Source organism: Hibiscus syriacus, unplaced genomic scaffold (genome assembly GCF_006381635.1).
Source record: "Hibiscus syriacus cultivar Baekdansim isolate YM2019G1 unplaced genomic scaffold, ASM638163v2 tig00110597_pilon, whole genome shotgun sequence".
NCBI lineage: Eukaryota > Viridiplantae > Streptophyta > Magnoliopsida > Malvales > Malvaceae > Hibiscus > Hibiscus syriacus.
Window position 1 is genome coordinate 3,966,000 of NW_024062795.1, and position 114,062 is coordinate 4,080,061.

At 34.6% G+C, this 114,062-nt stretch overlaps 11 protein-coding genes and 2 pseudogenes across 11 annotated transcripts; 11 read left to right on the top strand and 2 right to left on the bottom strand.

Annotated features, from left to right (window-relative positions):
• The window catches only part of LOC120134474, a 555-nt pseudogene extending 24 nt beyond the window's left edge, over positions 1–531 (top strand).
• A 7,769-nt stretch (positions 532–8,300) lies between these two features.
• Positions 8,301–8,959, top strand: LOC120134412 (dirigent protein 4-like). Its single transcript, XM_039150845.1, has one exon. The coding sequence runs from the start codon at positions 8,372–8,374 to the stop codon at positions 8,927–8,929; it is 558 nt and encodes a 185-aa protein (XP_039006776.1). The 5' UTR covers positions 8,301–8,371; the 3' UTR covers positions 8,930–8,959.
• A 6,809-nt stretch (positions 8,960–15,768) lies between these two features.
• On the top strand, positions 15,769–16,354 carry LOC120134158 (dirigent protein 4-like). Its single transcript, XM_039150632.1, has one exon. It carries the CDS (start codon positions 15,797–15,799, stop codon positions 16,349–16,351), a length of 555 nt encoding a protein of 184 aa, XP_039006563.1. The 5' UTR covers positions 15,769–15,796; the 3' UTR covers positions 16,352–16,354.
• Positions 16,355–17,778: 1,424 nt separating this feature from the next.
• On the top strand, positions 17,779–18,423 carry LOC120134195 (dirigent protein 15-like). Its single transcript, XM_039150675.1, has one exon. The coding sequence runs from the start codon at positions 17,820–17,822 to the stop codon at positions 18,384–18,386; it is 567 nt and encodes a 188-aa protein (XP_039006606.1). The 5' UTR covers positions 17,779–17,819; the 3' UTR covers positions 18,387–18,423.
• A 3,457-nt stretch (positions 18,424–21,880) lies between these two features.
• LOC120134444 (dirigent protein 15-like) lies at positions 21,881–22,442 on the top strand. Its single transcript, XM_039150877.1, has one exon. It carries the CDS (start codon positions 21,894–21,896, stop codon positions 22,434–22,436), a length of 543 nt encoding a protein of 180 aa, XP_039006808.1. The 5' UTR covers positions 21,881–21,893; the 3' UTR covers positions 22,437–22,442.
• A 9,746-nt stretch (positions 22,443–32,188) lies between these two features.
• LOC120134355 (dirigent protein 4-like) lies at positions 32,189–32,910 on the top strand. The gene has a single exon (XM_039150789.1). The coding sequence runs from the start codon at positions 32,244–32,246 to the stop codon at positions 32,811–32,813; it is 570 nt and encodes a 189-aa protein (XP_039006720.1). The 5' UTR covers positions 32,189–32,243; the 3' UTR covers positions 32,814–32,910.
• Positions 32,911–43,036: 10,126 nt separating this feature from the next.
• Positions 43,037–43,691, top strand: LOC120134364 (dirigent protein 15-like). The gene has a single exon (XM_039150798.1). It carries the CDS (start codon positions 43,085–43,087, stop codon positions 43,640–43,642), a length of 558 nt encoding a protein of 185 aa, XP_039006729.1. The 5' UTR covers positions 43,037–43,084; the 3' UTR covers positions 43,643–43,691.
• Positions 43,692–61,917: 18,226 nt separating this feature from the next.
• LOC120134489 (translocase of chloroplast 120, chloroplastic-like) lies at positions 61,918–67,307 on the bottom strand. Its single transcript, XM_039150920.1, has 3 exons — positions 67,177–67,307; positions 65,487–66,836; positions 61,918–64,892 (listed from the first exon to the last, which is right to left on the bottom strand). The coding sequence occupies exons 2-3, from the start codon at positions 66,810–66,812 to the stop codon at positions 62,049–62,051; spliced, it is 4,170 nt and encodes a 1,389-aa protein (XP_039006851.1). The 5' UTR covers positions 66,813–66,836; positions 67,177–67,307; the 3' UTR covers positions 61,918–62,048.
• Positions 67,308–73,003: 5,696 nt separating this feature from the next.
• Positions 73,004–73,369, top strand: LOC120134053 (chaperone protein dnaJ 11, chloroplastic-like). Its single transcript, XM_039150535.1, has one exon. The coding sequence runs from the start codon at positions 73,019–73,021 to the stop codon at positions 73,352–73,354; it is 336 nt and encodes a 111-aa protein (XP_039006466.1). The 5' UTR covers positions 73,004–73,018; the 3' UTR covers positions 73,355–73,369.
• A 117-nt stretch (positions 73,370–73,486) lies between these two features.
• On the top strand, positions 73,487–80,595 carry LOC120133947 (annotated as a pseudogene).
• A 5,005-nt stretch (positions 80,596–85,600) lies between these two features.
• LOC120133925 (glycine-rich protein 2-like) lies at positions 85,601–86,364 on the top strand. Its single transcript, XM_039150416.1, has one exon. It carries the CDS (start codon positions 85,709–85,711, stop codon positions 86,234–86,236), a length of 528 nt encoding a protein of 175 aa, XP_039006347.1. The 5' UTR covers positions 85,601–85,708; the 3' UTR covers positions 86,237–86,364.
• Positions 86,365–88,883: 2,519 nt separating this feature from the next.
• On the bottom strand, positions 88,884–92,124 carry LOC120134361 (auxin transporter-like protein 2). The gene is made up of 8 exons (XM_039150796.1): positions 91,886–92,124; positions 91,588–91,773; positions 91,384–91,496; positions 91,007–91,190; positions 90,721–90,818; positions 90,192–90,399; positions 89,836–90,093; positions 88,884–89,364 (listed from the first exon to the last, which is right to left on the bottom strand). The coding sequence occupies exons 1-8, from the start codon at positions 92,045–92,047 to the stop codon at positions 89,083–89,085; spliced, it is 1,491 nt and encodes a 496-aa protein (XP_039006727.1). The 5' UTR covers positions 92,048–92,124; the 3' UTR covers positions 88,884–89,082.
• A 19,135-nt stretch (positions 92,125–111,259) lies between these two features.
• Positions 111,260–112,875, top strand: LOC120134718 (thaumatin-like protein 1). Its single transcript, XM_039151158.1, has 4 exons — positions 111,260–111,514; positions 111,627–112,296; positions 112,386–112,728; positions 112,792–112,875. Exons 1-3 carry the CDS (start codon positions 111,445–111,447, stop codon positions 112,702–112,704), a joined length of 1,059 nt encoding a protein of 352 aa, XP_039007089.1. The 5' UTR covers positions 111,260–111,444; the 3' UTR covers positions 112,705–112,728; positions 112,792–112,875.
• Positions 112,876–114,062: the final 1,187 nt, after the last annotated feature.

Consider the following 114,062-nt stretch of genomic DNA (forward strand, 5'->3'; position numbering starts at 1 on the left):
TGGATTCTGGTCCTCTCCTCGGCCACCGCACAAACGTGTTGCCATGGCTATTACTCCGACAGCGTGCCATATGTTCCCTCTCCAAAAGAAGTGACCCGTCTCCACTTCTTTTTACACGACACACCCACCGGAGAAAACACGTCTGCTGTTTTAGTTGCCCGTCCAAACACTACGACATTCCCCGACAACGCATTTATGCCCTTACATTTGGTCCACTCACATTTGGTCCCGACATTACATCAGAGGTCATCGGAAATGCTCAAGGCCTATCGGTATTGGCTAGCCAACACGTGTTGTCTCTGGTGGTGTACTTAGATTTCGGGTTTACACGTGGCGAATTCAACGGTAGCTCGTTCAGCGAACAGCGTATTCTCAAGGAACCCTATTACGGAGACGCGTCCAGAGCTTACGGTGGTCGGAGGAAGAGGGAAGTTCAGGTTGGAGAAAGGATTTGCACAGCTTAAAACTTATAGCAGATCAGAGGGTAGTAACGCGGTTGTGCAGTATAACGTTACTCTTTTTCATCATTAGGATGCCATTTTGCCTTCTCTCTTTTCGACCTGAGCTGAAAAAAATACCAACTTTGTTAGTCTTGTTTAGCATTTATTGTGTGTTAGGTTTCTATTTTGTTGTTTATGTGATTATTCATATATATGATTGTAAGCGTTATAGTTAATGTCAATAGCAAAAGGTTTATGATGAAAAGTCATCAAGTGGATAAGCGGTGCACATGCAATTGTTCAACAATTGCTTTCGGTAGCACCAATTTTATAAAAAAGGTTGAAAATGAAATGGTAAAATCTCACAATTAATCGTTGGACTTTAAGGTATTTATAAGATTAGTTCTTAAGCTTCAACTATAAATACCCTAACTCATTTAACTTCAAAATAATCCCAAATTATTCTAGTTTTCTCCTAATACTAGAGAATTTAGAGAGTTTTCTTGAAAGTTGTTTTCTCCTTTTTTATCAAGAGAGAATTATCATTGTTTTCTCCTTGTTAAATCGAAAGCATTGTTTTGAAAATCGGACCGGTCGGTTCAACCGGTTCAACCGGGAACCGTTGCCTAGTCCGGTTTAATCTAAACCGGTTAAACCGCAACTAGTGAACCGGTCAGAACTGCTAAACCGTTTGAATCGGACCGGCTGAAAACCGGAAATTTTGTTTTTTTTTAAAAAAAAAATTAAACCAAACGTCGTTTGTTAAACGAGCCAAGTCGAACTCGAGTATTGCTGAGCTTGAAAACTTTAAAAGTAAGCTCAACTCCACTCAAACTCACAAGTTAAAAATTAACAAGTTCAACTCGAACTCAAAATATAATATTGAAACTTGAACTCAAAAAGGCTTGAACTAAAAAAAAATTAGAAGCTCAATTGAAGCCTAAAATTCGAGCTTGATTGAAGTGAAAGAATAGTTCACTCAATGCTCACCAAAAGACTCTATGATTTTGAATGCCAAATTACCTCTATTATTTATAGAAGTTAGTTGTGATGCTCTTCTATGTTTCTTAGCAATGTGGGATTGTTTTGCTCTCATATTTTTACTCTTTAGACTTTTGGGATGCTCTTCTATGTTTCTTAGCCATGTGGGATTGTTTAAAAAAAAAAATTAAACCAAACAATATCATTTTGTTATGATTTTTTTAGCCCCAAATTTATTTTTTAATTATAGTTATATAATTATATTTATTATTTAATATGTTTTACCTTAAATATTATGTTGTAGTTAATTTGAATCATTTTGTTTCACTTGATTTTATTATTTTTAATTTATATATGTTATGACTTGCTTTGAATATGACTTGTGATATAAAAAATTATTTTTTATTAAATATTTTTGGTATTTTTATTTAATTTTTTAAATAATTATGACGTCGTCCTGTTCTTCCGACCGGTCGGACCGGTTCGACCGGTTGAACCAGTGAACCAGTAGCTTGACCGGTTCGCTAACCGGTCCGGTTCTGAAAACCATGATCGAGAGAAGTTGTAATTCCTATTTTCTCATAGTGAAATTCTTCTACCAGAGCCCGTGGTTTTTACCCTATATTATTTAGGGGTTTTCCACGTAAATTTGTATCTTCTTTATCTTCATTTTTATTTTCTCAAATTATCAGTTGCGATTTTGCTCTATAGTCGTCTTCCGCAACAATTGATATCAGAACCATATTAGAGTGTGTAATAAATACTTATTGTCTTTGTGCTTGCCACCAAAAGGTGGATCTTCCAACATAAGAAAGTAAGAAAATATTACAAATTCTTTAAAGGTTCCAGAGAACTATTCACGATAGTGAAATAGTGGGAGTTATCTGTATTAGAAGCTATGACAACGAAATTTGATATTGAAAAGTTCAATAGGAGAAATTTCTCATTGTGAAAATTGAAGATGAAGGTCATCTCGAGGAAAGACGGTTGTCTAGCAGCTATCAGTGAAAGACCGGTAGATTTCACTGATGACAACAAATGGATCGAAATGGACGGGAATGCTATGGCAAACTTTTATCTAGTATTAGCAGATGAAGTATTGTCAAGCATCGAGGAGAAGAAGATAACTAAGGAGATATGAGATCATCTCACCAAACTGTACGAGGCCACATCGCTACACAATAAAATTTTCCTTAAGAGAAAATTGTACACTCACCGTATGCCAGAATCTACTTCAGTGACGGAGCACTTAAATACACTAAACACTTTATTATCTCAGCTTACATCCTTAAGCTGTAAAATAGGAGAACAAGAACGTGCTGAACTTCTACTTCAAAGTCTATCAGATTCGTATGATCAACTCATCATCAACTTGACAAACAGTAATGTCACCAGTCTAGTCTTCGATGACGTTGCAGTTGCTGTTCTATAAGAAGAAAATCGGTGCAAGAACAAGGAAGACATACACGTAAATCTGCAACAAGCAGAAGTGTTGGCAACGATGAGAGAGAGATCAACAGAACGTGGCCAAAGCAGCAGTCACAAACATGGTAGATCGAAGTCAAGGAGCAAGAAGAATGTAAAGTGTTACAACTGTAGAAAGAAGGGTCACTTGAAGAATGATTGTTGGAGTCTAAATAAAAACTCCAATCCACAAGGCAATAGCGTAAACACTTTAGATGATGGAGATGCTCTATGCTGGGAAGCGTCAACCACCGTGGAAGGCAGAAAAAGATTTGCAGATATATGGCTCATTGATTCGGGAGCAACATATCACTTGACCTCAAGAAGAGAATGGTTCCATCATTATGAACTTGTCTCAGGAGGATCTGTGTATAGTTGCAATGATCATGCCTTATAGATTGTTGGCGTGGGAACCATCAAATTAAAGATGTATGATGGAACAATCAAAGTTTTTCGAGATGTGCGGCACGTGAAAGACCTAAAGAAAAATTTATTATCCTACGGATTGTTGGATAATAATACAAGCAAGATTAAAACACGGAAAGGAATCATGAAAGTGTTCCGTGGATCGCTTGTGGTGATGAAAGGTGAAAAGATAGCAGCAAACTTGTACATGCTGAAGGGAGAGACTTTGTTAGAAGCAGAAGCCTTTGTTACCTCATGTAGTTCAGATTCTGCAATGCTATGGCATCAGAAACTTGGACACATGTCAGAACAAGGAATGAAAGTCCTTATGGAGCAAAAGCTACTTCTAGGCTTAACAAAGGTATCACTTACATTGTGTGAGCATTGCATAACAAGTAAGTAGCACCGGTTGAAATTTAACACGTCAAATTCTAGAGGCAAAAGTGTTCTAGAATTGGTTCACTCTGACGTATGGAAAGCACCAATTACATCTCTAGGTGGAGCAAAATACTTTGTCTCATTTATTGATGACTACTCTAGGAGATGTTGGGAGTACCCTATTAAAAAGAAGTCAGACGTGTTTTCCACTTTCAAAAACTTCAAAGCGCGGGTAGAACTTGATTTTGGAAATAAGATCAAGTGTTTTAGAACATATAATGGAGGAGAATACACAAGTGAAGAATTTGATGACTTTTGCAAGAAAGAATGCATCAAAAGACAGTTCACAGTGACGAACACTCCTAAAAAAATGGAATGGCAGAGCAGATGAACAGAACCTTGTTAGAAATAACAAGAGCAATGTTGAGGGATACAGGCCTAGAAAAATCATTATGGGCAGAAGCAGTCAATATCGCCTGTTATTTGGTGAATCGAGCTCCATCAACTGCAATAGAGCTAAAGACACTAATGGAGATGTGGACTGGTAAACCAACTGATTATTCAAACCTCTATGTATTTGGAAGTATTGTGTACGTGATGTACAACTCCCAAGAAATTTCAAAGTTGGATCTAAAATCCAGGAAATACAAATTCTTGGGGTATACTGATGGTGTAAAGGGGTATCGCTTGTGGGATCCCACTGCCCGCAAAGTGATCATTAGCAGGGATGTTATCTTTGTAGAAGATAAGCTACAAAGAAAATAAGGCGATGATAGCATTAAAAAGTCAGAGACTACACATATACATGTGGAAAAGGAGGTTGAACAAGGAGATTCTTCTGAAGTAAAACCAACAAATGATGAATAAGAACCAGAGAGTTCTGAAGCTCCAATAACTCGTCAATCAGATCGTGTAAGAAGACGTCCCAATTGGCACTTAGATTATGTTATATAAGGTAATTTTGCATATTGCCTTTTAACAGAGGACGGTGAGCCATCAATATACCATGAGGCAATAAACAACTCAGATGTTACACTGTCGATGATGGCGATGCAAGAAGAAATTGAAGCCCTTCATAAAAATAATACATGGGACCTTGTGTCACTACCACAAGGAAGGAAGCCAATTGGTAACAAATGGGTATTCAAAATCAAGCGAAATGATGACGATCTAGTGGAGAGGTATCGTGCAAGACTGGTGGTCAAAGGATATGCTCAAAAAGAAGGTATTGATTTCAATGAAATCTTTTCTCCTGTGGTTCGACTAACAACAGTTTGAGTAGTATTGGCAATATGTGCTACATTGAACTTACATCTAGAGCATCTAGATGTTAAAACAACTTTTCTTCATGGAAATCTTAAAGAAGAGATTTACATGCTCCAGCCTGAAGGTTTTGAAGAATGCGAAAAGAAGAACTGGGTTTACAAGTTGAACAAATCTCTGTACGGTCTAAAGCAGGCGCCAAGGTGTTGGTATAAGAGATTTGATTCCTTCATTATGTGCCTTGGATACAACAGACTTAATACAGACCCTTGTGCTTATTTCAAGAGGTCTGGTGATAACGATTTTGTTATATTGTTGTTGTATGTGGATGACATGTTGGTTGCAGGACCCAACAAAGATTATATTGAAGAATTGAAGGCACAACTGGCTAGGGAATTTGAAATGAAGGACTTGGGATCAGCAAACAAGATTCTAGGGATGCAAATTCACCGAGACACAAGTAATAGGAAGATTTGGCTTTCATAAAAGAATTACTTGAAGAAGATCTTGTCAAGATTCAACATGCAAGATTGTAAGCCAATTTCTACCCCTCTTCCTATTAACTTCAAATTATCCTCTAGTATGAGTCCTAACAGTGAAGAAGAGAGGATAGAGATGTCTCGAGTACCGTATGCATCGGCAGTGAGAAGTTTAATGTTCACTATTATATGCACAAGAACATATATTGCACAAGCAGTGGGAGTGGTTAGTCGGTACATGTCGAATCCAGGCAAAGAGCATTGGAATACAGTAAAGAGGATCCTGAGATACATCAAAGGAACCTCAAATGTTGCATTATGTTATAGAGGATCAAACTTACTAATCAATGGGTATGTAGATTCTGACTATGCAGGGGATTTAGATAAAAACAAATCTACTACAGGATAAGTGTTCAAAGTTGCTGGTAGAGCTGTAAGGTGGGTTTCAAAATTGCAGTTAGTTGTGGCTACATCCACAACAGAGGCAAAATATGTAGCAGCTACAAAAGCCAGTAAATAAGCAATTTGGTTGAAGATGTTATCGGAGGAGCTTGGGCACAATCAAGAGTATGTCTCTCTATTTTGTGACGGTCAAAGCGCCTTGCATCTAGCAAGGAATCCAGCATTTCATTCAATGACAAAGCACATACGAGTTCAGTATCATTTCATTCGTGAAAATGTGGAAGAAGGGACGGTAGATATGCAGAAGATCCATACCAAAGATAACATAGCAGATTTCATGACGAAGGCGGTTAACGCTGATAAATTTACTTGGTGGCATTCCTCTTGTGGCCTGTCAGAGTCATAAGCAACATGATGGTACAAGGTAGAAAGAATGGTATGAAGATATGATTGTTACAATCAAATCTTCAAGTGGGAGATTGTTGAAAAGTCAACGAGTGGGATAAGCCACTTTCGGTGCACATGCAATTATTCAACAATTGCTTTCGGTGGTATCACCAATTTTGTCCAAAAGGCAAGCCTCAATTGTTGAAAATGAAATGGTTAAATCTAACAATTAATCCCTGAACTTTAGGATATTTATAAGATTAGTCCTTAAGTTTCAACTATAAATACCCTAGCTCATTTAGCTTCAAAATCATCCCAAATCATTTTAGCTTTCTCCCAACACTAGAGAATTTAGAGAGTTTTCTTGAGAGTTATTTTCACTTTTTTTATCAAGAGAGAATTATCATTGTTTTCTCCTTGTTAGATCGAGAGAAGTTGTAATTCCTATTTTCTTATAGTGAAATTCTTCTACCATTGCCTGTGGTTTTTACCCTATATTATTTAGGGGTTTTCCACGTAAATTTGTGTCTTCTTTATCTTCATTTTTATTTTCTCAAATTATCAGTTGCGATTTTGCTCTATCCGATAGCCGTATTCCACAACAGTTTACGTGGTTAATTTGGTTTGTCCAAATTTAAACTTCATAGATCATGAAATAAGAGATCGACAGCAAGAAGATAATCAACTTTTTTATTACAAAAAGAAATGTCAAAGTTTGAATAGGTGTAAATATAAAGCTCTGGTGAGACCTTCAGTTTGAATAGGTGTAAATATAACGCTCTGGTGAGACTTTTAGTTTTTTCTTTTCCACTGTAATTATGGAACGATGTGTCAACATTATGAAATCTCAATTTAGTCTAAATATTACAGTATCAATCACTGTGAATCATCGCATCAATATTATAGAACATCATACTAACATCATGAATTGTCACATCAATATTGTAACGATCAATAACATAAATCGTTACTCAAAAGGTCGCATTGGATTTTCTTCTTTGAATTTGAGTACCACATTGAGTATAAAAATAGTTTCAGACAGATTCAGTCACAAAAAGAATAGAAATGTCAATCAACTCAACTCAGCTTGATGGTAGTAATGGAGATGTTTTGAGAATATAGTTTGCCACTTGAAGTAATACCAGTTGATGATTGATGCGTTCTAAATATTTGGAGGGATATATCTCGAAGGGAGAGTTTGTCTTTTTGTAAGGTTGTTTTACTTTCTATGATGTTAAGAATTTTGTAATGTGTTTTTTTAATTGTCAGGTGCTGTAAGAATGTGTCTATATAGGCGTCTTTTCTATATTTTTTTACTATTAATATGTACTCTTTTTTAAAAATAAAGAAATTTTTTAACGAGACATGATGATATTGTATGATCATTTTATTTCAATAAAAATCATATATTATTAGGGGGGGGAAACTCAAACTCAGCTTCATTACAGCACATTATACCAAGTGGTCCTGAGCACATACCTTTAATGCTGCTATCTGTAGTAGCATCCCTCAAAACATCACAACAATTTGCAGGACCAGGTTCACCACGCGCAGAACAATTTGACGGAAAAGACCAAGAAATTCCATAACTAAACTTAGAAACACGCATCACAAAGTGGTAGCCAACAGGCCTCAACAGTAACATTCGAACCTTCCAAGGAATTGATCCAAAACATACCGGGCCATTCCATTATTCTTTTTCTTTATTCTCAAAGTCAAATTCTTTCCATAAAGTGCACAAAGTTACACCACAATCATCCATATACTTTTAGTGATGCATAAAAGGGACATCATAGCATGGAACAATCAACTCCTTAGTGGAATGTGGCATCACCCATGTACACAATAGACTCAACAATTTTTCAATTTTAAATACTTTAAAAAAATAATATTTATTTTTATCATCGAGAACACTCAAAGATTCAAACTGTTTATGAGGTTGAGTGGGTTAATTTGCTTCCATATGTAATGCGGTGGCTGTACGTGCACCGCAGTATGTGCTAATATATTCCTTTGCCTTCCTTGCGGAAAGGCTAATTCATAATAGTTTATGGATTACATTATTTGACCCCGGTAGGCAATTTCATGACCTATATAAACGACACCATACGAGGGTTCTTTTAAATTAACCAAAAAAGTTCCAATTCCCTTGAGATTCTGAGCAGAAAAGCAATGGAAAGAAGATTGATTTTGATTTTGGCTCTCTGCAGAGCCATACCTTGCCAGGGTTACTACTCTCAGAGCAAGCCATATGTTCCACCGAGAGAGAAGGTCACCAAACTCCACTTCTTTTTTCATGATACAATTAGTGGTAAAAACCCTACTGCTATCTTGGTCGCTCGTCCTAACTTCGCCGCTGTCTTCAAGAACACACCAATACCTTTCGGCAGTGTTTTCGCCACCGATGATCCCATCACCCTCGGTCCTAACTTAACCTCAGGGGTCATTGGGAATGCTCAAGGCATCTGGGCTTCCACCGGCCAAGATGTGTTGACTTTAGTGGTTTACTGGGATGTAGGGTTCACTCAAGGTAAATTCAACGGTAGCTCTATCACCATGTTCTCGAGGAATCCTATAGCGCAGATGGAACGTGAAGTTGCTGTGGTAGGCGGAAGAGGAAAATTCAGGATGGCGAAAGGATTCGCACAGCTTAAAACTTACTTCGCAGATTTCACCACCGGCGATGCCATCGTGGAGTGCAATGTTACCGTCATATATCACAGAGTTTAGATTTTTGTGAGCTCTGTTTTGTATGCTTATGATACATGGAGTGCAATCTTACCTTTTATTGCTTTCCTTCTTTTTTACAATTACTGTTTCTGATAGGCTTAATACTCAAATAAGTGCTCAAATTATACTCCTTTTTCTAAATAGGTGCCTACAATATTTTTTTACTCATCCAGATGCTTAACATTGCAAATATTATCACTTTAGGTGCCTGGGGCCATCAACGACATTGATTTTCTCCATTAAGTGGCATGTATCACAATATGATAATTTTAAAAAATTTATATAAAATTAAAAAAATAAAATTATATATATTTAAAAAAACAAATAGATTTTGAAATAACCCCAAAACTTTGAAAACATTTATTTCAACCTCTAAACCCACGCCGATCGCAGCCCTTTGCCATCGACGAAGCTCCAATCGACCTCACCTCCCCCGATGACCAAAATCTCTATGAAATCATGATCGATCGACGGTGAATCGACGTTTTATACCCCGCGAACCCTATGATTAAAATCACGATCCCACACAATTCTGATGGTTAATCGACAATAACTACGTCGGCGGCGATGGTTGTGGCCGAAAAGGGTGCGACGACGGACTAGTGTTAGGATTTAGGGATTTTAGGGTTTTTTTTGTAATTTAAAAGAAATTAGGGTTTTTTTATAAATATAATAATATTTTAAAAAAATCAATTTCAAAAGTATTAGATTGTGACGCATGTCACTTAACGGAGAAAACTAACAGTTATTATGTCTCATACACCTAAAATGGTCACGCTTGTAATATTATGCACCTGAATGGATCAAAAAGTACTATAGGCACCAATTTGAATAAATAGGGTATAGTTTGGGAACTTATTTGGATATTAAGCCTTTCTAATAAAACTTTGTTATGAAAGCCACCGCTCAACAACTTGCTCAAGTCATGGCTTTGCAGACCACCGATGAAGTCAAGGAAGATGACGATCTAAGATTCCGGTTTGGTGGTCCTCTAGTAAATCCTAGCTTCTCTAATAACGGTTTAAATCACAGTACTTTGCCGACAATCTCAATACTTCTCTGTCAAAGTTTTTTTCTTCTTCTCTTCATCCTCTTTCTACTGATTTCAAATTTACAATACTAAACAGAACAACCTCAATGGGTTGCAGTCTGTCTGCAAAACTAAGCCACCTGTTAGACTAATTCTCCAATTTAAGTTTAATCTTCTCCACCAAGTTAGTGCAATCCTTCTCAGTCAACTTGTGGGAACTAACAGGTTACACTACAATCTTAAAATCAGTAGCCTTCTGAACAATAGAATCAATCCAGAAGAATGCCCGAAACAAACAATTCAAACTTAGCTGCATTAATCCTCAAATAAGAGAATTCATAAAATATTTCTAACATATACTCAACACCCAAAATAGAATTTAAGGTTCCTTTGTAAAAAAAAAATAAGTCATCTACAAAGTACAGATGAGTTAGCGTAACTTTTTTGCACTTGAGTGAAATGAAAAAACTTCTTGATAACAGCTTGATCTAACATATAAGTCAAAACATTCATAATAACAACAAAAAGGTAAAGGGAAATTAAGAGTTAAACGTGTTATTATGATAATTTTAGGATTAGGGTCATTATTGTCCCGGTAGTAAATTCAATTTATCAATTTCGTCTCTATTGTATTTTTGTATTCATTTAGCTCTTTAAATTATTTAAGGTGTTTACCTAGCCCTTAAAATCCGTTTTGACTAACAGTCTATTAGTCCACGTTTATCAACACTAGTGTCGACACTGTTTTTCGTCCGGGCAGTGAAAGAACGATACCGACTCGGGGGTTTTCTGTTTGAAAAGATTTTTCGAAATGAAGGGAGTCGCCACCAATCATTTAAGGTGCGATTGGAACACTGTAAAATCCGGATGATTTTAATAAAACGTTTTATTTTTATCAAAATATTGAGTTTTTAGGGTCTCTGAAAATCCAGAAATCGGGTTCGGGAGTCATTTTACGTGTGGGAAAGGATTAGCACCCCCACAAGCGCCCAAAAATTGATACCTAGTTGATTACCATACATTTAAAATCGGAAATTTTGAGTTTGATCTTTATTCAATTTGAAATCATTACGGATGCAAAGTTGAAAAGGGTATTCTTTTATTGATACTGATAGCACGCTCCCAAGTGTAAATGTGGGAGATCAATTATTGTGCCTAATAATCGAATATTGCCTCGTTTTTAGAAAATCATGATGCGGTCTTTGAAAATGATGTTGACCTATTTCGAAAATCACCAGTAGTCACCCCCTGAGCATACTTGCGAGAGATGTACCATTAATTCCCTAATAAGTGAACATTGCCTTGGGTTAGAAAATAGAATGCGATCAAACAAATTTTTATTTAATCCTAATTAAGCTAAGGTAAATTAAAGGTTTTTTCTAGCTTAAGGTGTCAAATTATGAAAATTAAAGGACCTAAAGGCTCAAACCTAGAAGTGTAGGTTCTAATATTAATCTTATTTGATTTTAATCAATTATCGAATCGAATAATCGAAATGGTCCCTCGAGCAGTTAGGCGAGGGCCAACTCGAATTATTCCCTAAATTAAAAGACTAGTTTGAAATCTAACTAAAAGTAATGGCTCTATTTAACCTATTTAATTATGTCAAAATTAAAACACTAATCGAAATTCGAGGACTAAAGGTCAAAGATCTAAAATATCGATTTCTAAAAGATTTAAAAGCTTAGGACTTAAATTGATAATTTATAAAGTTGAGGACTAAATAATAACCCAAAAACCTAATTATCTAAATTAACTTATTTAAAGAACTAAGCATACAGTTTTTTTAGAAAATATTAATTATTAATAAATTTTAAAAGTCGAACAATCGATTCGAGTAATCAGGCATCTTATGCGAAACCCGACTCGAATTGCTTCCTAATTAAAACTAATGTGAAATCCTAATTTCTAAGCTTGATTCGAATATTAATCTAATTTAAAAATTAAATCTAGAATTAAAACTATGAAATAATGAACTATTTAAACAATTTAATTAAAAAATAAAATATCAAAAAAAGTAAAATAAAAACAATCATAAAATAATAATAAAATAAACTTAAAATATGAAGACCTAATTGCATAAAATAAAATAATAGTGACTAAAATGCAAGTAAATAAAAGTTAGTAGTCAAATAAGAAATATATAGTGACCAAAATGTAAAAATTGAAATAATAGTAGCTAAATCAGAAATTAACATTGACTAAATTAAAATAAAACAAATCAGAATAATAAAATTACAATAAATTAGAAATGAAAGGTCTAGTGATCAAAATGCAAAAGCACGACAAAGATTGGGGCACTGAAAACGATAATAATCCAAAAAGTAATAACATATTCACAGAAAAGGCAAAATTACAAAATCAATCCACAAAATTTTTTTAAAAAATTAAAAGGTCATTATACATGACCCAAGTATAAAAACACATTAAAAGTATGGGGACTAAACTGAAATTATATCAAAAATTTCGAAGCACAAACAAAAAATAAGTAGAGGGAGAGGGGAGACCTAAAAAACAAGTAAGTTGTTGGTCGTCTGACCCTCGGCCTCCTCATCACAGATCTGGGTTTGGTTTCACGAGAATCGACCCCTAACGCCGCGAAATGAGCTGAGAGCTCCTCGACTTCCACCGCCTGGATCTCCGTCGTCCGCCGTTGGATCGGGCCCAAATTTTATAATGCTACTCCCCTGTCCCCTCCTCGAGACACTCCTCCTCACTATTCGGATATGCGAACCAACTCTCCGAATGAGGCGAGACTCCGGCCGAACGGTAACTCCTTTTCTTTTTCGTTATTTTTTTGTTTCGAAAGCTAATAAAAAATAAATTAAATTAAATACCAACAAAAAATATTTGAATTGTTTTTTTCTACTTTTTATTTTTTTTTCAAATCGAAAATTCTCTCCCTTACAATGTTTTACTTTAGGTTTTATACCCATTTTACAGAGAAAAAATTATGATTGTTTTTTTGTTTCTTGTGTCTTGTTTCTGCTGTCTTGCGTGGAGCTGGAGCGTAGATGGCGTGCTGGCAGAGAGGAATGGCCTCTGGTTGGGTGGAGTGAAGGTGCCTAAGTGCCTTTCGGTTGGGTGTTTGGGCGGTTATCGGGTTGGGTTTGTTTTGGGGCTGCCCGGGTTTAGTCTTTTTTGGGTTTGTAAAATGGTGCTCACAGCTAGTAATTTCTAAATCAACCAATATTACAAACCTTATTTGATGATGACATGACATATATTAATCTTCAATAAATAATAAAATATTTAAAATATTTACTAAATATAATGGTTAGAAAAAGTCTCTAAAACTTTGACCTAATCCCTTAATATCACTTAAATAAATAATAAATTTTGAGAATTTGTTCTAATCATTGTGTTTAATAAAATATTTTAACATAATCACTTAATCTATAGATGCATAAGTCTCATAGTTGTGGTAGTCAAAACGGTCAACGGACTTCAAGGCTAAGATAAATACATTAAACAACTTCGAGAACTAAATTGATGAAAAAATAATAGAGACAAAATTAATAAATTGGATTTCCTACAACAGTAACAGTTATCCTTAAACCATAATTTTATTAATTATCGTATAATTTATCATTCAATTTATTACTTCTGTTAATTCAAATAATTATTTCATAATTTTTCACAATAAAAAACGCAATAATAATCTGTCTTATAATCTAAGATTAAAAAAAATTGTCGTAAAATAGGCGAATTTCCCAATAAATCACCCTACCCATCTTTATTTCCCTGTCAAACACCTATTCAATTTTATTTCTCAATCTAACACCCTTTGCAGAAAGGCGCGGTTCATTTATCGCATCTTACGCTGATGTGGCGCCACGTGTAAAAATCAGGTGTTAATTTTGTTAATATTTTTAAAATAGTGCCTAATATATAATTAATTTATTTTAGGGTAATTTTTATGTTAAAACGTCAACTTTATTTATTTATTTTTGTGTTTGAAAAAAAACTTTCAACTTTAAAATCTTTAAATATCCTTTTACAAATTATTTTATAAATCGACAAATTTTAACTTTTACATGAAATTACATGATACATATAATCTAGTATAGAAAAGCTTTTAGGGTAAGTAATTTAAAATATGAATAATTTTGTAAAAGTTTTATAACTAGTATTTCTTTTACAAAAAACTTTTACAAAATGATGATGATGATAATAAGAAATATTTTATAATTTAAAAAATTATAAATTTTATATATTTTAAAAAAAATTATTGACTTTTAAAATTAATTATTTAAAAATATAAAAAATATTAAAATAATTGATTTTTTAGCTTTACATTCTTTTTGTTGAATAATCAGGTAAAGAAAACGAAAAGAACACAAGAATTTTAACGAGGTTCAGCAATGTACTTACATCCTCGGTACCATGGGCGGCGCTAGATTTTTCATTCAATTTATCATAGGTTTTGGTTACATCTCTTTTATAATAAATAAACTCTAGTACATATTTACAAAAATAACCATGTACCGTACTGCGGGGCACTCCACTTCATCCTCTATCCTCTTTACCAGTATATTTATGAGTCATACCTAACACTTTTTTATTGAATTTTATTCACTTTTAATTCTTTTTTTTATTGTATTTTTATTGATTTTTAAATATGTAAGTTATAATTCAAATTAATCATTTATTCTGCTATTATTCAAATTAATTAAGAAAAAAATATGTTAAAATGTTTCTAAAAGAAAAAGTATAAATACATACATGAAAATCTAAAAATTTTCCTTTCTTTTTTGTTACTCTCTAAACTTGTAACAAAATTCAATAAAAAATATAAAACTAAAAAATATCACCTATATATTTAAAATATTCTTTCTAATATTAATTTTTAAAAATATAAAATAAATATTAAATTCTAATTTTATTAAAAATGAATAAACATTATTAGTTGTTGTTAAAAAATAATAATTAATGAATAATAATTCATTTGATCCCTCAATTGTAATTAAAAGATTATTTTAATATTTTTTATATTTTTAAACAATTAATTTTAAAAGTTAATAAGTTTTTCAAAAATATATGAAATTTATAATTTTTTAAATTATAAATTTTTTTATCATATCATCATCATTTTGAAAAAGAAATACTAGTTATAAAACTTTTATAAAATTATTCATATTTTAAATTACTTACACTCAAAGTTTTCCTACACTATATTATAAGTATCGTGTAATTTCATGAAAATCCAAATTTGTCGAGTTATAAAATAATTTGTAAAAGAATATTTAAAGATTTTAATGGAGAAAGTGTTTTTGCACACACAAAAAATAAATAAATAAATTTAACATTTTTACATAAAAATTACCCTAACATAATATAATAATATATTTGGCACCATTTTAAAAAAAAATTACGAAACTCGCACCCAATTTTAACACGTAGTGTAAGGCGCGGTGAATGGGCCGCACCTTTCACGACGTAAGGCGCAGTGTATAGGCAGTGTCTTTCTGCAAAAAATATTAGATCGAAAAATAAAATTGAATAAGTGTCTGACAAGAAAAATAAAGATGGATAGGGTGATTTATTTGGCAATTCGCCCATAAAATATAAGAACGCAATAAAGAAGTGTTCCACACTTGAAATATACGTGTAATTTAACTTAAAAAGTCGTAAGTATTCCTATTTAAAAATCAATTTTAAAAAAAAAATCAATCAACAAACTTGACAACGTTTCTCTGACGTGATCCGGGCCAACTTTTGATTAAAATATTCACGCATCTAAAGGTTTACTTTCCCATTATAAAGTTTCTCTTACCTTAACAAAAATGAAGTAATTCTGCAAGCATTCAACTACGATTTCACCCGAGCAATTGGCGATGAAAGGAACGTCGATATGGACATGGATTCTCATCGTATGCCTCTCCAAGGTATCATCAGTGCAGAGCCAATACTACTCGGAGAGCAGACTATATGATCCCAATGCGGAGAAACTCACCAATCTTCACTTCTTCTTGCATGAATATCTCGGCGGTCAAAACGCAACAGCAGTGGTGATAGCCCAAGCTAACATCACAAGCAACAACTCAACACTGCCGTTTGCCACCTTATATGCCGTCGATGATCTCCTCCAGACAGGACCTGAGCCTAACTCGGAGGTGATTGGAAATGCTCAGGGACTTGCCGTCGTTGCCGGAATAAATTCAACGACCGCAGTGATGTACTTTGATTTCGGGTTTACTACGGGTGAGTTTAACGGCAGCTCTATAAGCATATTTTCAAGGAATCCCCTAATAATGGCGGAACGTGAGATTGCGGTGGTCGGAGGAAGAGGAAAATTTAGGATGGCAAAAGGGTTTGCATTACTTAACCCTTATGTGTTAAATGCCACCAACGTCGTTATTGAATTTAACGTCACTGTAATTCATTACTAATACTAAGATGGCATTTGAGACTCCATTCTCTTCGATATTGTGCAAAGTCTATATGTGATCACCTTTAATGGAATAAATGTATGAGTATTATTCTTAGATATAAACATAAAATTTTATTTTTAAGAAACGAGTTTATAAAATTTTATGATAAATTTATAAAATTTTATTATAAATTTATAAAATTTTAAGGAAGAAAGTATATTATTAATATAAGATATAAATAAAATATTTAAATTATATGAAAAATTAAAATTTTCATGTGGAATAACCACTTCATTAATCATTGGCTCGATCCATATCTGAATTTACTCGGGTATGATTTAAATTTTATTTATATTTTATCATCAAAATTTTAGATATGTAAAGTTGAACTTATATTTTTTGGGTACAAACAATAGAGTATTATATTGGTGTCGTGGTCATCTATCAACCTTGTCATTTCCTTATCATTAATCAATGCACAATTTGATTTGGTTGACTTTTACCTAAAATTAACAAAAACTACAACAATTAGTTTTTTATCCAAGTAATATCCTCAAAATAGTTAAATATTAAATTAATACTTTTTAATTATTTTAAGAAAAGAATTTATAAAATTTTATGATAAATTACAAAAGTTTAAGGACGAAAGTACATTATCAATATTAGATATAACTAAAATATTTAAATTATATTAGAAATTAAAATTTTTAAGTGGGACAAGCACCTCATTATTCATTGGTTCGATCCATATCTGAATTTACTCGGGTATGATTTAAATTTTATTTTTTATATTTTATCATAAAAAATTTAGATATGTGAAGTTGAGTTTATATTTTTTTGGAATTTAAATTTATTTGGGTACAAACAATAGAGTATTATATTGGTGACGTTGTCATCTATAAACCTTGTCGTTTCCTTATCATTAATCAATGCACAATTTGATTTGGTTGACTTTTACCTAAAATTAACAAAAACTACAACAATTAGGTTTTTTATCCAAGTAATGTCCTCAAAATAGTTAAATATTAAATTAATACTGTTTAATTATATATCAAAATAATATCTATTTATTTCATGTAAAATAAAAATATACTTAATCAATTGTTTCTTTTAAAAAATTAGAATACATAAATAAATATGTTTAAGAATTAGATTATCAGTTTAAATTAAAAAAATCCAATTATATGAGAGAGAAGATGAGAGTTGAAGTTTGACTGGGTTGTTTAAGAATTAGATATTTATTTATATTATTCAAGAAAATATATTATAAATTTTTAATAATTTTTATTTTATTCATTGGTAGGTGTATCAAATATAATCTCAATCAATTAAAATTTTCTAAAATTTCCAAATTACTTTTTGTCACAAATGGTAAGTTGGTAAGGGTATCCAGGAGTTTTAAATCCAGCACCAATTCTATTTATTCCACAGAGATTTCACAATCAAAAGCACAAAAACCAATTGTTATTCAACATTGTGCAGAAAAATGGAAGCAGGGATGATATTTGCATTGGCAATGTTAATTTCCATCGCCATTGCACCAGTCTATGGAAAATACTATTCCCAGACGGTGACACCAAGTTCAAAGGTGGAGAAGGTAACACGTCTCCACTTCTTCCTCCACGATATCCTCAGCGGAGAAAACCCCAGTGCGGTCATAGTTGCCCGTGCCAACCTCACCAAGAAAGGCGACTCTGTGCTCCCTTTCGGCAGCCTGGTCGCAATCGATGATCCACTCAGAGTTGGCCCCGATCCGACATCGGAGATCATTGGCAACGCTCAAGGACTCTACTTATCGGCCAGTCAAGACGCCTCCAAGTTTACCATAGTTTTATACGCCGATTTGGCTTTTACGAGTGGCAAGTTCAATGGGAGCTCCTTCAGTATATTCTCAAGGAATCCGGTGTTGGAAGCTGACCGTGAAGTGGCGGTCGTCGGAGGGAGAGGTAAGTTCAGGATGGCTAGAGGGTATGCCAAAATTAAGAGCAGCCATTTCAACGCTACTACTGGCGATGCTATTCTCGACTACAAAGTTACTTTGTATCATTATTAAAACAATAAGAAAGATGAAATTCAGGCATCCAAATCCAATTATGATATATTTTCATAATGTGAAATTACATTCTATATATGTGTTATGATGACTCCTTGAAGAATGAGGGAACAATAGTAATGAACCGATAATAAGTGTTGTGGTACATGTATGAATATGATTTTTTGGAAAATCTGTGCAAAAATGGCTAAAACAATGCCCCGAAAAGGTAATAACATTTGTGAATCGCACTTTTAAAAATTAATGAGAAACTAAACCATAGTTTAAGGATTTGTGGATCGGTACTTTTATTACTTTATTTGGCGTAAATTAATATTTAAATTTAATTTTATAATTACCAAAACAATATTATATAAAAATTAAAGTCAACTACATTGATGATCCCTTTTGTTTTCGGCATGTATTATTTTGGCCACGATTTAGAAAAAGTTATGTTTTGTCACTAATTTTGAAAAAGTTATAATTTGGTCGCTTTTAAATTTTGATCTATCTTGTTTTGGTCACTCGATCGTTAGCTTACTAACATGACACATTTTTAAATAATATTACATTTTTACTTGACTCCTAAATTTTAGATGAAATATTAGTTTGACCTTAAACATTAGACAAAATACTAATTTAACCTCTAAATTTTAGATAAAATGTCAATTTGACCCCTAAACACTATCAAAGTCTTGTTGGCCCCCACTCATCACCATTGTTGGCCATCGTCTGTTATCGTCACTGACCATCATCTATCATCGTAGCCGATGACCGTTTGACCTCAAAATTTTTAAATCACGCATTTTTTTCCCTCGTGAACGTGAATCTAGTGCCCATTTCATCAAAAAAATACCTCAAACTCCATAAATCTAGTTTATAACTCAAAGGAGGATGAAGATGCGGAGGATAGAACCCCGTGCCTCTCGCATGCAAAGCGAGCGCTCTAACATTTTAATCTAGAACCCTTCAAATTTCTTTAATTAAACTGTAATAAGAAATTTATTGTTACATTTTGATCACTAAGTCATTAACTAATGTTAGTTTGATGACGTGACACGTTAGTAAAATTGAGTTAATTTTTAATGAATTTTAAACTTTAGATAAAATACTAATTTGACCATGAACTTTAGATGAAATATCATTTTGACCCCTAAATTTTAGATAAAGTATTAATTTGACCTCTAAATCCGATCAAAGTCTCTTGTCATCGATCACCACTGACTATTGTCTCTGTTAATCACCATCAGTCACCATTGATTGTCGTCTTCGTCGACCATTGGACCCCAAAATATCTAGCTCACTCATTTTCAGCTTCCTGAATGCAAATCCAATGTCTGTTTCACCAAAAACTTCTTCAAACTAAACAAATCTAGCCTAGATCCATTCAACTTCTTTTAGAATTAAACTACAATAACAAATTTATCATTAATATTCTTTTAAAAATAAAGAAATCAAACAATTAAATCTATATTATGATCAAATCCATAAATTTTTTGTTTTTAATATTGTTATGTTATATTCTTTTATTATATTTATAATTTTGATTATAATTTTTTAAAATTTATAAATTATAATATTATTTTATAAAAATTTAAACATTAAATTAACAATATCATTCAAATTCTTTTACACGTTTAAGTTATACTGTTTGTTAGGTATGGCTTTGTTCATCGGATCTTATTAATGGCATTCTTGCTTTTGTTTTGGCTACTGTTCCTCAACTTGGGTGTTGCGGAGTGAAATTCATATTTTATATAAAGTTTAAGTGTCAAAATAAAATTTCATCTAAAATTTAGGTTTAGATTAATATTATTTAAAATTTAAGTGTCAAATTTAAAAAATACCTCCTTTTGACCAACATGTTGCATCATCAAATGGACTAGAGTTAATTGTTCAATGATTAAAATATAATAATTAAAAATGTAAGTGACTAAAATGTAACAATTAAATAATAAGTGACTAAAATGTAATAAATTAATAATATAAATGATTGAAAAATAATTTTTTTAATTCGATAATAAAAAGTTTAAAAATATAGGAAAAAATTGACAACTACAACGATATTGATTGATGTTGTTTGAAATTTAATCAAAGAATTATTCTTATATTTTAATTTTAATTTTCTTTAGATAAAATATGTATTTAATAATTAAATTGTTATTTTAATTTAGTTTTGAACTTTCAGTTATTGTTTTATTGTTAACATTATACAGTAATTTTATTTTTATCATCTACAATTAAAAATTAATGATGATACTAATTTGTTAATATAAAGTGATGTTATGTCATCATTAAAAAAATATATATCACGATAATAATTTTATTATTTTTTTAACAACGAATAATCATAAAATTAAAATACATATGGTATGATTAAAAAAGATATTCAAAAACCAAAACAGGTCCAACTTAATAGTCGACTGACTAAATACCTAATTTATTTATAAAAAGAATATGAAAATATATAATAAAACTACAATATAAGAAAAATAATTTGAATATAAAAGGCTTGATTTTAATATCTTTGACTAGGATTGACAACTGTAAACGAACATTTGGTTGATGTTGACCATCAGTTTCTTTAATGTTTATATTTGTATTTTTCTATTGTTTTCTGATAGTAAGTTGCAGTATTTTTTCAAAATTTTCTAAAAGTTAAATAAGATGTATATTTTTATCTTTTATAGATTTTCGTATGTTTTTTGTTTTCTATAATATTTCAATTTTATAGATTCTATTATTTTTTAATTTTATAGAGTTTTAATGAATTTTTATTTTGATAAATATTTGAATTTTATAGCAACTAAGCAATGTATAATGACATATAATATACAAGTTGAAAAGAAAAGAAAAAAGGTGATAAGGTGGTAGATATATGTTGAAGATTCTAATGTGCCGGCAACATTAGAAAAATCGTGAAAACATAAGGCAGCAACAAGTGTGTTGAAATGTCAAATTATATTTGTTACAGAAATTCCAGTATGTTAGTTGTAGTATTGTATGTAAGAGAAAGACTTAAGAGTAAAGTGAGAGACAAAAAAAAATTATGGTGTGCGCATTAGATGGATCCAATGAGAGTGGATGGGATAATCGTTTTCTTGAAAATTATAAATTATAGTTTACATACAAAACTCACTTCTATTTTGTAGCTATTTTTTCTCGGGTTTTTAAATACACATGCATTTTAACTTGAATAAAATTACCAGTAGGAAACAATTTATTTCACCGGAGATAAGAGCAGAAACCAATTATTTCACCAACATCGTAAAAACATTATGGTTTCTTAAATAATTAACCACCATTCTCTAACCCTACCTTTTTTTCTTCTAAAACATCCATTTGATTTGTGAAATTATAATATTGTTTTTCTAGATTTCCATAGACAAAATTAAAGGAAATGGCAACCAACAACTTCAGGCGTTCACAAGTTCTATATAAAGCCATGCAGTGTACAACAATCAACCACAACCAAATATTGTTGAGAAGGAAAAAATGGAGAAACAGAATATAATAGTTACATCGGCAATGATATATCTCCTTGCCATGGCACCAGTCTATGGCCAATACTACTCCGAAACTGTTAGGCCACGGCCTCGGGTGGAGAAGATGACCAGACTCCACTTCTATTTCCACGATATCATCAGCGGCAAAAACCCAGCCGCGGTTCCGATAGCCCGTCCTAACATCACCAACGCCGGTCTATTCCTCACCTTGATCGCAATGGATGATCCCCTCACTGTAGGGCCCGAATTAACATCGACGAATATCGGAAACACGCAAGGGATCTACGTATGGACCGCTAAAGACCCTACCATGTTTTCTGCAGTTTTCTACGCTGATTTCGCGTTTACGAGTGGCAGGTTTAATGGCAGCTCCTTCGGTTTGTTCTCGCGATATCCGATGACGGAAATCGCTCGTGCGAGTGAACAAGTTATTGAATTGGCGGTAGTGGGAGGGAGAGGTGCGTTTAGGATGGCCACAGGGTATGCTCGTACTCGGGTAACTTATGCAAACGCCGAGAACGGAGATGCTAGTCTCGAGTTCGATGTTACTTTGTACCATTACTAAACCAGATTGCAGAATATTAAAATAAACTTCAATAATCCTTGTAATTCTGTGAATTTGAATTGAGGAATAAAACCATGATCCGTTCTTCGTTATAACCATTTTTCTTGTTATGCTGAATTCTTGTGACATATAAATACATATACGAATCAATCTGAAAATTTCACAATGGAAATACTGTGTCAAATGATATAAAAAATATTCAATTACAAGTAAGAGAATAGGAGCTAACTTAAGGAATATTGTAACACCCCATCCCGTACCCGACCCGGATACTAGTCTGAGATGTCACATTGACTTTTTAAAACGATATTATTCCAAAATAACCAAATATTTGAACTCATTTTTTTAAAAAAAAATACGATGATATATTATTAAATTATGCTTCATTATAAAATTTAAGGCAAAAACGTATGTATGAACAGTAAATACGATATGAACAGTGATGAACAATAATGAACAGTGCTACAGTACTGCTACAGTGACTTTCGTAAAACGTTCATAAAACTCGTAAAAAAATTTAACCGTTTATTACTATACATTTACATTTACATAAATACGTTTAAAACATTACAAAATTTGATCAGAGCATAAATACTTAATTTACCAATTTTGTTTACATGCCAACTTATTTTCACATAATAAAACATACTATTTAATCTACTTCTGATCTGACCTTCAAATGGAGTTATGTTGTTCTACTAAGCTTAGCTTTGATCTTCCTGCTTCTCAATACCTACGTGTAAATCAATTACACGCTAAGTCATAGACTTAGTGAGACATATAAATATAATAATAATGCATTCAATATGAATATGAACATGTAATCTATCCATTCAATCATGTCATATGCAATTCAATATAAACAATAATAATATGGTAACATATAACTATAATAATGCACTTACCTTTGATAACCTTTTATAGGCCATGTACATTTTTGAGAACTCAAGGCATTCGAGTACATTGAGGTTGTACACTATTACTGTCACCACAGCTCGTATGGAGTCCCACTAGGGGCTATGAAATTTGTCCCGAAGGACCTATGTATTGTATTTGTCCCGAAGGACCACTCCTTAAGAACCATATACATATTCCAATGGATCAAATATGTCTCAAAAGACCCTGTAAATGTTCCAAAGGATACATATACGTCCCGAAGGACCACATAGAACCCTCGACTCTTGGCATGCCAACTATACCTATAGCTCTCATATCATATACCATGGGCATTATTCTTATGTTTCATATGTTCATGTATTCATGTCATTTCTCTTGTGATCACATAGCTCATATCACTTATCATATCACATGTGCATTTGAATCTATTCACATATATCATTTATCAAATCATATGAACATATATACTTTATGCATGTATCATAGTAATTATCATGTATGCATGTTCATAACTATTGTACTATGGAAATCAACATAGGAATTAGACTTATCACAAGTCTTATTCCATTGTACCATACTTATAGTATGCACTCGCCTATATCCCTTTGCCTTTTCCTCGATCGATCTTACTTGTCACTTGTTTCGGAACTTGTTTAGGCTCAATATCTACATAAATGTAATTTTCAAGACAATTATAATAAGCCTAAACCTTATAATTCGATACTAATAACTTGAGCTAATTTAATGAACCAAAAATTAAGTTTTCCTTTAGGGGTGCACCGATGCACTATGGATACATCGGTACACAAATTAGGTTCGAAATTCCCATGCATCGATGCATCCCCTTAATGCATCGATGCACCTTCAAAATTTATATTAGTGCATTTGTACACACTCATAGTGCATCGATGCACCAGCCCAGAATAGAATATTTCATCCAAAAATTTCACAACTTTTCATTAAATTTCACAACTTTTCATTAAATTTCCTCATATAAAACTCTTTTTATACCACTAAACTCAACTACAACCATTTTAATTAACTTTTATCATTCCAATACCTTATTATCTCCCATATCTCATCCAAATTCTTAAAGCCAATAATCATAACAAATTTTCCATGTTATCCAAACTTAATTCTAACACTTATAACTTTTTATTCTCATAGATGACAAGTCAAATCCAACTTTCAATTCTTATTATAAGCTCTAGTTCAATATTTCACTCAAGAACTCCAAATCTTCAATCTTTCCTAACTCCTTTATCTTTTGATTTTAAGATAACTTAAACTTTCATTAAGCTTATTTATCATCTAATGATCAAAACTCAATCTTAAAATTAACAAATAATTAACGAAACCGAAAACTTACCTTTAATGGAGACCTACGGGGAGAAGAAGGAGGAGAAGAAGATAAGCTTCTAGATGCTCATTCAACCCCATGCTTATCTCTTAAATAAGAGATAAATATATTTTTCATGAAAAGACCACCTTACCCTTCATACTTTCATTCCCCACAATTTAATCCAATACCAGAATTTATCACTTTAAAATTCTAAACTTTTCAATAAATTCTACTTTAATCACTAACTTTTGAACTTTTACGATTTGGTCACTAACTCATAATTTAGGATGTTACAAATACTTTCATTTCGATCACAACAATAGTTTGGATATCACATTCTTTAAGTTGAGTAACTCCAACAACAAAAAAATCGACTTTGGTAATCAAAGTACAAGTAACCTAAAAGTTCGAATTGTAAAAGGGTCCAATACATAACCATTATAGATAATAATTGTTATATAGTTAACGATTTAGGTTAAACTATGACTTAATTAATTATATTTATTTCATGAAAATAAATTATTATTTTAGGAAAAATTACACTAATGATCACTGAATATTTATTAAAGTCATTGAACTTAAGAAATGTTTTCATTTCAATCATTATCTTTAGCGACAACATAACCACAATTTTTTCGATTTTAGTGAACAAGATACAAGTTTCCTAAAAGTTACGTAATTTTTAGTGTAATTTACATTCATAAACATTATACATAATGAACGCTTTGCTTTCGTGCATAGCGTGTACTGGGCTTCAGAAATAATGGGGTTGTCCTGACTCGGTACGAAGAAGAAAAAAAGACGCCATCAGCGAGGAGGTTTAAAAAGTACGAAGGGGTTAATTTTATAAGAATAGATATCATTATATGGATGAATCGAGGAGGGTGGATGAAGCAGTTCTCTTATGATAATTTTAAATTTTATATATTTTAGATATATTTTTTATATTTTTTATTAAAAAATTATTTTAGTCCCCTAAAGTTTTATAAGTTTATCTCGTTTTAAAATTTTATAAATTCATCATTATGATATAAAATATTATGTCTATCCCAAGATATCAAATACAATGTCATTCGCCCCAACTTGCGACATAAAGTGTTACTATCTTAAATTATGATCTTCGATCAATTTTTTCTTTTGTATAAGCATGTTTGCTCGCCAAAGGAGACGAGTTGAAGTGATAAGTAGCTTGATCTCATTTAAGGAGGTTTCGAGTTCGAGTCTTTTTGTATGTAAAAAAATTTCACTGGAAGACTTACCCACTACAGTCAGGTGTTTAACTCGGATTAGTCCGAATTAGTCCATAATTATTTATTCCAATAATTCTAATTAAATAACTTATTAAATTTAGTTTAATTAATATTATTATTGATGTAATATAAATAAACATCATGTTTAAAAAGTAATATTTTAAAAGAAAAATCAGCCGCCGGCAGGCTTCTTCCACGGTCAAGGTTCATTTTCCTTTTAATATTATTAAGAAGAAGCTAAAATAACTCGATGACTAAAAAATATTTGAACGAAAAAATCATTTTCACCTATGCTATCATTCTCTGTATTATATTTTTTTGATTTATTCGTAGTATTAGTACCATTAATAATAAGAAGACAACTTAATGTGTAAAATATTTGGACAACAAACCGTTTCCATATCTACAGTCATCTGACAATAAAATGTTTTTATCGTTATTTTTAAGTCTTTACGATGTAATGATTGTTAAAAAAATTATTACATGATACATGTTACATTTATATTATTTTTGATTTTTTTTAAAAATTATTAATTTTATTTAAAAATCATAACTTTTTTCTAAAGAAAATAATTGTAACATCCCAAATTATGGGTTAGTGACCAAATCATAAAAGTTCAAAAGTTAGTGATTAAAGTAGAATTTATTGAAAAGTTTAGAATTTTAAAGTGATAAATTCTGGTATTGGATTAAATTGTGGGGAATGAAAGTATGAAGGGTAAGGTGGTCTTTTCATGAAAAAGATATTTATCTCTTATTTAAGAGATAAGCATGGTGGTTGAATGAGCATCTAGAAGCTTATCTTCTTCTCCTCCTTCTTCTCCCCGCAGGTCTCCATTAAAGGTAAGTTTTCGGTTTAGTTAATTATTTGTTAATTTTAAGATTAAGTTTTGATCATTAGATGATAACTAAGTTTAAGGAAAGCTTAAGTTATCTTAAAATCAAAAGATAAAGGAGTTAGGAAAGATTAAAGATTTGGAGTTCTTGAGTGAAATATTGAACTAAAGCTTATAATAAGAATTGAAAGTTGGATTTGGCTTGTCATCTATGAGAATAAGAAGTTATAAGTGTTAGAATTAAGTTTGGATAAGATGGAAAATTTGGTATGATTCTTGGCTTTAAGAATTTGGATGAGATATCGGAGATAATAAGGTATTGGAATGATAAAAGTTAGTTAAAATGGTTGTAGTTGAGTTTAATGGTATAAAAGGAGTTTTATATGAGGAAATTTAATGAAAAGTTGTGAAATTTTTGGATGTACCAGGCACAATTTTGGTTTCTCATAAGTTGACCAGAATCGTCAACTACAATATTTGGAGTTGTTCAATGCATATCAACTTGCTTGTAAAAAATAAGCTAGAGTTCATCGATGATAATGGACGTTGAGATGATTTTGAGGCTTCTCTTAATGCTCAACGAGACCAACGCAACGTGATTGTGTTGTCCTGGATTCTCAACATAATTAGTCGCGATTTATCTGCTATAATAGTTTTCGCTTCAAGTGTGGTGGTGGTGTGGCAAGATCTCAAAGAGCGTTTTAGCAAGGTGGATAGATCGAGAATTTTCTTTCTTCATTGTAAAATCTGCTTGTTGGTTCAAGTTGATTCTTTTGTTTCCAACTATTTCACTGCTTTGAAGTTGCTTTGGGATGAATGCAATTCTTTTGTTCTTTTCTCAACTTGTGATTACGAGGTTGCTCTGATATCACGTAAAAACTTAATACTTTATTGAATTAATTAACTCACAAATACAATTATTTATATATAAGTAAATTGATCTAACTATTTATTAACTAATTCGCAACTAGACTAATTGAACAATTTATTAACAATTTTCTACAATATTTTTAAAAATTATTGATTTTAAAGATTTTTAATATTTTAAAAAAATATTTTAAAAATCTAAAAATACAATATGACAAAATTACAATATATCATCTGATAATAATAAATAAATAAATATTAATATTTAATGATAAAAAATTAATTGGTTCAAACTATCGATTTAAAGGTTTAATTGATTCAATATTTTATTTCAAAAGTTATGTAAAAATGTTCAAAATTGTCAATATCTATATATTACAATAATAAAAAGGTGTATGTCTTATTATTACATGTTTAAAAAAGTAACTTCTATAAATACAATAATAATTCACGATTGTTTTCTGTTGAATAAAAATGAACAGAAATCCTCTGTCCATTTTATGTGCCTTTATATTTGTCACCAATGATATAATGCCACGTGTTTCAAACTAACCGTAATGAATTTTTTTTACCTCAACATTTACTTTTTTTTTACCACGGGTTAATCATCTCCTTCACCCTTATCTAGCTAATGATATCCATCGATGAGTTGATCCTTGATGCCTTCATCCATTTCATTGAAATCTTCACAGCCTGGAAACTTTCAGCTTCGTATTCATGATCAAGTAAGCTCGAATTTTGTTATTTTTAGTGTTTTAATTGTTCCCTAAAAGACTTTTTTCTAATGTTTTTATTTGTTTTGTTTCTCATGATGTAGTACTTACTGGTATCTATCAATTTCATTGTTCTATAGATGACAATGTTGGAAGGTTTCAAAGCCACAACCGATACTGTATATGCTTTGAGAATTGGAGCATCTGCAATGAAGGCAATGCAGAAAGCAACTTATGTAATCAAGGTAGTATTATTTAAAAATAGCTATCAATCATTTGAAAGCTCACATTTCTAACAGTATTCGAACCTAAAACCTCAAAGGAGAACAATAATTCTTTTATTGTTAAGATCGTTTGGTTCGCACTCTAATATTCCTATTTTGCTGTTATCTATGTTGACACCTATCATGACTGACAGTTATACGAATCTAAACACAATTTAAAAACTTTTGATGCTGCAAGATGAATCGAAAGCAGAACTGAAAGAACTTGAAGTTCAAGGCGCGGAGTTGGAAGAGAAGGGTGAACGAGATGATTAATCGACGGTAAAAAGAAAAATTGACGGTGAATTACTGTTAATTTAAATAAAATTCATTGATACATGTGGCATTATATCATTGGTGGGATATAGAAAGAGAGAAAAAAGGGCAGAGGATTCTTGTTCTACGGAAACGTCTTTAGTCTGTCGTATGGTATGACATCTGCTATCTACCACGTTCTCATGACTGTTGTTTTGGTTTTGATTTGTCCGTCTTGAGTTGACTTTACCGTGTTGATTCTATACAGAGTGAAATGGGGAACTTTTCCATTGAGGCTGGAGAGGAGGCGGCTTTTCAAATTCAAGGGTTCGAATCCCTCTCTTTCCGCAACTTCACTTAATTCGTCAATGTAACTGACTACACTGACTATAATGTATCAAATAAGAACTGATACTATTAAACCCTTCTTTAGATAGATTTTAGATAGATTCTCTATTCCCAATTCCTTTTTAATATGGAATGCTAAGAATAGCGTACAGGGGATGTAAATCTCCCTTCAGATTTATCATATATGAATAGGAGAAAAATCCCCGAATCAAACCCATCACCCTGTCTTCATTTAACTTTAACTCGGGTGAAAAGGGGGCAGAAGAGTGTTTTGGTAGTGGAAGATTGCTTTGTTGGATGTTCATGCTCAATTTTGTTGAGTCCAAATCCATCATCAGTCTATGTTCAATTTTTTTTGGATAATTATGACATGGTGAGATCACATTTGGTTAGGACATTTCTTTGAAAGCTTTGTCTAAAAGAGCTCCATCAGTGGCAAGTAGATGAACCGACCAAATTTATTTTTGGGTGTTTACGTAGACAAACATACTTGTCTCTCAATTTGTTTCTGAGATGATTTACCGCCCCTGACTTTCTCAAACTACCTACATTCCAACTAAAGACTCTCATTGTGAACGGCTGTTGATGTAGAAATGCAACTCATCATCATCCCCGGTTACTGTCATTGGTCACAGCTGACTGCTGTCACCGACATTGTTGGATCATAAAATTTTCATTTCACCTCTTTTTGACATCTCAAACACGAATCTAATATTTATTTCATCAAAAATGAAATATCAAAAATACTTTTTTTAGAAAAATAAACCTTAAAATTAAATGTTGGATTTTACGTGAAAAGAGTATTAAGGGTTTTGCGTTTGAACCTTAAAAAATCTAAATCATTCGATATTAATGTGGATTTCTGGGTTATTTAAAGCTAGGCTTCCAGTCTAAACAGTGAAGTTAACAGATTTCCTTGTGTTGTAACTCAAATAATATTTCTACCGATGAAAATGTTTCAGAGTAGGATAATGGGTTGGTAGATTGACTCTGGTTACGGCTGTCCTCTTCAGTTTTCTGAGTTTTTACATAGCTGTTATAACATTAAATTGCGATTACAATCGTATCATAATACTTTTTAAGGTTATTGTTATACCATGATTATATCCACCGTATAAAATATAATAGTCTTGAGGCATTATAAGGTAATATTTATTTAAAAAAATTCAATTTATTGACAACAAACATATTTTATAGTCGTTCATAGTCCTATTAATTTCAGTGTATTTGATTTTCTTGGTTTTTATTTTTCCTTAGAAAAAATATAATATTTAATTGAATATATATAGTTTTAAGGGCTTGAATTTCAGACATAATTTTAGGAGATATCCATTTCAATGAAGTTTGACTCTGATTTCAAAGCAGATTAAGTTGATAGTTTTAAGGAACCACGCATATTAATTTATTCATACATAAACGAACCCACCCACAAGGCCAATAGCCCAAAGTAAAAGTCCAATAACTACATTGGACGTAAATATATGACTCCAATTTGATTAGTTTATCTACATGCAATCCTTTTTTGAGTAACTCTACATGTGCTTAATAAACTAAATTATTTTTTTAATTTAAAATATTTTAAAGAAAATCATAGGTGTAAATTGGGTAAAACTAAACGTCGTAATGCAAGTATAAATTATTTTGGTTTAGGAAAATGATCAAACTAAACTATGTTTTGACAAAAAAATGGTCATACTTATCTATAAAGTCAAATTAATACTTGATTACCTAATCTACTTATTAATTTAATCAACGAATAAGAATATAACATTTAATTAATTAATTTTTTTTCTATGGAGCAGCTAAGCCGCTTACATTCTAGAAGTTCTACTTTTTCCAAGTATAATGTTGGGAGATAAAAGGGGTTGATCCAAAGTTTCAACCGTTGAAAGTGGCTGATTTTTATTGACATCTTTTCTTTTTCTTTTTTGAATACTTATTGAATCTTTTATTATTTAAGTAATACTATCTATTAGTTTTATTGGATAAAGAAAATTATTTTAAAAAGTATAGAAAGAGTTTATAAAAAAAATTAATCACATAAGTCGAATTTAAAATCATCGAAATACAAAAATTAATCGATTAAAAATAAAAAGATTCATACGAGAAAAGAGTTTGAAATATAACTAAATAACTAGGTCCAATAATAGATACAAAAATCATTGTAGACAATGAAAAATATACAACATTAACATTAACATAAAATTGCGTACAACATTGATGGCTCATTTGACAAACTAACATTACTATATTTCAATCACAATTTATCTTTTATGATTGCGAGTGTCTATCAGTATCTAACATGAATTTTAAAGTAAGAATAAACTAACATGATAATCAAATAAGTGTGTGGATTTAGAAACACGAAATCGATATCAAATTTAACTTTGAAAAAAAACATACTACAAGATCTGACATAAAAATTTACTGCAAAAACAACCAAGAAATCATTTATTATTTATATAAAAAAGAAAACATGATTAAAAAATAATTAGGTGGTTATAGGGGGAGGGAAGGAAAGACCGGTGCCGTGACTAGTGGTAGAAAATATAAAAATACTAAGAGAGGAATAATACAAAAGGAAAGTAAAAAATAATTAGGGTACAACTCTTATTGAGTTTATCTCTAGTTACACATCATCTTAATATTTTTATTTTTATTTAATAATTTATATTCGAAATTCTCCTCCCAAGAACATATCTTCAATATTCAAACTTAAATTCTCTACCTAAAAATACAACATACTTAAAATATATATATCATTTAAAGAATTTTTTATTCTTATGAGGAATCAAAGAGTTTTGACCAATTCAAATACTATTATTATTAATTAAACAGATGAAAAACAACGTTATTGGGCACTGCAAGCAACCGGGACTAGGCGTCAACATTATGGTTTTCTTATTCTTAATGAGATCACTCGGTGGTTTAATTACATAAAAGTTCCCCGAATTTCCTATTTATTTTGGCCCGAACTTGTAGAAACCATTAGCCTTTCTCTTCTACTTCCTCCTGACACACACAGCAGCATAGACAATGAGAACATCAGTATTCACTTGGATTCTAATCCTCTGTCTCTCCACCATATCAGCGCAGAGCAATTACCACTCACAACATGATCCCGAGGAGCCGAAACTCACCAATCTGCACTTCTTCTTGCACGAGGCTCCCGGAGGCAGCAACCCGACGGTAGCCATGATAGCACAGTCGAACATCACGGTCGACGTCAATAATTCATCGATGCCGTTCGGCACCGTATATGCCGTCGATGATCCATTAAGGGTAGGTCCTGAGCCTAATTCTGAGCTGATTGGAAATGCTCAGGGGCTTACAGTCATCATAGCCGGTAGAAGTACACCACCAAGTGTGCTGTTGCACTTTGACTTTGGGTTCACCACGGGTAAATTCAACGGGAGCTCTATAAGTGTACTTTCTAGGAATCCCACGACGGACATGGAACGTGAGCTGACTGTAGTTGGAGGGAGAGGAAAATTCAGGATGGCAAAAGGGTTTGCGCATCTTAAGGTTTACTCTGCAAATGCGACCGTTATCATTGCTGAGCTCAACGTAACTGTTATTCACTACGAGGGACGATCAGAGATTTAAGTTATGATCACATGTCGTGGTTACGGACATTATAAATAATACTCTCAATGTAAACATCATGGTTGTAGTCTTTTTGTTAAATTTAAATAATGGATTAAAGAACACAATAAAATAAAAATGATTTTCAAAGTGATTTATCACAATGTAGAAATTTTCATATATATTATAATAAAATCAATGGCGGAATTTGATGATAGAGTTTGAAAGGGTCGATTTAAAATTTTGAAAAAATTAGAGGTTTAAATTAAAATTTTCAAAAAATTTGAAGGGTTCAGTTTACATTTTTTACAAAAAATTAGGGTTTAACTAAATTTTTTGAAATTTTGAGACTTAATGAGATTTTTTTAATATTATGAGAGGGGTTTAATTAAGAATATTTAAAAAAACTTAAAATTTAATTTAAATTTCTAAAATTTTGATGGACAAAAAAATTTTAAAATTTTTTGGGGGTCGCAGCCCTTACATATCTTTTTTTTTATATAGATAAATTCCATTTGTATTACCCAAAAAGCAACATAACATGTTGTTACAAAGTACAAAGCAACACAATAACATTAACATGGGCATCAACTCTCAATCCCCAAGCATTACAAAAAAGCATGTTAACATGATCATTCCTATATTTTTCCTATACATTTTAATCTTAACTACATCTTTGATACATGCAACAATGTCCCCTGCACATCTAACAGCTCCCTTAAATCTTCTATAGTTTCTCTCATCCCGTATGTAGTAGATGTATGTGTTGAAAATTCAATGCACCTTTCGGTGCAAGTTGAAATTGGAGAAAAAAATAAATTAAATCCACCGAAATATGGTAAGTCAAAAAAGGGGTTGTAATTGTTGAAAATGAGAAAGGGCAAATTACAAAGTTTAGTCACTAAAGTTTAGGGTATTTACAAATTAGTCCTTAAAACTTCAACTATAAATACCCTAGCTCATTTAGCTTCAAAACCATCCCAAAGCATTCTAGCTTTCTTCCAATACTAGAGAGAATTTAGAGAGTTTCTTGAGAGTTGTTTTCTCCTTTTTATCAAGAGAGAATTATCATTGTTTTCTCCTTGGTAGATCGAGAAAGGTTGTAATTCTTATTTTTCTCATAGTGAAATTCTTCTACCGTTGCCCTTTGTTTTTACCCTATATTATTTAGGGGTTTTCCACGTAAATTTTGTGTCTCTTTTATCTTCAATTTTTATTTTCTCAAATTATCAGTTGCATTTTTGCTCTATCCGATAGCCGTCTTCCGCAACAATTGGTATCATAGCCAGATTAGAGTGTATAATATATGCTTATTGTCTTTGTGGTTGCCACCAAAAGGTGGATCCTCCAACATAAGAAAGTAAGAAGTTATTACCCATTCTTTGAAGGTTCCAAAGAACTATTCACGATAGTGAAATAGTGGGAGCTATCCGTAAAAGAAGCTATGACAACGAAATTTGATATTGAAAAATTCAATGGGAGAAATTTCTCATTGTGGAAATTGAAGATGAAGGTTATCCTGAGGAAAGATGGTTGTCTACCAGCTATCAGTGAAAGGCCGGTGGATTTCATAGATGACAACAAATAGATCGAAATGGACGGGAATGTTATGGTAAACTTTCATCTAGCATTAACAGATAAAGTATTGTCAAGCATCGAGGAGAAGAAGACAGCTAAGGAGATATGAGATCATCTCACCAAATTGTACGAGGCCACATCGTTGCACAATAAAATTTTCCTTAAGAGAAAATTGTACACTCTCCGTATGCCAGAATCTACTTCAGTGACAGAGCACTTAAATACATTGAACACTTTATTTTCTCATCTTACATCCTTAAGCTGTAAAATAGGAGAACAAGAACGTGTTGAACTTCTACTTCAAAGTCTATCGGATTCGTATGATCAACTCATCATCAACTTGATAAACAGTAATGTCACTAGTCTAGTCTTCGATGACATTGCAGCTGCTGTTCTTCAAGAAGAAAATTGGCGCAAGAACAAGGAAGACAGACAAGTAAATCTGCAACAAGCAGAGGCATTGAAAATGATGAGAGGGAGATCAACAGAACGTGACTAAAGCAGCAGTCACAAACATGGTAGATCGAAGTCGAGGAGCAAGAAGAATTTAAAGTGCTACAACTGTGGAAAGAAGGGTCACTTGAAGAAGGATTGTTGGAGTCTAAATAAAAACTCCAATCCACAAGGTAATACCGTAAACACTTCAGATGATAGAGATGCTCTATGATGTGAAGCGTCAACCACCGTGGAAAGAAGAAAAAGATTTGCAAATATATGACTCATTGATTCAGGAGCAACATATCACATGACCTCAAGAAGAGAATGGTTCCATTAGTATGAACCTGTCTCAGGAGGATCTGTGTATAGTTGCAATGATCATGCCTTAGAGATTATTGGCGTGGGAACCATCAAATTGAAGATGTATGATGGAATAATTAAAGTTGTTCGAGATGTGCGGCACATGAAAGTCATAAAAAAATTTATTATCCTACGGATTGTTGGATAATAATGCAAGCAAGATTGAAACACGGAAAGGAATCATGAAGGTGTTCCGTGGAGCCCTTATGGTGGTGAAAGGCGAAAAGATAGCAGCAAACTTGTACATGCTGAAGGGAGAGACTTTGCTAGAAGCAGAAGCCTCTGTTGCCTCATGTAGTTCAGATTCTACAATGCTATGGCATCAGAAACTTGGACACATGTCGGAACAAGGAATGAAAGTCCTTGTGGAGTAAAAGATACTTCCCGGCTTAACAAAGGTATCACTTCCTTTGTGTGAGCATTGTATAACAAGTAAGCAGCACCGGTTGAAATTCAACACGTCAAATTCTAGAGGCAAAAGTGTTCTAGAATTGGTTCACTCTGACGTATGGCAAGCACCAGTTACATCCCTAGGCGGAGCAAAATACTTTGTCTCATTTATTAATGACTACTCCAGGAGATGTTGGGTGTACCCTATTAAGAATAAGTCAAATGTGTTTTTAACTTTCAAAAACTTCAAAGCGCGAGTGGAACTTGATTCTGGAAATAAGATCAAGTGTTTCAGAACAGATAATGGAGGAGAATACACAAGCGAAGAATTTGATGACTTTTGCAGGAAAGAAGACATCAAAAGACAGTTCATAGTGGCGAACACTCCTCAACAAAATGGAGTGGCAGAGCGGATGAACAAAACCTTGTTAGAAAGAACAAGAGTAATATTGAGGGATGCAGGCCTAGAAAAAACATTCTGGGCAGAAGCAGTCAATACCGCCTGTTATTTAGTGAATCGAGCTCCATCAACTGTAATAGAGCTGAAGACACCAATGGAGATGTGGACTGGTAAACCATCTGATTATTCAAACCTCCATGTATTTGGAAGTATAATGTACGTGATGTACAAATCCCAAGAAATTTCAAAGTTGGATCCAAAATCCAAGAAATGCAAATTCTTGGGGTATGCTGATGGAGTAAAGGGATATCGCTTGTGGGATCCCACTGCCCGTAAAGTGATCATCAACAGAGATGTTATCTTTTTAGAAGATAAACTACAAAGAAAAAAAGACAATGATAGCGCTGAAAAGTCAGAGACTACTCAGATACATGTGGAAAAAAAAGTTTGAACAAGGAGATTCTTCTGAAGTAGAACCATCACATGATAAACAAGAACCAGAGAGTTCTGAAGCTCCAAGAACTCGTCAATCAAATCGTGTGAGAAGACGTCCCAATTGGCACTCAGATTATGTTATAGAAGGTAATATTGTATACTGCCTTTTAACAGAGGACGGTGAGCCATCAACATATCAGGAGGCAATAAACAGCTCAGATGCTTCACTGTGGATGATGGCGATGCAAGAAGAAATCGAAGCCCTTCATAAAAATAATACATGGGACCTTGTGCCACTACCACAAGGAAGGAAGCCAATTGGTAACAAATGGGTCTTCAAAATCAAGCGAAATGGCGACGATCAAGTTGAGAGATATCGTGCAAGACTGGTGGTCAAGGGATATGCTCAAAAAAAAGGTATTGATTTTAATGAAATATTTTCTCCTGTGGTTCGACTAACAACAGTTCGAGTAGTTTTGGCAATTTGTGCTACATTGGACTTATATCTAGAGCAGCTAGATGTTAAAACAGCTTTTCTTCATGGAAATCTTGAAGAATAGATTTACATGCTCCAGCCTGAAGGGTTTGAAGAAAAAGAAAAGAAGAACTTGGTTTGCAGGTTGAACAAATCTCTGTATGGTCTAAAGCAGGCACTGAGGTGTTGGTATAAGAGATTTGATTCCTTCATTATGTGCCTTGGATACAATAGACTTAATGCAGACCCTTGTGTTTATTTCAAGAGGTCTGGTGATAATAATTTTGTTATATTGCTGTTGTATGTGGATGACATGTTGGTTGCAGGACCCAACAAAGATCATATTGAAGAATTGAAGGCACAACTGGCTAGGGAATTTGAAATGAAGGACTTGAGATCAACAAACAAGATTCTAGGGATACAAATTCACCGAGACAAAAGTAATAGGAAGATTTGGCTTTCACAAAAGAATTACTTGAAGAAGATATTGTCACGATTCAGCATGCAAGATTGTAAGTCAATTTCTACCCCTCTTCCTATTAACTTCAAATTATCCTCCAATATGAGTCCTAGCAGTGAAAAAGAGAGGATGGAGATGTCTCGAGTACCGTATGCATCGTCAGTGGGAAGTTTAATGTTCGCTATGATATGCACAAGACCAGACATTGCACAAGCAGTGAGAGTGGTTAGTCAGTACATGGCGAATCCAAGCAAAGAGCATTGGAATACAGTAAAGAGGATCCTTAGATACATCAAAGGGACCTCAAATGTTGCATTATGTTACGGAGGATCAAACTTACTTATAAATGGGTATGTCGATTCTGACTATGCAGGGGATTTGGATAAAAGCAAATCTACTACAGGATATGTGTTCAAAGTTGCTGGTGGAGCTGTAAGCTGAGTTTCAAAATTGCAGTCAGTTGTGGCTACATCCATAACAGAGGCAGAATATGTAGTAGTAACACAAGCCAGTAAAGAAGCAATTTGGTTGAAGATGCTATTGGAGGAGCTTGGGCACAATCAAGAGTATGTCTCTCTATTTTATGACAGTCAAAGCGCTTGCATCTAGCAAGAAATCCAGCATTTCATTCAAGGACAAAGCACATACGAGTTCAATACTATTTCATTCGTGAAAAGGTGGAACAAGGAACGGTAGATATGCAAAAAATCCATACCAAAGACAACATAGCAGATTTCATGACAAAGGCGATCAACGCTGATAAATTTACTTGGTGCCGATCCTCTTGTGGCCTGTCAAAGACGTAAGCAACATGAAGGTACTAGGTAGAAAGAATGGTATGAAGATATGATTGTTCTAATCAAATCTTCAAGTGGGAGATTGTTGAAAATTCAATGCACCTTTCGGTGCAAGTTGAAATTGGAGAAAAAAAATTAATTAAATCCACCGAAATATGGTAAGTCAAAAAAGGGGTTGTAATTGTTGAAAATGAGAATGGGAAAATTACAAAGTTTAGTCACTAAAGTTTAGGGTATTTACAAATTAGTCCTTAAAACTTCAACTATAAATACCCTAGCTCATTTAGCTTCAAAACCATCCCAAAGCATTCTAGCTTTCTTCCAATACTAGAGAGAATTTAGAGAGTTTCTTGAGAGTTGTTTTCTCCTTTTTATCAAGAGAGAATTATCATTGTTTTCTCCTTGGTAGATCGAGAGAGGATGTAATTCCTATTTTTCTCATAGTGAAATTCTTCTACCGTTGCCCGTGGTTTTTTACCCTATATTATTTAGGGGTTTTCCATGTAAATTTTGTGTCTCTTTTATCTTCAATTTTTATTTTCTCAAATTATCAATTGCATTTTTACTCTATCCGATAGCCGTCTTCCGCAACAGTATGCACTCAAAGCAACCTTGAGGATGAAAACAATCAAGGACTTGCCTTTTAAAACTGCCACAGCCCAAGTAATCTCACCCTCTCAATCCCTCACTTCCCTATTAACATTGTAGAGCCTAAGAATGACCCTCTACACTTCCTTTGCAAAAACACATTCGAAGAAGAAAATATGGTTTCTAGTCTCCAGCATACAACCACAATTTTGACAAAGTTCATCAAATGCCCATCCTCATCATTCTATCAACAGTGGGCAACTTGTCTAAAAGCCATCCATCCAATGATTGAATGCTTAGGTACATTCAATGAAAACCACAACAGCCTGTGCCAAGCCACCTTATCCTTTTTCACTCTAATCTCACTCCAATACTCCCTAGTCTGCCTCATTAAACTGTTTGCACCAGTAAACAGCATGTGAAACGCACTTATGAGTTTCAAAACTTTCCTCAATCCCCAATTAAAAGTTAGGTTGCTAATCTCCTACCAAACATTATCTCCTTTGAGAACATACTCCCGAATCCAAGCCACCCACAAAGATCCTTCTCCAACAAGAATCCTTTTTAGTAAGGTGAGCATACAAACCTTATTCCAGCATTTCAAGTTCTTAATCCCCAACCCTCCTTCAGCTTTAGGTGTACAAACCTTGTCCCAGCACACTCTAGCTCCCCTAGCAGAGACATTATTTCCCTTCCACAGGAACCTAGCACAAAGTTGTTCAACCCTGCTCACCACAGCTGCAGGCAATACAAGCTGCATGCACCAAAAGTTAGCTACATTGAACAGTACAACACCAATGAGCTGCAATCTAGCTGCATAACTAAGAAATCTATTAGCCAATTGCCTCAACTTTGCCTTTACCTTCTCCACAAGATTGTCACAATCCTTAACAGACAGTTTCCTAGGGGAAAGAAACACCCCCGAATACCTCACAGGTAATTTTCCAAGCTAGAAACCAGTCACCCTTTGAATTAACTCCAGTTGATCCTCTGCAACTCCTGAAGCAAATAATTGAGATTTAGCAACATTTAACCTCAGTCCTGAAAACTCATAAAACTTCCTAAGTACATTATGATTTTTTATTGTATTCCGCCTCTAAATAAAATATTTATATTATCTAAATAACATTTATGATATTTTAGGGATTATGTATTAAGCAACACATAAAGTAAGAACATATTGCATTAGTATTTAATAAGTTGGCTGATCAAATAAAAATTATTGTAATTGGAATGCAAATTTGGGTACTGTTGATGCCGATCAAACATCGTTCTGTTGTTCGATCCATCACCAACAAGTTTAAATAGGGGTACGAATTTGTGAGAGTGATTGAGTTGGGGCTTTAATTAAATGAGTATTATTATCGAAGAATATTAGATTCATAAATATTTTTAAAGATAAATATATGTATATATATATATATATATATATTAATAATACAAATTTTATAGTGAATGAACATAAATACAATTTTAGAATAAATATAACTAATAAAAATATATAACAAATAAAAAATTAAGATAGATACATAGTCACCTTAAACTTGCTGTAGATCCACCGTTTATTTCAATTGTGAGTTATCGTGTAGGCATATATAATGTATTGTATAATAATTATTTTGTGTTTTTTTTTCAAGAACTAAAATGATAATCTTTTTTATATGGATTATTTTTTGATATATTAGAGAGAATTTTTATTTTTAAAATTATTTTAATTTATTATTGTATGTACTTAATTAATGTCTTAAAAATTTTCAACCGCTAGTATATTAAATAATTATTCTTTTATCATATTGCAAATATTAGAATTGTGTATTCAAACCAAATATCCCCTCACAAGGCCAGAAGCCAATCTATACCAATTATCCTTTTATTTATTTTTCTATTTCAAAGAAAAGTAAAAGAAACAGACATTTTTTTGTAATTATACATCTTTTATTTTACATTCTTTTTATAATTTTGTTGACTATATCATTAAGAAGTCTAAGAATACATAACTTGTTAGGACTTTCTTCATTAGAAATACATGTAAAACCAAAAGTCTAAGAACCTCATATAATTTTTTAGTTTAATGCAACTTATTAAATTAGGTAGCTGATTAATTTACTCTTCAAGTCCAAATGCAACCTATTAAATTATGTAGCTAATTGATTTCTTCTTAGTCTTGACAATTATATAGTCGACCATTATTTTGAATTCTTCACACATAAGCAATAGGTAATTACTCTCATCCCATAGCTCATTTCGTTGAATTAGTCTCAAAATCCAAAAGACTATGGGTGTTAAAAATAGGATAAACTACACCCATGACCACTTAACTATGGATGAATTTTATTTTGACCATCAATCTTTTAATTTTCTTAATCAGACCATTTAATTATTTAGGTATTGCTAATCAAGCCACATGTCATTAACATTTAACGGATAAACTAACATGACTGTTAAAAATTTTGTATAATTAAGCAACGTATAAATGGGTAAATAATTAGACTAATTTGTTTAACATCCACATTAGCTCCTATGTTAAATATTAAAGATTGATAGCTTTATTGGCAATATTTCAATTAGGCTTCAAAGCTAGGCCTAAAAGCTATTAAATTTATCTTATGATTTCGTCAATATATTAAATAATCTATTGATACTAATTTTGAGAAGTAAACTTCAATGAAGACCTTGACCAATCTTCAATTCTACTAAATTTATCTTATGACTTCGTCAATATATTAAATAATCTATTAATACTAATTTGAGACGTAAACTTCGATGACTTTATTATTATTATTATTATTGCAGAGGGAGTGAAGATAAAACTAACGACTAAAAACTATGAAACAGTAACCAAGGTTGCAGCCCTCTCTACGGGGTCATCGTCCTTCAAAAGCGGTACCAGCAGTTCCGGCGGGTACTGAAAGAAATGATAGCCAAATGGATGACTTTAATTTGATTAACTAATCAAACTAAATGATACCATATTACCATTAACCTCTCTCTCTCTCTCCATATATATTCAGTTCTTCTAAGAGTGTTTAAAAATTAATAGGGATAACTTTTTTATTTCTAAAAATATTAAGATCATAATAGGTACGTCATGGAAATTTGCTAAAGAGCTAATCAGCTAATTAAGCGTTGTTAAATTTTAATTAATTAAAGGATTATTTTAAAAATAAGTTCTCAAAATATATTGTTTCTAACCTACAATATATTTAAAGGTAATTTGTATGCATTTGATATGGTTTCATGTTTAGTGATGATGACAATTACGCAAGATGGTTTTATATGGTAAAATGTTGATTTTGGACTTTAATAAGCATTTTTTTTTCTTAATTTGATTTGTTGTATACACGTCCAAATAAGAGCATCGATACAAAAAAATTAAAGATTATTTCATATTTTGAGTTTTGTTTATACAAGTATTGATATCAGGTGTTAGTATTGTTACCTATTTAGGAGTGTTGGTACCATAAGTTTATAATTATTTTCTTGGAAATTCAACTTTCAATTAGATATTAATGCTTTATAGATGGTATCGATGCTATAGTGTCTTCACTAACAAATTAATTTGATTCTCTCTCTCTCTTTCTAAGCCTACTTAAATTTTGAGTTTTTGTAATTAAGTCTCAAAATGTGTGAAATTGTATTTTAGACCCCTTCTGATATTTTGATTTATAATTAGACCCTCATTGTTTAATATGATGCTTTAGTCCCTAAATGAAGGATTGTGGTTTGTTTAAATGTGAGATTGTTTGATTTAGTTCGATTCAAATTTTACTATGTTATGATCAATAGATGTGACATCCAAAACTTGATTTTTCGTCTAGACCGAGTTGAGAGTATTACACCTATCCTACATAAAAATTTAATTAGTGTGAATTATTGAATACGACAAACATTAAACTAGTCTTTAAATATGATAAATTTATACTTTCTTAAAATGAAGAATAGGTAGGGAAAAGACATTTGAGAAGGTTTAATTGTGATTGAGACTACATTTAATGAGAATAAAGTTACAACTTTTAACTTTCTCAAGAAATTTGTGAAAAGAATAATATTATTCATAAATATTGTTTTCTTTATTTCCCTTAAGGGCCATAGGTGGAGTATATTAAGAAATAGAAAGTTAATCATATCTCTGATGCTTATCTAATTTAAATTAATTCAATTGTGTTAAAAACAATCACTTGTCTCGTGATAAATATTCAATTTGATTTGTTAAATTATCATATTGTTTTCTACAAATTCATTCACAATTTATGAAAAGGAAATGGCAACCAACAACTTCAGGCGTTTCACAAATTCTATATAAAGCCCTGCAGTGCACAGCAAGACACCAGAAAACCAAATATTTTCGAGGAAAACATCTTGTGAAGAAATATGGAGAAACATATTATCTTTGCATCGGCCATGATATTTCTCCTCGCCATGGCACCAGTCTATGGCCAATACTACTCCGAAACCATTACGCCGCCTCCTCGGCAGGAGCGAATGACCCGACTCCACTTCTTCCTTCATGATATCCTCAGCGGCCAAAACCCTAGTGCTGTCATGATATCCCGTCCCAACATCACAGGGTCCTCAATTTCATTCGGAAGCTTGTTTGCGATCGACGATCCCCTCACCGTAGGGCCTGAACCGACGTCGGAGATCATAGGAAACGCTCAAGGAATGTACGTATCATCGAGTCGAGACCCTGCCATGTTCACTGCCGTTATGTATGCCGATTTTGCGTTTACGAGTGGCAGGTTCAATGGCAGCTCCTTTAGTTTGTTCTCAAGGAATCCGTCTTCACCGCCAGTTCGTGAATTGGCTATTGTGGGAGGGAGAGGTGCGTTTCGGATGGCCAGCGGGTTTGCTTTTATTCGGAACAGCTTTTTGAATTTGACGACAGGCGATACGATTGTGGAGTTCAATGTTACTTTGTACCATTACTGAACCAGATTGCCGTGAATGAATATCTAATAATAAGATCAGTAAAGGAGTACTATACATTCCTTTGACTGAAGCATAAAGATACTGATACGATCTTTGATTATACTATTTATCTCTTCAATAAAACTCATTTGACTTAGTAAAAAAAAAACTGTTCATCTTGTTTTTCCAAATATATTTGTTTTATTTTATAATATATTTTTACAGTACAGTCTTTGAATTTGTTTCCATGATTAATATTTATCAACCTGTTTACTTCGGGAAATATGTATGCGTTGGTTTTTCAAATACAATTGGCAATTTTAACATAAATATCAAATTCACGTGAGCTGAAACTTGAATTTCTTGGCTTTCTAATTTTTAAAGCTTTCGTCATTAGGTAAAAGTTTAATTCATAATTTATTGAATGAGTTGGTATTTTTATTGAGGCGTAAATACTGTTAGCTCTTTTTCTTGGAGAGTATATTGGTCCTAACGTTTTATGAATAGAAATCGTTAGTTAACAAACTGTTAATGTTAAAAAATTGAGTCTTGTTACCCTAAAACGAAACATTGAGAATCAAAATACTTTAAAAAGAAAATTAATATGGCCAATATGACTATTCAATTAAATGTTATGGGTCTTTTTATCCTAAAATGAATCATTTAAGGTCAAAATACTAAAAAAAACTTAAAATAACTATTTTAATAAACATGGTGAACTAATTTTAGTATTATATCGTTTATTATTTCATAATATCAATTTTTTTTACATAAATCATAATATCAATTTAATTCTTTATAATTTGTAACATATACATACGTATATATAGGAGATACTCTTTTGTAAGAATAATTTCATAACTTATTTCAAATACAATTTATAACCTTGATTTTTTAACAAAGTGATTATCATCTGATTGTGTACATAAATCTATATTTTATTTTATTGGGAAAATATAGATCATTTATGTTGTATAGCATCTTTAAGAAAATTCCTAGGGAAAACAATTCATGAACAGAGAATTCAAAAGGGCTCGGCATCATGCAACTGAGTCAATTAAACCAAATCTTATTTTATACTTTTTTAATAAATTAAGGATTAGTCTTATCTAAAGACTAAAACTATGTTGCGGAAGATGGCTATCGGATATAGGAAATATCGCAACTGATAATTTGAGAAAATAAAAATGAAGATAAAAGAGACATAAAATTTACGTGGAAAACCTCTAAAAATTTAGGGTAAAAACCACGGGCAACGGTAGAAGAATTTTACTATGATAAAATAGGAATTACAACCTCTCTTCATCTACTAAGGAGAAAACAATGATAATTCTCTCTTGATAAAAAGGAGAAAATAACTCTAAAGAAACTCTCTAAATTCTCTCTAGTATTGGAAGAAAGCTAGAATGCTTTGGGATGGTTTTGAAGCTAAATGAGCTAGGGTGTAACAACCCGGATATTTTCAAAATAATATTTAATTGAAATTGGAGGATTTAGTTGTGAAAATCGGTAAATTGTGGGGACTAAATTGAAAGATTTTAAAATTTGGAGCTTGTTTTAGAGTTAAAGAAAATGCAGGGACCAAACCTTGAATTTACCCAAGAAAGTTAGGTATGTTATGTTATAAACGTGGTTTTCTGTTTCAAAACAGAAAACCACACCTCAATTGCTCTCAAATTCCCTTCCCCCTACGCCGGTTTCCGACTTAGATCCCGACGCCGTTCGACCTCCAATCGTAAAATTAAAACCACCGTCGTGTTCATCTTCGACCCGTGAACAAAACTCAGTAAATCAATTATAGCGAAACGCTGTCAAACGACGTGAATTTCGAGTCAAAGTCTCGACGTTTTTTTAGCACTACCGCCGAGAAAATCTTAAATTCATCTCCGATCGTTGATCGGTTTTCGACACCTCCCGCACCATCGTGTTCCTTGTGCCGTTTCGAGTCCGCCGGTGTCAACCTTGGTATCCGTAGACGGCGGCGCGTGAGGGGGTGGAGCAGTCAAAGATTCGGCCGAGTTGAAATCGAGTTCTCCGCCGTTCAAAAATTTGAACCGATCTTTGTAAGTATCTCAAAATCGCTCAAAATAATTTTTAGAAATTTTTCCGTAATATTTAGACCCCCGGAGGAGGCCTCACGCGCCACACGCGCCGCCGCAGGGAGAGTGAGTGGCTGAAAACCGGTCTGACCGGTCCGACCCGACCGTTGACCCGACCGTTGACCGTTGACTTCCTTTGACCAAAACTTAAAATGGCTTTGACCGACCATTAAACGACCGTTAATCTTTTCCGAGTATAACTATTCTGATAGCTTTCGACGTCCTGAATCCGTTTCCGAAGTCCGTTTCGTCAAATTCAAACCCGAAGGCCTCCAAATTGACGGTCAAAGTGGTTGACTTTGACTTTGACCAAGAATTTAAATTTTCGAAAAGACATACTTTATGTTTTTCGACGTCCTGATTCCGCAATCCGTTTTGCCAAATTCAAACCCGAAATCCTCTAAATTGATAGTTAAACCCTGAAAATGCTTATATACTTAAGAATTTAGCTTTGAACAATTAAGTAAGATTTGAGGTTGATAAATTATTATTGTTTGAAGGTACAAGAGACTCTCCGGATCGTTCGACAGCTCGACCCAACTCTTCTAGATCAATTAAACCACGTGTGCCAGTATTCACCCGTAAGACCCGTAAATTTTATGATTTTAGAGATTTATTTATGTTACCCATAAGTAATATAGTGTTATTATAAAATAGGTTCGAAAACTGTAGCAGAGCGTGGTGAAACCAGCAATCAGTAGATCTACTATTTGAACCTATTATCAAGGTGTGTTCCCTAATTATTACTGAACTGTTTTATTGGTTTTAATATGAGGTACACTGAGTTCTCTGGTTACTGTTTTATTGATGCACCAATTTAATGTGATGATTTATGGAATTTGTGTCACAGTGCAATTGAACTTTTGGATTGAATTACAATAGTATAGCTCTGATCAAGCTAATAAACAGAATGGGCCTAATGTGACTCTTGGGGCCCCAAGATGCATTAGGTTGGCTTCCCTTGCTGTGTGCTTAGGGTAAGCTATATGGACTTGGACTTACGGGCTTAAGGATACAAGCTCTAAAGCTTATCCTTAGGTTGGCTTTCTTTTTGCTGTGTGCTTAGAGTAAGCTATATGGAAAATAGTTTTGGAAATTACTGATGGTGTACAAGAAAAATGTTTAAACTATGATTTTTAAAAGTTAAACTCTTTTATGAATTTATGATATTTACTGGACTATGATTTGTTTAATGTACCTATTGTGATTTTAAGGTAATATTGGGACACACTGAGCCTAGATCACTTTTCGAAAATGTTTTTCCCCTTTTTAGATATTGTTGGTTAGATACATCGGTTTGAGCACTTGGAGGATCAACATATCTCTTGAAGTATATCTGATTGTAATGTTTTATCTTGCTAGTTGACTTTATTTTGGTGACATAGACCTTATTTTAAAGTATCGTATTTTAGGATGATGACACTTGTGCTATTACTGTTCGTTTTATTATGATTTTGATTTTGAATACCTGTTTTAAATTAATTTATTACTTATTGGTATTATATTTACAAATTGGGTTTTTATGGTATAATTTATTTCATGACATTTATAATGTGATTTTACATTGATTGAATAACGGTTTCAGAAAATGTCTTTAAGAATCATAATGTGATCCACTAGACTTAGTCAAAACGCATAGGCCGGGTCTAGGGGGTTACATTTATTGGTATCAGAGCTTTTGGTTTTTAACCCTCGGACTGTGTAAGAGTCCACATTGAAAATACGGTTTTGAAATATTTTACAAAACAAGTTACGAAGGCCATGTCATAAGTTATTAAGATTTTAACTGTGTTCGAGACTCCAAGTGCTTGTCTAACCCTAAGTTTTATCTCCTGTAGTAAACTCGAGATCCACCAAAAAAATGAGTGCTAGACGTGGTCGTCGAACTAGCCGTGGACGTGGTCGAGTGGCTAGATTTACAGATCCGATCGATGAGATACGGGTAGATCCCCCACCTCCGATAGGTGATCATGCTCCTACGACCCCAACGAATCTGCCTCATGCCGCTGGTATTGGCATGACTTCACCGATCATAGGAGCGACGAATATTGAGTCCGAGCCTACCAGAGTTGCATTGGATGAGAATTTTGATAGACAGTTTCTGCAATTAATACAGGGAGCAGTTAGAGCTACTGGTGTTGTATCCGAGGTTCATATTTCACAGACTTTGATTGCCAATGGAGTTAGAATTTTTGGGGGACAGATTGGTGGAGCTCCTATTGAAGCTGAGGATTGGCTACAGGATACAGAGAGACGCATGGATCAGTTGGGTTTAGACTCAACTAAGAGATATCAGGGTGATGTGGTGATGTTAGATGGCAATGCCTATACTTGGTGGGAGTCAGTGACCAGTAGTGTTCCTACCGATCGTTTGACTTGAAATTTCTTTAAGGATTGCTTTCGGAGTCGTTTTTTGGGAGAACGCTACTTAGCTCAGAGACGTCAGCAGTTTCAAGACCTGGTTCAGGGAGACATGACTGTTTCTGAGTATGAGATCGAGTTCTTGAAGTTGCTGAAGTATGGATTCAGTATAGTACCTACTGAGAGAGATCGATGTCGTAAATTTGCCCTTGGACTCAGATACGAGCTGCGTAAGCAAGTTGTAACCCATCAGGATGAGATATTTGATGGGCTGGTAGGCAGAGCCAAAGATGCTGAAGAGGTGGAGGTTTTAGCTTCTGGTAGAGAGCGTGTTGAACAGGAACGATCTAAGAAATTTTCAGGCCCGATGGAGTCATCAGCACAATCCGGGAAAAGGACTCGTACTTCAGTCCCTCCGAGAAGCAATACACGTTTCAGGCCTGCAGCGTCCTCACCGTTAGTTGGCAGTCGAGGCGGTTCCTCGTCGTATTATCATGGGTTCCTCTGTGAGTATTGCGGTAAACAACACACAGGAGAGTGTCGTAAGAAGATGGGTATTTGCTATCAGTGTGGATCTAGTGGTCATTATCAGAGGGATTGTCCTCAGCTAGCTTTGTTTGAGCAGACCGCTACCCATACTCCTGTACGTTCTCAGACTACAGTACAGACTCCAATTAGAGATCGTAGCCAAGTAAAGGCTCGTGGTTCAGCATCTAGGACTGATAGTAGAGCCCAACCTCAGCAAAATAGAGGGCCAACAATTTCTGAGGCTAGACAGCCAGCTTTGGTTTATACCACTAGACGTCGGGAGGACAAAGATGAGCCTGAGGTTATTGCAAGTACATTTACTATTTATTCTATCCCATACTTTGCATTACTGGACAATGGCTCCACTCACTCCTATGTATCGAGCTCAGTATCTCGAAACCTTCAGATTTCGATCGAGAACACTGAAAATACTGTTACAGTTACGAGTCTAGTAGGACAAGCGGTATTAATGAATAAAGTATTTCGACGTTGTCCTCTCGAGGTTCAGGGAGAAATTTTTCTCGCTGATCTTATGGAGCTTCCTTTAGAGGAGTTCGATCTAATTCTTGGGATGGATTGGTTGAATAAACACAAGGTAAATCTGGATTGCGAATACAAGCGGGCTACTCTAAAGACTTCAGATGGTCGGACTGTTATGTTAATTGGTGAACGGCGTGGCTATCTCTCCAATATAGTTTCAGCGATGGAAATTGATTGTATGATCCGGAAGGGATATGAGACTTTCATTGCTTGTATTTTGAACACTAAAGGTTCATTATCCACGATCGATGAGATCCGTACAGTTAGCGAGTTTCCTGATGTCTTTCCAGAAGAGTTGCCTGGTTTACCTCCTGATAGAGAGGTAGAGTTCGAGATAGAGACTTATCCGGGATTTGTACCTATTTCTATGGCACCTTATCGCATGGCTCCAAAAGAACTTAAGGAGTTGAAGGTCCAATTGCAAGAATTATTCGATCGAGGATTTATTCGGCATAGTACTTCACCATGGGGAGCTCTAGTTCTGTTCGTGAAAAAGAAGGATGGGTCGCTAAGATTATGTATTGACTATTGGAAGTTAAACCAGATGACGGTCAAGAATAAATATCCACTACCCAGGATTGATGACTTATTTGATCAGTTACAAGGAGCTACTGTATTCTCTAAGATTGATCTTCTTTCGGGGTATTATCAATTGAAATTTAAAGGATCTGATGTTGCAAAGACGGCCATTCGTACTAGATATGGTCATTATGAATTCTTAGTGATGCCTTTTGGTTTGATGAATGCTACTGCAGCTTTCATGGATTTGATGAATCGGGTGTTCTGACCATATTTGGATCAATTTGTGGTGGTCTTTATTGATGATATTTTGATCTATTCTCGTACTGAGGCAGAGCATGGCGAGCATTTGAAGATCGTTTTGCAGACTTTGAGAGAGCATCGTCTATATGCCAAACTAAGCAAGTGTGATTTTTGGCTTCAAGAAGTGTCATTTATGGGGCATATTATTTCTGTGCGAGGTATTCAGGTCGATCCAAGCAAGATTGAAGCTATTGTGAATTGGAAACGACCCAAGAATATCTCTGAGATTCGCAGTTTCTTGGGCTTGGCTGGTTATTATCGACGTTTTGTTGAGGGCTTTTCTATCATTGCTTGTCCTTTGACAAAGTTGTTAAGGAAGAATGTACCGTTTGACTGGGGTGAGGCACAACAGGAGAGCTTTGGGAAATTAAAGGCGGTATTGACTCAAGCACCAGTATTGATTCAACCAGAGTCCGAGAAGGATTTTACAGTGTATAGTGATGCGTCACAGTCAGGACTCGACTGTGTTCTAATGCAGGAAAGTAAGGTGGTGGCTTATGCATCCCGTCAGCTGCGACCGCATGAGTGTAATTATCCTACTCATGATTTGGAGTTAGCAGCAGTGATTTTTTCCTTGAAGATTTGGAGACACTATCTTTATGGAGAGAAGTGTTACATTTTCACGGATCATAAGAGTTTAAAGTATCTTCTGACCCAGAAGGAGCTTAATTTGAGACAGCGACGCTGGCTAGAGCTTCTAAAGGATTATGATTCCGTGATTGATTATCGCCCTGGTAAAGCTAATATTGTAGCGGATGCTTTGAGTCGAAAGGCGGTAACAGAGTTGAGATCATTAATGGCCAGGATGAATTTATATGACGATGGCACTATGTTAGCAGAATTACAAGTTAAGCCGACCTTGGTTGATGAGATCAAAGCTAAGCAGCCCCTTGATAGCTCCTTGCTTTCCATCTTTGAGCAAGTAGAGAAAGGGACAAGCTCAGATTACGCCCTTGATCAGGATGAAGTTTTATGCTTCAAAGGTCGGTATTGTGTGTCGGATGATGCTGAGTTGAGGCAGACTATCCTTACAGAGGCTTATAGTAGTCCATATGCTATGCACCCCGGTGGAGATAAGATGTATCGGAATTTGAGAGAGAGGTATCATTGGGTTGGCATGAAGAAGGACATCTCGAATTTTGTGGCGAGGTGTTTGACTTGTCAGCAAGTTAAGGCGGAACATCAACATCCATCAGGTTTTTTACAACCTATCAAGATTCCTGAATGGAAATGAGAGCGTATTACTATGGATTTTGTTACTGGTTTACCTATGACTCCTTCGAAAAAGGACTCAATTTGGCTGATTGTTGACAGACTTACAAAGTCAGCTCACTTCATTCCTGTACGGGTAAATTATACGTTGGACAAGTTGGCGAGGTTGTATATTTCAGAGATTGTTAGATTGCATGGTGTTCCGTTATCTATCATTTCAGATCGAGATCCGAGATTTACTTCGAGATTTTGGAAGGCGCTACATACGGCTTTGGGTATGAGATTGGATTATAGTACCTCCTTCCACCCACAAACTGATGGTCAATCTGAGAGAGTAATTCAGATTCTGGAGGATATGTTACGGGGTTGTGTAATTGCTTTTCATGGTAGCTGGGAGAACTTTTTGCCTTTGGCTGAATTCGCTTATAATAACAGTTACCAGACCAGCATTCGTATGGCACCCTATGAAGCACTCTATGGGCGTAGGTGTCGCACCCCGATTTGTTGGACTGAGTTGCGTGATAGGAAGACTTTGGGACCTGAGTTAGTGCGGGAGACAGGGGACACAGTCAGATTGATCCGTAACCGTCTGAAAGAGGCATTTGATAGGCAGAAATCTTATGCAGATCAAAGGATGAAGGATATACAGTTTGACGTTCAAGATCAGGTTTTTCTCAAGGTATCTCCATGGAAGAAAGTATTGAGATTTGGACGTAAGGGTAAACTGAGTCCGCGATTTATTGGGCCGTATCGTATTCTGAAGAAAGTTGGACCTGTTGCTTATCAGCTTGAGTTGCCTTCCCATCTTAGTCGTATTCATGATGTTTTTCATGTGTCTATGTTAAGGCGATACCGTCCAGATCCAGATCACATCATTCAAGTTGATGAGGTAGAGCTGAGACCTGATTTGTCATATGAGGAGGAGCCCATCCAGATCTTAGAAAGAGATGAGCGAGTTCTTCGGAATAGGCGTATTCCAATGGTCAAAGTTCAATGGAGTAATCGAGGCCCCCCAGAAGCTACTTGGGAGACATTGGAGTCAATGGAGGCTCAGTTTCCTCAACTATTCTCATAAGGTAAATTTTGAGGACGAAATTTCTTGTAGAGGGGGAGAATTGTAACAACCCGGATATTTTCAAAATAATATTTAATTGAAATTGGAGGTTTTAATTGTGAAAATCAGAAAAATATGGGGACTAAATTGAAAGATTTTAAAACTTGGAGCTTGTTTTAGAGTTAAAGAAAATTCAGGGACCAAGCCCTGAATTTACCCAAGAAAGTTAGGTATGTTATGTTATAAACGTGGTTTTCTATTTCAAAACAGAAAACCACACCTCAATTGCTCCCAAATTCCCTTCCCCTTACGCCGGTTTCCGACTTAGATCTCGACGTCGTTCGATCTCCAATTGTAAAATTGAAACCACCGTCGTGTTCATCTTCGACCCGTGAACAAAACCCAGTAAATCAATTATAGCGAAACGCTGCCAAACGACGTGAATTTCGAGTCAAAGTCTCGACTTTTTTTAGCACTACCACCGAGAAAATCTTAAATTCATCTCCGATCGTTGATCGGTTTTCGACACCTCCCACATCATCGTGTTCCTTGTGCCGTTTTGAGTCCGCCGGTGTCAACCTTGGTATCCGTCGACGGCGGCGCGTGAGGGGGTGGAGCAGTCAAAGATTCGGCCGAGTTGAAATCGAGCTCTCCGCCGTTCAAAAATTTGAACCGATCTTTGTAAGTATCTCGAAATCGCTCAAAATAATTTTTAAAAAAATTTTCGTAATTTTTAGACCCCCCGGAGGAGGCCTCACACGCCACACGCGCCGCCGCAGGGAGAGTGAGTGGTTGAAAACCGGTTTTGACCGGTCTGAACCGGTCTGACCCGATCCGACCCGACCGTTGACCCGACCCGACCGTTGACCGTTGACTTCCTTTGACCAAAACTTAAAATGGCTTTGACCGACCATTAAACGACCGTTAATCTTTTCCGAGTATACATATTCTGATAGTTTTCGACGTCCCGAATCCATTTCCGAAGTCCGTTTTGTCAAATTCAAACCCGAAGGCCTCCAAATCGATGGTCAAAGTGGTTGACTTTGACTTTGACCAAGAATTTAAATTTTTGAAAAGACATACTTTATATTTTTCGATGTCCTGATTTCGATTCCGCAATCCGTTTGGCCAAATTCAAAGTCGAAATCCTCCAAATTGATAGTCAAACCCTGAAAATGCTTATATACTTAAGAATTTAGCTTTGAACAATTAAGTCAGATTTGTGGCTAATAAATTATTATTGTTTGAAGGTACAAGAGACTCTCCGGATCGTTCGACAGCTCGACCCAACTCTTCTAGATCAATTAAACCACGTGTGCCAGTATTCACCCGTAAGACCCGTAAATTTTATGATTTTAGAGATTTATTTATGTTACCCATAAGTAATATAGTGTTATTATAAAATAGGTTCGAAAATTGTAGCAGAGCGTGGTGAAACCAGCAATCAGTAGATCTACTATTTGAACCTATTATCGAGGTGTGTTCCCTAATTATTACTGAACTATTTTATTGGTTTTAATATGAGGTACACTGAGTTCTTTGGTTACTGTTTTATTGATGCACCAATTTAATGTGATGATTTATGGAATTTGTGTCACGGTGCAATTGAACTTTTGGATTGAATTACAATAGTATAGCTCTGATCAAGCTAATAAACAGAATGGGCCTAATGTGACTCTTAGGGCCCCAAGATGCATTAGTTTGGCTTCCCTTGCTGTGTGCTTAGGGTAAGCTATATGGACTTGGACTTACGGGCTTAAGGATACAATCTCTAAAGCTTATCCTTAGGTTGGCTTTCTTTTTGTTGTGTGCTTAGAGTAAGTTATATAGAAAATAGTTTTGGAAATTACTGATGGTGTACAAGAAAAGAGTTTAAACTATGATTTTCAAAAGTTAAACTCTTTTATGAATTTATGAGATTTACTGGACTATGATTTGTTTAATATACCTATTGTGATTTTAAGGTAATATTGGGACACACTGAGCCTAGCTCACTTTTCGAAAATGTTTTTCCCCCTTTCAGATACTGTTGGTTAGATACATCGGTTCGAGCACTTGGAGGATCAACATATCTCTTGAAGTATATCTGATTGTAATGTTTTATCTTGCTAGTTGACTTTATTTTGGTGACATGGACCTTATTTTAAAGTATCGTATTTTAGGATGATGACACTTGTGCTATTACTGTTCGGTTTATTATGATTTTGATTTTGAATACCTGTTTTAAATTAATTTATTACTTATTGGTATTATATTTACAAGTTGGGTTTTAATGGTATAATTTATTTCATGACATTTATAATGTGATTTTACATTGATTGAATAATGGTTTCAGAAAATGTCTTTAAGAATCATAATGTGATCCACCAGACTTTGTCAAAACGCATAGGTCGGGTCTAGGGGGTTACATAGGGTATTTATAGTTGAAGCTTAAGGACTAATTTGTAAATACCCTAAATTATAATGACTAGAATTAAGATTTAACCATTGTCCAAATTCAACTAATTTAGTTGCAAAATTTGACAATTATATTCGGTGCATAAATGTGCACTTTCGGTGCACCCCATGTTTCTGACTTTTAACAATCTCCCACTTGAAGATTTGATTGGAACAATCATATCTTCACCCCATTCTTTCTACCTTGTATCATCATGTTGCTTACGTCTCTGACAGACCATAAGAGGATCGACACCAAGTAAATTTATCAGCGTTGATTGCCTTCGTCATAAAATCTGCTATGTTGTCTTTGGTTTGGATCTTCTGCATATCTACAATTCCTTCTTCCACCTTTTCACGAATGAAATGGTACTGAACTCGTATGTGCTTTGTCCTTGAATGAAATGATGGATTCCTTGCTAGATGCAAGGCGCTTTGACTGTCACAAAACAGAGAGACATACTCTTGATTGTGCCCAAGCTCCTCCAATAGCATCTTCAACCAAATTGCTTCTTTATTGGCTTGTGTAGCTGCTACATATTCTGCCTCTGTTATGGATGTAGCCACAATTGACTGCAATTTTAAAACCCAGCTTACAGCTCCATCAGCTATTTTAAACACATATCATGTAGTAGATTTGCTTTTATCCAAATCCCATGCATAGTCAAAATCAACATACCCATTGATAAGTAAATTTGATCCTCCGTAACATAATGTAATATTTGAGGTCCCTTTGATGTATCTTAGGATCCTCTTTACTGTATTCCAATGCTCTTTTTCTGGATTCGCCATGTACCGACTAACCACTCCCTGCTTGTTCAATGTATGGTCTTGTGCATATCATAGCGAACATTAAACTTCCCACTGCTGATGCATACGGTACTCGAGACATCTTCATCCTCTCTTCTTCACTGCTAGGACTCATACTGGAAGATAATTTGAAGTTAATAGGAAGAGGGGTAGAAATTGACTTACAATCTTGCATGTTGAATCGTGACAAGATCTTCTTCAAGTAATTCTTTTGTGAAAGCTAAATTTTCCTATTACTTCTGTCTCTGTGAATTTGTATCCCTAGAATCTTGTTTGCTAATCCCAAGTCCTTCATTTCAAATTCCCTAGTCAGTTGTGCCTTCAATTCTTCAATATGATCTTTGTTGGGTCATGCAACCAACATGTCATCCACATACAACAACAATATAACAAAATCGTTATCACCAGACCTCTTGAAATAAGCACAAGGGTCTGCATTAAGTCTACATAATGAATGAATCAAATCTCTTATACCAACACCTCGGCACCTGCTTTAGACCGTACAGAGATTTGTTCAACCTACAAACCAAGTTCTTCTTTTCTTTTTCTTCAAAACCTTCAGGCTGGAGGATATAAATCTCTTCTTCAAGATTTCCATGAAGAAAAGCTGTTTTAACATCTAGCTGCTTTAGATATAAGTTCAATGTAGCACACATTGCCAAAACTACTCGAACTGTTGTTAGTCGAACCACATGAGAGAATATTTCATTGAAATCAATACCTTCTTTTTGAGCATATCCTTTGACAACCAGTCTTGCACGATACCTCTCAACTTGATCATCACCATTTCGCTTGATTTTGAAGACCCATTTGTTACCAATTGGCTTCCTTCCTTGTGGTAGTGGCACAATGTCCCATGTATTATTTTTATGAAGGGCTTCGATTTCTTCTTGCATCGCCATCATCCACGGTGAAGCATCTGAGCTGTTTATTGCCTCCTGGTATGTTGATGGCTCACCGTCCTCTGTTAAAAGGCAGTATGCAATATTACCTTCTATAACATAATCTAAGTGCCAATTGGGACGTCTTCTCACACGATCTGATTGACGAGTTGTTGGAGCTGTAGAACTCTCTGGTTCTTGTTCATCATGTGCTGGTTCTGCTTCAGAAGAATCTCCTTGTTCAAACTCTTTTTCCACATGTATCTGAGTAGTCTCTGACTTTTCAGTGCTATCATCGTCTTCTTTTCTTTGTAGTTTATCTTCTACAAAGACAACATCTCTGCTGATGATCACTTTGCGGGCAGTGGGATCCCACAAGCGATACCCCTTTACTCCATCAACATACCCCAAGAATTTGTATTTCCTGGATTTTGGATCCAACTTTGAAATTTCTTGGGAGTTGTACATCACGTACACAATACTTCCAAATACATGGAGGTTTGAATAATCAGCTGGTTTACCAGTCCACATCTCCATTGGTGTCTTCAGCTCTATTGCAGTTGATAAAGCTCGATTCACCAAATAACAGACGGTATTGACTGCTTCTGCCCATAATGATTTTCTAGGCCTGCATCCCTCAACATTGCTCTTGTTCTTTCTAACAAGGTTCTGTTCATACGTTATGCCACTCTATTTTGTTGAGGAGTGTTCGCCACTGTGAACTGTCTTTTGATGCATTCTTTCCTGCAAAAGTCATCAAATTCTTCACTTGTGTATTCTCCTCCATTATCTGTTCTGAAACACTTGATCTTATTTCCATAATCAAGTTCCACCCGCGCCTTGAAGTTTTTGAAAGTTGAAAACACGTCTGACTTCTTCTTGATAGGGTACACCCAACATCTCCTGGAGTAGTCATCAATAAATGAGGCAAAGTACTTTGCTCCACCTAGGGATGTAACTGGTGCTTGCCACACGTCAGAGTGAATCAATTCTAGAACACTTTTGCCTCTAGAATTTGATTTGTTGAATTTCAACCGGTGCTGCTTACTTGTTATGCACTGGTCACACAAAGGAAATGTTACATTTGTTAAGTCTGGAAGTAGGTTTTGCTCCACAAGGACTTTCATTCCTTGTTCTGACATGTGTCCAAGTTTTTGATGTCATAGCATTGCATAATTTGAACTACATGAGGCAACAGAGGCTTCTGCTTCTAGCAAAGTCTCTCCCTTCAGTATGTACAAGTTTGTAGCTATCTTTTCGCCTTTCAGCACCACAAGCGCTCCACGGAACACTTTCATGATTCCTTTTCGTGTTTCAATCTTGCTTGCATTATTATCCAACAATTCGTAGGATAATAAATTTTTCTTTAGGCCTTTCACGTGCCGCACATCTCGAACAACTTTAATTGTTCCATCATACATCTTCAATTTGATGGTTCTCACGCCAATGATCTCTAAGGCATGATCATTGCAACTCTACACAGATCCTCCTGAGACAGGTTCATACTGATGGAACCATTCTCTTCTTGAGGTCATGTGATATGTTGCTCCTGAATCAATGAGTCATATATCTGTAAATCTTTTTCTGCCATCCACGGTGGTTGACGCTTCACAGCATAGAGCATCTCCATCATCTGAAGTGTTTGCGGTATTACCTTATGGATTGGAGTTTTTATTTAGACTCCAACAATCCTTTTTCAAGTGACCCTTCTTTCCACAGTTGTAGCACTTTAAATTCTTCTTGCTCCTCGACTTCGATCTACCATGTTTGTGACTGCTGCTTTAGCCACATTCTGTTGATCTCCCTCTCATCATTGTCAATGCTTCTGCTTGTTGCAGATTTAATTGTCTGTCTTCCTTGTTCTTGCGCTGATTTTCTTCTTGTAGAACAACAGCTGCAATGTCATCGAAGACTAGACTGATGACATTATTGTTTGTCAAGTTGATGATGAGTTGATCATATGAATCAGGTAGACTTTGAAGTAGAAGTTCAGCACGTTCTTGTTCTCCTATTGTACATCTTAAGGATGTAAGCTGAGAAAATAACGTGTTCAGTGTATTTAAGTGCTCCGTCACTGAAGTAGATTCTGGCATACGAAGAGTGTACAACTTTCTCTTAAGGAAAATTTTATTGTGCAGCGATGTGGCCTCGTACAATTTGGTGAGATGGTCCCATATCTCCTTAGCTGTCTTCTTCTCCTCGATGCTTGACAATACTTTATCTGCTAATGCTAGATGAAAGTTTGCCATAGCATTCTCGTCCATTTCGATCCATTTGTTGTCATCTGTAAAATCTACCGGCCTTTCACTGATAACTGCTAGACATCCGTCTTTCCTCAGGATGGCCTTCATCTTCAATTTCCACAATGGGAAATTTCTCCCATTGAATTTTTCAATATCAAATTTCGTTGCCATAATTTCTTTTACGGATAGCTCCCACTATTTCACTATCGTGAATAGTTCTCTAGAACCTTCAAAGAATGAGTAATAACTTCTTACTTTCTTATGTTGGAGGATCCACCTTTTGGTGGCAACCACAAAGACAATAAGCAGATATTACACACTTAAATCTGGCTCTAATACCAATTGTTACGGAAGACGGCTATCAGATAGAGTAAAATCACAACTGATAATTTGAGAAAATAAAAATGAAGATAAAAGAGACACAAAATTTACGTGGAAAACCTCTAAAATTTTAAGGTAAAAACCACGGGCAACGGTAGAAGAATTTCACTATGAGAAAATAGGAATTACAACCTCTCTTGATCTACCAAGGAGAAAACAATGATAATTCTCTCTTGATAAAAAGGAGAAAACAACTCTCAAGAAACTCTCTAAATTCTCTCTAGTATTGGAAGAAAGCTAGAATGTTTTGGGATGGTTTTGAAGCTAAATGAGCTAGGGTATTTATAGTTGAAGCTTAAGGACTAATTTGTAAATACCCTAAATTACAATGACTAGAATTGAGATTTAACCATTGTCCAAATTCAACTAATTTAGTTGCAAAATTTGACAATTATATTCGGTGCATAAATGTGCACTTTCGGTGTACCCCACGTTTCTGACTTTTAACAAACTATTCAACAGAAATTGTCAAAGTTTATATATTACCATTAATTTAAATTAATTAATAATTGTGTTAAATCAACATATATATTTTTTTTACAAATAAACGCGTGTACTCCAAAAGTCAAACTTAATTCTTTTTCTTTTTGCCTTTCTGATTTAATAAGATTTTTTTCTAATTAATTCGAATTGATATGTTTCGCATACATGATTCAGGTGGATGATTCTCTACATATACAAAACCTCAAACTCGGAATTTATATAAGCGATATCATGATGTTACCACTTGAACTAACGGTTAGTTGGTGAAGACAAACTTAATTTTACTTTATCTAGTAATTGCAAAATAAATATTCTTCCTTATTCATTCATCATTATTTTCTTTGAAAAATAGATAGATAAACTTATAAATTTCGAGTGTATTCGAATTTCGTTTGAACAAAAAATGACCGTAATAATATTTGTTATGTTCACAATCACGATAAATACAACGCGACTGAAAATGCATTCACAACTATTATTTAAATATAACTTTTAACAACACCTAGTTGTAAGAGGAAAAAGAAACAAGTAATCCTACGAAACTGAATAGATCAACTTCATCAAAACTTTTAATAAACACCCTGTCCTAGCACATTATGACTATCAACAGTACTCCAATCAATACTAAATCTGATCCAATTTACACATCTTTAAAGAAATTTAATCTTCTAGAGTTTTTGATCCATTTTGTAGGATTCCAGGCTCTCTCGTACTCACTCTTTCAGGCTTATTCCTACTCTTCTGACATGTTCTAGAACCTTCTACCATGTTCGGAGAAACCTTGGACCCTTATTGCTTTTATGCATGATAGTCCATGTCTACTACACTAGAGGGGGCTATCTTGGACCCTTGGTGGCTGTCTAACACACCCACAGAGGCCATTTACCCATTTTTTCTAACAGACTCGGTTGTCTAACATTTACCATTTTTTCTTCTATCTTCTGAATTTCTTGAATCAAAACACAGTGAGGTAGAATTGTGAACTAGTTCTCAAACAAAATTCAAACATTTATCTTTCTTCTACTTCATTCATCTTTTTTCAGTCAGACATCTATCTTTCCTTGCTCTTCTTTCTTCTTCATTCATCAATTGTGTATTTTTAGCTTTAAAAAACTATGACTGATTTGATCCGTAGCTCTATTTTTCCTTTCATTGAGTGGCTGATTATCTAGTAACTTGATAAGTATTTATGCTTTTTTTTTCTTTCCTTGAACGTCTGGTCAGTTAATGATTTTATCAATACATATGTTGTTTGACAGTGTAATGGTATACAAACAATTGTAGTTTTAAGTTCTGCAAGCTTGAAAGCAGCTAATGACTTTATAACAAGTATCTCTTCGTTTTCCTTTTCTTGAGCATCTGATCAAGTAATGATTTCACCGGTACATTTATTATTTGACAATAGATTGGTAATATATCTTCTTCTTCTTCGACTTCATTCATCCAAACCATATAAAAAAAATGAAACCAGAAATATTATGAATAGATATCCACAATAATAACAGTATAGAGGCAAGAACAAAACAGTTAAACCACATTACTCGGTACAAGAAACCAGAACAGTAGACACGTGAATCTCAATTGCCAATTCAAAGCTAGCCAAACCAAGCGAACCACGAAACAAAAGATCATTCAACGTATTATCAAACAAAGTTGACGGTTCGGTTCGCATACATCTCTTACATCATAGTGACAAATTAATTTGAAATAAGAGAAGCGAGTAACGATCTCACTAAAGATGGGGGATTTTTTTATAACAGTGAATGATTTTCGATGGCTGTTGACGAACAACATCAGAGAATACAGCGTCGTCTTAGAGATAACCGAGGATGACTGAATAAAGAACGAAGCAAATGAAGATGAGAATAGAGGAGGTGAAGCACGCGAGAGAGGAAAATGAATACATGCATAAACACCGATGACAGACGGAGAACGAAATTCTGATTAAACAAATTCAGTTACACAAAGCGAACAAACGCTGACAGTGACGGCTGTAGATAGTGACAGCTGTAGATAGTGACAGTTGTAGCCTCCGACGGCATCACAAGTAACCTATGTAGCCTCCACGTCTCAAACAATCAACATTTTTGCAAATTGAACCAAACAAAAAATAAAGGAGAAGAGGAAGCAGAGTCAAGGCTCTCCGACAGATCGGAGAGGCTTGAACAACAGTGAAGTCGTCTCCAACAAAATCAATAGGGATTGCAACTTTTGCCATGATTTTAGAAACTCGGTTCCTGATGAATCAACTTTTGCCATGGTTTTGGAAATGACCGGAGAATGAAGAGCATAACGACAAGAAAGGTTTGGACGACAGTGGAGTGGTGAATGAAGAACAGAGCGACAATTTTTTTTGGGGGGGGGGGGGAGTTTGGGATACAATATAGGCAACAGTTAAAAATATCCTTACTCAAAATATCTAACAAAGAAACTACAATCACTATAATCTGCTGAGATATAGTTTATTTAAAGAAGGGTACTTAAAGAAATTTCAGCATAGAGCTGATAGAGAGCCATCTTAAAAAAAATGTCCTATAACCGCATGTAGATGATACAGCACTAGGAACCTAGTTTTCATCATTGTCCATACTGCATCTGTTGGGAATAACCGAGTACCTTTTTCAGTAGTGGAAGGAGAGAAACCAGAGCAAGCTGAAGCTGTTCCGAGCTATTTATTCGTATGCTGACTTGTCCTGCACCTCTATTATTCAAATTGGCTCGTGCTATTAAGTTCGTAGACCGTCCAACAGGAACCTGCGACTGTATATTGCATCCAATGGCAAGATCTCCATGCCAATCCATGACAGAAAGACCAAGTGTGGACGAGGAGCGACCCAGAGGGTAGTCTTTGTCCCTCAATTGTGCTTCCAAGCTGCCCCCAAAAGCAATATCACCACGACTCGTCATGGCACCTCCTGTCATGACAACCTGAAACCGCTTATTAGCAATCAATTTGTCTTCAACTTTCACTCCAGTTGATAATGTATCACCTAATACTGTAAGCGAGATACCGGCATTTGCCTTGTTCTTCCTGAAATTACTAAACCTTGTCTCACCGCGTAGAGTGTAGGCCAAGTCCTTTCCAACAGTCTGCATATCAAATCCTAAAGAAGTTGCTTTACCTCCCTCGTGCTTCAAAGAACTGGCTAGTTCCATTTGGACATTGGCATCCTTTTTGTCCTTTGTAATCTGGCCAGAAAATGAAATGGGAAATTTATCTTTAGCAACGAACAATCTTTCCATATTAATACCTTCATAACCAACATCATGATCCCAACCGTGAGTATCTAGAACAGGCCTCACAAGCCATGGGTTGGAGGAATCAAGGTAACGATACCGATGTGTAGGATTATCAGAATCAAAAGAGGCAGGCAGCGCCAAATCTGGCATGGGAACCGGAACAGAAGAAGCACCACTACTTTCTTCTTCAGCACTGTCACCATACTCACTTGGCAGATCCTTTGCTGCAGCAGCCATTTTCTTCATCATCTTCCTCTGCCTTTTCTCTTCCTTCAGTTGCTTTTTCATAAAAAGTTTTTCCCTATATTCCAACTCATCAAAGTATGCCTTCTTTTGAGCTTTAGTAAGCTTAGCTATCTGTGCTTTAGTCAGCCGCTTGAAAGGTGGTAATTCATCATATTCTGGTTCATCCTCAGAGTCAGAGGACTCAACCAAATCATCATCTAAACCATCCTCATCACCAAACTGCTGCTCTTCAGGCAGCTTAACTTGCGGTCTTGACTGAAGAAGAGATGAGAGAAGGAAAGGTAAAGGAGGAGTCCTTGCTTGAGTAGCAAAAGGCTTTCCCGGAGGAGTGTCTTGCAACTTCAAAAGTGTGTTTGCTTCAGCCAGAATTTTAGATGCAAAGGAAAGAAGCAACAAATGAGGCTTCCAAACCTGACCATTTGGCAAAACTCTTTGGCCTGCCCTGTTTGTTCTACAGGCAGAGTGGTTCTCCACTAATGAAACAGGATTCATGAGCCGCATATCTCCAGCTGCTTGACGAATAGCCTGCTGGACAACGTGAGTGCGTTGAGTGACAAACATGTCATAACTAGAAGCTGTACCATTAGGGCCATCAGGTGGAGCAGAAGCTGCATGAGTCAGAACCACAATTGCATTAAACCATATAGAAGGACCAAAGATCTCAGTGATGGTGCGCAAGAGGGGCATATCACCAAAATCCCTGGTTTGCATGTCCAACCTATCGAGATACAACACGATATCCGGAGGTGTTTTCTTAATGAAATGCTTAACAGAATGAAGGGTCTTCTCATTCTGGTGTTGGTCGGACCAGGAAGGCAGGAGGCCTGGTGTGTCAATTATGCGGACCTTAATACCATGTACAGTACCCACAACATCCTGAACCTTCTTTGTACCGGTCTGGAAAGCATCAGTGCCAAACTTAACTTCATCAAATATCGAATTAATAGTAGCACTTTTACCAACTCCTGTCTTCCCAAGGACCATAATTGTACAAGAGAAATCAAGGGGTTCATTACCAGCTGCCTCAAGCTGTTCTGCCATAGCACTTGCACGGTCAAAGCTAAAGGCACCAACACGGCCCCCATTTCTCCCCTGTAGCTGCTCAGCTAATCCTAATCTGTACAAAACCTGTGCTACAACAACATTATGAGGACCCTGCCCAAGCCTATGTGCAAGCCGCAAAAACTTGACTCTAATCAACTGAAGCTTTTCACGAGTTTCATCACTCTCATCAGCCTCTCCACTTGCAGGATCTTCATTCCGTTGTGCTGCCTGAGAGACATTGCCATTTACACGAGGCTGTTGCACCACTCTAGGTGCAGGCTCCAACAGTGGAGCAGCACGACCAAGGCCAGCAGGATGAGGAGGGGTAGCAGAATTTACAGATCTTACCGACGATGAAGGTACCGGAGTAGGTGAAATTTCACGTTCTTCAACACGGGGGATATTTTGCTTCATCGCCTGAACTATATCAGCTTTCTTTCCAAACACTTCAGATTTTAATGAAAGAGAAGATACCGGAGCATGTTGTTGCACTTCCTGATCTCTAGTCACTTTGGTACTTTGCATATCTTCCTGATCTTTCTCTGATTTCTTTTCAGGTTCTTCAGTCGATGACTTAATATCTTGAACTTTATCTACCATTTCATCAGGTAGCTGCGATTGAGAATCATAATGAACCTCTGATCTCAAATCAGACTTACCAGCCTCAATCTTCTCATTCTTCTGATCTCTAAGTTTCTCTGGAGACAATAAATCTCCAACTTCAGGAGCAACTGTCCCTTCAACAGACCTACTCAGCTGAGATGGCTTGTCTTCCGGTTTATCAACAGCACAATTATTCTTTAGTCCCTCTGCATCTAATGAATCTTTAACCTCCCCATTCGTGTTATCTACAGTCTTTGCAGTAGCCAAGGCCTTAAATGCTTTTTCACCCTCGTTTCCAGCATCCACTGAATAAAGATCAGCTTTGGCATCTTTCATTTTGGCACTCTCTTTCCCCTGATCCCCTGTATCGAAATTAGGTGACTTGTCTTGCGATGCTTCAATCTCATTGACAATCATGCCTGCTGAAGTATCAGCAGAGGACCCAGACATTTTATCTTGAAAATCAGTAGCCACTGCACCCTCCGTTGATTCCTCGCCCTTATCTGCTTGAGGCAGAACTTCCAACTTTGGATCCATTTTAACATCCTCCTCCACCTTAGCAACTTCCGAAGTTGCTTTTGCTCCCTCATCCCCAGCATCCACTGAATCAAGATCAGCTTTGGCATCTTTCACTTTGGCACTCTCTTTTCTCCGATTCCCTGTGTCAAAATCAGTTGACTTGTCATGTAATGCTCCAACTTCATTGACAATCATGCCTGCTGAAGTATCAGCAGAGGCCCCAGCCGTTATATCTTGAAAATCAGTAGCCACTGCACCCTCCGTTGATTCCTCACCCTTAACTGCTTGAGGCAAAACTTCCAACTTTAGATCCATTTTATCATCATCCTCCACCTTAGAAACTTCAGGAGTTGCTTTTTCTCCCTCATCTCCAGCATCCACTGAATCAAGATCAGCTTTGGCATCTTTCACTTCGGCACTCTCTTTTCCCTGATCCCCTGTATCAAAATCAGTTGACTTGACATGTAATGCTTCAATTTCATTGACAATCATGCCTGCTGAAGTATCAGCAGAGGCCCTGGCCATTTTATCTTGAAAATCAGTAGCCACTACACCCACCGTTGATTCCTCACCCTTATCAGGTTGAGGCAAAACTTCCGAATTTGGATCCATTTTAACATCCTCCTCCACCTTAGCAACTTCCATTGTTGCTTTTTCTCCCTCGTCCCCAGCATCCACTGAACCAAGACCAGCTTTGGCATTTTTCACTTCAGCACTCTGTTTTCCCTGATCCCCTGTATCAAAATTAGCTGATTTGTCATGTAATGCTTCAATTTCATTGCCAATCATGCCTGCTGAAGTATCAGCAGTGGCCCCAGCCATTTTATCTTGAAAATCAGTAGCTACTGCACCCTCTGGTGATTCCTCACCCTTATCTGCTTGAGGTAAAACTTCCAACTTTGGGTCCATTTTAACATCCTCCTCCAGTTTAGCAACTTCTGGAGTTTCCAAATTTTTATCAGCCAATGTTCCCTCTAAATATTCCGCATCAGCAACTCCATTCACATGCTTCTCAATTAATGAATCCATCATTGTGTTTCCCTCATTCTCGTCCCTCGGGACTTCAATTTCTCCTGTACTACCAATTTCAAGCAGCTCCTTTCCACCACTCAGTTCATCAGTCCCTGATCCCATTTCAGTCCCTCCCTCATCAATCTTATTGGACACAACACCTCCACCAACATTTTCCCCGCAAAACAGTTCCTCGTCTTTATGCTCATCCACTGATAATTCCAGACCCTCCTGAACTACAATTTCGCTTGGACTGGTATTCACCTGAGGACCGACATTCCCTGGAACCACATCCACCTGAGGTCCAGCCTCACTTGGCACCATATCCTCTTCAGATCCAACATCAATTGGAAACCCAACAGCCTCTTCAAAAGTCTCTGCTTCAGATTCTGAATTTGAATTCTCCTTAACTTCCTGTAAATCAGTGTCACCATTAGTATCACCATTTCCAATTGCACCAGCAACTCCACTCCCGTTATCCATTTCAGAAATTTCTGTCAGCTCCGGCAAATTCTCTTGTGCTTCAATTGCCTCCTCAAAAACATCATCTTTTACATCCTTTGTTTCATCCAAACCCCCATCAACCTTCTCCTTCCCGTCATCATTGGCAACTCTTTCATCCACAATCTTATTGTCTACTGTAACAGAATCATCAACCATTCCTGCCCCATTTTCCATTTTAACAAATGTTGATTCAAAAACCTAAATCACCAAAGCATTAAAAACCCAATTTTAACCAACACAATAATAACTAAATAAACAAGCACCAAACAATACAGCACAATCAATCAAAAAGAAGTACCCACAAACAAAACCCCCTCTTTTTCTACAACCCAAACATAAAAATCCAAAATCGATCGACATGTCAATAAAAAAAATCCATGTTTCTATATTCTTACAGTCAAAACATCATTTCTCCAGAAATATCAGATCCCAAGTGACCAAGTCCATACTAAAGATTCCCAATTTAAATAAATAAAAAGTAATGAATACAATAAGGAAGTAGTAATAAAAACTAGAAAAAGAAAAAGGAAAGGATTACCAGGTCTTTTTGATGCTTTCTGATAGAGAAAGGAAGCAGAACTGTAAAAGTATCTCTAGGTTTTTCCACTCTAATGAGAGTCACAGATAACAGAGGGGAAAAAGGATCTTTGTAGGCTTTGCCTCTTTGATCTTCGGCTTAGCAGAAGAAAAGGATAAGAAACTATCAACGGAGGAAAAGTGATGTGGGGTGTTTTGATCAAACGGCGGAAAGACGGTTCATTGGTATCATCGTTGAAAGAGGCCGAATCATGGTGACGTGGACGTTGAGAAAGGAACATGGGTTTGTGTCACGTGATCATACTTAGCTGAGATTGTTACTAAAAGGACATAATTTGGTGGTTGGGTGATATTTTGGAATTGGAGTACGTGGCGCCCATGTGGAATAGTTGGATCCTAAGCATTTCAACTAGTTTTGGTGAGGCAAAACACACACTAGAGTCAATGGTCCATTGTTCATGTAAAGTTGTTCAATGCAGAAAACAGTAAGATTTAAAGTGATTGTGGCAGGCGTTTAAAGTAGATTAGATTGCATTGTGGTAAAAAGAAAAGTAGTTTTTGGACATTGCAATTCAATAATGTTAGGTAGGGCTATCAAGGATTACAAGATGAGCCTCTACATCTATTGCATTTGGAGGTGCTGCTTGACCTGGTGTGCTTGGAAGGTATTATTATCTATTGCATTTGGAGTTTGTGGAACTGCTGCTTGACCTGTTGTGCTTGGAAGGTATTATTATCTATTGCATTTGGAGTTTGTGGAACTGCTGCTTGACCTGTTGTGCTTGGAAGGTATTAGATGGAGCAATTTATGGGGCTAGTATTAGACATTATTTTTGAGCGGTAGGATCCGTTCGTATCGTGTAATATTTGTTAGTTTTAAATTTTTTTTTCAAAAGTGGACATTTAAGATTACTAATGGAGAATGAAAAGATGTCCATTACGATAAATAATAAGATAATTTTAGTCGTCGATTTATACTCATCAAATGATCTTGAGAAAATATAAAACTAGAATATTACACTAAATTTTATTGAATTGCTATAAATTATCATTAAATTTAGGGTAAATTACATCAGATACAACCAAACTTTAGTCATTGTAGCGTTTATACCACTGAACTTTTAATTTTGTCAATTATAGCACTAACCTTTGATTTTCGTTTCAATTATACCATTGAACCTTTAAATCATTAACAATACGATGACGTGGTTGATGACTACCGACATAAATGCCTCACTAAAATGACGTCATTTTGATCCGACTGTTAACGATTTAATGACCCAGTGGTATAAATAAAAATCATAGTTCAATACTATAATTGACAAAATTAAAAGTTCAATAGTATAAATTTACCTTTAAATTTATTAAACTATTACAAAATAATAATTGAATTTATCAAAAAATTATACAATTATTATAATGTCACAGTAACTGTTATTTTATAATTTTAAAAATTCAATAACTAAAATGATCATTTAGTCTGTTTGTTTGGCTGTAATTGATTTTTCGGAAAATGAATTACTGTAATTTGAAGTGTTTGTTTGCCGTAAAACCAATTACATAATTGGTTTTTCCCGAAATCTCGTGTTTGTTTCATGTAATTCGTTTTTCGGAAAATGTTTTCCCGTGTTTGTTTCACGTAATTCGTTTTCCGGAAAATATTTTCCGGAAAATGTTTTCCCGTGTTTGTTTTACGTAATTCGTTTTCCGGACCGTAATTCATTTTCCTAGTAACATAATTTCTTTTGTGTTTTCTGTAAAATGACTTACTGATTCATTTTCCGTAAGTCATTTTTCGAACTTTTCACTTCAAAGCAAAAATACTCAAAATAATTTTATTTTATGAATTTAATATTAATAAAATATTTTAAAATCATTTTCATCAAAATATTAATTATTAAAATATTTAAAATATATTTATTAATATTTATAATAATATAATATTATATTTTTAGTTTAATAATATGATCAATTATATTATAATAATATAAGATATTATATTTTTATTTTAATAATATATAATAAATTTTTTATATATTTAATAATGAATAATATTATTTATATATTTAAATAATATTTTAGTAAAGATATTTAAAATATACTAATTAATATTTTTTAAATATAATATAACACTATTACTTTAATAAATAATTAATATAATTTATAATATTTTATTTCACTAAAATATACCAATATTAATATTTTTATTAATAAAATTATAAAAAAATATTTAATAATAAATAAATTATTTTAATATTTTAAAATAATAATATTAAATTTTATGAGAAATAATATTATTTATTATATTTAATATTTATAATAAATAATTTTTAAAAAACTCTTCAACTAGTGGAAAAAAGATTTAAATAACATCTAGTAAACGTTTAACATATTCCAAACATCATGAAACGTTTTCTAGATGTTTTCAGAAATGTAATTCATTTTCCATAATTCAAATTCCAGTAATTCATTTTCCAGTAATTCAAATTTCAATAATTCAAATTCCAGTAATTTATTTTCCGGAAAACCAATTACAGGCAAACAAACAGACTGGAAAATGAATACTGGAATTTGAATTCTGGAAAATGAATTACATTTATGGAAAACGTTTTCCGGAAAATGTTTTCCGTAAAATGAATTACATTTTTCTGAAAAACATCTGAAAAACGTTTTATGATGTTTGGAAGATGTTATTTAAACATTTTTTTCCACTAGTTGAAGAGTTTTTTTAAAAATTATTTATTACAAATATTAAATACAATAATGGTTGTCCCTTGTTCCCATATATAATGGGGCAAGGGGAGGTAAGATAGTAGGCTGCTCCCAACATTAGGTTGGGAGCAGCTTCCGTAGGAGACATCCAAATTATGAAATGCCCTCCATGGGACTCGATCCCACGACCTCAAGATTAACAACCTTGTGCTCTACCAACTGAACTGGATGGTCATTTCAAATATTAAATACAATAAATAATATTAAATACAAATATAATATCTTATATTATTATAATATAATTGATTATTTTATATAATATTAAAAATATAAATATTATATTATTATAAATATTAATAAATAAATAATATTTTGATGAAAATGATATTAAAATATTTTATTAATATTAAATTCATAAAATAAAATTATTTTGAATATTTATTCTTTGAAGTGTAAAGTTCGGAAAATGACTTACGGAAAATGAATTCGTAAGTCATTTTACAGAAAACACAAAGGAAATTCTATTACTAGAAAAATGAATTACATTCAGGAAAACCACTTAAGTGAAACAAACACGGGAAAATATTTTCCGGAAAATAAATTACGCGAAACAAACACGGAAAAATATTTTCTAAAAAATGAATTACGTGAAACAAATACGGTAATTCGGGGAAAACCAATTCCGTAATTCTAATTACGACAAAAAAACACACCCTAAATATAATTCATTTCTTCTAATATATTGTCCACTCTTTTGATATACCTATCGCTATCAAATCTAAATGACTCTATTTTCAAATGTTATGATTTAAATTTCTAACTTTGTGGAAAGGATAAGCCCAAATCATTATGCTGCTTTTAGCTTAAAGAATTATGTTGTTGAGTGAAGTACGAATAAGGTGTAAGGTTTGGATTTAAGTGATCCTCTTAATAGACCATTATTCATGTTCTCCGTGACTGTACCACTACTCGAATGGTGTGGCAGGCCATTGTCTCAGACTCTTACAGGGATGTTTTCTTCTCCTCTCCTCTTGTTGATTGACTTAAAAATAATTTATCTCATAGTTCAGTTTTTGACAGGATTGACTATAAATGGAAGCACATTTTTGGGATTACAATTTGGAGGCTTTGGAAACAGAGGAACTGCTTTGTTTATAGGGACAAGTCTGGTCTTTGCAGGAGATTATCCGCTCGACGATGGCGTGGGCTATGCTGCTTCGTAACCATCCTGGTCGTCCTGCCCTCGGCAGGCTCAATCAAAGGTGCGCGCCGCAACAATGGAGGCCCCCTGACGTTGGAGTATTGAGAATAAATATTGATGGTTCGGTTAACTCCAGCACCAACGAGGCAGCTGATAGAGGTCTCATTGGAGACAGTGAAGGAAGATGGATTACTGGCTTTGTTCGGAATATTGGTCGATGCTCCATCTTACATGCGGAGCTTTGGGCTATTATGGATGGTCTCTCTTTAGCATGGGAGAGTGGAGCTAGGAGCTTTGAAATAGAAGTTGACAGCTCTGAAGCGGTGAGAATCCTGAACTGCTCACCTAAAGACCATGAACCTTCGATTGTACGCAGAATCCGTCACCTGTTAAAGCGTCAGTGGAGGGTTCGAATCTACTGCATCAGCCGTGAGAGGAATGTCATTGCTGACTCGCTGGCCCTCCTTGGCCGCTCTCGTAGGCTCGGTTTGGATATCCTTAGACAACCACCAATTGGTCTGCAACTACTGCTCGACAAAGACACGGCGTTAATGGTCTAAAGAGACCTCTAGTTACTTCTCCCTTTGCAACCAAAAGAAAAGTTTTGGTGTCCTCTTTATCCATGACTAGCATTTCCGATAATGATATAATTTAATTGATCTTTATCCTCTTAATTTTATAATTATGCTTTATAACTTTTTATTCGACTAAACTATTTGTTAGAATTTTGTTAATTTTTATTTGTCATTTAAAAAATGATGACTTATGGCATAAATCTGAACTGTTATTAAGATAAAATTTGTTTGAAATTATTATTTTTTAAATCTTAAATTATAATAAGGATAAGATCAAATATTTAAATAATATTTTTCAAATTAAATATATCCTAATCTTATACGATTGCGTTTTGTTCCTAGTTTAGGCAATTAGAAAAGATAACAGCTCGACCGTTGATTAATTCTAAAACATTTGCGTACGTGGTCAATGTACTACTTATGAATTGAATTGGATTAAATTATAAAATATTTTATTGATAAAATAATTATCTTAATTACGTTTAACTCGGAAGTAAAACTTCTGTCTCAAAATTTCAAAAAAATTACAAATAAACCTTGATTCGATTAAAATAATTATTCATTAATAAAATTAAGAGTAAATTACATCGATAATTCATATTATTATTTCTTTTCTATTTTGGTCATTAAATTATTCTTTTAATAAAATTGTTACTAAATTTATCTTTTATTTTTATTTTAATCACCGGCCATTAAAAAATTAACGACGATTTTTGACATGCAAATTTTTTTAATTTTTTTCAATTTTTATATTTTTTTTCTTTCATTGTCGGTATGATAAGTGTTACTTTTTAATAATTTCATAAGGTGGTATATGTTCGAAATATTCTCAACTATTTAACAATAAACACTCATACACCTATGTTGACATCGTGTTCAAACTCGATACCTCAAGGAATAATAATAATCCCTTAATCAATAACTATTGAGGTCACTTGATTCATACAAAAATATAATAAAATGAAAGAGGATTAAAACTCAATAATTGTAATAGTAGTGACTAATACATAGCCTAACAACACAAGACAAGAAAAAGATACAAAAGCAATGAGGTCATTAAAGATATTGGAGACCCTACTCAACATTGATTATGATTTTGTAGACTTTTTATAACACCGGTGAGGTGAACAAAAAAAGGTCAAAGCCTAAGTCTATCCACATGAACTGTCGTCTGACTCAGCTCCATGGATAAGGATTCATCAAAACATAATCATAATCGAGTCGACCAAATTGGTTTGATCGATCCCACACACCACTTATCACTTTTCTTTACCTCTGTTTTATTAACCCCGCACATTCCTTGTTGTTACCTCAAAATCCTCAGTTTTATTTTTGGCCTTTAATATCCAACAGAGATGGCTTCATCGACAACATCATTGTACTTGGTACTAGGGATCCCGACGACCGCCGACGAGAACGAAATCAGAGCGGCCTATAGGAGACTCGCAAGAACGTGTCACCCTGATGTTGTATCCATCAAGAAGAAAGAGATGTCAGCAAATCTATTCATGAAAATCCATGCAGCATATTCCACGTTATCCGATCCCGATAAACGAGCAGATTATGACAAGGGTCTTTACGGTCGGAACAACAACCCCTTCGGTTCATCTGCAACAATGGCTGCCCCAGCGTCATCAGGGTTTTATAGCTATAGGAGGCGTGGGAATTGGGAGACTGATCAGTGTTGGTAGGCTAATTAACTAATGTAGTGATTAATATTCCACTGGGAAAGAATAGTTTTAACTGGTTTATGTTTATAAGCTGATAGGCAGCCCTTTTTGTTCACTTCGGGAAAGAACAGAAGCATCGTAAGGCTGTTTTTTATGCCTGTAAATAACATGGAAAACTTTTATTTTATAAATTTCTTTATTTCAGGAGCGTCTGTTTCATTCTTCCATGTGTTGCTTCTTCATTGGAACTGAATTTATTCTTTCCACACACAAATGTTATATATGATCTTATGTGTACCAGATATATCAATCTTCAAACAAGCAGTCGCACCCCTAGAAATTTTAAATCTCCTTATATTCTAGTTTTTTCTTTGTATTTTCTATTGATTATCTAATTTCGCACCTTCTGAAATTTTATAACTTCCCACCCCTTAAAATTTTTAACATAACTTCTTAGCACCTGACCTAAATTCCAACAAGCCTATAATAGGATCTTTTGTCTATTATGGGATTTCCCGGAGCATCACATAATCCATGATTGAATTCGATCGGATCTCTACTAGTTTATAACCCATCTTCCATGTTTCTTTCAACAAGTCGAATAGGTACTGTTGTTGGGAGCTGAAAATTCCTTGCTTTGAGTGCTCTACTAACGACCTTCAGGTACGACCGGCACCCAGAATCATAGATGACTCCAAACAGGTCCTCTATAAGGCCCTGGCTCTTGTCAACAATTACCGTGCGAATGGTCCCATGAAGCATGTTTTCATCGTTATCCCCGCCACAGCTTTTAGGAAACTATCGATGCGACTAGAGAACTCTATAGGAGATGTTTCATAGCTATTACGGTTACGGGCATCGGCCTCAGATGGTAGTCGTGATAACGTCCCATTGCAACAAATGAGCCGATACTGTGCCTTATACGGCAACCAATGTGTCTCCTTCATACTGGTTCATTAGTTGAACGATCTTATGCTTCTGCTTTGTTGGTTTCTTTGGTTCGGGACAATGATCAATACGGTAAGCTGATCATAGAGGAAGGAGGGGTCCCTCTTTTATTAAAGTTGACAAAGGAAGGAAAACCGGAAGCTCAAGAGAATGTAGCAAGGGCAATCGGGCTGCTGGGACGTGACCCAGAAGTGTTGAACAGATTGTGAATGCAGGTGTTTCTTCGGTGTTTATGAAAATCCTCAAAGAAGGTCACATAAAGGTTCAAACTTCAAACTATTGTTGCTTGGTCTGTATCAGAATTCTCTACGAAGTACCCTAAATTCCAAGATCATTTTGCATAAAACAACATAATTTGGTTTCTCGTCGGTCATCTCGCCTTTGAGAACATTGAATGACATAGCAAGCTTACCATTGTGAGTAAGCAAACAATGCGTATTCATCAGCACCATCCACAACATGTTCCATTATTTGAAACTAGCATTAAGTAAGACCCAACCACCAAAGCACAAATGAAGGCAATGGCAGCAAGAGCTCTTTGGCAGCTTCGCAAGGGAAATCTTGGTGTATGCCGCATCATAACAGATTCGAGAGCTCAAACGTGCCTTGTGATTTTGTTAGAAAAGGGTGCAGATAATGTACAGTCCCATTCAGCCATGGCATTAATGGAAATCACATCTGTTGCAGAGTACAATGCTGTGTTGAGACAGTATTCTTCTTTTAAGCCTACTTCTCATACTTACAGAGCTGTAGTGGAGCAGTTGCTCAAAGTCATAGAAAAAGAAGACTCGGACCTCCTTGTGCCTTGCATCAAAGCAATTGGAAACTTGGGCTGAACTTTCCGAGCAACCGAAACAAGGATCATCGGACCATTAGTGAAACTGCTCGACGAAAGCGAATCTGATATTTCCATGGAGGCTCTCATTGCACTCAACAAGTTCGCCACGCCCAAAAACTGCCTCCATGTCAAATTGTCGATCATTCGAAATGTTGCGGAAGACGGCTATCGGATAGAGCAAAATCGCAACTGATAATTTGAGAAAATAAAAATGAAGATAAAAAGAGACAAAATTTACGTGGAAAACCCCTAAATAAAATAGGGTAAAAACCACGGACAACGGTAGAAGAATTTTACTATGAGAAAATAGGAATTACAACCTCTCTCGATCTATCAAGGAGAAAACAATGATAATTCTCTCTCAATAAAAAGGAGAAAATAACTCTCAAGAAACTCTCTAAATTCTCTCTAGTATTGGAAGAAAGCTAGAATGCTTTGGGATGGTTTTGAAGCTAAATGAGCTAGGGTATTTATAGTTGAAACTAAAGGACTAATCTTATAAATACCCTAAAGTTTAGTGACTAAAGTTTATAATTTACCCATTTAATTTTCAAACATTATTGCACCTAATTTTGACATTGTTGCACCTAATTTTGACATTGCAATATTAGGTGCCTAACTTGAACCAATTTTCCAAGCTTTGACATTTCAACAATCTCCCACTTGAAGATTTGATTGGAACAATCATATCTTCACATCATTCTTTCTACCTTGTACCATCATGTTGCTTACGTCTCTGACAGGCCATAAGAGGATCGACACAAGGTAAATTTATCAGCGTTGATCGCCTTCGTCATGAAATCTGCTATGTTGTCTTTGGTATGGATCTTCTGTATATCTACTGTTCCTTCTTCCACCTTTTCACGAATGAAATGGTACTGAACTCGTATGTGCTTAGTCCTTGAATGAAATGTTGGATTCCTTGCTAGATGCAAGGCGCTTTGACTGTCACAAAACAGAGAGACATACTATTGATTGTGCCCAAGCTCCTCCAATAGCATCTTCAACCAAATTGCTTCTTTACTGGATTTTGTAGCTGCTACATATTCTGCCTCTGTTGTGGACGTAGCCACAACTGACTGCAACTTAGAAACCCAGCTTACAGCTCCATCAACAACTTTGAACACATATCTTGTTGTAGATTTGCTTTTATCCAAATCCCCTGCATAGTCAGAATCTACATACCCATTGATTATTAAGTTTGATCCTCCGTAATATAATGCAACATTTGAGGTCCCTTTGATGTATCTCAGGATCCTCTTTACTGTATTCCAATGCTCTTTGCCTGGATTCGCCATGTACCGACTAACCACTCCCACTGCTTGTGCAATGTCTGGTCTTGTGCATATCATAGCGAATATTAAACTTCTCACTGCTGATGCATACGGTACTCGAGACATCTCCATCCTCTCTTCTTCACTGCTAGGACTCATACTGGAGGATAATTTGAAGTTAATAGGAAGGGGGGTAGAAATTGGCTTACAATCTTGCATGCTGAATCGTGACAAGATCTTCTTCAAGTAATTCTTTTGTGAAAGCCAAATCTTCCTATTACTTCTGTCTCGGTGAATTTGCATCCCTAGAATCTTGTTTGCTGATCCCAAGTCCTTCATTTCAAATTCCCTAGCCAATTGTGCCTTCAATTCTTCAATATGATCTTTGTTGGGTCTTGCAACCAACATGTCATCCACATACAACAGCAATATAACAAAATCGTTATCACCAGACCACTTGAAATAAGCACAAGGGTCAGCATTAAGTCTGTTGTATCCAAGGCACATAATGAATGAATCAAATCTCTTATACCAACACCTCGGTTCCTGCTTTAGACCGTACAGAGATTTGTTCAACCTGCAAACCAAGTTCTTCTTTTCGTCTTCTTCAAAACCTTCAGGCTGGAGCATATCAATATCTTCTTCAAGATTTCCATGAAGAAAAGTTGTTTTAACATCTAGTTGCTCTAGATGTAAGTTCAATGTAGCACACATTGCCAAAACTACTCGAACTGTTGTTATTCGAACCACAGGAGAAAATATTTCATTGAAATCAATACCTTCCTTTTGAGCATATCCTTTGACCACCAGTCTTGCACGATACCTCTCAACTTGATCATCACCATTTCGCTTAATTTTGAAGACCCATTTGTTACCAATTGGCTTCCTTCCTTGTGGTAGTGGCACAAGGTCCCATGTATTATTTTTATGAAGGGCTTCGATTTCTTCTTGCATCGCCATCATCCACAGTGAAGCATCTGAGCTGTTTATTGCCTCCTGGTATGTTGATGGCTCACCGTCCTTTGTTAAAAGACAGTATGCAATATTACCTTCTATAACATAATCTGAGTGCCAATTAGGACGTCTTCTCACACAATCTGATTGACGAGTTGTTGGAGCTTCAGAACTCTCTGGTTCTTGTTCATCATGTGTTGGTTCTGCTTCAGAAGAATCTCCTTGTTCAACCTCCTTTTCCACATGTATCTAAGTAGTCCCTGACTTTTCAGTGCTATCATCGTCTTCTTTTCTTTGTAGTTTATCCTCTACAAAGATAACATCCCTGCTGATGATCACTTTGCGGGCAGTGGGATCCCACAAGCGATACCCCTTGACTCCATCAGCATACCCCAAGAATTTGCATTTCCTGGATTTTGGATCCAACTTTGAAATTTCTTGGGCGTTGTACATCACGTACACAATACTTCCAAATACATGTAGGTTTGAATAATCAACTGGTTTACCAGTCCACATCTCCATTGGTGTCTTCAGCTCTATTGCAGTTGATGGAGCTCGATTAACCAAATAACAGGCGGTATTGACTGCTTCTGCCCAGAATGATTTTTCTATGCCTGCGTCCCTCAACATTGCTCTTGTTCTTTCTAACAAGGTTCTGTTCATCCGCTCTGCCACTCCATTTTGTTGAGGAGTGTTCGCCACTGTGAACTGTCTTTTGATGCCTTCTTTCTTGCAAAAGTCATCAAATTCTTCGCTTGTGTATTCTCCTCCATTATCTGTTATGAAACACTTGATCTTATTTCCAGAATCAAGTTCCACCCGCGCTTTGAAGTTTTTGAAAGTTGAAAACACGTCTGACTTCTTCTTAATAGGGTGCACCCAACATCTCCTGGAGTAGTCATCAATAAATGAGACAAAGTATTTTGCTCCTCCTAGGGACGTTACTGGTGCTTGCCATACGTCAGAGTGAACCAATTCTAGAACACTTTTGCCTCTAGAATTTGATGTGTTGAATTTCAACCGGTGCTGCTTACTTGTTATGCAATGCTCACACAAAGGAAGTGATACCTTTGTTAAGCTTGGAAGTAACTTTTGCTCCATAAGGACTTTCATTCCTTGTTCTGACATGTGTCCAAGTTTCTGATGCCATGACATTGCCGAATCTGAACTACATGAGGCAACAGAGGCTTCTGCTTCTACCAAAGTCTCTCCCTTCAGCATGTACAAGTTTGCAGCTATTTTTTCGCCTTTCAGTACCACAAGCGCTCCACGGAATACTTTCATGATTCATTTCCGTGTTTCAATCTTGCTTGCATTATTATCCAACAATCCGTAGGATAATCAATTTTTCTTCAGGCCTTTCACGTGACGCACATCTCGAATAACTTTAATTGTTCCGTCATACATCTTCAATTTTATGGTTCCCACGCCAACGATCTCTAAGGCATGATCATTGCAACTATAAACAGATCCTCCTGAGACAGGTTCATAATGATGGAACCATTCTCTTCTTGAGGTCATGTGATATGTTGCTCCCGAATCAATGAGCCATATATCTGCAAATCGTTTTCTTCCTTCCACGGTGGTTGACGCTTCACAGCATAGAGCATCTCCCATCATCTGAAGTGTTTGCGGTATTGCCTTTTGGATTGGAGTTTTTATTTAGACTCTAACAATCCTTCTTCAAGTGACCCTTCTTTCCACAGTGGTAGCACTTTAAATTCTTCTTTCTCCTCGACTTCGATCTACCATGTTTATGACTGCTGCTTTGGCCACGTTCTGTTGATCTCTCTCTCATCGTTGTCAACGCTTCTACTTGTTACAGATTTACTTGTCTGTCTTTCTTGTTCTTGCGCCGATTTTCTTCTTGTAGAACAGCACCTGCAACGTCATCGAAGACTAGACTGGTGACATTACTGTTTGTCAAGTTGATGATGAGCTGATCGTACGAATCCGATAGACTTTGAAGTAGAAGTTCAGCACGTTCTTGTTCTCCTATTTTACAGCTTAAGGATGTAAGCTGAGAAAATAAGGTGTTCAGTGTATTTAAGTGCTCCGTCACTAAAGTAGATTCTGGCATACGGAGAGTGTACAATTTCCTCTTAAGGAAAATTTTATTGTGCAGCGATATGGCCTCGTACAATTTGGTGAGATGATCTCATATCTCCTTAGCTGTATTCTTCTCCTCGATGCTTGACAATACTTCATCTGCTAATGCTAGATGAAAGTTTGTCATAGTATTCCCGTCCATCTCGTTCCATTTGATGTCATCTGCGAAATCCACCAGCCTTTCATTGATAGCCGCTAGACACCCGTCTTTCCTTAGGATGGCCTTCATCTTCAATTTTCACAATGAGAAATTTCTCCCATTGAATTTTTCAATATCAAATTTCGTTGCCATAGCTTCTTCTACGGATAGCTCCCACTATTTCACTATCGTGAATAGTTCTCTGGAACCTTCAAAGAATGTGTAATAACTTCTTATTTTCTTATTTTAGAGGATCCACCTTTTGGTGGCAACCACAAAGATAATAAGCAAATATTACACACTCTAATCTAGCTCTGATACCAATTGTTGCGGAAGACGGCTATCGGATAGAGCAAAATCGCAACTAATAATTTGAGAAAATAAAAATGAAGATAAAAGAGACACAAAATTTACGTGGAAAACCCCTAAATAAAATAGGGTAAAAACCACGGGCAACAGTAGAAGAATTTCACTATGAGAAAATAGGAATTACAACCTCTCTCGATCTATCAAGGAGAAAACAATGATAATTCTCTCTCGATAAAAAGGAGAAAATAACTCTCAAGAAACTCTCTAAATTCTCTCTAGTATTGGAAGAAAGCTAGAATGCTTTGGGATGGTTTTGAAGTTAAATGAGCTAGGGTATTTATAGTTGAAACTTAAGGACTAATCTTATAAATACCATAAAGTTTAGTGACTAAAGTTTATAATTTACCCATTTAATTTTCAAATATTATTGCACCTAATTTTGACATTATTACAGCTAATTTTGACATTGCAATATTAGATGCCTAACTTAAACCAATTTTCTAAACTTTGTCATTTAAACACGAAAGCCATCATTAATGCAGGAGGCGCCACCCATTTGATTCAAATGATTTACTTTTCTGAAGGAAAAAAATTGGTTCGGTTTCCATTTTTGACACTGTGTTACATTGCGTTTAATGTTCCCCACGGTGAGACCCTTGCATAAGAAAAGGTACTTATAGTACTCAAGTAAACTTATAATTTTTTTTTATGTTAGTAGAAGTAAACTTATAAAATATTAAAAAACAAAAATAAATTATCAATACAAATTATAAAAAAAACACTTAAGTTATATAAGAATTTAAAATTTCTTGAGACAACCACGTCAGCCATTCATCCCTACTCATCTATGTCGACATCCCGGTATTACTGCTTTATTACCAGCAGTCAAAAGTAAATCGGGACTCTATCAATCAAGGAATTCAAGAGCATAGGATTAATTAACTTTGTTCAGTTTTGCAAGCTTTAGTCTCCCTAATGAAATATAAATTAGCATTGCCGGTTCAGTTGTACATATTAGAAGCTTAATGTGTTAACTTGAATAATAAAACTAGACCAAAAACTGGGTTGGGATATCTTCTATGATTGTTTTAAAATACATACAAGTGATTCAGTGAGTTACTTGGTGCTACCTCTTTTTGAATTTGGTACAATATTGAATAAACATTTTCTTAAATAACATTTTAATTATTTAATCAATAATTATAATACGTAAATGAATGGGGAAAAATAATACTATTTTAACTATATATACTTACTAGTTTTCTTTCTTGCAATATACGGGATTATTGTATGTTGAACTGAAGTATACTATTTTAAAATATTAAATAATTAAAATTAAAAATTTTAGTTTTATTTTATTTTGCATGATGACCTATATTTCATATCTTTTATCTTTTCTAATTGTTTGATATTTTTGTTTTGTTAAAAAGAGGATGAAGCCTCAAGGATAGCAGCAATGCATTTTAGTTTTGACGTTATTGACTTGGTTTGTCCTGAATAAGTCACTTGCCGTTAATATTTAAATGATGAATGACAAGACTGTTAAGTGACCTAATTGATAAAACTTCAGAATTAGTGATCAAAATAAAAAAAGACAATAGTTAAGTGATCATACAAATAGTTTATCCTTAAATTTATTTATTTACTAATTATTTAGTGTAAACTACATGTCTAATACCTAAACTATCAGTTTTATTTCGTTTTAATATCTAAACTCTCATTTGTTTCAAAATCATACGTAACATTTACTTTTTTTTCACTTTAGTATCATACCATTAAAAACTTTACAGAATTGTCGTATTTTTTATGGGTAAATTACATCATTCTCCCCTTAACTATCTTCTCACTCTATTTTTTTCCAGTAATGTTTAAAGATTTCCAATTTAACTACCCAACTTTCAAATTGCTCATGTTTTAATCACTCTAATTTATTTTATTAGTAGTTTTGTGACATGATTTTTTATTATTATTTTATTAATATATAATAAAAATAAATAAATTTGAAAGTTAGTGTGATTAAATTAGGAGTAATTGAAAGTTAAGTAATTAAAATAAAAAGTTAACCTTTAATGTCCTAAATAGGAGTGAGAAAATAGTTGAGTGATGAATGATGTCGTTTACACATAAAATGTCATATTGTTACAGTTCCGTTAAATTTTTAACGACGAAATAAAAAATAAACATTATGTGTGATTTTAAAATAAATAAAATTTATGTATTAAAACTAAATAAAACTGATCCTTTAAATATGGGTATTGACGTGAAACGTTTTCATTGGCATAGTTTTTTACAAAATACTGTAATTCGAATAATATTTTAAAATTTAAGGAATAGATATTTCAAAAAAAGAAAATAAAAACCTAATTCAATAAAGTAAATATAATTTAAAATACAAATGATTCATCGAACCATTTCTGAAACAAACAACCAATTAATTACAATTAAAGGTAAATTACATGGATGGTCCCCATAGTTTTAATCTATTTGATTTTGGTTAACAGTTAAAAAAAAGAATAGTTTTGGTCTTTTATATTTTAGGTCTTTTCGATTTTAGTCCATTAATTGTTAATTTTCGTTAAACCATTAACATAAATATGTGTTAATAATTTAAAATAAAAAAATATTTACATGTCTTCTTCTTCTTCAAATCAACAGAAAATATAAGAGACCACGAATGTAATTTAGCCTACAATTAATCATCCCAATTTTCTAGCTCCGTGCACTTTGCAAATAGATAAATACTATAGGATAACTGGATCCTATCGTCCTTTTGATCATATATTTTTCAGAAATATCTGCTTTTACGGCGGTTTCCATCAAGTTACTATTTTTTCTAGCTTAGGACTCTGGACTCTTTCGTAATTTCACATTCCGAAGACGCCCTTTCCCATCATACAGTCAAACGCTTCATATTCATCCACCCAATCCCACATCCCCAGCCGCCCGGTCCCTTTCCTCTGAAATCCAAACATCGTTTTGAGTCATCCCTTTAATTAAGAAAATTTATAATTTAGGGTAAACTACATCCAAAGCCACTTAGTTATAGGTTTGGTAACAAATATAACATTTTTTCTTAAAAGTTATAAAAAATTATTTAATTAAAATTAAAAAAATACTATCTAATTTGATTTGGTATAATAAAATTTTTAGTCTAAAAAACTTATACATTCTATAAATTTTATTTTAATTTAAAATATTTTAATAAATTTAACATTTCATATTTAAAATTTCCATCAATTTAATCTTTTTATGATACTATCAAATCAAGTGAACCAATCAGACTAAAATAATATTTGGATAATTTCATTATTCTATAAAGGAATAATTATATTGTTATTATACTAGGAAAAAAAAAAAGGACTATTTTTAGAAGAACAAGGACTAAAATGATGAATTTGTTAAATATGAAGAATGGATTTTTTAAAACTATTTTAGATTAGAATCAAATTGACAAAGTACATAAGTTCTAACTAATAAAACTATTATTAAACATATGAAAACATCATTATTTCATATAATAATTATATTTATTATTTAATATGTTTTACCTTAAATATTATGTTGTAGTTAATTTGAATCATTTTGTTTCACTTGATTTTATGATTTTTAACTTATATATGTTATGACTTACTTTGAATATGACTTGTGATATAAAAAAGAGAAAATCGCCTCAGTGACCAAAAATACCTTATAATATACGATTTTAACCAATTTTTTTTGGATTTGCCAAAATGACCAATAAAATCGCAACGCGATATCAAAATCGCAACGCGATTTAGAAAAATCGCAACGTTAAAAGAAAATCGCAACGGTCAAAAGAAAATCGCAACGCGAGCTTCCAAGTTCGCAACGCGATTTAGAAGAAAATCGCAATGCGATTGATTGAATCGCAATGCGATTGAGAGAGTCGCAACGCGATTTAGAAGAGAATCGCAATGCGACTGAGAGAATCGCAATGCGATTGAGAGAATCGCAACGCGACTGAGAGAATCGCAATGCGATTGAGATAATCGCAATGCGATTGAGAGAATCGCAACGCGATTTAGAAAATCGCAACGTTAAAAAGAAAATCGCAACGGTCAAAAGAATAGTTAAAAAATTTGTTTCTTAAGAATTTTCTCTAAAAAGATAGTATCCGCGCGGACGTGTCGAAGACACGTATTACCACGACCACGACCACGACCACGACCACGACCCGACCCGACCCGACCCGAGACGAGACGGCGGCGGCGGCGGCGCGCGAGAGTCCCCCTTGTCCTCTTTCACTCAACAAGGAAGTGCAAAATACAAGCCTTAAATACCATTCCCAATAGTATTTCCAATACTATGTGGGATTGAGCATTACCAATACTATGTGGGATTGAGCATTACCAACACTTGTTCCAAATATCATTATTCTTCATAAGTTATCATCCATTACAATATGAATAGTCGTGTTAATGAACCAATATACCTCATTAATATGGTATTGTTGAACAAAAGATGATGATGATGATCTTATTAAAGACCATCTAATACGAAAGAATCCAAGCATAACCGATACCTTATTGTGAAACTAATTCACATAGAGGTTGTACGTGAAAAAAAAAATCTTTTACTTTATAGTAAATATCTATCTCAATAATTTAATATAAAAAATATTTTTTTATTTAATAATAGAATTATTTCATGTATTTATCAAGTTATAATTTAAATACTTTAAAATGAATTAATTTATTATCGAATTCATATTGTAATGGATGATAACTTATGAAGAATAAGATATTGGGAACAAGTGTTGGTAATGCTCAATCCCACATAGTATTGGAAACACTATTGGGAATTATATTTAAGGCTTGTATTTTGCACTTCCTTGTTGAGTGAAAGAGGACAAGGGGGACTCTCGCGCGCCGCCGCCGCCGTCTCGTCTGGGTCGGGTCGGGTCGGGTCGGGTCGGGGTGGGGTGGTGGTGGTGTGGGTGGTCGTGGTGGGGGGTCGTGGTCGTGGTCGTGGTCGTGGTCGTGGTCGTGGTCGTGGTAGTGGTAGTGGTCGTGGTCGTGGTCGTGGTCGTGGTCGTGGTCGTGGTCGTGGTCGTGGTCGTGGTAATACGTGTCTTCGACACGTCGGCGCGGATACTATCTTTTTAGAGAAAATTCTTAAGAAACAAAATTTTTTTAACTATTCTTTTGACCGTTGCGATTTTCTTTTTAACATTGCGATTCTCTCAATCGCATTGCGATTCTCTCAGTCGCGTTGCGATTCTCTCAATCGCATTGCGATTCTCTCAGTCGCATTGCGATTCTCTCAGTCGCATTGCGATTCAATCAATCGCATTGCGATTTTCTTCTAAATCGCGTTGCGAACTTGGAAGCTCGCGTTGCGATTTTCCTTTGACCGTTGCGATTTTCTTTTTAACGTTGCGATTTTCTAAATCGCGTTGCGATTTGATATCGCGTTGCGATTTATTGGTCATTTTGGCAAATCCAAAAAAAGTTGATTAAAATCGTATATTATAAGGTATTTTTGGTCACTGAGGCGATTTTCTCTATAAAAAATTATTTTTATTAAATTTTTTTAGTATTTTTATTTAATTTTTTAAATAATTATGACGTCGTTCAGTTATTTCAACCGATCAAATAGATTCAACTGATTGAATCAATGAACGTATGACCGGTTCGCTAACCAGTCCGGTTCTGAAAACCATGGATCTGCAATATATAGTCAGTTAGTCACCCCCGACTCCGCCTCCGCTTTCATATTTGCAGTCTCTCTTTGTTTCTCTGCTATTCTCTCTTTGTTTGGGGGAGGATTTTGATTTGAAGGAAATGGGTGATAATAGGTTGAGTGGGAAAGTGAAGTGGTTCGATGACCAAAAGGGTTATGGCTTCATAACCCCTGACAACGGCGGCGAAGATTTGTTCGTTCATCAGTCCTCCATCCGCTCCGAGGGTTTCCGAAGCCTCGCCGATGGTGAAGAGGTGGAGTTTGTTATTGAATCCTCCGGTGGCAAAACCAAGGCCGTCGAAGTTTCTGGACCCAACGGGAACCCAGTCCAAGGCAGTACGAGACCCGGACGCGGCGGCGGCGGTTATGGTGGTGGCGGCGGCGGTTATGATGGTAGCGGAGGCGGTTTTGGTGGTGGCGGTGGTTACGGTGGATCTGGTGGAGGTGGAGGAAGGAGAGGTGGATATGGAGGTGGAGGTGCATGTTATAAGTGCGGTGAGATGGGTCATATGGCACGTGACTGTGGACAAGGCGGCGACGGCGGTGGAGGCAGATATGGCGGCGGCGGTTGCTACAACTGTGGAGGTTCAGGTCATTTTGCTAGGGAGTGCCCAAACTGCGGCCGCTAGTTTTCAAATATGCATACTAGGTATCTTTTGTTTCGGTGGTCATTATGATTATCCTATGGTTTGGCTTTTTATGTTGGTTTTTTCTTGGTTTATGAAGAACTTTTGCAATCAGTCCTATTCGGTTCACTTATTTTTCGTTTCTGGGTTTTTGATGTAATGAGCACTCTCCTTAGTCATTCAGTGGAGTTGAATTTAGAATTGATGTGAACAGTGATGAAAAATTAAAATCCTTCACTCTCTGTTATCTCAGAGTGTTTATATGGATATAATATATAAATACAAACTGGTGGATTGGCTCAATCTTCTCCCTTTAATGAGTATCATTTTCTAGTATGATTAATATAAGATCTGATCAACTACATCTCTCAAGTCAAATGCTTGATATCTCTGTAAAAATATTATATTGCCTTTTGGAAGCTGGTGTTTGATGTGATTCAATTGTGTTTATGGAACTGTCATTTGCAGCAAGTTGCCTTTTTTCCTTGGGTTTCTTTTGTTTGGTTCTTTTTTGTTTCTTTAAAATGTACGATTGAAATAGAATGGTGAGTAAAATGTCTGAATAATACAACATAAAGTCTCCCGATTATAGGGCTAATTGCCATTTTTAATTGTTTGTGGTCCTTTGCCTTTTAAACCCTGTACTCTGTGCGGGTTCAATAAATGTTTAGTCCTGCCTACTATGTTTTTTAGTCCGTTTTAGTAGAACAGTCTCGTTGGGGGTATGTGGGTGGGTCTAATGCTTACTTTGAAATTGATTGGACTTGGAGAATTGTTTTCTTATTTGTTCCGTTTAGGTTTAGAAATATAATGATTGTACATTATTCAGAAGAATTTGAAAAGAACTCAGCTCTTTAGTTTTTGCTTGAGTTGAAGTGATTAATTCTAATTCTCTTGGGCAAAATTGATGGGATAATAGTTTGGAAAAAGAAATAGTGTTTCATATGAGATGTTGGGAAATTATTTTCTCAATTAAAGTGGAATGAACAGTATACGAGCGATGTGTGATCTCTTATACTGTTCATTTCGTCTTAATTGAGATCTTTTCTTAAAGAGGTATATAATTGATTATATGAAATATATTCCATTACTATTGGTGAGTTTAGGTATATGATTGATCATGAAATATGTTCCACTCCTACTGGTGGGGTGGAACTCTTGACTTTCATGGTTGGGTAGTGGGCGGCGATTGATGTGTATAAAAATAGGGTATTATTCGCCCTAATGGAATCTCATTTACAAAATGTTGGCACCTTTGATTGAGGCTAATCTTTGGGTTCTGCCCTACAAAGCTCCAACTTTTAAGTAATGGATATTTTTTAGTTTAATTTTAACCGAATAAATATATATAATATAATGAATAAACACAAACAAATGTAAATAAAAATTAGTAACCACATAAAATTCATTAATGTAAGTTGTAATTTTGGAGTTAATTTGTACGAGTACAACAAATATATATATATAAATCATAAATAAATTATATGAAAATAATAAAGTTGAAGTCTTAAACGAATATAAACATATGCATAGATTATTGGACGTTCACAAACGTAAATGAATGAACAAGTCTTTTGTTTGTATTTGTTCATTTAATTAAATGAACATAAAATTTTGTTCATATTCTTCGTTTAATAAATAAATAAATATAAACAATTTTTTCATTGAACGTTTCACAAACAATTTGTTAAACGTTCAGTTCATTAAACATTTGGTTCGTTTAGATCGCTAGATGTTTCTACTAGGAGACAACATTGTCAGCTTACGTGAATGGGAATTGAGGTTCACTTGTTACATTGGTCTCAATCTTCAAATGGGTCAACAATAAGGAAAATTGCTTCCTCTCTTTTTCATTAGAGCTCTGCATGCAGGAAGAACTAAGAAGAGCACTGTCTACCAATCCGATAATCATTTGTCTTGTCGTCGACCGAGTAAAGAGGGAATACTTTTAACTGAAAAGCCTTGAAACCCTTTATTTTTACCTCAGGTAGCATGCTCTTGAGGATGAAATCTCTTTTTTTCCCCCTCTTATTAAAGGATGCACTGTAACCACTGCCACATACTAGCTTTTTCATGGCTGCAGGATCATTAAGATTCCCACGCTGCTACTCCCAACACTCAAATAACATCTCTATATTTAGTATAGTTTAACCTAATTAGTTCACAAACACAGTCATCTATTTAGATTCTTTTCACACATCTCTACAATTCCTTTTAATGTCATTTCTTCCATCTTCTTTAATCAGTTGGGGATGGTAAAGCCTTTTGATGATTTGTGATCATTTATCATCACGGATAACGTTGAAAGACGAAGCTCAGATAAAAAGAAGAGATGCCTTCCAGTATCAACTACTACTCTCCCTATGCTCTGCCTGCAAGCTGTTTACTTGCTTGAATTATCGTTTTCAAGGTCCAAGAACCAACGCCCTAGATATGGGTGGTGTGAAAATGGATTCCAAAATCAGAATTTTCATCATAAATTTGAGAAGAAAATTCACTGCCACTTTTCTTTGTTGCAGAGTGGTAGGATTTGGATTTCTCATTCTGTCAGAGTATAGTTAAAGTAGATTCCATTTTTATTTCCATAATAGAACACATTATCGTAAAGGGCAAGTGAAAGAGAACACTGGAAATACAAAGCAGAGAGCATCCTCAATTTTTTATGTAAACTTGGTTTCTTTTTTAGGAAATGTATTACAAACTCCCTAAGTTAAATAGATAAAAAAAGACAGAGAAAGACTCAAATTGGATGGCCATTGTATGTATAATCTGGTTTGTGAACTTCCATTTAAGCTCTCTGTCGACAATCATAAAAGTAATAAGGATGATCAGTGACACGATGACAATATTCAGGGCCTATGAGTGTGGTTGAAAGGGTGGTGTAGAGGAGCAGCCGCTGTGGAGTTAAGGTCGTGGTTGGGTGGTGGCGGTGAGGCGACCAATGCCGGTGGTGGACATTGATAACACTTTGTGAACAGCCCAAATGTGTCAATCTGGTGTATGAAATTCGTCATGCTCGCCCATCCACCGAATCCGAACCCGATGATGAGAACCCACACCACAACAAACACGTTTATGGTGTACGTTCCTACCCATCTTCCAAAGTACTTGGGTGGTTGCTCCACTGCATTCTGCTTAAACGTTCATCAAACATCACATGTCAATGATCATGCATGTTCTTCTACTTAGAAAAAAGACAAGTTTTATGTAGTACCCCAGATATGGGGAATCAGGTATGAACATGAACATATTCCGTTTAACAGTGGCAGCACGAATCTCGTGCCTTTTGCAAAAACTATTACATTTTGCCCGAAAATTTCCAGTGCTACATCTAAAAACATTATCTGATTAGGAGAAAGATCCGGGACTGGTCTGCTAGACTGTGACCACACGCTATCACACTGTTTCTTATTCTTTACACTTTGAATTTATTTAATGTTAAATCAATTCAACACGGCTAATGACACATCTTTTTCAATTCTCAATGTCAAATGTTTGACTCTGACATTATAGTAAAAAATATTCAATATCTACATTTTCTTATTCTTACTTTGATAGACTAAGATTTGAGGTTTATTGGTTTAAGATTTATGGATTAATACCTCTCGAACGGTGGCTGATCTAAAGGTGAACATGTGAGCCAGTGCCGGAATTATGTAAACAGTGAAGCTAACAAGAAGGGATCCGACGGCGGAGTTTATCGGTCCGAAGAAAGGGAAGATGATAGCCAAGAACCAAATGGGGACAACTACAGGCAATCTCGCTGCTGCTCTTTTGCACAGGCTCTTGCACTCATGCATCCCAATTGCTTTCTCCCATACAAAGTATAGTGGCGTGCAAGCAAATCCAAATGTTATGAACTGCACAATAAGCACCAAGGTAATGAAACGTTGTTATGTGGAGTATTTTGTTATGCATGCATGGAAGGATCTGATAGTGTAATTTTTCATAGGCATGCCTGGTGGATGAGCATTAAAAGGACAGCCATGTCTCTGAAGGGAGTCCTTGGGAGAAGAGAAAAGGCATTTGAGTGATTGAGAAGCATGTCCCCAAATGCCCAATAAACAGCAGCAGCTGAGGGAAGTGTCAGTGTCAGCACATACAATGTTGCTATCAGGTATATAGCCTTGAACTTTTGAGGTTTCCACATAGCATGCATGATCTCCCTGCACATTAATTAATAAAAATAATCCATGTTACTGCTAAAGTATCTAAAGTCTTGGAATATCAGGGGCCTGAAATGTTCAGCTCCATTAACTTTAATGTCACATTTGGTACACAAAGCTTGACCCCCTCATCTTTCTTCTCTTGGCATCTTCTCAATGATAAAAGTGAAAAAGGAATACTAGGGTTCCCGAGAACAAAACAACTTTTTGCCTACCACGCTTACAAAGGGCAATTTAGGAAATTAATTATACAATAAACATGGTCAGATTTGTACATAAACGTAAGAGACACGAATTCTAGACATAATTTTTTCTTCTTACACAGTGACAGCGTGTCCCCCAAATGTGTAGAGAATGTTGGTGGCACCTGTGAAATACAACGTCAGCTTGGTAGGACCAGAATGTTGAACTCTCTCAACCTACATTTTATATCAAACAAAATTTCATATCACAACAATACAATTATAATAATATGGTTTGTTAAAATAACTTGTCAAATTACAGTTCTTTTCTTCTTTCTTTTCATGAAATATGAAAGGACAAGCAGGATTCCTCTTTTACTGAAATTTCAACCCTACATGTTCAATAAGTTTGAGTTTTTTTTTACCTGGCCATGGAGGAGGGAGGCAATGGTGAGATACCAAGCAGCGTAGGTGGTCATTATAAGGCCAAGAAAAGACCAGATTCTGTAATTGTGAAATGAAGGGATAAAGACAGTGGTTGCACAACAAGCACCAAAGATGTAAGTCCATGTCCTCTTGTCCAGATTGTCATTTATGTAATATATGTTGCTGTAATTACAAAAACAAAAGATACCCAACATCAGGGAATTTATTGTAAGGGTGTATGCATGATGACGATTCCTCTCTCTCTCTCTCTCTATATATATATATATATATGAGCGTGTGTGTATGGATCCTAATAATTTTAAATTTGGATAGATATAAAAGCAAAAGAATCATAAATGAGTAGCCAAGTAGGTACCTTGCACAAGCTATGAGTTGAATGACAGATCCAAACAGAAGAAAAGTACAGTTAAATGCCAAACCCACGTTCCTCCAGTGTTTCCCAAGGAGTCCATCAAGAACCTCAAACCACTGCACAAATTAAAAAAAAATGCTGATTCTCAATGTCATTTCATCATATACTTGAAAGATGTTTCTTTGTAAAGAAGTTGAAAAAATAAACCTGAATGACATGGTTCCTGAAATCAACATTTTCTCTTTCTTTTCTGGTTCTATACTCTACATAGAGTATGCTAATGAGATAAGCTGTCCAGCTACCCAACAATCCATAGAACAGCTGAAAGAGAATCCCAGAAAGCATCCCCAGTTGAGAAAATGAGTATGGCAATGTAAGCAACACTTGAGCTACCTGAAAAACACACAAAGAGAGAATCCCAACAAAACCACAAGTTTTAATCTTTATCAGTATCACTGTTTCATATCTTTGGGGGTGAAAATGGGAAAAGAGATGGCAGCAAGACCTGATTAGAAGCACAGCTAAACCAAGCATCATACACAGAACCGCCATGCCAGAAGAGACTAGAAACCTTGCTTTTGATGCCCTTTGGCTCCCCTTCTGTTTCCATTTCCACATAATTCCCAACTATTACAGTCTCCACCACCTTATCACTGCCACTTGCCATTATCTCTTCAATTGTGTTTTGATTTCCCTATAGTTTTTTTTCCCTCTGATGACAAACTGGCTAGTGCATTTTCAATGCAAGGAAAAGGACAAGTGAGGTGAAGGTGATGGAGAAAACGGTAGAGATATAGAGGGTATATATATACATACAGTTCAAGGCATGAAGTGGGGAGGGCTTCTCGAAGGATGGGAAAAAGAAAAGCTGTGTTTGAAAGGTATTTTAGAGAGCGAGGTTTGCACTTTTTAGACCTTAAAATTTTAAAGCTTCTTTTTCCACTAGTAATATTAATAAATTATTGTGTATAAAATATTTTATATAATTTTTGAAATTAATAATGACAATTAATTTTATTAAATAAACATAAAACATTAAAATTATAATAAAAAAAGAGAACTAATTATGTTGGTCGAAATTTTTTCTTCATTATTCAAATTAATCAATTAAAAATAAAGAGATATAATATAATCAAATAATTTAGACAAATAATAAATATAAACAAATAATATTTTCAACGGTGAAAGATATAAACACTATCAATACTAACATAAAAATACATATAACAATGATGATTCGTTAATAAATAGATATTATGACAACTTAGTCATGATTTATATTCAACGATTATGAATATCAATATTTAATAAGAAGATCTAAAGTAAGAATAGATAAAATAAATATCTTTTGAAGATAAGATATTAAATTCAATTATAAAAAAGAAGAAGAGAATACGTGGTATAAAAATAGACAAAATCATCTAAATTACTTGATTGTACTTGCAAGCAAACCCTATTAATTACATCAATTATGACGACTAAGAGCAACATTTGTAATAGTGAAATAAAGATGAAGTTAAAATAAGAAGCATTTGGGGAGGGGTAAGGCTAAGAATGTAGAAGAATAGGATATTATTAGAAGGTACACCGAATGATTGCACCCAAACGGGCGTGGTCGCTTTACAGTTTACATCAACATTGAAAGTTGCATTTATCGCATGCCCATTTACTCCCCCCCCTTAAACCCCAATCTCATATTTCTATGTACTTCGATTATGGCTTCTTCTTCTTTCCAATTGGGATATTATATAAAATATTTAATTGGAAATTATCTCATACATATATTGTGTAAATTTTAAATTTTATATAAGTCTGTCTATTTAAGGGTTTAAGCGTCTTATTTAGAGTTTAAATGTTTAAGATTTAGAATTAAAATAAATATATTATGTAAAATAAATGTTACACATTATGTGTACCAAATATCAATTTAATTTAATTAGTTTACACAATCTTATTCATTTCAGTGTCGTGTGTTTTATTTAGAGTTTTATATTTTATTATAATAGTCTACATTGTCAACTATTTAAATTAATTAACGGCGTTATAAAAAATAGAAGGAAATTATTTTAATTAAAAATAGGAGAATTAAATTCCAAATTTTAGTGGGATAGAAACACCTAAACCAAATTTGACATATAAATGGTCTATAAATGATCTATACTAGAAAAATCCATTGAAAAACACAAAAAACCAAACCTAAAAATAAGTAATTACTATATATTAGCTGCAATGTGCACTAAGGACATATAAATGGACTATAATAGAAAAACTCATTGAAAAACTAGCTAGATATATCCTTGACGCAGTTGTATTCTTTAAATTATTTAATTTGTAGTATTTTATATGTTCTTTATTCATGTGGCCTGGTGTGGGTAAAAACATACAAACATTGGAGACAAAATTTAGGGTATGTCCACTATAAAAATATTAATTGGAGACGACATTCACGGGGCCTGCTCGGGCAGCTAAGCCATTCCTTGATGAATCATATACATGCTTTTTTTCACAGCCACTGGGACCTCAAAACATTCTCTCTGCAACCCTGTCTCCTTTGACCATCCATCCCTGCACTGCTTACCACCCTATTGAATGTTTCCTCCTTTTTCTTCTAAAATTATCTAGACATGTTACTAATACATTTGTTCTACATGTAATAATCAGGCAATCCAAATGTGTTTTTCCCATATGATCTGTTGGTATGGTTCAGTGTGAAGTGAGTTTGAATAAGGTTTTGACGAGTTGATCACTGTGTTTTCTTCTTGCACAACTTGAAATCAAGCAAATCGTCTGTGGATAGTGACATGCACGTAGACAATGAATCTAATTAGTTTGAGCATATTCGACGAAAACAAAGTGGTTAAGGTGATAGTAGGCAATTCACTCCTTTTAATTTGGGTAAAGAGTTATAGTTAGTAGTTAAATAGTTGGTCGGTGTTGAGAATTGAGATCCTTTACTTTCATGAAGGAGAAGAAGAAAGTGGAGGTGAAAGTAGTTTCGACTCCACTCAATTTTGGTTGAAAATTTTTATAATGACCCTCAGTGTTATTGTTAGAAGTATGGTTCATAATGAATACATGAAGATTGATATGTCCAATTAATGTGATCAACTATCAATTGATTTTGACTCTGACAGATCATGTGTATCTATCAGAGATCATGTCAAAAGGTTGTGTTTTCTCAAGAGCTGTAAGACTTCACATGACCTATGTGCGGAGATATTCTCATGGGATCTCAACTACATAAGAAGTCTCCGAAAATCTTAATATACGAAATATGATCTTACGAAGAAGATACAAAGATGGTGCAACAAGTATATGATAACTTTGAGAGTCCACAGTGCATGGTATTTGGTGGTGTCATCAGGTGATTAGGGTTTGGGCCATAAGACAAGGAAAAGAAAGTAAAATCATTTGTGACAATTCGGATTAACAAAAGGGAAGATGGTGTTGATTTCATGTCATCCTAAAATACAAACAAAAAAACAAAACCCCATTGATGATGCAGCATGAAGTTAAGCATCACCCCGCCAGCCCAAAGGATATTGAAATTGAACGCAAACACTACAATTTTAATGCACAATATCATAAGTCAAACCCATCATGATCAATCATTTTCCCCTCAAAATTATGATTAGAAGAACAAGCAAACGGCTTTGTTTTCTTTTTACACCACCATCCACTACGACTTTTTAATGATTTTAATCCAAATATTATAAATACCCTTTTGCTTATAAACAACAACATCCAATTATGGCTCAAGATATCTGCCAATACTAGTCTTAAGATAATATTAGAGCCTGTAAATATTGGTTAATCAAACCATAGCACTAAACAAAATTGTTAACTTTGGTCAAATTAGGGCTTTATTATCTCTATTATGCATGCTCAAATTTGAGATTAAGGCCCTGTAATTTAATAGGACATAATGAAATCATTTTAATTTTATAATGTCATTACTTATTCCAAATATTTAATACAATAACTATTAAAGTTAAAAAAAATGATGTTTTTTAAACATCCATTGCTACTCATTTAGTTCTCATGCTTTTTTTAAATTTTGGTCAAATTTTACCAATAGTCCATATTATATATATAAGTTGTGGATTTAGTCTGAACACTCTAATTTTGTCGATTTTAATCTCTGCACTTTTTAATATTTGAAATTTCAATCCTAACTCAAAATGTACAAGGACAATATGACTAAATTACAGAGAAGTAAATGATCAAATTGGAGAAATGAAACTAAATCTACAAACTTATGCATAATACATGAACTGATAGCAAAATTTAACTTGGCATATTTAACGATAATTGTTTGGGACAAGATTAAAATTTAAAATTTTAAAAAAACACGTGAACTAAAACTGACCAAATCAGAGCACGAGGATTAAATCCACAACTTACACACGATACATGAATTAATATAGGTTTACCATTTATTCTTTTGTATGAGAAGGGATCAAATCTAACCAAAAAAAATTAACAACGCTAATCACTTCAACAAATATTATATATATTTTTAAAAAAATAGATGGATCAAATCGTGTTAAATTAAAGTATAATCGCTAAATTTATAAATTTGAGCACAATAGAGGGCCAAAACCATAATTTGACCTTTAACTTTTCTTCTTCATGATGAATGCTCACAAGTGACTCGAGCACTATTTCTTTTGGGTACATAATTATAAAGGGATTGGAATTGAATTAGTAGTCAGCTCCATTTGTATTCATTTTCCAAACCAAACTTAATAATTGGTTTTGAAAGCCATTTTTCAGGGATTTATACAACTTAATGTTATCATAATAGCGATGTTTATATAGCAGTGATGACAATAACACCTACTATTATCACAATAGTGGTAAATACAATATAATCGAAAACACAACTATATCCATAATTTAAATCCCTAACCATTTCTATGAACAAACAATGTGATTGTGGCTTTTACTTTATTGGCTTCCATTTTGGAAGCAAACTGTGGGACTAAAAGAAACTTATACAGAGGGAATATTTTCCATTTTAATCTCCCTTTTGTTTTATGTTGGACTTACAATAGAGATTAAAGCTGCATTCTTTTGGGGGTATTTCAAAGCACAAGAAGAGTATTTGAATGTGTTCTTTTTGGTGTTTATTGGCATTTGAATTTATGAAACTAGTAAATCCAACAAGTGAAAACTACTTTTAAAAAAATGTCACCTAAACCCAATATTATAAATGATTGAAAACACAAAAAAATCAAGTTAATTTAGAGTTTAGAATTACATGTTGATTGATATATTTAATATGGATTAATACTTGATATGTTTATAGTGTATACATTATCAATAAATCATATAAGGTATTTATCATTAAATTTTAAATTAATTTTTAATGAAATATTATTATTTGATTCATTAACGAGGCATAAAATTATATATTACCCGTGCATCTAATATTAATCTATTTAATGATAACACACGTCTTATCAATAAGGTATTTTACGAAGTTTGTTAATATTGAGGTCTTGTGTTATTGATAACAAAGTTTTGACTCACAACTTGCATGAATTATGTCTGTCGCCTCTAAATTTCGGTTTAAATCAAATTAGGCAGTGTCCTTTCTAGATTTATTCTGATCATAAGTCCAATTATTATATAATTTTTCATTGTGATTAGGGATGGCAAAACTACTGAAACTTGACAGGTCTTGAATCCTTCAACTCGTTTGTTCTTTCTGTTCTCCCCTTTAATTTCAGCGGCTCCTTTGTCCTAAAAGTTGTTTAACTCATCATGCGAACCCCGAGTCCTTGTCGATGACCAGTTTTACCAAATGTACTGTCAAAAGATACCAACCATTATACTCTGTTTGTTTCCATAGAAAACGCGCCAAGAAAACTTTTTTTGCATTTTTGAATTCCTGCGGGTTGTCATGTTACCCTTCTGATATACGACTCAAAAAATAGCTTTCTGGATAGTTTCTGTTATATTGGTCTGTTTAGATTATATTGCTCACTGAATTTATATTTGACGAAGGGAAAGTAGAACTCAGTCTCGTACAAAGACCTTGTTTTATATATAAAAAAAATGTTTTTCAATGTTTTCATTGACAGCACAAGTGTGGAAGAAGTGCGTATAATGTTAATCATATTTGAAGGTAAAATTGCTGTATGAGATATCTAAATCAATAAAGTATTGTTTCCCACTGACGTAGTATTGAGATCGTGCGTTTTGGTTCAAAGCATGAACCTTGGTTACACTTGTATTTGAATTTTGAACTTTGTAAATGTGGTTTGGGCACCAAATTTATCTGGGCCTGCCCAGTTCAACCCCAATTCATCACCCCAAACAAATTCTCCTAAATCCCTAATTCTAAAATTCTAATCTTTTTCCATCTTCGTTGAGTCTCCTACTTCTATACAATCTCGAGCGTTAATCCTATCCCCAACAAACTCTATACCTACAACTTACACCCAACCCGTATCACTTGCAACACCTCGGTTATAAAGTATTGTTTTCTATAAAAGTCTTAAACAATCGTATTTATAAAATGTATGTGTATTATTAATAACTAAGAAATTTTTTAAATAAATATTCCTTTATAATTATCATAGACTATTACAAAATAAATAAAATAAATCAAAATCATCACTCTCCTATTTAAATTAACTCAAAACCTTAATAATAAGGAAAATCATATAAATCAATCCAAATACATCTTAAAACAAAAATCCTAAAAATCTTATTTGAAAGCTTACAATAGAAAGGTAAAAATAATTAAAAAAAGAAAAGAAAAGAAAAAAAAGAGGAATTCGAAACTCCAAAACCATATAAGTTTTGGAGCATTTGTCCACTCATGTGCATTATCAAAACGGCGGCGTCTTAATTGTTAACCCGCGCCTGGCTTCGATCTGGCATTGGGATTTACACTTTTTCTTAGCTTATGGGGTAATTCTGCTTTCAGCCCTTCCGCTTTTCTACATTAATGCAATTCAGTATTTTTTTGTGCAATTCTCTATTAGTTTGACCCCTTTTATTATATGTTTCTTTCAATGTAACCTTGCGGTATAATTTATTTAATTTTTTATTTTTTATCAGTAGTAATGCTATTATTATATATTTTTTACTGACATTATTTTTCTTTAATATTTATGTTATTATCATCATTATTACTCCTATTATTATTATTATTTCAACTATTTTTATTGTTATTACTATTATTATTTTGCTATTATTACTAATATATATATATATATATATATTATAAAATATCATTCTATATATTCAACATGCATTTTACAAATTAAATTTAAATTTGTTATTTAGAAAAACTGAGAGAACACGTGTTTTTTAATAAAGTACTAATTTTTAGATATTGTGTGTTTGCTTTAAACATTGTATGTGTAATCAATTTTCGAATCAAATTTTAATTCTGATTTTAAAATATAAATCTCCAAAATTATTTTTCAAATGCAATTTTTAAATTTTTTAAGAGATTTTTGTTGTTGTTGAAAGAAGAACATATTCGTTATCAATAAATAACATTAAAAAAATAGGAAAGTCTCGAAAACATAATGGAAAATCAGATTCAAAGAACATGATATACATTTCAAGCGTAAATGCAAACAGGGCTTCAGTATCAGGTCTTCTCCGACTGCAATTTACTCTCTTTTGCTATGGCTCTTTTCCTCATTTGGAAACATATATTTCCTTTGTGAATGTCGCGGCCCTATTTCGGTTGGACTTTAATTGGGTTTTGACTTCAAATAATTGGGGTTAGAGTTGTCACCGATCATTTTAAAACGAATTTAGGTGGGTCGGAGATCATCTTACCTGATCTGCGTTGTACCAGAAATGTGTCAGGTTCGGGAATCGGTTACGGTCAAAGAAGGATTAGCACCCTTGAACCGCCCTTTCAGTACCAATTAATTTATCGGTTGTCTTTAATTACGAAAATTAAGAATTTAAATTGAAATTTAAAAATCCGATTCGAATTACTTACCTTTGATCAGTTGAAATCACTACTAAAAGAATATGTTAGATAAAAATGTTAGATGGTAAATAAAAATATCGAGTAAAAATTAATTAAATAATAAGGGAAAAATAAATAAAATATAAAAGAAATGAAAAAGGACTAAGGTTTGAAAATAAAAAATGTTAGGAAGATAAAATAAAAACTAAAAAAAAGTACATAAATAAATAAAAGGCCAAAATGAATTAAATTGGACTTTGTGGACTGAAATTGATACTAAAAAACAAATTGCAAAAAAAATTTAGAGGGTTAATTCACAAAGTATAAACATGGACCAAATATATATAATTGAGAATCCAGAGGTAAAATTACAAATGGTGACCGGGTTGTACTGTGATTTAAACTTCCAGGGACTGCGGGGATAATTAAAAAATCACATAATTACAAGGTGGTCACTGGTATATAAATACGCAAAAACACTTATTTTCCCTTCATTCTCACATTTTCTTCAAAAACCCTTCCCCTTCAACGAGAGAACTCTCTCTAGCCCTCTCCCTTCACCGATGGCCGACCACCGCCCGGTGGCCTCTACCTGCCATGACGCTGCCGGCCCGGCCGCCCGAAACACTCACCTTCCTCCTGAGATCCCAAATTCGAACCCCAAAATGTCAAAACCAAACCCCCTCAGCGTAGATCTAATAAAAACCCCTTCGATTTTTACCTTTGCCGACGAGTCTCTTCGTCTTCCGACGATGCCCCCCCTTCACAGTTCCTTCGACGAAAGCTCTCGACTTTGCTTTGTTTTTTATTTTGCTTGGATTTTTTTGTAAGGCTTCGGCCTTTGGTGTATGTGTTTCGTTTTCTGTGTTGCAATGAGTTTTCTGTTGTTGATGTTGTGGTTTCGATGATGATGGGTTCCTTGGTTTATTGTTGATGTTGGCCCTCGATTATTTGTGGTTGGTTGTCCTGACCTTGTTGATGATCGCTTTTTGTTCTCGTCGTGGGTTCGATGGTTGCTGTTTGGTATTATGTTCTTGGTTTGGTACCGTGTATTCGATGATGGTTCATGTGTTCCCCATTGGTAGTGTTGTTGTTCATGTGTTCTCGTAACCGTGGGTGTTGTTTGACCGAATACCCCGTGATGGTTCAGTCTCGGGGATCTCGGTCAGAGACTGTTGGCCGTTGGCATGATTCTTGTATCCTTCTATGTGGGGCTAATCATTTGGGTTCCAGAAACCCTAGTCTGCTGTGTGTAACCCTTGTGCATTTGGGCCTAACCGTGTCTGTTGGGTCAGGCTACCCGATTGGGCCTGTTGGACTTTGGATTTGGACCCTTTCGTTCGGACCCTGTTGGACTTTGAACTTGGACCATATTCTGAAAAAAAAAAACAAAAGAACAAGAGAGAAAATTAAATAAATAGAAATAAAAATATATAATAAATAATTATAATTATAATATATTACAAAAATATTTCTCAAAAACTTATATAATATATATGTTCAAAAATATTTTAAAACTTATATATTATATATATTTTAAAAAAATGTTTTCAAAATTATATAGTTTTCAAAAAAAATTAAAACTATATATTATATGTTTTCAAAATGATTTCAAAACTATATATTATATATATTTCCAAAATGTTTTGAAAACCATATAATATATATATAATTTCAAAATGTTTTTTTAAAAAACTATATAATATATAAATGTTTTCAAAACTATATATTATATAAGTTTTCAAAATGATTTTTTTAAAAATTATATAATATACCATGTTTTTAAAATGTTTTCAAAACTATATATTATATATATTTTCAAAATGTTTTCAAAAACTATATAATATATATATTTTCAAAAAATGTTTTCTAAAAATTATATATTATATTTTGTTAGAAACGTTTTCAAAAAACTGTAATAATATATATATATATATATAGAGAATAATATAAAATAAAAATATATATAAAAATAACTTTGGACGAAAATAAGTGTTTACAGTGACTAACATTGGCTTGGACACTTCAGGGCAAGTAGTAGAAAGGACATGCTGAACCGAAGGGACTAATTCACTGCCTCACCCTATGCTGTATTGCCGGATTAAAATGACCCGCAACGTAAAAGATTACCCATCATTGCCTACAAATATCAGGATTTCACTCAGCTATCTCAACGAACTTGTTTTCTCGATACTCATACAGCAAGAGTTTCTATTTTTTTTTTCTTTTTTTTCAAATATCAGAATTCGGAAACTGTTGAAATTAGAATTGTCGTACATGGATTCTGGTTTTTAGTCGGTGATCCCGAAGTGTTGGGACATGTTCATTTTGAATATGATCCTTTTTTTTTGGGTGAAAAAAGATCAGCAAACATAAAATAACAGTGTAATCAAGCTCCAAAACTTGCTGCTTCTTGTATCATCCCAGCAATCTCCGTTTGTGGCTCTAAGAAAATCTGCAAACCCACCATATCAACTCTCGAACAGCCAGCCGTCAATATATCTGCAAATTGATTCCCTTAGCACATAATATGCTTCACCTGGATAGTTTATCATAATGTTCAACGAATCGTTCATGAATTATTTGTATAACGTCCGTTTATTAAACTAAATAAATGAATATGAACAAAATGTATATGTTCATTTAATAAACGAATGAACATGAACATGAGTGTGTTTTGGTTCATTTATGTAATTATATTCACAAACAAGTTTGTTTGTTGGCTCGTTCATAAGCTTGATTACTCGGTTATTCTTTTCCTCTTTCCCTCTTTTTACATGTTAAATATTGGTGAAGATGGAGATAAAATTGAACATAAGATAAACTTTGGATTTCAAACTGTGAAGTTTAAGGAATTTAAGGAATAGTGACATAATTTCATCATGTTCTTGGCTTACAAATAAAAAGATAAAAAGAGATTGTTAGTTGTTAGACATTAAACGAATATGTTCGCAAAAGTTAAATGAAAATAATCACGAACATAAACACGATTCTGAAAATTTAAACGGATACGAATCAAATATCAACACCTTTAAAAATAAATAAACAAACAAACATAAAAATAAATTTATTCGTTCAAGTTTGATTCATTTAGACTCCTATGTCCTATCCATCTCCTTTGTGGAAGCTCATGAATTGCACGTAGGTGAATGTGATCTTAATAATGCATATTATTGATGTTATTCCTATGAAGAAAATATGCATTACTGCATATTAGTTATGTATGAAGAGGGAAAAAGTTGGCGATTTTGAAACTGGGCATCTGACACTAGTCTACGCTGAGTTCATCTAGTAATAGAAAGAGGGCTGTAAAAATGCTATAATTTTGGAGATGAAACTGATGAGTAAAAACGGGGTTTTCACCCCAGTATTCAACTTATACAATTTTATTTACTGAAAGCTGAGACGGGTTGTCTAAAAGGACATCAATGTCGGCATCTCATTTTTCCAAAGATGAGGTAATCTGTATGAGCTGCGTTTTATTGGTATATGTATCACCATTTAACTTGTTTTATGGTTGTTAGGAAAATAAACCGAGTACAAGTAATTTTCCTATAACCAGATTAGTGAGAATGCGAATTAAAAACGGAAAAATAATACCCGAAAATTGATAACGGAGTTCAGCCAATTGTGCTTACGTCTCCGGGCTGCTGCAGATCTTTTACTAAGAGAAAAAATTTACAGGTGTTTACAAAACACTCACTAATCACAAGAAAGCTCTCTAGTATAGGAAGAAAGAAATGTTTTGGAATGATTTTGAAGCTAAATGGGTAAGGGTATTTATAGTAGAAACTTAGGGACCCTAAAGTGCAATGACTAAAGTGAATTTACTCATTCCTATTTTCAACAAACATCTACTAAAATTTTACCAAACTTTGAAAAACATTTTTCAAAGAAACATTTACCAAACTTTGAAAAAATATTTTCCAAAGTTGGTTGCCAAACTTTGAAACTTTTAACAATCTCCCACTTGAAGACTGATTTTAATATGTCTTCACACCTCGATCAATGCAGCAGCATGTCTGGTCTTGTTATTCTAGCATGCCAACTGAAGCTGAACACAACTTCAGTTTGTCTGTAGTCACCGTCTTTGTCAACATGTCTGCCGGATTTTGAGCTCCACTAATCTTTTCAAGTTTCAAAATCCCATCTTCCAGAAGAGACCGGATAAAATGATATCTCAATTGTATGTGCTTTGTCCTGGAATGAAAAGACGGATTCTTTGCTAGATGGATAATACTTTGACTGTCGCAATACAAGATATTGTTTTCTTGTTTCTTGCCTAACTCTTCCAAGAAACTTTGGAGCCAAACCATCTCCTTGCTGGCTTCCGTAACAGCGACATATTCTGCTTCAGTTGTGGAGAGAGCAACTATCTTCTGTAGTTGAGAAACCCAACTCACTGCAGTTCCTCCTAGAGTATAGACATACCCTGTAGTGCTCCTTCTGATGTCGACATTTCCGGCTAAGTCAGCATCTACATAGTCTGTCAGTATCATATCTCCACCTTTGAAATAAAGTGCTTTGTTTGTGGTACCCCGAAGATATCTGAGGATCCATTTGACTGCTTCCCAGTGTACCTTGCCCGGATTATTCATGTACCTGCTAACAGCTCCCACTGCATGAGCAAATCTGGTCTGGTACAAACCATGGCATACATCAGACTTCCAATTGCTGAGGCATACGGCACCTTCACCATGTGTGCACGTTCTTCCTCCGTCTTTGGTGATTGGTCTTTGGAGAGTCTGAAATGAACACCTAAAGGTGTACTCACTGGTTTAGCATCTTGCATGTTGAACCTGGAGAGTACTTTGTTGATGTACTCAGCCTGTGATAACATCAAAGTCCCCGACTTTGTGTCTCTCTTGATCCTCATCCCAAGAATCTGCTTTGCAGCGCCCAGATCCTTCATAGCAAACTGCTTCGACAATTTTTGCTTCAAGTTTATGATCTCTTGCATGTTTGAGCCTTCAACGAGCATGTCATCAACGTACAACAATAAAATAATGAAACTATTGTCGAACCTCTTGATGTAGCAACAATGATCTGCTTGTCATCTGGTAAAACCACTGTTACTCATGAAACTATCGAACTTCTTGTACCACTGTCCAGGAGCTTGTTTTAAACCATACAAGCTCTTCTTCAACCTGCATACCAGGTTTTTCTTGCCTGCTCTATGAAGCCTTCTGGCTGCCTCATATAGATCTCTTTCCAAATCACCATGAAGGAAAGCTGTCTTTACATCTAACTGCTCAAGATGTAAATTCTCCGCAGCTACAATTTTCAACACCAGTCTGATTGTAGACAGTTTTACGACTTGAGAGAAAATTTCATTGTAGTCAATACCTTCTTTTTGCTGAAAATCTTTGACAACCAATCTTGCTTTGTAGTGTTTTCTCCCATCATGTTCTTCTTTGATCCTGTAAATCCACTTGTTATAGAGCGCTTTCTTGCCTGGTGGTAATTCAGCTAATTCCCACGTCTGATTTGACATAAGCGAGTCCATCTCATCTTTCATGGAAGACTCCCACTTGACTGAATCCTCCACCTGCATTGCTTCATCATAGCACTCTGGTTCACCATTGTCAGTCAGCAACAAATAGTACAAAGAAGGCGAATACCGTTGGGTTGGTTTAGGAATTCTGGAGGAGCGTCTCAGTTCTGGTGTGTGTGGTTCTTCTTGAACTGCTTCAGGATCTGAACATCATTTCCAGAAATCTCCTCGAACTCAGCAAATTCCTTTGTTTCAGCTTCGGTATTACTTGATTCTGCGGTTGACCTATCTTTGTACATCACATTTTCATTGAAATGACGTCTCTGTTTCTGATGATCTTTCGATTTTTGTCCCAAAACCGGTAACCGAACTCATCACCACCGTAACCAACAAAGATGCATTTTTGGACTTGGCATCAAGTTTACTTCTTTCAGCAGAGTTTATGTGTACATAAGAAATACAACCAAACACTCTTAAGTGTGAAAGGTTTATTTCTTTCTTGCTCCAAGCTTCCTCTGGTATTCCGCCATCCAAAGGAACTGAGGGCCCACGGTTGATCAGGTAAGCTGCAGTGTTGATAGCTTCAGCCCATAGAAATTTGGGCAATCCAGCATGTATCCTCATGCTTCTGACACGTTCATTCAGAGTTCTGTTCATGCGCTCTGCTACGCCATTATGCTGCGGTGTTATGGGAACTGTTGTCTCCATCTTGATCCCATTGTTTGCGCAGAAATCTCTGAAACTACTGTCTCTGTACTCTCCTCCATTGTCAGACCTCAACCGCTTGACTTTCAAAAGTCTCATTTTCCACCATGGCCTTCCATTTTCTGAAGGTATCAAAGACTTCTGATTTCTTCTTCAGAAAAGAAACCCACACCTTCCTTGTTGAATCATCGATGAAGGTGACATAATATAATGAGCCTGCAAGAGATGGAACAGGGGATGGTCCCCATACATCAGTATGAACCAATTCTAACCTTTCTGCCTTGGGAGTCTTGCCAATCTTTGTAAAACTGACTTTTTGTTTTCCAAAGATGCAATCCTCGCATAGTCCGACATCTACATTCTTAGATCCGACAGCTTCCCTTTTGACAGAAGTATCTTCATTCCTTTCTCGCTTATATGGCCGAGCCTTTGGTGCCATAGTTTTGATTTTCCATCAGCATCTGTTACTGCAATGATATTCTCTAAATTTGAGGTTACATAGAGAGTACCGATCTTCTTACCACGAGCAATGACGAGTACTCATTTGGTAATCTTCCATTCACATCCTGAAAAAGTTATACTATATCCTTCTCCATCAAGTTGTCCAACAGAAATCAGATTTTTTTTGAGGCCATGAATATGTCTCACTCCTGTCAGCTTCCAGGTGGTCTGGTTTGGCAGCTTTAGTCGGATGTCTCCTTTTCCGACGATCTTCAAGGTTTCATCATCAGGTAGATGAACCTTCCCAAAATCACCACTGACATAGTTCTCCATGATTTCTCGGCATGGGGTGGAGTGGAAAGATGCCCCTGAATCCAAGATCCATGATTCAATCGGACTGTTGACGCTTAAAATCATGGCATCACCTGTCTCCTCCGTCATGTTGGCAGATTCCTGTGCGCCGATATTTTTCTTCGGTGCTCGTCAATCTCTTTTGAAGTGACCCTTCTTGCCGCAATTATAACAGGTAAAATCTTTATTTCCTGTTCTTGATTTGCCCCTTCTGGATTTTGATCTGCCATAATTTGAATTTCTTTCTGAAGTTCTCCCTATAGACTCCGTGTGCAAGGCTGAGGAGGTTGATGCTTCACCCGATTCTCTTCGTCGAATTTCTTCACTCAAATACCAGATCCCGAACATCGTCGAATTTTAATTTGCTATTTCCCGACGAACTGCTGACTGCTGTAACAGTAGCATTCCAACTGTCTGGTAGAGATGATAAGAGAATTAAAGCTCGAACTTCATCATCAAACTCAATTTCCACTGAACTCAACTGGGTTGTGATTGTGTTGAGTTCATTTAGGTGTTGTGCCACCGATGCCCCTTCCTCCATCCGCAAATTGAATAATCGCCTCATCAAATGAAGTTTGTTTGAGGCCGATGGCTTCTCATACATACTGGAGAGAGCCGCCATAAGACCCGCCGTGGTCTTTTCCTTTGCTATGTTAAAAGCAACATTGCGGGATAACGTCAGTCGGATAACTCCGAGGGCTTGTCTATCGAGAAGAGCCCAATCTTCATCCTTCATGCCCTCTGGTTGTTTTCCTGAGAGAGGTTGATATAGATTTTTCTGGTACAAAAAATCTTCAATCTGCATCTTCCAAAAGGCAAAGTCCGCACCATCGAACTTTTCAATTTTCACATTCCCTTCGTCTGCAGCCATCGCTCCCACTCGTATCTGGCTTCGTTTGGATCGTTTCTGACAATTCTTGCGAATCACCGTGTATTAGAACACCCACCGTCGACAAAATCGTATCGCCGACTGAATTTCACTATTCACGAAATTCACTATTCACATGAATAGTAATGAATAGTAACCTCACAGAAAATTTGACAAAATTCACAACCAAAAGCTCTGATACCAGTTGTTAGGAAAATAAACCGAGTACAAGTAATTTCCCTATAACCAGATTAGTAAGAATGCGAATTAAAAACGAAAAAATAATACCTGAAAATTGATAACGGAGTTCAGCCAGGTGTTTACAAAATACTCACTACTCACAAGAAAGCTCTCTAGTATAGGAAGAAAGAAATGTTTTGGGATGATTTTGAAGCTAAATGGGTAAGGGTATTTATAGTAGAAACTTAGGGACTAATCTTTAAAAATACCCTAAAGTGCAATGATTAAAGTGAATTTACCCATTCCTATTTTCAACAAATATCTACCAAAATTTTACCAAACTTTGAAAAACATTTTTTAAAGAAATATTTACCAAACTTTAAAAAAATATTTTCCAAAGTTGATTGCCAAACTTTGAAACTTTTAACAATGGTGTATAAACTTATACATTGAAACTGAATATATAAACTCATGGGTTTGAGAAGAACCAACCATGGATGTGGCTCAGCCGATGATGCTTGCTAAAATATGATTATATAATTACACACAAATCCCAGCAATTTCTATTATTCCGGTGATAGACAGTTGAAGTAATATTTTATCCCGCGCACCGCACAAATAATCACATAACACATCCAGATTCAGGAAATAGTATGATTATAACGAGATATCATATTCTCTGAAAAAGTTGTCCTTTTCGAAAAGCAAATTGAGGGCCAAAATTTCAATTTTTACAATGACAAGAAGGAAAAAAATCAACTATACAGAGTGGCAACATTTGAAAAGAAAACACTGTACTTTTTTCATTCCAGGTTTTGGTTGATGTTTTTGAAAATATTGGGTCTACATTTTGAAATGTAACCCCCTTTATTTACGGTCTCCTCGATGAACGTTTATTGTTAAAATAAATCGTCCTGAAAGGAAACACTAATTATAATTAACCATATCTAATTACTATCGTAGTGCAGTAAAAGAGAATCCCTGGGCTCGATGCTTATTTATTGATAAAACACCAGACACCCTGAAGACAAAGTTCCCTGTTTCCATGTAAGCACTACTACAAGTCATAATTATAGATAAAAAGAGGTTTCTTCAGAGTGATTTTCAAAGCTGGAGGGAGGGACTTGGTCTGTTTTCAAGGTGAAACTGTATGTTGTTTTAAGTTGGGATGAATATTAGATATTCCATACGATACATTTTTATTTTATAGTGAAAGTATAATTTGATTGTACTCAAATTATGATAACATTGAACTAGTGATACTTACTGGTGTTACTTTTTTATATATTAAAACTATGATTAAGAAATTCAGTAATCATTCTTCAATATAGCTAAACCAAATAATTGACTTTGGGGAGATTGCATTTGTCGGGGGATCCTAAGCTAACCAGAGATTTGTTCCAAAAACAAATCTCACTTTTTTATACGCTTTTTAAGGCAAATGGCAGTTTGCCCACTTCTTTAATTTGGATTACCCTTTCCGACTATTATTTTTAGCTTTCTCAGTATTTAATGGATTTTGTTATGAAGGTTTTTTAAAACATGCATTAATTATAGTATTATTTTGTGATTAATTGTTAAAATTTTAATTAAATTAAATGATTGAGTTTAATTTTAGTATTATTATTATTATACTTCCAAAGAATGATTTTTGAAAAATATCAGTTCTTCATTAGTCAAAAATTTCATATTGATTCTTTTGATTATCAAACCCCTAGAGAACTCAATTTCATCGAGCATAAACTTTTGAATCAATCACAATATATAAATAAGACTTTTAGACTAGACATTTGACAGATTTACATGATTTGTCGAAATAAAATTCAAGGTATCAACAACAAATTTGCCTAGTATGCATATTTACAAATAGCAATAATAATCATCAGTTGACAGATGCACTAAAGACTTATAAATATCGCTTATCACAACTAAGAAAGGGACTTGCATCTTTTACATTTCTCCTTCTTCATGACCCATTTTTCCTTATTTCAAACACTAATCAAAGACCATTGCTTAATTAATCGTAATTCTCCGTTTAAACTAAGAAAAAATGAACCACTCGTAACTGACAAGATCTTCTTATTCCCATAAAAAATATTAATAAAATACACATAATAATATAAAATTAAATATATTCAATATACTTAATTCTAATGGTGAATAGAATAAATATTTTTTATATTTTATTTAAATGTTATTAAACATATCAATCGAACCATATGATTTAAGTGGACTGGCAATCGGTCCAACTTTTCAATATGGACGATGACAACAAAGAATCCAATGCAAATTCTATGATGGCACATCCATTCCAGCATGGCGCATAAATCAGCGGTAAACCTAAGGTGACGTGGAATCAAACAAGCAAATAAAAAGATGACACATCACGAGAGTCTATCCCTTTCATATTATTTTTGGCTTAAAGTTCAATTTAGTCCCAAGTTTTACCCATGAGATACCAGACATTTGAAAAACAAGTTCCACACAACTTCTTCCAGAGAACACGATTCCTTTATTCTTCTTCTTCGATTCTAGGTAAGACAGTGAAGATGAGGATTCTAAGCAGTGGCAAATCTATATGTATGCTAAGGTCGATACGTATATATTCTGAAATTCAAATTTTATTAAATCAATTATTTATTTTATAAATGATATTCACTTTAAAATTTTATTTATATATGTCACATATAAAAAATTTCTATTATTAATATATTTACTCACATTTGGTTTTTACGATTATATTAACGATCAGGGTTGGCGTTTTAGCTCTGAAATATGTTGATAAACAAAGACATGGTTCGTACACGTAGGTCGTTATTGTCTATTCTCATATTCAATTATATATTTATTTTCTATCTATACAGTACACATTATTTCTTTTTAAATAAAATTCATATAACTTTAACTTATTATTCTTTATTTCTTTTTATTATAATATTTAATAACGTCATTATAAAAATATCATAAAAAATATAATGTTAGTAAAAATATGTTAGGTAAAGTACACAAACGATCGTCCGACTATAGTGCGTTACTTTATTAAGTCTCCCGACTATTAAAAGTTATATAATGGTCTCTCAACTATAAGGTGTTGGTTTTTATTGGATAAATAAAATTTTTATTATCCAAGGTAAAGTTCAATACAGAAAGTATCCCTAACAAGGATCAAAGAAAAGCTATGTACAACAATATGATCATTCGGATATTCATATATTCAAAACTCGTTCATTTTCATTAAAAAAAATGATGACAATCTAAGCTGGATATTAACATGTGGATTGAGATGTGATAGTCGTTTAATATTTAGGATCATATTTCATCATATCACAGTTAACAAGTTAATGATCAGCTTAAATTGTAGTTAATTTTTTAACAGAGAATGACAAATTTAGAACATATGAATAATCATATGATTATTTTAAAATTTTAATAGTCAAAAGATTCAACAAAACAATATACTATAGTTAAAGGATCCTTTTATAACTTTAATAATCGAAAAACTTAATAAAACAACACCTATAATCTAAATACTATTTGGTTACTTTACCCAAATATGTTTTAAAAAATGTCTTTAAAAATACAATTCCACGTAAATATACATTTATAAAAAATATATCATTCTAATAAAAGATATTATTTAGGTGCAATTAAAAAAAATTAGGTATTATTCCCTAGGTATTGCCCTATTTCTAAGTAAAAATCAAGGGGGGAAAACAAAGGTTACGAAGGTGGAAAAGGGAGAAGCAGGGGATATTAAAAAAGAAAGCAAAATACAGTAGCAATGGCTGAATAAATCTCACTGTCATTCTCATCAACACTTTTGTCGGTTTTTAGATAACTTCAACCCCCCTTTTTTCACTCTCTTCTACACTCCATACGACTCTCATCTCCTCGAGGACTACGGTGTGTATATTAATTACTCCATCCTCCCCCACCATTGCCCTTTCTTCTCCCATTACTCCACCATTATTCTCTGCAAATCTTGTACCCTTCTATTTCTAGCTAAGCTAAGCTAACGAAACGAGTTGAAACTTCCAAAAGAAATTACAAGAAGTAGCTGCAAAAAAAAAACCCCTCATGGATCTTCACCACATTAGCTCCTTAGCTCTTATCCTTTACCTCATTGTCTTAACTGTGAACTCGAAAGGTTAAACCAAAATCCCTTTTTTTTTCTGGGTTTCTCTCCCTTTAACGCTCTCAGAGTCACTAGTTTTTTATATTTACACTAAAAGTCCGATCCTTTTGATTTTCGTTTTCAGGTGTATTAGGTGCTTCTTTCACATTTGTCAACCGGTGTGGCTACACCGTGTGGCCCGGGATATTAGCAAATGCCGGCAATCCTGCACTCGACAGCACCGGATTCGAGCTACAGAAAGACTCCTCTCGTTCTTTTCAGGCCCCAACGGGCTGGTCGGGTCGTTTCTGGGGTCGAACGGGCTGTAAATTCGACGGATCCGGTTCCGGAACCTGCGTGACCGGCGACTGCGGGTCGGGTCAGATGGAATGCAGCGGACTCGGAGCTGCTCCGCCAGTAACTCTGGCCGAGTTCACTCTTGGGACAGGAGGGCAAGATTTTTACGACGTTAGCCTCGTTGATGGCTACAATATCCCCATGATCGTGGAAGGTACCGGCGGGTCGGGTCTTTGTGCTTCCACCGGGTGTTCAACTGATTTAAACCGGCAATGCCCGTCGGAGCTCCGTGTCGGGGACGGTGACGCTTGCAAGAGCGCGTGCGAGGCATTCGGGAGTTCCGAGTATTGTTGCAGCGGCGCGTATGCCACACCCGCGACATGTAAGCCTTCGGTTTATTCCGAGATGTTCAAGGCCGCTTGTCCCAGATCTTACAGCTATGCATATGATGATGCTACGAGCACATTCACGTGTACCGGAGCAGATTATACGGTCACCTTTTGCCCCTCTTCTCCGAGGTAACGATCAAGAAGATTATAGTTTTTGAACTGAATTACTGGTGAAATTAGTTATATGTTATTTCTAACGATGTAGGATTTTGTTGCAGTCAGAAATCTTCGAGAGATGCTACGCCAGCTACGGATGCTACCCCAATGACAGGCTCAACATCACAAGGATCAGCAACAGAACCAGGGTTAACTTACTCTGGTAATGGTTATGGATACTCGGGTTCAGGGTATTCGAATTCAGGTTATGGATACCCTGGTTCGGGTTCAAGCTCTGGGTCTGGATCAGGACAAACCGTGATGACAGATGGGTCATGGTTAGCTGGTTTGGCAATGGGAGATTCACCAAGAACAGCTCCCAGTTTTCTGCAATTTGCAGTCATGGCATTGTCAGTCATGTTTTCATTTGTTTACCTGTAGTCTTTTCTCCATTGTGTATTATGGGTTTTGTTATATGTGGATTCTTTACAGATTTTCAGCTTTGGGTAGGGTAAAATTGGGGAGGAGGGTTGGCCTTTGTTTGAAAAAGCGGACAGATTCTTGGTCCAGATTGTAAACCATCAACTTCAATGTTAAATGCACGTTTTAAAGTGTTGTTTCATTTAACATTCTGGCATGGATATCTTGAAGTGGAAGCACCCCCATCAGAGATGATCGCTTGATTTTTTGTGTAAAATTACCCTGTAACGTGTTCTGTTAGCTTTGCTTTCTCAGCTTTTGTTTCTTTTGGCAAATTGGACTGTAAAGAGAAGGCGAAATCTAGCTTGTTTGCAATGAGAAAATGTGGGGGATTTTGTTTGTGAAGGATGCCCCAAGTCTCAAGTTTTGTAGCTTGCCTGTTGTAAACCATATTCAAACTTTGGTTGAGTAATCAAGAGAAATTGGAGCAAATAATCAAATGGGGACTTAAAGCAAGAATAAAGTGGAGTGGTAGGATTAATTTCTATTGAAAAAAAATTGCAAACACTGTATTGGGATGAGCCAGAAGTCGCAAAATTCGATTCGTAGCAGATAAATTATTTATTACTATGTATTCCATAGTTGTTCAGTAGGCAATTATACACATTCTGATTCATTCAATAATGGGAATCTTGGCGGCATTGAAGACGTCAAGAATGTGCACATTTTTATAAGCTGAAGAAAGTTTTTGCAGCCAAATAACATTGCCCAAACGCTTATATGATAGATCATATGAGAGGTTTTTATCTGATTAATTAGGATGAACATAAGGTAATCTCTGTTTAAAAACTCTTTATCATTTGACATTAAATATTCATATATTCCTATGAATATAATGTTTAAAAGTAAAATTTTAAAAATAACAATAATTCTTTAATCATTGAGGCAACTCGTTCATTTATATAAAAGTTTAATAAAAAAATATTGGCAAAAAAATAACACAAGTCATAGACACAGAGGATTAAATAACAATGGTAACTAACAATATAGGTTCTAGTGATAAACAGTTTGATATCGCTTAAATCGATCTCGAGATGTGAAAAATTTCCGTTAAGAGACTCGCCTACCACAGTCAAGTGTACGACCCGGATTGATACAATTTATTTATTTTTATCTAATTTGTGTAACTAAATGAAGTGTTTTGTGTAAATTTTTAGAGTTGAAATATTGGTTTTATTTTCATATAAATAAACTTCCGTAATCGAAGTATTTTTCGATACTTTTTTTAGACATATAGCTTTTGCTTTTGCAAAAAAGAGAGAGAATGACGAAGCATAGGTTAGAAATAGTGCACCAGAAATATATATATTCTTAAAATT

Bases quoted from the DNA above. Each gene is read 5' to 3' on its own strand.
- LOC120134195 (XM_039150675.1), top strand. From the start codon at position 17,820: ATGGAAGCAGGGATGATATTTGCATTGGCAATGTTAATTTCCATCGCC.
- LOC120134158 (XM_039150632.1), top strand. From the start codon at position 15,797: ATGAAAGGAACGTCGATATGGACATGGATTCTCATCGTATGCCTCTCC.
- LOC120134489 (XM_039150920.1), bottom strand. From the start codon at position 66,812: ATGGAAAATGGGGCAGGAATGGTTGATGATTCTGTTACAGTAGACAAT. The intron at 64,893-65,486 runs GGAGAAAAAGCA...GCTGGAAACGAG, and splicing joins CAGTGGATGCTGGAGATGAG to GGTGAAAAAGCATTTAAGGC.
- LOC120134361 (XM_039150796.1), bottom strand. From the start codon at position 92,047: ATGGCAAGTGGCAGTGATAAGGTGGTGGAGACTGTAATAGTTGGGAAT. The intron at 90,094-90,191 runs GCATGCCTATGA...CTTATTGTGCAG, and splicing joins TTTTAATGCTCATCCACCAG to TTCATAACATTTGGATTTGC. The intron at 89,365-89,835 runs GTATTAATCCAT...ACGTTTAAGCAG, and splicing joins GATCAGCCACCGTTCGAGAG to AATGCAGTGGAGCAACCACC.
- LOC120134364 (XM_039150798.1), top strand. From the start codon at position 43,085: ATGGAGAAACATATTATCTTTGCATCGGCCATGATATTTCTCCTCGCC.
- LOC120134718 (XM_039151158.1), top strand. From the start codon at position 111,445: ATGGATCTTCACCACATTAGCTCCTTAGCTCTTATCCTTTACCTCATT. The intron at 111,515-111,626 runs GTTAAACCAAAA...TTTCGTTTTCAG, and splicing joins CTTAACTGTGAACTCGAAAG to GTGTATTAGGTGCTTCTTTC. The intron at 112,297-112,385 runs GTAACGATCAAG...ATTTTGTTGCAG, and splicing joins TTTTGCCCCTCTTCTCCGAG to TCAGAAATCTTCGAGAGATG.
- LOC120134053 (XM_039150535.1), top strand. From the start codon at position 73,019: ATGGCTTCATCGACAACATCATTGTACTTGGTACTAGGGATCCCGACG.
- LOC120134444 (XM_039150877.1), top strand. From the start codon at position 21,894: ATGATATATCTCCTTGCCATGGCACCAGTCTATGGCCAATACTACTCC.
- LOC120134412 (XM_039150845.1), top strand. From the start codon at position 8,372: ATGGAAAGAAGATTGATTTTGATTTTGGCTCTCTGCAGAGCCATACCT.
- LOC120134355 (XM_039150789.1), top strand. From the start codon at position 32,244: ATGAGAACATCAGTATTCACTTGGATTCTAATCCTCTGTCTCTCCACC.
- LOC120133925 (XM_039150416.1), top strand. From the start codon at position 85,709: ATGGGTGATAATAGGTTGAGTGGGAAAGTGAAGTGGTTCGATGACCAA.